The 101,816-nt window shown below is 42.9% G+C and overlaps 3 protein-coding genes across 7 annotated transcripts in view; 1 reads left to right on the top strand and 2 right to left on the bottom strand.

Moving 5' to 3' along the window:
- LOC308255934 (uncharacterized protein C18orf63) overlaps positions 1-17,363 on the bottom strand; it is a gene marked incomplete at its 3' end in the record, with an annotated part of 17,484 nt that extends 121 nt beyond the window's left edge. The window contains exons 1-11 of the mRNA XM_080683790.1: positions 17,203-17,363; positions 15,427-15,505; positions 13,330-13,386; positions 8,932-9,043; positions 8,280-8,321; positions 6,759-6,835; positions 4,179-4,288; positions 3,023-3,119; positions 2,798-2,910; positions 1,475-1,646; positions 159-1,157 (exon numbers count right to left, since the gene is read on the bottom strand). Of these exons, the coding sequence (XP_080539916.1) occupies positions 159-1,157; positions 1,475-1,646; positions 2,798-2,910; positions 3,023-3,119; positions 4,179-4,288; positions 6,759-6,835; positions 8,280-8,321; positions 8,932-9,043; positions 13,330-13,386; positions 15,427-15,505; positions 17,203-17,336 (1,992 nt within the window). The 5' untranslated portion in view covers positions 17,337-17,363. The remainder of the gene's footprint in view (positions 1-158; positions 1,158-1,474; positions 1,647-2,797; positions 2,911-3,022; positions 3,120-4,178; positions 4,289-6,758; positions 6,836-8,279; positions 8,322-8,931; positions 9,044-13,329; positions 13,387-15,426; positions 15,506-17,202) is intronic.
- An 11,454-nt stretch (positions 17,364-28,817) lies between these two features.
- CYB5A (cytochrome b5 type A) lies at positions 28,818-95,911 on the top strand. Of its 5 annotated transcripts, none has more exons than XR_013961544.1 (7): positions 28,941-29,185; positions 47,940-48,068; positions 50,070-50,099; positions 54,191-54,225; positions 56,125-56,305; positions 66,624-66,690; positions 93,957-95,911. XR_013961544.1 is itself a non-coding variant. In XM_080686593.1 (5 exons), exons 1-5 carry the CDS (start codon positions 29,057-29,059, stop codon positions 56,204-56,206), a joined length of 405 nt encoding a protein of 134 aa, XP_080542719.1. In that variant the 5' UTR covers positions 28,818-29,056; the 3' UTR covers positions 56,207-58,308. The 5 variants fall into 5 exon arrangements, 1 of the variants encoding a protein (XP_080542719.1); XR_013961546.1 differs by lacking the exon at positions 93,957-95,911 and adding an exon at positions 69,948-72,938; XR_013961547.1 differs by lacking the exon at positions 93,957-95,911 and adding an exon at positions 67,875-68,777.
- TIMM21 (translocase of inner mitochondrial membrane 21) lies at positions 91,611-95,650 on the bottom strand (the record flags this gene model as incomplete). Its single annotated transcript, XM_080686592.1, has 6 exons — positions 91,611-92,036; positions 92,131-92,236; positions 92,324-92,397; positions 93,907-94,004; positions 94,100-94,162; positions 95,356-95,650. 6 exons carry the CDS (start codon positions 95,648-95,650, stop codon positions 91,941-91,943), a joined length of 732 nt encoding a protein of 243 aa, XP_080542718.1. The 3' UTR covers positions 91,611-91,940.
- Positions 95,912-101,816: the final 5,905 nt, after the last annotated feature.

Consider the following 101,816-nt stretch of genomic DNA (forward strand, 5'->3'; position numbering starts at 1 on the left):
CATTTTTAATGACTCAACTGTATATACTTGTAGTTATGTTAGGGCACATTTTCCCAATGTGTTTCTAGATGACCGTGGGAAAATCCCTTAAATCTTTATTTAGGGGTTTTAAAGATCTATCATATGATAAATATCCCCAGATTAAAATGTTTTCTTACCTGGTTCATAGAAGAACTGGATTGTCCGTAGTGGACATTACTGGAATGAGGCTGCTTTGCAGGTTTTGAAGATTCCTGACATAGTTTTCTGTTAGGCCTGTGGGCTGTCCTGCCTGTTATCAGTCTGTGGTCACTGATATCAACTTCTTTAGTTTTATTGACTGACTGTTGAAGTAGTTGGGAACCTTCCATTTCTGTGTCTGACTCAAAAATGTGTGGTCTTTTCACTTTTAGTGACTCATGTCCCTTTTCTAAAAGTTGTGCTATATGTTTGCTTGTTAAAATTTCTTTTCCATTCACTTGGCAGTCAATGGCACTTTTTAGCACACCTAAACTCTTATTTGACATCTGCAATCCTGAACTGTTAGGTAATCGCTTATTTCCATCTATACTCACAGCTGACGATTTTCCGTTAGAAGGGAGATATTTTGTCATACTTTCTTTTACTTGCAGAGGTCTAGAAGTCTTCTGGTTTAAATGTCTAACTTCCATCTGAATGTTACAATTAGATCTTTTTTCTATAGCTGGATCTAAATTCAGTTTGTCATCCCGGATCACATTGGTTTTAAGTGAAAACAACTTGGATTCTGTAACAAGTGGTTTTCTTTTCAGGTTGCCAGGCTCTAAGACATTTTTATTCATCTGTAATGATCGAGTTTTGAAAATTGGTATGAATTTAGGGGCCATGTTACTTTGGGAGCTAAAATTAGTGTCTTGAACTTGAGTATTTCCTCTGGTGGGCTTTGGTACTTCCAAATGTACTTGTGGTGCCTTGTCAGAGAGGGACTTCTTTCTGCTCTGAGCAGATTCTGGCTGGAGGTTCAGAGCTGAGAACATGCAGGTATTCTGCTGGCTGACCCAAGGCTCCACCTTGTGGTCTATGGCCACTGATCGCGATAAAGGATGTTGAGCCAGAGAAGGTCCTGTGGAAGGGGCCTGAGTCAGAGAGGTCCTGAACATTTGTTTAGAGGTCAGATTGGGTGGCTTGACTTTGTTTTCCTGAAAGGATACAGATTAAGAATTTAAAAAAATATAATAATGTCCTTAATGGAAAAGAAATGATATAAAATACCATCAAAATAAGGACATAAAGTAACATACAATATATAAAATAATAGCACATTAAATATAATAATAGCAAATGGCAGTGAGAAATGGTTAAGTATAATCACAGTAAATAGTATTAGAGAAACAGTGACCTGAGAGAAAAATAATTATATCACAACAGATTAGGTGGTTCACTGAGGAGGCAAGAGATGGAGTAAGACAGGTGCACAGTATGTCTCAGAGAACTTGAGAGGACATGAATGTCTTACCTGTATACTCGGTTTAGTTAGTTCTTGTGTGGAGTAGCATGGCTTCGTTGTCATCTTTATGGGAAACCCACATATATGGGGCAGTTTAGATTTTAAATCTGAAAGAAAACTTTTCAACACATCTTCCAAATCTACCCTTGGAAAGAACTGTATGGGCTGACTTCTGATGCAACTGAGAGGGTATGTGAACAATGTTAAAGAACAATGGAACATTTTTATGGAATAAAAAAAGGATTAAATAGTTACTGTTAAAAAGACACACACAACTAAATCCTAGCTATTTTATATGATGCTTATTTATTCCAAGATAAATAATTCCAACTTTATAATCCAAAGCTAAAAAGCATGTTTTCTCACAGGGATAGTAATTACTTCTATTTTAATATCCACAATCAAAACAGCTCATTGGATCCTTATGACACGGCTTTCCTTACAGGCTGGCAAACTAAGACATTCTAGAAATGACTCATAAGGAAGACACTATGACCTTTGTTGATTTAAAATAAGTATTTATAGTAAACAATAAGCAGGTTGCAGCTCCAAAAAGCAGTAAAGACTCAGTACAAAGAAACAAAACAGATTTCATTTAAGCTCCTAAAGCAGTTCTTTGAAAAAAGCAGTTAATTTTCTGATAAAAGATATTCTGAAGATTCAGAATAATGACTTGGCATCTAATGAAAGGGAATAATGGATATCTATGATCTTTAATTTTATATTAAGATTTTGGTTAGGAAACAAAATGCAGAAAGAACATTATGGCTCTTCTCTCTTCATTTTGAAACTCCAGCTCATCAGAATACAAAGGCCCAGGAGATCCGTATTAAAACTGAAGAGTTTCACCACAGCACTTGCACTCTTTTGTGTATAGATTTTAAAAAAGAATGTTAAGATATTTTGTTAAATCAATGGGGTGCATTAAGTGCAAGTCATATCCTCTAAATTTTGCCTGTAAAGCAATCTTCCAAAAATAAAATTCTTTGTTAAACTAAATCTAATTCCACCCTTTCAGTTATATCCAAAATGCCACTGGAGGGAGCCCTTGACTAAGGAGACTCATGACTTTTTTTCTTTGACTAGAAATCATATAAACATTATTTTTCTATCTACTGTAAAGTTTCTTTCCTGTCTAATTGTTGCAGAAGAGTTTAAGGGGAGAAATACCATTATTACACTAATTCTCAAGTAAAAATGGGAAGAAAAACAAAATACTCATGCAGATAAAAAGTAGAGAGGAAAGTAGTTACATTTAGACAGAGAAGTTTGAAAATGATGATGACATCAGGGCAGGAGAGAGACTGGGTCATAAGGTGGGGCAGAGAGCACCCATTAAGGGTGGTGTGTAAAGGATATGTAAAGATCCTTTCTCTTATCATTTTGAAGTAGATGTTGCAGTATATTTTAATATTTCCACCATCTTCTGGAAGTTTGTAGCCATACTAAAAATTAAGAACAAAGCTGAAATTCTCTTGAGAGACAGCTAAACTTAGGTTAAATTGTAAGAAGTAAAATCAAGTAACTTCCTACATAATATATATTTCTATTCCTTACCAGGTCGTCCCATTGCATCTGGAAATCTTTATATGAGTGAAAAGGACAGTCAGGAGGTATGGTATGAAGAATACTTAATATCTGACCCATTTTCATACTATGAAAAATAAGAATTTGGTAAAATATCATGAGCCAGTGCTTAGATATGTTAACTATGGGATTTAGAAAGCATTAAAAAACATTTAACATCTATCTACACATAAGCAATAAACTAATCATTTGTTCCTAGTTCCAAGCATTGTATTAAATCTTAACTAGAATTGTTAATAATTGAATTGATGCAAACAATGTGCAAGTTATAAAGATAAAATAATGACTAATGTTGCCAAACATAGATATTCCTGGTAACTGTTATACTTTAGGGAAAAGTTTAAGAGTTGAATGAATCAGAGTCAAATCTATGTTTCCCATCTAAGCTGTATCCTTTCCTGAATGATTAAATTATTATGCATATGCTTACTAAAGTTTTTTTTTTGTAAAGCAAGTTAAAATTTCATCCCAAGAGTCCTATTTATGTTAACAACAAGCCATATTTTACTGAATATAGTATAAACTTAAAATTTAGCTCATATCAAATGATAATGAATCATTAATTATGAGTTTATAAAGTTTTAAGATTATAATAGTTGTGCCCTAACCGGTTTGGCTCAGTGGATAGAGCGTCGGCCTGTGGACTGAAGGGTCCCAGGTTCGATTCCGGTCAAGGTCATATACCTTGGTTGCGGGCACATCCCCATTAGGGGGTGTGCAGGAGGCAGCTGATCGATGTTTCTCTCTCATGGATGTTTCTAACTCTCTCTCCCTCTCCCTTCCTCTCTGTAAAAAATCAATAAAAAATAAAAAAATAAAAAAAAAGATTATAATAGTTGTAATCTCATGAGACCTAGAAATTTACTTAAAAATAGATCTAATAAATATGTCTAATAAATATATATTATACATTTAATGTATAATAAATTTATTTTCATAATCTGATAGAGGAAGTTGACAGTTTCTGTAAATCTGACAATATTGCTGCAATATGTTTTTAAAGTTATAATTCAGTTTCAAAAGTTCACAAAATGGTTTATACTTTTGCACATCTCAATGTTGAAGCAAAATTAGAAAAAAATGTTATATTTGAACGTCCCCTAGTTACTAGAAACTGAAATCTCACCTTGGCAAAACGTAGCACCAGTTGCTTAAAATTGAATGACCCTCTATGACAGCATTCTTGTGAGTATCAAAGTCCTTTATAATACTTTGAGAAATATCAAATTCTTTTAGCTTTCAATAGAAATAAGAATTTAATCTGTCAGTCCTCAAAAGAATTTGACAAACAGAAGACACATACTGTGTTTGTTAGACACACACACACACACAGTTATAAAGTAATTTTAAAGGCTCCAGTTACATTGGACCAACCACATTCCATGATGTAAGTGATGTTTCAGCTCACCCTGACTCTTCTCTATACAGTATAGCAAGAGCTTTACTACTTTCCTTTTTAACTCCCAAATGAAAACTCCTATTCTGTACTATTTCATAGACACGTATGAATTGTTATAGTAGTCAGGTTGTGAAAATGTCCTATCAAAGTGTAAGAAAGGTGAGATTTAGAGGAGCTGATAACAAATTATAATTTAGGAACTTAATTTAAATGAACTGAACAAGTATGTACTGAGTGTATAGTGTTGAGTAGAAAAGAGAAGAGCATCTTCTGATTGCTCCCATGTTGAAAAAAGCTCTGCTACCCTGATGTCGCTGTGCTCCTCATTCATTCCTCTCTAGAGCAGATGAGGTGACTTAAAATTAGGACAACTCCTTCCTCTTCCTCTTGGGAGCTGGCCTGCTGGCAAAAAGTGGTGGTGTGCATTCTCTCTGTCATTCTGGGACTGGTGCCTGATCTCCCAAGGCAGCCTGTGGATTTCCATCACTGTCATTCATGGGTGAGTCAATCTACCTAATCCTAGGTTCAAATAGGCCACATTCCCCAATAATAGTGTGACCATATGTCTGTTAAAATAAATAAAATGGAGACCAAACCTGAAAATTCTTTACTCAGACAAAACCAATTAAGGCACATAAGCAAAACCTAATCTAGTTTATCCTGCAATGCAAGCAAAATTTAACTTAGATTATTTTTGTAAATGCCTCAAGAATCCGTAAGTGAAACTAAACTGTTTTCCAAAATGGTGTAACAAATTTTCTATGTAAACTGTCCTGGAACAACACACCTCTGAGCTTCATTCCACTGTTGGCTTTAAGACTCCTGGTTCACAAACTGTTCTTTTATGTACCATAAACTTTTAACCACCCATTTTTAATTAATCTGATTTTATTTTTAACGTATTGTAGTTCATACATGTTGGACTAGTATCCGATTAGGCAAGTGTCCCTTTCACTCTCAAAAGTGTCCATTTTGGATAAGTTACATTCTCATCCTATTAATAAAGGTAGTATATTGATCTCTATGTCTTACTCTTCTTTGTCAATCTCTAATTGGTTCAAATCTCAGGTATTTAAAACAGAAGTATCATCTGTAAGAAATCAAAGGGCAGGTAAGGTACAATAATTAGTCCTCAAGAAGCTTATAGGGGATATACAAATGAGGAGTATAACTCTAGAAATACAAGTAAGTATGTGAGCTGGTGTAGAATGGCGTGAAGGTTTAAAAGAGGGTGGAGATCACACTGGGTTTGGAGCCTTGTGAAGGTTCCTCATCAGTACAAGATACTGTATTAACACCATGTAGCCCATTCCAGTTATTTATTTATATGCAGGTCAGCTTCCATACTGGCTCACATAATTCTTGAGGATCAGAAAGTAGATCCTATTCCTCTTTGATTTGTTCTTCGTAATAAAAAAGTTAAACAGAAAAGTGAATGGAGAAGTATTTGAGCAGGCTCTTAAAGGATTAGCAACATGTGTAGCCAACTGGGGTGCTCCAAGCAAAGGCAGAGACATCTATCCCATGCCTGGGGTTTCTCAGCCTGGACACTCTTGACACTTTAGGCTGGATAACTCTTTGTTGTGGCAGCTGTGGTGTTGTGTCCTGTGTGCTGTGCACTGTAGGATATTTAGCAGTATCTCTGGCTTCTATCCACTAAATGTCAGTAGCAACACACCCTTTCCCCTTTGTGATAACCAAAATTGTCTCAAGACATTACAAAATGTTTTATGAGGAACAAAAGCACTTATTTTCCCCTTCACCTGTCTCTGTTGAGAACCACTGGCACAGGAGAAGGCAAATCACACTTATTGAGTTAGCATTAGTAAGGTTCTATACTGGGTGCTATGAAAATAGCAAAATAAAAGACACATCCTTCGACTAAGAAGGCAAAAAGTGTTACGTGTAAAAAGTAGGCACACACACACAAGCTACCAGAATGCCAATGGGGGAATATTACATTTACTATGGGCTGAAACAGTGCTTTTAATATTTGAAGGTGTAAGAAGAGGCAAGAACTGGGCACTGAGGCAGGACAGGGTTGTGGGTAGTCTTGAATGCCATTAAAAAGATTTTTGAGCAAGGGAATAATATAATTGGACCTGTGTTGAACTGACAATATTTTCTTTGGGTAACCAGATTTAGAACAATATCAATATACCAAGAATTTAATATGAATTTTGAAAATAAAAAATCTTATCACTCTTCTTATTAAAAATTAAAACCTACTGGCATGCTAGTAATAATAATAAGTATATTAATTATATAGTAAATAAAGTTAATTATGGAAATAAAATTTTGTGGTACCTCAGGTTGTGGCAGTCTGATTGTATAAGCTTCTATACTTAGACAAACTTGAGTTTCTGTTACATTGATGTCTAATGCTGAAAATAAAATATTTAATTATAAAATTTCTGGAATTATTACTCCATCCTATCAAATTAAGTATTTTAGTAACAAAAGAAATTAACTTAATTTATTCAAGTTAGAAACTCAAAATGGCTTTCTTTCTTGCACATGGTAAAAGTCAATCAACATATCTGACAGTTGCAGATGGGACATCTACAAAAAGACAAAGGCTGAATGAAGCAACGTGGATATGTGGGTGTGTATGTGTTGTGAGATGTCATAGGGCAAGGTTGCAATAAGAAAAATGAGGTATCTCACAGTTGAGAGGGAAACTCAACAAGTACCGTTTACAAGTCTGACATCTATTATATGTAAAAATAGAGACTGTCTTCTTAAATCAGGTGGTACCATGCCATGATTCTGACTTCAGTAGTCATTCACTAACGAATGCCCTCAAATATTCTGGCAGATATACTCTGATCTTATAGAGCCCCAAGGCTTTTACCTTGCTTTTTCATAATTAAAAGTACTTAACAAGTCAGATACTAATTATCTTGGGAAGGGGTAATACCTGGAAGAAAGCAGGAGGAAGCTTGTGAGGTATTGGTAAATTTTCTGTTTCTTGATTTGATAACTGGTTATAAGAGTAAGTGTAGTTTGTGAAAATCCAATGAGCTATACCCTTCCAATTTGTCACTTTTGTTGTAGAATATTACATTCAGTAAACTAAGAAAAATTCTAACACAGAAGTAAAGAATTTTGCTCTCCTAAACTGTTATCTTTAATCTCTGATAGCTGTAGTCTCCTGATAGTGTTTAGGGATTAAACTAAATTTAGGAACGAACCCATTTGTCCATAGCTAGAGTATAATGATTACTACTGTTCAACTTAAACATGAAACTAGTGCATGGAGGGCAGATGAGATCAAAGAGCTGTGGATTGATTAGTAATGCCTACCTGGGCTTAGGATTTACACCTATCTGCTATATCTAGACTATTGCTTAGGAATTTGTCTAACTGCAAATAGCCACACATATCACTGCAAGAATTAAACTATATCATAAACTGTTATTTTAGATCATCTGTGTCTTTTCAGACTTTAAGGAGAAAAAGAATCATGTTTTCATAAGAAATAAAGCTTTTACTTGCAACAATACTGAAGAATTTCTTATGATATAATTCTGGAAACTACACATTATAAATTCCTGTAAGAATTAAACTCCTTTACAGTCATAATTTTCTTTAAGCAAAGAAGTAAAAAACATAGATTTTATTCCAATAAAGATAAGTGAATTTTTCTCAATAAGGTAGGCTATATATTTTGAACTAGAGTTATTTTCCCAGGTGAAATTGTGATTATAACAGCTGATTAAACTCCAATGTAACCTAATCACCAAGAATACAACTCAATAATTTGTAACAGCTTAACGGTTGACTAGATTAATGTTTTTATCTATTGACTTAGGCATTTTTACTTACCAACAGCATTTTGCTTTCCCATCTGAGAAAGAAATTCTCTTCCTTAAAAAATTGATAGAATATGCCATGTTATTATAATCTATAAATCATACTTGATAAATGCAACCTTTTCATGTGATATTATCAAAGCTACATAAAATGCTTTAAAATGCAGTTTTATACAAAAGAGTATCTGATGTCAGCTCAGAGAAAAAATATAACCACTCAAAAAGTATCTCTTCAATTAAAAAGACAGTAATACCCAATTATACCCTCAAATATTTATTTCCTAGTATAAAATGCTTAGAAAAGGTCAGACCTCAACACAAAACTCAGAATAGCCCTTTGGTGCCAGCAATATTGATAAATTCTGTTCATTTTATAGTAAGGCTTCTCACTTATATTTATTTCTAAACATCAAGTGTTATATAATAAACACGTTTTCTTTTCCTTTGTTAAAAAACATATTTTGTTTAAAGAAACATCAGCAGGCTTTGGATATAATCCCAAAGTAAGGAGATGACATTTATGTTCTTGTGGACTTGCTTGAGAATGCTTGGTTGGGGCTATGCTTTAAAAACTATTTCCTAAATATATATTGAAATTAAAAACAGATGCACATAGTAGAAGTAATGAAGTCAGAAAGCTACAGTGCTGAAAAACATAGTGTTACCTTGCACCAAGAGATGGCCAGTTTTGTTCCAGGCTGGAGCAAGTCTGGCCGTGAGTGAATATGAAAGGCAGTTTTGAAGAATTACAGGAATTACTCTTCGTGGTGCCTCCACCTAAAAAGATCAAAAGATAAAATATAAGCAAATTACACCAATCAGTATGTCCCTATAAGCTACCAGAACAAGTCTGTCTTTAAATCACCACCTAACAAACTGGGCTATTCTGGGTGATAGTTCTAGTCACCATAATCCCATCTAGTTCTAAAGTTAAGTAAGTGTTAAACCATTTCCACTCCAAAACTATGATTACTGCCATCTACACTAACAAAAGAGAAAGATGCAAATTGACTGTACCTTCACAATGCCCACCAACCAATCAGGAGTGAGTATGCAAATTAACCCAACAAAGATGCCCCAGCTGCTCAGGGCCTCCAGGCAGCGAGGGAAGGTGGGGCCAGAGTGGAAAGGCGGTGCCGGCAGCCAGGGAAAGGAAGGCCCATTCTTGCACAAATCTTTGTGCATCGGGCTTTGGGCTTCTAGTGCTATAATAAGAGTCCAATTTCTCCTGCTTATCCTGGCCCAAGAAACCTAAACTTTTAGGCATCTGTGTTACAACCTTACACTTTACTTAGTATTCTGCTATACACGGAAGAAACCAGACCAGAACTATATTGTAACATTTTTCATAATTGTTCACTCTAGTTCAACACCAGAAAAAAATGAAATGCTTACATGGGTACCAGCAAAGAATCTTTCCTTGCAGAGAATTTTTAAAAATTAGAACTTCTGATCAAGGGGAATAATAGGATGCAGATTTATCCTCCCATTTGAGACAAAGTACAAAATGGGGCAAGTTCTATGAAACAATGGTTTACAGGACATGGTTTACAAGCAACAAACAAAAGCAGTCCCTCCGAGACAGGAACCTATGATCATCCCAACATATTGACCGAAGAGGGTTTTCAGGCTTTATGCATGGAGGGCAGTCCTGGAGGAGCCAGGGGACTCTCTGGGTTGCAGAGCCAGAGTTGAGAGTCCAGGGTGAAAAGGGAAGGCAAGCTTTGGGGGCAAGATTGGCGATGAGAGGGCTGTACAGAGAACAGACTCTGAGACCAGGGCTGGGGACAGAATCAAGGCTGTTTGCTCTACAAACATCTGTGCAAATACAGTTCAGAAGAAAATGCTGCCACTGCCTCTACTACCAAGACATGCAAAAAAGCATTAGCACCAAGGAGAACTGTCTCCCAATATTATCCACCCTCGTTTTCATACCATTTTGGCTTCAGGTAAATTCTCTCAGGATGTACATAATTAATCTGTTGTTGAGGAACAAGACCAAATCTGTTCAATTGTCTCACAGATCATTTAATTAAGGCTACTATCAACTATTTAATTAAGGACTCCAACCTGCAGCGCTGACTTCACACATGCCCCGAGGGCCCAGGACCCAAGCAGCTGAACAAATCCCGTAACTATCAGGATCTACCTTAGAAAACCAAATGGCTTTCTCCTTGATTCTGTGTTGACTTCCCCTTGGTCCAAGGTATTAACCCAGATACAGCAGGATATACCAGCTCACATTCAGCCGTGGTATGCAAGGAGGAAGTCTGGGCCAATTCTATCATTCATAAACATCTTGACTGGTGACCTGGATGCCTCCCAGGGCACAGATGGTATTATTGATCACTTCAGCTATAGTTGGGGGCAAGTTCAATACCACATTTTCTCAGTAACTGATACAGTAGGTAGACAGAAAATAAGTGAGAATATAGTACCTTAACACCATCAACTAACATGACCCAATTATTATGTCTTAATAAATTCTAAAAAATTCAAGTGATACAAAATGAGTTCTCCAGTCATAACTAAATTAGAAAGCAGTATCTGAAAGATCCCTGGAAAATCCCCAAATATGTGGAAACTACATAACAAACTTCTAATCTATCCATAGATCAAAGAAGAAATCAAAGGGGAATTAGAAAGTATTTTGAACTGAGGAAAATAAAAACAAAACATGCTTACAAGGACATTTATAGCAAATAAATGTGTCTATATTGGAAAAGAAAAAGTTCTCAAATCAGTGAATTCAGCTTCCACCACAAGAAACTAGAAAAAGAGCAAACTAAACCTAAAATAAGCATAAGAAAATAATAAAGACCATAATGAAAATCAATGAAAAGCAAAAGAGTAAAACAACAGAGAAAAATCAATAAAACCAAAAGATGTTCTTTGAGATCAAAAAGATTGTTAAGCCTTTAGCAAGACTGGTCAGGGAGAAAAAAATTAAAACACACACATTATCATATATAGAATGAGAGAGGCGACATCACTACAGACTCTAGCAAAGGAAAATAAGGAAATATTATATGTAAGTTTATGCCAATAAATGTGACAACTTAAAGGAAATGGACATATTCCTTGAAACAGACAACCTAAATACTCTATTATCTATTAAAGAAATTGAAATTATAGTTTAAAACCTTCCATTAAGGAAAACTCTAGGCCCAGATAACTGTATTGGTGAATTTTACCAAACATTTATAGAAGGAATAACAAAAATTCTACACAAACTCCAAAAACTTAAAAAGGAGGAAATTTCTTCCTACTGTAAGATTTCTGAGAGCAGGGAGTTTATGTGGTTCACAGCTTTAATTCCAGAAACAGGTAGAGTGCTCAGGATATGCTAGATGTTCAATAAATATATGCTGACTATAATGACTATTATGCATAAAGTATTCATAAAAAGAAAAGTTGAGCAAAATCACAAAGGCCCAAGAGGTAGGGAAGTCAGGCTGGAAGAAAGCTCATGAATATTGAGGCATCTGAGATCTGGCAGTCTGGTGAAGGGGCCTAAGTAAGTTTACTTAGTAACAATGAGGAATTGGGATTCATGAAAAAAGGATAAGAGTACAAACAAAAAGATTTTAAATATTTTGACATTGGACAACTTGCAGTGATAAATTCAAAGGTGTAAATTAGAAAACTAGAAGAAAATTCATAACAAAGTGTGTTTTTATTAGTATATAAGGACTATGGGAGATTGTGTATTAATTTTTCCTTTTTAAAAAAATATATTTTTATTGATTTCTGAGAGGAAGGGCGAGGGAGAGAGAGATAGAAACATCAATGATGAAAAAGAATCATTGATTGGCTGCCTCCTGCACACCCCAAAATGGGGATTGAGCCTGCAACCTGGGCATATGCCCTGACTGGGAATCGAACTGGTGACCTCTTGGTTCCTGGGTCAATGCTCAACTGCTGAGCCACACCTGGCTGGGCTTTCCTCTTTTTCTGATAATCTTAAGATATATATAAAATGATGATAGTTGGTATAAATATACTTTTACTAAATCAATACTGAAATGCTATATATTCTTTTGCTAAAAAATAACTGTTTTGATTCTTATAATTCATTTCTAAAATCGTGTTGTATCTATTCTTTTGTAACACATTTGTCAAAAAACAATACAATGTTTACCTTTAAGTCAATTTATTAATAAAAGTATTAAATTTCCCAAGAGTGGGACAGTAAGACATCAAAGGAGTCCCCACAAAACCATTAAGACATTTTCCACAATAAAAGACAGTTTTGTAGGGATCCCTGGAAGACCTAGTTTCTAGTTCTAGGTATATGATATACCGTAAATATGGTTCTCATAGTTCAGATTTGTCTTTGCCAAAAGATTAAAGAATACAGCTTTCCCATAGATTGTGACTGACAGCTGAAACCAGCTTTTGGGTTCTTCAGAGATTTCTACGGAGTTGCAAAGCACCTTCTGGTATTGTTGAGACATTATAATCCTCCTAGAACTGAAGGAAAGTATCTAATCTTGGAGTTGACAAGAAAACTCATTATCCCAAACCCCAGTTCATCAGCCTGCTGGAATAATCCAGAACACAGTGTGCCTCAGAGAAACATGCAGAGACATGAAGTGAGCTCTAGCCAAGTCTCCATGGTCTGAGTTACTGAGACACCAGAGGTGCTCAACCCAGGTATTTATATTTTCCTTGCTAAGATCCAGAAATTCATTACCATGTAGAATACAACTTACATTGTTTTGTGCCTCTGCTTATAATATTTTTGATTCTCTGGGTTTCATTTTCTTCATCTTTAAAATGGGAATATTCAGTTCTTGGAAGTTATATATGATAAATAAGATTATGCCATGTAAAATGCCTGCAAGAAAGTACTCAACAACAACAAAAAAAGCCTCTTCCCTTCTGGCTCTACTAAATGTGCACAAATTAATTGCTTGAGAAAAAATTGTTCAGCTCTTTCACATGCATAGCAACAAATTATGAGAAAGATGCTCCAATTTTTGTTGGCTGATAAAAGAAGTTGAATACAAAATCAATATAAACAGTATCTGAAATTATTATCTTAAAAAAAAAAAACGTACCTTAGCTCCATATTTTTCAATATAGGCATTAAGTTTTCCAGCTTTATAAAATGGTATCTATAACAAAAATCCACATTTATAAAGATGACTTAACATATATTAAATAAAGCAATACATAAAAGACTTTAAACGTTACACAGCAGAGAGCACAGAATCAGGCCATCATCCTGATAGCTTCTATGCCTTGGAGAAGCAAGTGATGACTAATCTCTCCCTGAAATAGAATCTGTGTATACATTCTCAAAATAAGGAAAGCCTTTCTGGGGGTGACATGAACCCAGAAACCATATGAAGAAAGACACCAATGAATATTTAACATCTTTCATAATATACAGTAAGTTATTATACCTTAAGAAGGAAAATGGACATAGTGGAAGATCAGAGAAATTTCAAAAGGCCAAAGTGCTTCAACTCACCAATGAAAGAAATACAAATAAAAAGAAGATATTATTTATAAGCTAAAAGATTGGCAGGTGTATAAAGGTTGCAAATATCCAGTATTTGTGAGGATGTGGAACTATAGGTTTTTTTCATACATCATTTGTTAAAAATGTAATCTAGAAGAACTTTTCAGATAGCAATTTTGCAGTATCTAGATTATAGTTAAAACTAGAGGCCCAGTGCACGAATTCATGCACGGGTTGGGTCCCTTGGCCTGGCTGGTGATCGGGGCCATCTCGCCCAGTCCTGATTGGGGTGATGGGGACCGGCCAGCCAGGGAGGGACTGTGGAAGGGCTCCAGGGTGTGTCTGGCCCTCTCTCTCAGTCCCAATCAGCCAGACCCCAGCAGCAAGCTAACCTACAGTCGGAGCATCTGCCCCCTGGTAGTCAGTGTGCATCATAGCGACTGGTCGAGTGGTCGACCAAATGGTCAACCCATCAGTTGGACACTTAGCCTATTACACTTTTATTATGTATGATGTGCTGCAATCCCACTTCTAAGAATTTAATCCATAGAAACTACCAGACAAAAATTATATAATTTCAGTGATGCTTTCTGAAGCACTGTAATAGCACAAAACTAGAAACTCAGATATGCATAAATTATTGTATAGCCATACAATGAAATATTTCACAGCCTTAAAATCGAGAAAGATACATGTGTTGACAGAACAGTATCCAGGAGAGGCTGTTAAAAGGAAAATGAAAGGCAAGCTTTAAAATAGTATGCATAATAATTCCTTTTTAAATAATATTGTAATTTTTTGTAGCATGTAATATATTTGTAATAAAGCAAAACATTTTTAGATGGCTATTCTAAGATTAGATATTTGAATTTATTAGAATGCTAAAGAACAATCTCTTCCTTATTCCATAAAATTTCCAGGTAGAAAAAAACACACAATTAAGAGGTATGAGTGTCTACTTGTTCACCAACAGCTTGTCTTTCTTGAAAACGATATTAAGGATGAGAGGGGAAAAAATGAACATATAACAATATAACCTAGAAGGAAAATTAAAGAGCTGAAAAATTTGTATGGTTTATCAGCACTGTTAATAAATATTGATTTCAATAAATTCTGGGAACTTAAAATATCAGAATAAGGGGATTTCCAGAAAGATATTTGATAAAAATCTTAGGATGGTATGATTTTTATAAAGATTTCTGGCCTTTCATTATAATTCCTAGTTATATACAGCACAGGGAAATGTTTCTTGTTCTAATTTTACTAAGTGTAAGTTTTTTTTGGTAATTTTCCAAATTAAAAAAAATGTTGATCTAAATTCTTTAAAAACAATTGGAGATTTGATGGAATGAGAAACTTCTTCCTTTATGTTAAGTGTAATTCTAAAGAATAAAATATGAGAAAAGGATTACATCTTTAAAAATTCTGCAGTAACATATTAATCATCATAGTCTTCATCTTAACATTTATGACACAAAAAACTAAATATGAAATTAGAACCACAAAAAATAGATTTTGAATGTCAGATATATCAACGTTAAAGTCTGCTAATGGTTCAAACTTCAAAACAGTATAATTAGTCTTCATAAACCATCTTCAATTTGAGCTATAATTAGTACCTGAATTACTGTTTATCAATATTGCCCCAAATAATTAGTAAGAATACTTTATAAAATGTTAAAATACTAACCGCCATCACCACCCAAATTTGGCTAAATATTCCAGGCACAGGTGATACAAGAGTATCTTGGTGCAAAAACAGCAACTGCCTGTGGAGATAAAATTATTCATTTTAAAGTGGACTTGCCCACTGACTGTTTTTTCCTTTAATAGAACATTTTAAAATCACTTAGCCCCAATTTAGAAGTTTAAGTCTCTTCCAGGCAAAGATTATGTTATAGATTTCTGTATCTCTCCCCACACTTAGCATTACCTTGAATACTGTAGGCACTCAGCCAAGACTTGAATTAAGGGAATTATAAATTACAGATATTGATATTAATTTGTAAACTTGTCCCTGCATCTGAGTTTCTTAACCTCTTTCATCTGTGAATATGAATTCCTCTTTTAAAACCCCGTTTCTATCCTAAGTGTAGACTTAAAGAAGTCTTAACACTGAAGAATCAGCTCTTTTAACTTCTATTTCTTTCATTTTCCTTTGTTTTTTAAGTGGTGGTTGGGGGAACAGAGGCAACAGTCTAAAGACTCAACTATCAGTGAATTTATCAACTACTTCCATGTTAGAACTAGATTATTTTCCTGCAAAAATGAAAATTTTGTCCAAGTCAGAATGACATTAGTGGTTTTAGTTTAGCATTTAACAGCCAAATAAACTTAAAACAAAAATTGCTACAATTGAAATTATCAATACTTTTGTTTTCAAAGGTCAAGGAAAAGGTGGGAAAACACAAAAAGAAGGAGTTGAATTTTCCAAATCACTAATCATCAAGGAAACAAATTTAAGAAACCATGAGTGAGTGTGTATTGGGGAGGGGTTATCTCAAAAAGTAAGATGAGCCAAACCCAGTCTCATCTTTAATGTCAGAACCTGGGTACAGCAGGTACTTGTTTTTACAAGGCCTGCCTTTGTCTGAACCTCTCAGTTACTGGGAGGATGAGTAAAAACATCCCATTCTATGGGCATGGCCTCATTCCATTTGAGAGCAAACGTGAGAAAATCTCACATACAGTTTTCTACCTATTTGTTCCCCAAATGGGTCACAGATAACTGCTCATCAGGTATCAAACTACACGTTAGCAGAAAGGGGACAGGCTCCTAGATGCACTTGGGTGGGAATATATACAATAGGGAGAAGGAAAGTTTTGTTAATAGGAGAAAAATGGAGGACACCCCAAGTGTCTTTCTTATTTCTGACCCCTAGCAATCTTAGAAGTGTTTGTTTTTCCCCAAGAAATTCAGTTACAGAGAGAATCTTGTCATGTATTCTGAGTCTTTCTTTGAGTGCCTCAAACAATTGAAAGGACTAGCACATGGTGGGTCCTCAGTAATCAGGGAGTTAGACTTTAGGCTTCAACTTAGCTACTTTCCAAAGACTATATTGGGTTAGATATTTCAAAATAGTTGTTGGAGAAATATTCTTCAGAAATACTCTTATATTGACCTGAATATTAAGAAATTATATTAATCTAAAATGTTTACAGTATCTCTTAAAGTGCCTCATAAACAGAAGGTACTCAGTATTTATTAATTACTACCTCTACGGAACCTGATTTATTTCACCAATGTCTATAAACAGTGAAATATTCTATCTCAAGTATCAACAGTGAGATATTCTATTTCAAGTATTTTAAATATAATCCTATATAACTGGCCCAAACAAAATTGAATTTATTTTAAAATTATATAAACAAACTAAGTATTTTGCTTTAAAAAAGATACTTCTAAAACAGCTTTCACAGGTCTCAAAAAGTTTAGAAAGCATTAGTTATATATGTGTATTCTTACCTGCACATCTTAATTTGTGTACTTCTAATCTCGGTATCTGCCACCCCATTATGCAATATTATCTTGACGGCACAGAGTTTCTGTAAATCTGGAAGTGTGATGAAGAACAGTGACTGCTGCCTAGAATCATTCATATTTTCCTGTTGGCTAAATGCCTCAGCAATCAGGCCTTTAAAATCAAACAGACAAACAAACAGCAATAAAAAGGTAGTAAACTATACCAATGCAACAGAATTATTTGATAGTGTTGAAATCTATATAATCTATATAATAAAAGCATAATATGCTAATTAGACCAGATGGCTGAATAGCAGAATGACCGTCTGGACAAAGCTGGGGCTGCAAGGGCCTAGCCCCTTGCACGAATTTCATGCATTGGGCCTCTAGTAAGATAATAAAAACAAATAAAAAACTTTAGCAGTTAAATGTCACTGACATTTTACATTTAAGGTTCTCTAATGATAATCTAGAATTGTTTGGTATATGTTTGTTGTTTTTAAATACACACACACACACATATATATATACATACATATATATATATGTGTGTGTGTGTGTGTGTATATATATATATATATATATATATATATATATATATATATATATTTCAGAGAGGAAGGGAGAGAGAAACATGAAACACTTCTAAGACTGCTAGAGGTCAGAAATAAGAAAGACACTTGGGCTGTCCTCCATTTTTCTCTTGTTCACAAAACTTTTCTTCTCCCCATTGTTTATGAGAGAATGATGAAAGAGAATCATTGATTGGCTGCCTCCTACACTCCCCCTACTGGGGATTGAGCCCAAAACCCAGGCATGTGCCCTGATTGGGAATAGAACCCTAATCTCCTGTTTCATAGGTTGCTCAACCACTGAGTCATATCCACTGGGCTGGTACATGTTTTAAGACATAATTCATCAAACATACAATTCACTCACTTAAAAGTGTACAATTCAATGTTTTTTACTCTATTCACTGAGTTATGCAACTATCACAATTTAGAACACTTTTGTCACCCCAAAAAGATAATTCAGAATTTCAAACCTATAATTTTATACCACAAATAGAATAACTTAAGTACAAATAATAATAAAAAAATACTGTTTATTATATGCCTATTCTGTTCTAGGTACTGGATACATTCTCACCATATTGCCTTCATTTTATAAATTCTCAAGTTCCTGGCTATTCTTAACTTTCATTTTGATCTTTCCTATGAAAATAATAATTTTTAAAAAAATCAAAATATATAGCAAAGTTTCCTGCTGTTTTAGATTATCTCTGTAAAGTACTTCAAAGTTAAGGAATATATTTTCATAATTTTATATGAAAGAAAATGTTTACTGAATGTCTAAATTATCTAGTTTCCTTTTCCATTAATTATCTGGCTGTAAAATGTCTATTTCGGACACCTTTTACAGTTCATAATTCACAGAGTATACCTCTGAAGTCTATCTTATGTATTAAAGAAAAACTGGAATTTAAGTTCAACTTCTCTAATGTGCACGAATACATCGGGGGGGCGGGGCGGAACTGAGATTGTAGTACATCAAACTTTTTTGACATCAACATATTTTCTCTCTTCAATAAGAAAAGTTAACACATACAGCCTGGGAATCTGGAAGTGCGACTAGCCTTAAGTCCAGTCTCCGAAACCAAATGCCTGTATGGTGGCATTTGAGCAAGACTTCGGGTTGCTTCTCTTCACTCAAGAGCCACTGTATTTATAGTTTCATCATTAGAAATCACTTGGTTCTTTAAAAAGTGAAAGTACTCTTAGATCCCTTAACAAATTCACACAAGGTGTTCATGACCTAATGATTTCTGATATTGAAAATAAAAAATTATGTCCTTCTCTCTGCTTTTCCACTCTCTTCTATGTAAATGCGTACTGTTGTGAAAAATTAATATAACATGAAGTACAAATGACTGTTAGCAAACACAACCTACTTCACAATTTTGCCTGAATGTTTTAGTAAAGGCATCAATAATGAATGAAGTGCAGCATAGACCACAGAACTGATTATGACTTGGGTCCAGAGGTACAATTCTGTGTATTTTAAAGAAAATGGGTCACATCATTGTGGGTGAAAATCTGCGATGTCACTTTCCTTTCTAAAACACATTTCCCACTGAAATTACTTTCTATTCATTTCCCCATAAATACCTTGTGCCAGAGTTAGCAGGGAATTCCTTTGAGGGAACCTCCCCTTGTCAATCCTCAAAGACTGATCAGAAAACTGCATGTAAACAACTCTCATCTGTTCAGAAATAGGCCAGAACTTATTTACTTTTATCATTTAGAATTACCCTAACATTTTCCTAGATTGTATAAGCACATGGTGAGGCTCAAAACCTGGGCCGTAGCCTGATAAACACGTGGATGAAGCGTTAACACCTGGCTCCGGGAACAGCTGCCCAGCAAGTTCTACACCTGAGGACTTAGAACCCAGACAGAACCTAACTTTTTGCAGCCACTGAACGTAAGTCTAAGCAACTTCCGGCCCACCTGGTGTCTGGAGCCTCCTTTACTTCCGCCTCCGCGGGGCCTGCTGGGAAAACAGGGACAGGAAATCCCACAGGCTAGTTTCTTTCCGCTCTGCGCCTCACGTTCTCACCTACAGAAAAGGGGTTGGGCGGGAACATCTCCAAGGTCTCTTTCAGCTTAAGAAGACTGTTTACAGGGTGACTCTGTGAATTACTGATAAATACGACGCCCTGAAGGTTGGAACCTGAGGACCTTCGGGAAGGAATGTTTCTCCCGCCCCTCATGTACACCTGGCGTTTCCACACCGTTTCCACACCACACACGGGTGGGCGTCCTGTCCCATGGCCAAGCCCCTTCCCTACTGGACTGCTCCCTAACAGCAGTCAACCGAGCCCGCAAAATGCTTCCGAAAACTAAAAGCAATGCCTTCCAAGCTGACGCCTCCTGAGGCGTGGGCCTCGGCGGGGAAGAAGCCGCGGGGTGTGCGGCAGGACCTACAATGGCCTCCCTTGCTCCTTCTCCATCTCCCTCGGCAAATGTTTCCCGTCTGTCCTCACCTCTGTGGGGCCACCGCGTGCAGTTCGCCTGCTGCCTCACAGAGCTCGCTGCCTCACAGAGCTCTCCACCTCACTCGCAGCATGCCCTGAGCGCCACCACTCCAGGCCGCCTGCAATCCCAGCATGCCCTGCGCGCCACCACTCCAGACCGCCCTCAATCCCAGCATACCCATCGCTCCGGGCAAGCCCCGCACACCACGTGCTCGTGGCATGTTCTATAATTCACCACACCCTGAACGCTTCCACAATCACCCCGCGCCCTTGCTTTCCTCGCCAACACCGCCAGGCTGCCCCTGTGGTTCCCTGAGAGAAGAGCTGGGGTTGGCGCCAGTGGGTCTGTCCAGGAGGCCCTTGCTGTCCTCGAGGGAGAGGAAAGCTGCATCCTTGCATTAGGGCCGCTGGGGAACCGCAGGCACGAAGTCCCGCGCTGACTATGCTGGAGGGCAGTCCGGCCTTAGATACACAAGTCCACACTTAGCGTCCCCCTGAAAGACGTGCGGCGGCTGAATTGTCCATGACTAGGACATGCTGCGGCGCAGTGTGAAGGGGAAACCTGGGGCAAGTGCGGTACAAATATTTACTAAGTGCCTCCTGTGTTCCGGGAGCTCTTCTAGGAGTTAGTGATGGGGCATTAAGCCAACAACATCCCCTGCCCTCATGGGGCTAACATTGTATTTGGGGGTCGGGGGACAAATAAGATAAATAAGCAAAATATTAATATGGTAGGTGCTGATGGGATAGGGAGCCAGGCCATCACTTCTTCTGTAATGGCAGAGGCCGTTACAGAAGTCAAGAGGCCTCATGGACAAGGTGGCATGTAAACGTGAAAGGGGGGTGGAGGAAGACCATGCAGGTATCAGGGGAGAACATTGCAAGAGAGGCATAGCAAGGACAAAGACCCGAGGGAGTTGGCTGCAGTGGAAAGAGAAGCAGTGACTTGAGGCCAGAGAAGTTAAAACAGACAAACAGTATCAGGCCTGGTAAGACAGGTTACATTGTAAGAGATGCACCCAGGCTGCTGTGCTGAGCATAGACTGAAGGGTACAGAAGGACAGGAAGGAGAGCAGTTAGGAGGTAGTAGCATTTATCCAGGAGGGAGATGATGCGGTTTGGATCAGGATATTGGCATAGAGGCGGTGAGATGGCATGGGATAAAAAGGTACTTTGAAGTTGCATCTAGGCCTTGGGTATGGATTGATGTGGGTTCTGAGAGAGAGGAGTCAAGCATGACTCCAAGGTATTTGTACTGAGGACCTGAAAGAATGGGGTTGCCATTAAGAGGAAGATTGTGGGGGGAACAAGTTTGGGATGGAGATCAGGAGGAGTTTCGGTTTTGGACATGTGGACATTGAGAAGTGAAGGGGATTCGTTCTGGGGAAAGATCTGTATGTGATAGATGGTATTTAAAACGATGAGTCCAGATCAGATCTCCAAGAGAGTGAGTGTGGATGGAAAAGAAGTCCAAACACTGAAACCTGGTAGACTCCAATGTAAATTCTGGGAGATGAGGAAAACACATGGGTGGAATGTCAGGAAGATTTTCCTAAGTAAGAGAAGATTTGGTACTTTTCAACTTTACATTTTACCAGGTTCTAGCAGTTATGTTGTGAAAGAATGAGATTTTTGTACTGTGTTTAATGTTTGATTTATAGTAGAAGAGTAATTATTTTATTGCAAAAATAAATGTTGGCAAAGAGGAGTATTTTCAGATATCCTCCAAACTCAGTAAGAAAGTGCTCACTCCTTACATATTGTTTGGTTACATATAATCACGGCTGTGAGATCATTGTAAGTGATTATCACAAGGTTGGTGAGCAAAATCAGCCTCCTATGATAAAATCAGCCTCCTATAGTTTACAATAGTAAGTGAACAAAATACAGTCTTCTCAAACGAACATTCCAACAAATTTGATGTCCTAAAGTTAACATTTATAGCCTGAATGTTTTATATTAATAGCCATTGGAATTATTGAAACAAACTTTTGAAGATTATAGAAAAGCTCTTTATCCTACTTGGTACATTCACATAGGGAAAAAACTGTATGAAGACAAACTAAAAAATAAATATAAAATTCAGGTTAAATTTGATGATAACTGTAGATATTCAGTAGCCTTTCTTATCTATTTAAATAAGGGAAAAGCCAACTGTTCTTCATTCTGAAAAGCCCGGGTCACTGCCTCATGTTCTGAATATCTCTGCAGAATTAAAGATAGTTGCAGTTTTTAATTATGCTCACATCACCAAACACCCAAGTACTAAGTAGTCCATTTCTATTTTCATAAAAGGTGAAAAATATCGGCCTTATTTCAACCTTTATTTGAATAAAAAAACTATGAAACAGAAATTTGCATACCAACTGTATATTTAGTTGTACTAATTATTTTATAGACAGGAATATTGCTTTGATAATATTTGTAAGATCTATGTCTCAGATGTATAAATTGAAATATATATTTATGAATGAAATTATATAACTGGAAATTGCTTTAGAATGATTCCATGGGAGATGAGGGTGGTGATAAAGAAGAAACAAAATTGGCTGTTTTAATAATTGTTGAAAATGAGTGAAGGTTTATATTATTTGTGCTTTTATGCATTATACATAACATCCTCTCTACTTTTGTATATGTTTGAACTTTTATATAATAAAAAGTTTTTTGAAAAAAACTTGCTTTTCAAAAGTAAAACAAAGAAAGTGAAGATACAAGGTACAAATTGGGAGAAGATATTTTCACATATCTACCCCACAAATGTTTAGTTTCCAGATTACATAAAGAACTCTTACAAGTCAATTAGAGTGAAACAGTCACAGAAAAAAGCACAAAAGTCATGCCTGCCTGGGAACCAAAAGGTGGCCAATTAGATTCCTGGTCAGGGCACATACCTGAGTTGCATGCTTGAACCCCAGTAGGCCATGCAGGAGGCAGCCGATTGATGATGTTTTGCTCTCACCGATGTTTTTATCTCTCTCCCCTTCTCCCTTCCTCTCTCTCTAAAAATCAAGAAAAACATATATATATATATATATATATATATATATATATTTTTTTTTAATATATTTTATTGATTTTCTACAGAGAGGAAGGGAGAGGGATAGGAAGTTAGAAACATCGATGAGAGAGAAACATCGATCAGCTGCCTCCTGCACACCTCCCACTGGAGATGTGCCCGCAACCAAGGTACATGCCCTTGACCGGAATCGAACCCGGGACCCTTCAGTCCACAGGCCAACGCTCTATCCGCTGAGCCAAACCGGTTTCGGCAAAACATGTATATATTTTTAAAAAACACAAAAGTCATGAAGAGGCATCAATTTACCAGGTAAATGAGTTACTTATGTTTCCCTTCATCTCATTCACAGGCGTTCAGGATGATAAAGAATCCTCTTCAGGATTCCACCCACTGGTTTGTTGTTACATTATGTTGTCATATTTAAACTGTTGGAAAATGCAAAGATTAGGCTATATTTCGTAGTTGGGCAAGTACCCTATGAAAATGAAGGTCTTTCCCAAGAAAGGCTACTTGGGGAAGGGTCAGATCCTTAGACAGGAAACGAACTGTGATGACAAGACCTAGGTGGGGCTGCCGCAGGACTCAGCATGCACCTTAGCCTGGATGTTGAACAGTTGTATGTCTAAGATCATATTTATGGATAGAGTGTTACAGCTGTCCTCAAACATACAGAGAGAGGCTGGGACTCAGAAGGACAGGTTCCTAAAAAGGGTCCTCACAATCATGTAAGGAGATTAGAGAATCAGATGGACTTACAGAATTGGTGCCACTGTTAAAATTAGTAAAGGTGAATAAACTGTCAGGCTCTAGAATAATAGTACTTGGTTCATTTGAATGTTCTGCTTTAAGAAAACAAAGAAAGAGCTCTTTATCCACACGTATGCCAGAGGCGCTGAGGAGAGCAGGTGGTGGTGGGTGGCAGGGTGTGATACCAGTACTCAGTGAAATCAGGGAAAGAAGGATGTAGCAAATGAAGTTGCAGCATGGAGATAACTCCATCTCTGTGTCCCAGATCTCATTTCATTTTCAAGTTTCATTCTGTGACCTTTGACTAACCTCATTGTCCTTAGTAAGCATATCAAAGCCTTCTAATTGATAATTATTTGTGCCTTAAAATGTAGCCATAACTATTTTTCTTAGGCTGGAAGGCCATGACAACTAGATAAATATCAAAGTGGGAATGGCATAGATTATAAACCATCATCTATCATAAGACCACCAGGAGGTATGGCCCTTGGCACTGCTGCATTCTTTGTCCCTTTGTCTTGTCAATCATTTAAATAGGTAGACTATTAAAAAAGCACAGTAACAGGAGTGTGTAGCAGGCCCACTGGGTTGTCTGGCTGCTTGGACCCTACACGTCTATAAGTACATTACCTATAATAAATTTTGTTGTATTTTATGGCATTGCCTGCTTCGGTTTTTGGTCTGAAGATACCTTCTTGTTCAAGTGGCCATTACACCTCTGCCCCACGAAGAACCTGTTGGAAGTTACTGTAAGCAGGTAGGCAGGTAAGCATGAAAAGCAGGTCTGGGGCAGTGGAAGTGGGGATAAACAGGAGAGCACTGATTAGAGAGGTGTTTAGGAGGAAAAACCTATGGGACTTGGTGATCGATGGTTCCCAAGTTTCTGACTTGGGTGACACCATCAACTGTATTTCATAGAACTGTCTGGAACCCTGAATGCTTTACAAAGTTAAATGGGATATCTGGAATTTTTCTTATCTACACCATTTCACTCTTGTTCTCTTTACTTGTGCTGGAGACAAGAGATTTAAAAAAATAAATTTAGTATTGCAACAATGTCCTACAATCAAACATTTACTCTCCTAATTACCTGCTCCTACTTAAAGATGGACATAGAAGGAAAATGTGCCTAAGGAAGTATTTACAATAAGATGTCCTGCATATAATTAACTTACCATCTGATGTTAACTGAGGGAAATCGCCTTACTTCAGCAATGAATTTAAGACATTTGTATCAGCTTTGTGATCAGATAATATCCATTGCTCTCTGCTCCTCATTTCTGCCTCTGATTGATCAGAGATTCTCAACTGACATTCTGGTGTGTTATAAATATATATGAGTAAAAGCAACTTCAAGTCATACATGATTAGTTTTAAAATGAATAAAATTTTAATAATTGAGAAAATTTTGGAAATTATTACTAATAGAAGGGGAATTGTTTAGAAATCAACCAAGCTATATATACTAGAGATATATAGGGTGTCACAAAAAATGTATACACACTTTAACAGCTGATAGCTCAATTTAAAAAATGAAATGTATATTAGTAAACATTGCTTTTATAATTCAAAGTGTGTGCATACATTTTTGGGACACCCTATGATATTTGGGGGAGGATAGAATAACCTATGGTATCATGAGTTTTAAAATACATGGATATAATGCAAATTATCCATGTAGACATTTGGATTAGAGTCCATCTTTGTAGAAGTACCCATTTGTTGAGAGAAGCAGCTTTATATGGTTGTAACTATACAATGCAAATATAAGTATTTATCTAAGTGGGCAGAAAAAAGCTGCTCATGTAAGTCTTGTGCACAAGTTGCAGAAGGAATTGGAAAATAAATTTAAAAATCTAATAATGTTTGCTTATTTTCGCCTTACAATGAAAGAGAAGGCTGAGTGCTTTCTACAGTATATTTTTACCTGAAGAATTTTAGGAGTAGAACTGGTTTTCTAAATGTTTATAAAAATTCATTTGCTGGAGAGGAAGTCAGGAGTTTATAAGTATTTGTGTTCCTTTACCAGGTTTGTTTGTTTCTAAATTTGCCTAGGTTTACTTCACCTTGGAGCACCTTCCAGGTAGGATGTTTCCTCATGCTTGCATTTTAGAATAAGGAAATTTTGTTGAATAATAATAATAACACTAGTTAATTCTGTTTATTGCTTTCTGTGCCAGCCCCTATGCTATGCATGTTATAAGCAGTGGTTTAGAACAGTTAACCATCTGGCTCATGGTTATGCATCTGATAAATCACACCTAATAGGATCCAGGTCGCTGGCACCAATGTTTTGTTTTTCATCACTTCTAGAGTTATTTGAAAGTGGGACTGAAATCCGAAACAGCCTTGACATTGGATTTAGAGGTAGCCATCTACTCAAGAGATGCATTGCTCTGTCTTGGGGAGATTTAGAAGTCCTGACAACTGTTAGGGAAATAGTATAATTTTTGTTTACTATTTTTAAAACATATAGGACATTTTAACATTAAATGCAAACATTAGAAAAAAAGACTCAAATCAATAAACTTCCACCTCAGGAAACTAGAAAAAAAGCAAATAAATAAACCCAAGGCAAGCAGAAAGATATAATAAAGACAGAAATCAATGACACTGAAAAAAGAGAAAAACAATAGAAAAAAATCAAAGAGCAGAAAAGCTGGCTCTTTGGAAAGATCAGTAAAATTGACAAACCTCTAGCAAGGATGACAACAAAGAATGGAATAAGTCACAAATTACTAATATCAGGATATCACACAGACCCTACAGACATCGAAGGATAGTAAGGGACTACCATGAATAACTATATACACATAGATTTAACAATTTAGATGAAATGGACCAGTTCCTCAAAAAGCACAAACTACCTCAACTCACCCAGAATGAAACAGAAAATTTGAATAGCTGTATAACTGTTACTGAACATTAAACTCATAGTTTAAGACCTCCTAAAAAAGAAATCTGCTGGCCCATATGGTTTCACTGGATACTTTTATCAAACTTTTAAAGAATAGCAACAATTGTACATAATCTCTTCCAGAAAAATAGAAAAGGGAATACTTCTCAACTCATTCTATGAAGCAGTATTACTCTGATATCCAAACCAGACAAATGTAATGCATAAACAGAAATCTGCACACTATCTCATAAATATAGATGCAAACACTCAACATATAACTCATCCTATAAAAGGCTAATATGCAAATCAACCAAAAGGTTGGAACGACCAGTCACTATGACGTGTACTGACCACCAAGGGGCAGAACTCAATGCAGGAGCTGCCCCCTGGTGGTCAGTGCACTCCCACAGGGGGAACACCACTCACCCAGAAGCTGGGCTCATGGCTGGGAATCGCAGTGGTGGTGGCGGGAGCCTCTCCCACCTCTATGGCAGTGCTAAGGATGTCCAACTGCCAGCTTAGGCCAAGCTGTCAGCTGGACATCCCCCAAGCACTCCTGGACTGTGCGAGGGCCCAGGCCAGGCTGAGGAACCCCTCCCTTCCCCCCGAGTGCATGAATTTTGTGCACCTGGGCCTCTAGTTAACAAATAAAATTATTATATACCATAAACAAGTGGGGTTTATTTCTGAGATACAGGGTGGGTTCAATATTTGAAAAGCAATGTATCCTATTTTATAAAAAGGCTAAAAAACGCTTGAGATGCTTGGAAAAATGTTTTCTTCTTGATGGCCATGCATTCCTATAGAGGAAGTAAGGGGCGGGGAAAAGTGGGGACTGACATTCATCCAGGACCTAAAAATGGAAAAACTGTGCTCAGCCCCAGGGAGGATGAACTACACGTGCACCCTGTTGTTTAAGTTCTTTTGGAATTAACTACTATTTCTGAAAAGGGCCTTAATATCAGATGACTTTTTAATATGATCGAATTTTTCTGCTTTGTTTTTCTCAATCATTTGTGAATCTTCATATGTACCTCCCAAAAGGCTGCTGGGAGGTATTCTTCCAGACTTTATTCCAAGTGCTATCCATCATTTAGGACTCACCTTAGCAATATACTATTGAGACAAGACAAAGATGCCAACACCAGAACTCACCTAGCCAGTGGTCAACAACGGAAAAGTACTTAGAGAATACAAAAATAATCAGAAAGTTATATATATATATATAATCGATTTCAGAGAGAGTAAAGGAGAGAGAAACATTGATCGGCTGCCTTCTGCACGCCCCCTACTGGGGATCCAGCCAAACCTGGGCATGTGACCTGACCGGGATTGGAACCGTGAGCTCCTGTTCATAGGTCTACGCTCAACCACTGAGCCATCTGGGCGGGGCCAGAATGTCTTTGCTTTTTATGAACAGCTCCCCTGGGTTTGTTTTTCCAGTGAGAACTGGGCAATTTGAGGGTGGGGTGAGGGAAGGGGTTGGTCAAGCGAAATTAGAGTTAGTTTGTTCTGGGCAGTACCCTTGCTTCATCCAGACTGTGACCGCACTGTGCGTTTTAACGTCCACTAGGCTCGTTTATCTCTCACGTAATGCTACCAAATTACCCGAGACTCCCAGTGGAGAGACTGTTAGAAATTAACGTGCTGGTCTGGCTGAACTGACTTGATTGGGAAATAGCGGCGATTTTGACGTGCGGTCGCTGCCCCGCACCGAATGGACTCTGCGCTGGCCCCTATGGACCACCCCGCCGGGTCCGTCCTTCCCACGCACTGTATCTTCCCGTCACACGGGTCACCCCCCCTGGCCCCTGAGCTTCCCTCTCCTCCTTTTGCGCAGGCGCAAGGAAAGCTCCACCGCCCAACCCTTCGCGCAATAGGGCATCTTCAGCCAATCAACACCCGCTTTGGGCGGGGCGCGCTGGGGCTGGTGGAGGGTGCCAGTCGAGGGTGGGCCCCTTGAGAGACACGGATTCTGGCCAATCATCGGAGGCCGTCAGCCAGCCGCCCTCTCTGAGGTGCCGCTTGCCCGCCCCAGGCGCCCTCCGGGACAAGGGGGGCGGGAATGTCCCGGCACTGGCTTGTAGAGAAGCGCTTTGCTCCGCCCGGCGTGGCTCTTGTCTGCAGGCTCTGAAGCTCGCCGTGTTCCGAAATGGCCGAGCCGTCGGACAAGGCCGTCAAGTACTACACCCTGGAGGAGATCCAGAAGCACAACCACAGCAAGAGCACCTGGCTGATCCTGCACCACAAGGTGTATGATGTGACCAAATTTTTGGAGGAGGTGAGTTGGTGAAACGCGCGGCGGACCGGGGTTTGGAGGTTCCCTACTGGGACCTGTGGTTCGCAGCGCGGCAGGGTTGCGGTACGAGGCTGTGCGTGTGCTCCTGAGCCTGCCCACCCAGTTCTGCACACCTGGGAGAGGTCTCCGCTCCTGCACGTCTCTGTGTACACACCTGTCTCTGCACACACAGGGTCAGCCACCGCTTCTGCGCCCTCTGAGTTTGCGTGCCGGTGTATGCACTCCTGGGAGCGCCCACTTGGGTGCGACCGCAGGCGCATAGGCCCGCGCTGTGGCTGGGGGAGCCGTGGCGGGGCAGGCGTTGCCTTGGGAGCCCATGCGCGGGCGTGTAGGACCGCGGCACCACCCAGCACTTAGTGGGAAACAAAGTCGCGGCTGGATCGGCTTCCTGGCAGAGGGCGCAGCTACGCGGGAGGATGTTGAAAGATCCCTATTTTTCCTGAGTTTGCATAAACGGGATCTTCGTATGGAACGGGGTCGTCCACTTCTGGTATTTCCCGAGTGGATTCCTAAAAGGAGCAGGTTGGATGCTCCCGCCCGTGAGCTGTGGGGTTCCCTCCAGAGGGGACTCTGAGGTCCGGGGTGGGTGGGCCGCACCCACACCCACCCGGTGATTGTGAACTCGCCTGATGAGGACTTTGCTACGAGGTACAGAGCTGGACTCCTGGGACTGCGTGTAGGTGTGTGGCTGGCTTTGAAGAAGTAAGGAAGAGGGACAGAGCAGTAAAAACGCTCCCAGTGGGACATGATCCTAAAGCAACTTTGGATATTGTAAAACAATTTCGCTTAACGTAAAGGAAAACATTCTTTTATTAAGATTCTTTGTGTTAGGTTATCATTTTTGCAATAAATTCTTAGGGGCTTTTCTTTGCTACCTTTGGAGGTGTTTTATCACTGTGGGGGAGTCTGAGTCATAAATCTTAACAGTTAATTTCCTTCATCCCCCACACAATAAAAAATAATGTTTAGTGATGGGAATTCTTTACATAGTTTGAGGGGATAACTGAGATGGAGGTCTGGGCTTAGCTGGATTACAGTTTACATCAAGGGACTTGTTTTGCAAAGAATTTTAAAAAACTGTTTTAAAAAAGATTGGAGTTGATGTTTATCAGTAAGATATTTTTACCACGAACTTGTCGATTGGTGGAGTGCCAGAAGATAAAATAGTGTCCCATTTTAGTTAGGAGTGGTTTCTAGTTGGAGTCACATCTGATTTTTCCTGCCCCTTATGCTGAACTACAGAGTTTATTTGCCATTGGAGTTTCTTGAACTAGAGTTTCTTGAGCTTAGCATCAGGCGTAATTGATACTAAATGTCTACTTGGAACTGTTTCTCCTCTCCCTATGGCAGTGGTCGGCAAACAAGCCACATGCGGCTCTTTGGCCCCTTGAGTTTTTAGCAAAGTCCAGCTTAGGAGTACCCTAATTAAGTTAATAACAATGTACCTACCTATATAGTTTAAGTTTAAAAAATTTGGCTCTCAAAAGAAATTTCAATCGTTGTACTGTTGATATTTGGCTCTGTTGACTAATGAGTTTGCCGACCACTGCTCTAAACCATTTGTTACATTTCATTGTTTTGGGGCAGGAAGGGGGAATTATACAATGTTTTTTTGAGTAAAACTGGAATGGCTTCCAAATAAAATTTGGGGAAATTAGTTTTTGTCACTAATATTTGGTAATGAATACTTATAGTGAGATAACAAGAAACTGCTGTTTATAGGGATTTAAATAAATCCCAGTTTACAGCAGTCCCTATACACTGTACTTTTCTCGATTGGTACTGGTACTGTGCTCCCTATAGTAGCGTCCCTGAGACTTGAGTTTGTGTCCCACTGTTCTCTTCCGGACCTTCTGATCAGTCTATGTGGTATTTGCTGAGTGAGCTCTTTTAGCCTTCATGTCTGTCAGGACACCGGAGCCCCAGAGGAAGCAGGAATACGGAAAACCTGTTGTGGACAGGAACGATGACATAGCTGTGTTCAGCCATCGGGAGTATCCTTGGGAACCTCACATGTGGGCTCTAGTAAATAGGGCCTCAAGTCAGTGGACTGGAGTGGAAAGGGCCTGATCGGCTCACAGTGGGGCTGGATTTAGGTAGAAGAGGGAGGTAGCTGATACTTCGGAAGTAGACCTAAGGAGCGCAGCATGCAGAGGGGAGGACACCCGCTGGCCTGTTCTAGCACCAGCTTTCCCAGGACATCCAATTCCACATTTTGGGGAATGTCTTCCATTTGCCATCTTTACTCTGTTGTCACTCCCTGTGACATCTCTGCTTAAGGCAGGGTCCTAGTCTTTGGCTTCCCACCCCAGCAGAACCATCCTAGGATCCCTGTCCCTGGCTTCCTGCATCTTAAACACACACCTTCTCCTTCACAGGACTGCAGGATGCTCTGACAGGGGTTCTTCCTTCTTCCTCAGTCCTCCTGTTCCATTACTTTATGAGGCCATTGCTGAGTGTCTCATCCCTACTTTTGAAACAAAGAAGCCCAGAAGATGTCTTCTCCCATCCCCCTTCCCCTTTCTTCTATTATTTAAAAGCTCCAAAAATTCATGAAGACTTTGCATCCTAATGAAAGAATATTCTGTCCTAAATAGGGAAGGTTTGTTGAGGGAGGGTGGGAAAGGCTTTCTACCTCTAAAATGAACTTTTAACTGTGGGCAAGATCCTTATCCTATGAATTCACCCATCCATTGGACAGCATGGTTTCCATGGCATCATTCAGAATACCATAGATTATATGCATATCTATGTTTATGTTGAGAAAATGCATAGTTGATGGGTGGAAGAGGGTCCTGGTCTGCTGCCTATACTCTCTGTGCCTCAGATGCCTTATTTAAAGTAAAATGGGAAGATGATAATAGTGCCAACTTCATGGGGTGATTATAAGAATTAAAAAAAAATAATGCTGGTAAACGCATAACACCGTCACAGGCACAAGATCCGTGCAGTAATGCCGACTGCTACATCAGCCGGGTCACGGTGGGGTGCTGGCTTTCTTTCTGTAGCATCCGATGTAGCTGAGTGCTAATATGAGATTTTAAGTAAAGGTGTATATCTGGCAGGTGCTATTGAAACAGGAGAGTGTTATTAAAAAATTATATTCTGCCAGTTAAGAACATAGGTGAAGTTTCTTAGTTGCACAACAGGCTCTGTCTCCTGAAACAATGGCCTTAGAAGCTGTTTTTATGTTCGAAAGGACGGTAGACACCTGAGAGGGCTCAATGTTAGTGGCCAGCTAAGTAACAGCAGGTGTTGAATTACTATCTGATACCAACCTGCAAGATTATAAACTTAGTTGCCTAAGTATTTTGAACTAGTTTTTTTTTAAATCTTCCAATCCTGAATTCTAGTTTTTTAATTTATACTGATGAAGTTGGGTCAGTTCATATGATTATATTATTAGTAATAGAACATTGAAGGGATGTTATTGAAATGAAAATGTAGGCACTTGCAGCCAGGAAAAAAGGATGGTTTTCTTTTTCTGTGATTTGGGCGGCAGCATTGACTCAGCTTTTGAAAGAGCTGTGAAGGGAGAGAAGGCTTCGCATAATCGATGACAGCCAGTAGATGTTTAATTTGTGAAATAGGCATCTTCCTGAAAAATGTTATGAGCACAATGCTGTTGTGTCCAGTTGCCCCTCCTTTACATGATGCAGATAGAAATTGGTTTCTCTAGGCCATTTCTGGGGACCCTGGGGTTATGATGCTTTCCATCTGTGTCTTGGCTGATCCTTAGTATCATCTACCTCATAAGGCTGCTGGCTCCAGACTCTCTTTTGCTTTCATCATCTTAGGCAGTGACTTTATAGCAGCTTTTGTGGTAAGGACTTACTTTTTGTTACTGTCCATTGAACATGGCTGCCTACTTTGCAGAGACCAGTGGTTCTGAGCCTGGGGGACCTCAGTGCTCCTGGGATCCGAGAAGAGACTGTGGGTGCCCAAAACTCAGTGTCCTTAATTTTGAAAAACCATATATCTTTACCCTTGATAGGGCTGTGGTATATAGGGCTAAAATCCAAAATGCCTTTGCTTTTCTCAAGGAAATTTGATAATATTTTAAATCTCATACTACTACAAAGCTGCGGTTGCAAATTATTTAACCTATGTAGTTTGGTAAATAAAACTAGAAATTATGAAATCCATAGGAGGAGAATATGAAGAGACTCCGGTGTTTAAGTGGCTCAGGCATCACGGGTGAACAGTGGCAGTCTCACAGGCCATTGGGGAATGTAAGCCTGTGAGCAGGGCTACTTTTGTAGGTTCTACATAATTTTTTTTTTCTTTTGGTAATTTTTTGCTACTTTTGAGAAGAGGTTTTTAATTTGTTTTTTTTTTTTTTGGTTGCCTTTTATTGTTTCAAAGCAAACACTTGAGATTGCCAACTTTTGTTTTTATATATCTTTAAGGTAGATGGAAATTCTAAATTGAAGGGAGCACAGACTGTGCAGGCCATGGTGGGTAACTCAAGGAGTAAATAATGCTCATTTCTCCTTAATGCAGCTATCTGTTATTCTAAAAGTGCTCCAAACCACAGAACATAACCAATAAGTACCTTTTACATTTTTTAAAATTTAATTTTTTGGGGTGACATCAGTTAATAAAATTTATAGGTTTCAGGTATGCAATTTTATAATATATCATCTGTATATTGTAGTATCTTCACCACCCCAAGTCAAGTCTCCTTCCATCACCATTTATCCCCCCTAGACCTTCTGCTACCTCCCTCCACCTCCCCTTTCCCTATGATAAAATCACCATACTATTGTCTGTGTCTGTGAGTTGTTTTTTGATGTTTGTTTGTTTGTTTTTGCTTAATCCTTTCCCCTTTTCCACTTAAGCCCCCAACCCCTTCCCCTCTGACAGCTATCTGTCTGTTCTCTGTACCTAATGGAGTGAACAGCCTCTGTTGTGGGACAGTGTTAGATGGGGGAGCAAAAAGCTGGATCTAAATCTTAGATCTATTGTTGAGGTGATTGGAGCAAGTCAGATAAATTCTCTAAATTATTTTCTTCCTTCTTAATCAGGGAGCATTCTGCCACCTGAATCTACCTCAGACTTGTGAACACTGGCAGGAATAATATATGTGAAAACAATTGGGAAAGTTTGGAAATCTTTTAAGTTAAAGTTTACTTATAAGTTAAGTGTTTATAATTATGTCCCCAAGGTGCCCACGTCGGTCACACCAGTGACCACAAGGCCCTCAAGGTAGCTTGGTCTGTCCTCCCAGGTTCAGTTCTCTGTAATACCTGAGGGGCTTGGTTGATTTCCCACTTCCTCTCCTGAATTATTTGGGTGTGTATTTTTGTGAGAAGGGGAAATGCATGGAAACATTTTTTTCAGCCCCTTTAACATGTAAATTCTCTTAAAAGTGCAACTACAGCGAGTAATGCCTTGTTTATGCTAACACTAGAGGCCCGGTGCACGAAATTCGTGCAATGGGGGGGAGGAGGGAGTCCCTCAGCTTGGCCTGCGCCCTCTCACAGTCTGGCAGTCAGACATCTTTAGCGCTGCCATGGAGGCGGGAGCGGCTCCCACCACCAGCGCTGTGCTTGCCAGCTGTGAGCCCGGCTCAGGGCTTCTGGCTGAGTGGTGCTCCATCTATGGGAGCATACTGACCACCAGGGGGTAGCTCCTGTGTTGAGCACCTGCCCCCTGGTGGTCAGTGCGCATCATAGCAACCGGTCATTCGCCGTTTGGTCGATTTGCATATTAGCCTTTTATTGTATAGGATAAGCTACAGTTGTCAGCAGCAGTCTGTGTCCAAGTGCTCAGAACCGTGGCCAGAGGTAGCAGACTCAAGGGGGGATTTAACAGCAGCGGCTCAGAGGTGTTCTCCACATCTTAGTGTGTGCTTTACCCCGCTATTACCTCTGAACTTGTTTTCTTGGAAACATCCCGTTAAGTGTATTTATTAACTGGCTCTCTGTGTCTTTTATCAAGTTCCACCTGGGACAAGAAAGTAAGTTGAAGACGTGGGTGGGAGAAGTCAGTTCAAGGCCAGGCCAGTAGAATTTGGCCTGTGCAGCCTTGTGGTAGTGACCTTTGGTTAGTGAGAGCTGACGTCTCACGGATGATGGCAAAAAGTCATGTTCTTCAATCCCCAGAATTGTGTCCTGTTCTGCCCACGAGGACGGCATGTCCAGAACAATGACACTGAACCAGCATTGATGGTGGGGAGGGAGGCGGGCGGCGTTTACCTCCCCTAGGGCCCGGCAGTGGTTTTCTGTGTCTGGCTCGCAGGGCGGGCAGCCTCTGTGTCTTCTGCAGTGACGGCCTGGATGTGCCTGTCTCTACCTGCGTCTTTTCATGCCTGCTGTTTTCTCAGTGGCAAACCTGAACAAAAACGGGCCAGGACACAAAATATATTCAGCCTGCTCCTCCACCTCCCACCTTCTGCAGAAAGTATTAAATCACTGTCATTCACACTCCCGCCCTAGTAGAAATCCCCGGTGGGCCAATATTACTTGTGATAGCAATGACACTCACTGAGCATTGATGGCCATTCTGTGTGTGCTAGATGGTGTGCCAAAACACATAAAACCCCCTTTGCGTTTGTACTGTTAATTCTGAAAACAAGCCTCTTGGGGGTAGTGGTGGTGCTGGTGCCTTTTTTAGGTAAGAAAAATGTGGCTTAGGAGCCTCTGTTAATTGCTCAAATGACACAGCGGGTGAGGATTGAAAGCCAGGTTTTCAATCCAGGATGTGGGACTCCCCAGTCCGAGTTCCTCTGCTGACTCTGTGACACAGGCGTGAGACCACAGGCATTTTTTAGGGTCACTAGCAAAACTGTAAAAGAAAAAGCCACCCTACCTGTACATAGATGCCATCATTTGCTTTGAGATTTTTCTCCCTGTATCCCGAGTTCTCTGTAGGAACCAGGCGGAAAGCAAAGGGAAGTTGTGAATGGAAAGATTTGAACATAAAGAGAACCCTTGGAAGGTAAAGAGGGGCCAATAGTGCCTTTCTTCCCATCTGCTGTCATTTCCCGTGTTTCCTTCTAAAAGGTGAAGGAAATAGCTGCGGCAGCTCTTCACAGGAGGGTCTAGATTACAGGGGTGGGCAAACTTTTTGACTCGAGGGCCACAATGGGTTCTTAAACTGGACCGGAGGGCCGGAACAAAAGCATGGATGGAGTGTTTGTGTGAACTAATATAAATTCAAAGTAAAGGAGCGGAGGGGAGAGCAAGAGAACTGGATAGAACAGCCGGATCTGGCCCGCGGGCCGTAGTTTGCCCACGGCTGCTCTAGAAGGAAAGAAAGACCTGGAGGTCTTTAAGGCCTCTGTTCCTAACACAGGGCATCTGGGTGGTGCTAACAGTCAGTGTTGTGCTGTTTAAAAAAGAGCTTGTTTGCATGTATGCTGGGCGTGTGTGAGGAGGGCCCATGCTTTCAGGAGGCCTGATACATCACTGGCCGGCACAGGCCGCTCTGAGTGGAAGTCTGATGAGGCTCCTGCTCTGATGAAGTCCGTCCGTCCGTGGGCTCAGCTAGTGCTGGCCCACCCCTGCCCACCCCGTCTCTGGTTGTGGGTCCTTGTCCTCTGTGGGTAATGCTCTCTCTCTCTCTCTCCTTGTCTGCCAGTGCCCCCATTCCACTTCAGTATCGCCTCCAGGCCCCGCAGAAGTCTGTCCTCTGAGCTTCCTCACGCTGCCCTCTGTCTTCGAGTCCCTGCCATACATGTCAAGGACTTCTCTCCCATTTCAGAGCATGTGTCCTGACAGCGTTCAGAATCCCACTGCTTCCGTCGCGCTAATGGTTGCTCAAGTTTTCATGTTGAGTGACATGTTATTATGACATTAAAGAATGTAATTTCTGGAAGAAAATCAAAACAGCTTTATCTTGTGGAAACAGCTTATCATTTCTCTGTTTAACTCCTTCCCTCTGCCTGGTGTATATTCCCTTGGTCACCCCCTCCTTCAGGCCACAGCTCAGTGTCACTTCCCAGAAAGGGGAATTTTCTGTCACATCATCGTCCTATTTCATTTCTTTGCTAGCACTTCAGGCGATGTTTGCATGTTTCTTGTTTGCTAGCTGCCATTCTCCACCAGACAGCAGCCGTGAACTTCCTCTTCACTGCCCTGTGTCCTGGCACATAGTAGCTGCTCAGTAAACGTCCCTTCAGCTGGGAGGGGACAGTCCGGTGGAAGAACACAAAGTAACCTGTCCTTGCCATCTTATTTCTCTTTTCCTCCCTGTTTCCCACACAGCTGGCACATACTTGTGTTATTATGATGTGACCTTTTCTAAAAATAACCAAGAATTTTGCTTCTCTTTTTCAAGGAGAGAGAATTGTAATAGCATTCTGCAGAACTGCCAGCTCTCCAGCTCACAGCTGCATTATCTCTCTGTCCTCATCCTAATGGCCTCTAAAGATGACCCCCTGTAGAAAATGTCATTGTCCTTATGATACCTATTTCTGTTGACTCTCGTCATTTGGTTCTGTGCCTCAGTAGAATCAGGCCAGTTGATTTAATCCATAGAAAGCACTTGAAGATGAAGGTGGGTGGGGGTGGGACGAAGGGGTTGGTGCTGGATGTAGCCTTCAGCATTTCGGGTCAGGAACTGTACCAGGTCTGTATAGGTTCTTTGTGGCAATATCAGGTGGGGTTGGGGAAGAAAGGGAACTCGATATTATTAAAATGGCTATTATATGCCAGGCATTCTACTAATTATATCATCTACCCTTCTGTGCAGTTTAGGAGGAGGGAGATATTTGATGTTGGGGAAATGGACACTCAGAAGGATCAGTACCTTCCTGGGTCTCTCTTTGAAGACATGGCAGAGCTGCACCTTGAGTTCCTGGTCCGGTCCCTCCCAGCCTGCGCTTTTCCATAGCATGGGGCCGCCTGGACACAGAAACAGTGCCTACTGGAGAACAAGCCATCACTCCTTCTAGAGCATGACATGGGAACCGGGGAGTGTAGGGAGGTGGGAGCCCATGAGGGGTCAGGAAGGTGTCACAAAGGGGAAAGTGCTTGCCGTGAGGTTGGGCCAATATGTGACTAACGAGGGGTTTCATGTAGCTTTAGATAAGTAATATGGGGAAGTGTGATTTATAAAGTAGTTGGGAAGTGATAATGTGCTTAATTCTCCTTTCTAATTGCCTCCCCCTAATCCAATAAGAACAAGTGAAAAAAAAAACACACAAACTAACAAATAGTTGTCGACTGAAAAATAATACCCACTAGGTGTTTTGTCATCAAAAAGGGTTTATGTGGGAAAAAAAAAGGGTTGCAACCCAGAGCACACAGACATGGCAGCCGAGTGCACATTCTGGCCTGTGTGCCAGGCGGGAGAAGGAGGTTAAGGGAGGGGAAGTTAGGACCACAGAGCTTTACTATAAACATTGTTCTGCCTGTAGGGTTCCTGTGATTAGTGGAGTATGAGAACTTCTTAAGCCCAGCTCCTCCCACAGACCCTCCACACTCATTGTGTTTGCTTCAAGTTCCAGGTGGTCTTCATCATGCATTTTTATCCCTGTGAAGTGGGTTACACACAGCACCTGCAGTTCTCCAGGGTGCCACTGTGTTACTGCCTCTGGGTCTTTGCAATGTCCTTTCCTTTGTTAAAAACGTCCTCACCCGCTCACCTAGTGAAAAACTCCTGAACCTTTCCCACCTGAGCCTCTCCCTGACACACTCTCAGCCTCCTGCTCCAGGGCGAGTGGATCCCTTCACCTGCTGTGCTGGCTCCTGTACCTGGGGCTGCTGTGTGTAGCTGCTACTTGTCTGCCTGCCTGTGTCTCCCCTGGACTGTAACCTCTAAGGCCAGGCCGTGGCTTCCCCATCGAGGTAACAACACAGCTGGCCAGGGGACTTTGCAGATGTTTCCAGCTGGGTGAACGCACAGATGGGCCTTGTTGTAAGTTTCATCCCATAATCTGCAAAGTAAGACAGGGAGCTGATGCTCCCCAGCCTGGTCCTGAGCTTTGACGATTCAGCTCGAGGTTGCATGCACAGCCCCACGCAGTGCCATGCAGAGGTGCCCCTCTACGGAGTCCATGTGGGGGCCGTGAGCAAAAGTCTGGAGAACCCAGCCAGCTTCGAGGCCCTTCATTCTTTGCCTCCTTGGAAAAACAGCATCTGGAAATGATAGAAAACATTCGGTTAGGGCAGGCTACTTATTTTGTTCCTAATCTTTTTAAATCGTTCACTTTCCACACTCCCTTGAGTTGTTCTCATCTTTGGCTTCATTATTGCAGATAATCTCTGCGCACACATTATTCTGTCTAGTCATTGTTTACCACACCTGTTTTGGCAGGGCTAAGTGTTTTGTTTGGATTGAAAGGTACTCCAGAGTTGGTGGACTTTGGGCTATATAACAGTATAGCTAAGTGGAAAGGTTTTTATTGTCGTTTGTTTTTGCTTAGTTTAAGCAAGCTCTGGGGGTGGGGGTATGGATTTAGAGTACATGGTGACACTGAGTGGACTTCTGCACACCCTTCTGCATTTTTCGGAGACAACCTGGTAGCCACCTGCATTACGGGGGAGGGAGGGAGGGAGGGAGAGAGAGAGAGAGAGAGAGAGAGAGCGAGAGAGAGGGGAGGGAGAGTGTGTCCTTTGAATCTTAGTGATTAAGGCTCAGGAAGGCAGCACAAAGTTTCTTGGGGTCTAGAAGAAGTGAGACAGATTTCCCTCTAAATTTCCAAAAGGGAAATGTATGAAGAAACTTTATTTCTAAGGCATCCTATCTAAAGTCACTTTGTTCAGAAGCATAAAAATGGTCATTTAATATGCATGTTCCAAAAAGAAGGGGAGGCTGAATGAGGCCAGAAACTGGGTTGTGGGCCTGTTTCCTTCATGAACTATCAGCTTGACGTTGGGCTTATTTTCTCTGGGTCCCGCTTTCTCCATCTGTGAGTTTAAGAATGTTGAGTCTCTGAGGTTCTTTAAACTCTGAACCTCTGGGGGGGATTTTAACCTTCGGCCTGCCTCAGGCCTGCCCTTTTGAGCGAGATCTCCAACTGAGTGTCATGCTTTTGTTGCTGTCCCACAGAGGAGGTGGAGGCGGTTGAACTTTCCAGAAGGCTGCAGCCTGTGCCAGGGAGAGGGGGTGGGGATGGAGAGGCCCTGTGCTGCCCCCACTGGTCAGATGTCTGTCTGCACTTGGAGTCTGTCTGTTCCAACAGTGATCCTGTGATGTTTGTTTGAGTCACACTGTTGTTCAGGAACTCCCTATTGTCCGCCCTTTCCCATGGGCTCTCACAGCCCTCCCTCATTTGGTTCATTCTGACCATCCAGCTGTGTTAGTCAGGGTCCTCCAGAGAAACAGAAGACAGGACACACACACGATCCACAGAGTGTAAGCGATTTATTATGAGGAAGGTCAAGAAGTCCCAGGTTGTGCTATCTGCAAGCTGGAGACCCGGAAGAGCTGGTGGGCCACTCCGTTCAAGTCTGCAGGCTGAGAGCCAGGGGAGCCAATGGGGCAAATCCCAGTTCAGGGGCAGAAGAAGGTGAGATGACATGTCCCAGCCCTATCAACAAGGCAGGAAAAGAGGGACAGATTCTCCCTTCCTCCACCTTGCCTTTTGTTCTATTCAAGCTCTCCTGGATTTGAGGAAGCCCACCTAAAGGGGAGGTCACCTCGTTTACTAAGTCCTCCGATGCAAATGCTAATCTCATCCAGAAAAAACCTCCCAGACACACCCGGAAATAACTTAGTCTGAGCATCCCCTGGACAGTCAAGCTGGCTCACAAAAAGAGCCCTGGCACAGCCTCACATATTTTGCTTTATTCAGATGTACCTCTTCACTCACCCAGCTCACGAGCACATTTCAGCCCTTCAGCCTCATCCCTGCTCAGGTTCCTCTTTTCCTCTTGAGATTTCTCATCTGTATCTACTCTGTTCATCCAAATTCTAACCTAAAGGGGCTCAGACTATTTTTAAAGATATCTATGAAGGTAACCCAATTATTAAATATTGGGTATGTTAAGATGGTCCCTTAATATTTCTCCAGTTGTTTAACGTATGTGAAGAACATTGTCCTAATTTGGTTTTTTAAGTTTCTCAACACTTGGGAATATGTTTATTTGCATCTTTTATGTGCTTTCAGGACTTTAGTGTCTGGCACATGGTATTTGACAAATGGTGGATGTAGTAATTAGAATTAAGCTCAGAAGAACCACAAACAACAGTGCTTAAACAAGATAGAAGTTTGTTCACCTGTCGTGAAGAACAAGCTTTCAGGTGTGGTGTGCTGGCTGTGCTCCATCAAGCCCTCAGGGCCACACTTCTAGCCCACTTCCTGACCATTTCTAGGGTCTGGCTCTCATCCCAAGTTCAGAGGCAACCTCCGAATTCCAGACAGCAGAATGAAGAGAGGGGTGAAGAGAAATAGTAAAGGGGGCACACCACTCTAGAAGGGAAGGCTTCTGACACTTATACCTATGTTCCATTAGCTGGGATTTAATCACATGGCATACCCAGCTGCAAGGGAGTCTGGGGGAAAAAATCTCTATTCTAGTAAGAAGCTATTTCCCAGCTAGAAGTTTAACTGTTTGGGGAGGGAGAAGCTGACGGAGCGAAGAGCAGCTTTGCCCCCGCTGATGAGGTTTTGCACCTGGGTACCCCCTGGACTATGTAGATGTTGAAGCTCTTTGTGAGAAATTCAGGAGGACTTCTATTTGCCTGCAGAAATTCACCACTGTAGATTTTTGAGTAGGCACATGAAGTGGTCAGAATGGTATTTGAGAACGAACATTCTAGCAGATGTAGAAGGTAGTTAAAAACCATGAGGGTTGGAGAGAGGAAGACCTGTCCCATCCATGGCTGGAGCTGTGAACTTGATGGGTAGTGTGCCCCCCACCCTCCGGCTCTATTTACAAGCATACAAGGCTTTCTTGCCATGTAAAAAGATCTTCCAACCCTTGGCTTTGAAATTTTATCACTTGTTTTTTTCAAAGCCACTAAAATTAGGGATTCTAGGAGTTAAGATCAAAGACTAAGTAAAAATAGTATTTTGTATCAAACCTAAGATTATCTCACTTATGAAACTGTTGGGGCAGAAAAATAATTTCCTTCCACCTCAAGGTCCTTCGGACTGCTCTAATAATCAAATTCACATGAGACATTAGCAGAAAGAAGGCAAATTCAAGTTTAATAACATGTATACCTTCTGTGTATATGATAAGAGACCCAGGAGCAGTAACTCGCCAAAATGATGGAAGCCAGCACCTTAAATACCGCTTTCACCTGAAGATAGAGAAGGTGTTGGAGGTGGTCAGTTATGGGAGGTGACAAGGAAGAGCACAGTAGACAAGAGTAAGATTATTATGTAGATGTAAGATCTGCCTTCCCCACTGATGATGAACAGCAGGCCTGGTACTGTGAGGGAGACACCCTTACAGATGGAGGCTTCCCTTAAAAATGTAAAAATCGTTTCACAGCTATAACGTCTACTTGCTTTTCAGAGCTTCTCCCACATCTGCTGTTGCTTACAATTAACCAGTGTAAAATGATTAATATCCCGAAGCGGCATATTTTGGGGTAGTAAACTTTGCTCACCTCTTTTGTATTAAAGGGGAACATAACTAGCAAAGGTGATGCCAAAATTATAATTTAAACTCATCTTTATATTTTGAGTAGAGAATCTAAGGAACTGTAAAATGGCTGTAGAAATAAACAGTGGGAATGAAGAATGGACCAGGAGAGTGTTTTCACTCAGTAATTAGTTTCTGAATTACTGTAGTTGCAGACTGCGTATTTGAGTGTGGAATGACTGATTTTATTCACATTTTCTGTCTCCTTAAGATTATTGCCTATATATCAAGAATTTGTTGAAATCATCTGCATCAGGAGTAGTATCTAAGTTTCTTTTATCTTGCCAGTTTTTAGAGATCATTTTTAGTGTACACCATTAAATATGAAATAGAATTTTCCTGCAATTTAATAAATCTTGGATATGGTGGAATCTCTAGTAATGCAGTTATTACTTTATTATTTCTTTTTGGCCTCATTCGAAACAGGATTTGAGGCACCACTCACAGTGTGTTGACTCTATAAATCTTGGTCTCTTCATACAGAAGTAATGTATCCCAAGACCATGATCCATCAATTGTGCTTTCTCTGTATCTGAACCTGATCTGTTTGTGCTGGTTTGCTCTGGTGAAATTTCTGCTGCTATTTTAGTCTGATAGTCTTTTTTTTTTTTTTTTTTCCCCTGTGCATGAGAAATTGGACTCTTATTTTCATTTGAAAAATGCTGCATATTGCATGTGTTATCTCTCTTGCTACTAGTTATACCAAAGTAGGTTAGAAGATGGAGAGCTGGCCACAGCCCTTTGGGGTCTGGCCTTCCTCACTTGAACAGTTCAGATGTGACCTCAATAGGACATGAGAGTATTGTCCATTGGGTTTGGGTCATGTTTTTTGTAATGACTTAGGGTATAAACCAGGGGTGGGCAAACTTTTTGACTCGAGGGCCACAATGGGTTCTTAAACTGGACTGGAGGGCCGGAACAAAAGCATGGATGGAGTGTTTGTGTGAACTAACATAAATTCAAAGTAAACATCATTACATAAAAGGGTACGGTCTTTTTTTTTTTATTTCAATAGTTTTATTCATTTCAAACATTTTAACAAGAAGAATGTAAACACTAATTATTATAATTTGAAACTTCAAAAAATGGAGGAATCATAGCACAATAACATACCTTATATTGAAGATGGCAAAGGCAAAATAAAATTGCCTAACAAAGGAAAGGTACAAAAGCCTTTCAAATTAAACTTAAATATAATAAAATAATTTAAAACTAAAACAAATAGAAAAGAACAAAATGTGTAAACAGCAAATTAAACATTTTCTGTAGTGCAACTTCCAAATTATGCCCGGGATGTAGATGTAGATGGCAATGTAGACTGGGTTGAAATGTTTTTGGTCTTTAAAACATCAACTTCAGTGGGAACAGTGTTGTTGGTCTCCTTTTTAGCTAATGCTCTGATACTGTGCTCTCCAGGGGCGTGTCTCCCTACATCACCACGATAACGTGTCTACGCATTCCCAGGGTGATGTCGGGGGACGCGTCCGCGGGCATTACAAGGAGCCTCTGGAAGATTGAGAGGTTGTTCCTTCTACTGAATGGGCGGATTTATATCACTCAGAAGAAGGAGCTGCAGCCGTGTTTCCCGACGTTGCCATGTTAACACTGCTGCTGGTGAAGGAGCAGAGGGGAGAGCAAGAGAACCCTCTGCTCTTTCGGCTCCGTGGGCCGGATAGAACAGCCGAACGGGCCGGATCCGGCCCGCGGGCCGTAGTTTGCCCACAGCTGGTATAAACCATTGAGTTTCGTAGTGTTAAACGTAGGGCACCGTCTTCTCAGTGAGATTCTTGGAACTTTGGTTATGAATAAAACTTATCATATGGTCTCTGAGGTGAGGCTGTGAGTGTGGGGCCAACCCTGATAACCTTGTTCTCTCTCCCGCAGGAAGCAGGAGAACACCACCTGCACTCAGTATTTATCCTATTAAATTCTTACCACTGCAGTATATTTTGAAAGAGGAAGGGTAGATGGGATCATGGCTCTGCCAGCTTCACAGGTGAAGAGGGACATGTTGGTCATTGGCTCTAAATATGTGGACTTTTCACAGCAGGTAACTCAACAGTGTTTACCTGGAAATACTGTGGCACTGATAATTAAACATGAAAGGAGAAGCTAAGCTTGTTCTGTTTATTAGCATTGTCCAAAGGACTATCAGTATTGCTTCATCATTATAGGTATTTGGTGCCCATTGAAAAAAATTTACCAAGTTTATAATATGTTCTTCCTTTTTGGGCTCTTAGTTTTGTGTGTGTTTTTGTTTTTAGCAAACAGAGGATATACCTTTTAGATCACACAGGCTCAGCGAGTGCCATTAATTGGAATGACCGACCAATCAAGAGGGAATGGGCGACCTGCCCTCCCATCTGTCAGGCATTGGGCATATTGAGACACACAGTGAAGTCCTCAGGCCTTCCTTTGTTGCCTGTCCTTCCACTGGAAGGACCTATCCTTTTCTTGGCTTTATTGATACTCATTTACCACTTTTTGTTTTCTGCCTTATTTGCATTTCTCTCATTTTTGTATGTATCTGGCAGACACATAACTTTAATAAATTCTCAAATTCACAAGCACAGTTACAACTGTATTTCTCACATTATATAAAGTGTAACTGAAAAAGACTTTAAGAGACCACTTCAGACCTTTAGTGATTGTAAAAGGAGGACTAAAGCCATAAAATTATTCATTTATGTTAAATTAATATAAATAAATGAACTGAAACCAACTGCATCACACAAGGCTTTATTGCATTGTCATTATACAGACAAGAACTTCTTATTCTTACCCTTTAACACCCCATGGTTGGCACAATCGTAATACTGGTGAGACTTAATCCTGAGACCTGCCACACAGAAGAGTCGTCTGGTCCTTGGCCAGCTTCAGCTTTGATGTTGGCCAGTCCTTCTTGGATAAGTCAGTTGACAGAAACTTGACAAGGGGTGCTGTGGTGCGCCCTGTCTGTCCCTCACCATCCACCTCCTCATCTCCCACTGCCTTCAGCCTGCCCTAGGCTCTCATCACCCTCTGCCACCCTCGTCTAGATAAGCTCACTGCCATCTGCCAAATCCTCTCCTGCTCTGACAACTGCTGTCCATGCTGAAGACAGGGTTTTAGTTTTTAAATGACACCTGATTTTGTCACCTTCCCTTCTTAGAGCCTCTCAATGACTTCTCATTGCCCGAAGGGTAAAGATGAGAATCTCTGAAGAGGCCTGAACTTTGTGTGCCCGCCCTGCCCTCTCCACCTGCCCTTCCTCCCTGGTCCTGGACCCACCTGTTCCCTTCTCTCTGGGAAGTTCAGACACATGGTCGTGCCCCTCACTCAGCCTCTTGGTGGCTGTACACCAAGCATGTCAAACTTGTGGCCTGTGGGCTGCAAGCCTCATTTATTTGGCCCATGTTAGCCTTTGAGTTTGACATGCTTCTCAGAGTGCTGGTTTTCACTTGAGTTATAATCATGGAGAGTTTCTGATGCGTCCCTAAGCGATTGTCAGGAGCCCGGACATGGGCTCATGGTGGAGCCTGGCATATTTATTCTGTGGCACATTGGCAACATGTGGTGTGTGTTGAGTACATAATAAAGCAAATGGCACATAATAATGCAAATGGCACATTATTTTCCTAAGTTCACATAGGGAGAGTAACCACTATGCATACTCACTCTGTACCATGTATCATCATCCGCTTTTTGTCTAACAAAGCTGTGTGCATAAGGTTGCGATCACAATTTTCTTTTTTAAGCTATTCACACGTATGCATATGTATACCCAGATTTCTCTGGATGGCAAGATTACGGGTGATTTAGGTGATTTTTATTTTCTATTTGTGCTTTCCGATTTTTCTATAATGTAGATGGATAACTTTTATAAATAGTAGAGGAAAAAAATAAGTAAATTTGTTTAGCACTAGATATGTTTACACAAAAGGAGGAGAAACAGGTTTCAAAACAGAATAATTGTCCACATTTCTAAAGTGTTATGTGCCTTTATGTCTTCCATTATTGGGAGGAATTAAAATGAGACTACAGTCAGTTGTGCAAAGGAGAATTGTTTTCTTTGGCTATTGGATACTTACAGGTGCTTAGCTCAAGGGCAGGTGAATTTGATCTGAGGTAATAATGAAGCTCAATTTAAGAAGGTTTTTAACCCTGAAAAAGTATTTAGGATGATATAACCAAGTACCTTCTTTTTTTTTTTTTAAATATATTTTATTGATTTTTTTACAGAGAGGAAGGAAGAGGGATAGATAGTCAGAAACATCGATGAGAGAGAAACATCGATCAGCTTCCTCCTGCACACCTCCCACTGGGGATGTGCCCGCAACCAAGTTACACGCCCCTGACCGGAATCGAACCTGGGACCCTTCAGTCCGCAGGCCGACGCTCTATCCACTGAGCCAAACCGGTCTTGGCCAAGTACCTTCTTATTATTTGGCCGTGAACTCCTTCCCTTGCCTTCACCCATATCCATGACTGGGCCCATGTGTCAATCTCCCCTTCCTGCATCATGACCATCCTTGGGTTTTACCAATTAAAGCAGCTAAGAGCACTGAAATGCTTTGATTACACAAATGGCTCTTTCCACCCCTTCCCTGTGTAGAATTGAACTCCTTCCTATTTGCTTCTGCTCCCTATCAATGATATGTCCCTATGGCAACATCTTGAGCAAGTCACTATAATACCTGCTTGCTTCACTTTTCCTTTTGACCAAAAGCTAAGTTCTGCAAGAGGCAGGGGACTCATGCTGTCCCCTCTCTCTACTTGGCAGGTACACAGTGTACTTTTCAAAGATGAATTACATCTAAGGTAATGGTGTAGGTTCACACTTAGACCTACGAGGTCAAAGGGACAGGACTCAAGAAAAATAGATTAGATAAAGACTGAGAAGAGCAATTTTGAGAGCTTTATGGAAAAGTAAAGAGGACATTTGCCAAAGGATTGAAAATATCTGCCTAATGCTGTTGGCCCGGAGAAATGAATACCATTGGAGAAGGGTTCTACCATACTTTCAAGAAGGCATTTGAATACAAAGGAGTATATTGTTTTCATCCACATTATGGATGAGTTATACTCACGTGTTGTCATCTGTGACTTCTGGAATAACCTATTTATTTAACCAAATAAACTGGCCACTTCCTTGATCTCATTTGCTTGGAAAAATATTTACTTATTCTTATGTCTCTCTACCTTTTGAACAGCATCCTGGTGGGGAAGAAGTCTTACGGGAACAAGCCGGAGGGGATGCTACTGAGAACTTTGAGGATGTTGGGCACTCAACGGATGCTAGAGAATTGTCCAAAACATACATCATCGGGGAGCTGCATCCAGTACGTGCTTTTTGGGGGCCTTTACTTCTTTCTCTTTAAGGCTATGTAGACTTGCAGATTTAAAAAGGAGTAAAGTAGAAAAATTCCTCCCGATTTTACAACACCATTTTTGTCAGAAACAAATTGCCTAGAAGTTTGTTTGCATTTCCCTGGTTGCGTTTTTCATTGGCATTTAGAGTCAGAATCCTCTAGCCCAGGGGTGGGCAAACTTTTTGACTCGAGGGCCACAATGGGTTCTTAAACTGGACTGGAGGGCCGGAACAAAAGCAAGGATGGAGTGTTTGTGTGAACTAATATAAATTCAAAGTAAAGGAGCGGAGGGGAGAGCAAGAGAACCGGATAGAACAGCCGGATCCGGCCCGCGGGCCGTAGTTTGCCCAAGGCTGCTCTAACCCCAAGGCCATGCTCTGGGGTCAGTGTGTCTCAGACCCTGAAGGGTCACAGAGGAGCAAATTTTAGAAAGTGGAGGGTATAAACGCAGTATAATTTTATTTTTTATAGTTTGTTTTTTTTACCAAAATAGTTTTTAAGAGTCCCCCTTCTAGTTTCATTAGTTTGAGACTATTGTATTCTTAAAAAATGATTTTAATTAAGAAAAATCAGCTCTATTAAATGAGAGAATCTGCCCTCTATAAAACTTCACCCCAGATCTTTGGGACCATCCCCGCTGGTGCTGGTCCATGGACCGGCCTTGGGGAAACACTGGCCTGATTCAGCTTTTATATCAAGCCAGGGCTGTGATATGAATGCAGGACCTTCCGTGGCATTTGTAAATGGCCATGTAAAACTTCCCTAGTCTGTCCACTGAAGTTATCAGGAAAATCGCTGCAAACTTGGACAGAAGCAGCAGACCTGCCCAGCGTCCTGAGCAGTGAGTGCTCCTGCCGTGTGGTGCGTGAGCGAAGGAGAGGAGAGAGGAGGCTCTTTAGGGAAGCCTGCAGATGGGCCCGTTGTAGAGCACTTCCACATTTCCATTGAGTTGGCAGGTGGGGTCTGTGGTGGTAGGAGATGGTACTTGGAGAAAATAGGCTTCATTTGTCTGGAGATTTTATTCACCCACATACTTTCATCTTCATACTTTACCAAAGGGGGGCAGTTTTATGGTAATCAGTGGGGCCTGCCCTTAAAAACGTTCCATCCTGTTCTTACTCTCCCTTCCAAAGCTTGTGAGGGTAGAGTGCTGGCTTTTTAGGCTGTGACAGCAGCATTTTTGTCTCATCTGCCTATGGGATTCACCTGTGGTCCGTTTTAGCTGACTCAGCCAGAGGTTTAATCGTAATTATGACACTACGATTGGGAGATTACAGGATTTTACTAAGGATATCACACAAATTGTACACACACACACATATATATACAATGCATATACACATGCACACATACACATATATACACACAATGCATATGCACAAAAACACATGGATGTACACACAATGCATATATACATACACACATACATATATACATAATGCATATACACATACATATATACATAATGCATATACGCATACATAGATATATATACAATGCATATACACATACACACATAGATATACACACAATGCATATACATATACACACATATATATACAATGCATATACACATACACATGTACACACACATACATGCACATACACACATCTCAAAGGCAGTTTGAGAGGATGGAAGGGAGAAATCTGATTACTCAGCTGCTCTCTGAAGTAAAGATCAGAATCAGAGTCTAATAAGTGCACACACACCAACATATAAGTATGACTATCATGAATGCTGTTAGAAACTTGGAACTCTAGATCAAAATACCTTTCAGCACTTAATCTGCTAACAATTTTGCAGTCAAGTCAGCGGGATCAAACTTTGTGTTTAGCAGCCTAGATAGATGAACCTGAAAGGGTAATTACGGAACAGTAACATTTTTGAGAAATCGCAGTAAAATGAGCACTTTGGAAATGGCACATTTGTAGACGTTTCCATTCTGTAATGTGTCTTGTTTTTTATTGCAGGATGACAGACCAAAGATAACCAAGCCCACGGTAAGTGTAACCATCTTGATGTCTCGGTGGCCATAGTTATTGCCACTGTATTTCATCCCTGAGAACTGGAGGGCAAAGGTCTCTTATTGACCTGACTGAGGCCAGCACAGGTGTGTTTCTAGGTTAAATGAATATATAATCTGTTGGGTTGGCTCAACAGACTTTTGTATTTGTATAGACCAGTCATTATGTTTCATTAGGAGAGGCGTGTATTCTCATCATAAACTCTCAATACCTAAGACAATTTTCCCATCATGATTATCAGTGGATAACTTTTGAAGAGCTAGCTCCTTTTTTTAACTCGCACTGTGCCTCTGGAGTGAAAGATTTGACTCAGCTCTATTTTCAGAGAACTTAAAATCTGATTGAGCTGAGGTCTTAATGCTTAAACCTTTGAGGACACTTCCCATGTCTTCATCTCCACATCTCTGGGGCATAGTAGATGTTCAGTAAATGCTGGATAAATTTAATATTATTTAAATTAAATGATAACTTTTTGGTGCATTTTTTCCTTAGGAAAGGAAAATAATTCTAGTGATACTAATTTTGTGCCAGGTTCTCTAGGCCTTCTCTCTGAGGTGGTCATCTCGCTCATACTTGAAGATAAATCCAGAGTAAGAATTGTGACAACCGCCAAAGTCCCTGAAAGTGCAAGTGTGAAAAATTGTCCTGTGCCTATAACTAAAGGACTGTGGGGGAAGTTTGCTTGAAACAAATGACAGAAAGTATACTTTTTCTGTTTTAGTTTATGTTCTTGGTTTTATTAGAGAGAGCAGAACAGCAAGACTACAAAGGGCTCGTGTTAGGATTTGGTGAACTCATTTACCAGCTGCTACTGACAAGACATTGTCTAAATTTAATCTACAAGAAAATCAAGCAGTTAATCCAGCAGAGCATAAAGGGCCACGTTTACTTTGGCACCCCAGATAGTACAGTGAAAGTCTGCGTGATGCCGTTTCATGTATATTCTCTCCTTTCCCTATTCAAGGAAGGCTTAAGTTCAATGTTTTTATCTTTGGGAAGATAAAAAATGGACTTCAGACTTTGAATTGTTTCTGTAACAATTGCTTAGAATCCTTGCTGTTGGTTCATATGGCTTTAGCACCTTTTTTGAGGCTGCTTTTTGGACTGCCGAAATTCTGCGGTGCATGAAGTTTTTGCTTTTTCTCCAAAACTTGTCAGGGAAAAAGTATAATTTCTCCTGTTAGGTGCTCTGTATTGAGTAATCTTGGTGCGAATCATTTGGCTATAATCAAACAAGGATTTGCTAAGGCTCAGTACGTGAGCTTAGATCTAATGCAGGTCCAACCATGTCCTGGACCAGGATGCCTACCAGCAGAAAGCACCAATTAGGGCTAAGGTCTCCCAGCGTCACTGCCTTATTTTTGAAAGACAGACTCTTTTCTCCTCTGTCTGGTTTTAGAACAGATGTGGCCTTGCTTACATTAGAGCAGAACTAGAGGACTGTGGGACAAGAACTGGCTCTTTTTCTTAGAGGCCGAAAGCAAATACAGTGAGAGGAAGGACAGGACCACTGTTCTAGACTTGCCTTTCATGTGGTCTGGTTTTCCAGAAGAAGAGAGTGTCCTTAGATGGTTCTTTTGTTGTGAGTGTCTGTATAACCATCCGTCTACCTCCAGACTGATAAATGTATGCTGTGGTCTGAATTTTTGAAATGTTGCCTATTTAACGTATCTAGTTGAATTGCAAAATAAGATGAACCAAAGATTATTAGCTTGATTCTGCCCAAAGGAAAGCATAATGTTAAGTTGCCAAAAATAAGGTCTTTGCAGACATAGAAATGATGCATTTTAAATGAACAAATCTGCTTATCCAATTTGCTTACATGGAGGATATTAATAGTTGGAGTGCCTTTTCTTGGTTGTGGTTTTCAAAGCATTGCTGTATGTATGACTTTATTTGTTTCTCAGGCATCCCTGAGAAAGGGAAGATTCAGGATCCAGGGAAGGTGAAAGCTATGACACTCAGACCTTGTCCCAAGTTTGACCTTGTTCAAGGTCACACTGCAGCACCAGGGCCAGCACCCATTTTAGGTTTGACAGTTGCATACTCTTAAGCTTATGTAGGCTCTCAACTTTGCATGAAAAGCATTAGTCTGACAATAGTATTTTTAGGAAAGAGTTCCAATTAAGGAATGGGCTAAGTTAGAATCTATAAATTAGATGACTTTGATTTGCAAAAGCTTGATGGCCTTTGCATGTCTTTCTGTAGAGCTTATTATGTACTGCGTTTAGAAGCTGCTGGGAGGTAGCTTGTTAACCTGCTTGACATTGAACCCCTCAAGGTCACAGAGTGAATGGGTGGCAGAGCCTGTAACAAAAACCATGGTCTTTTCTCCCTGTTTGTGGTTGACATATTGGTTAGTTGCATACCAAAGCCCAACTTAGCCCCTTCAGAGGACTGGGCAGGAAAGACCATTTCCTTTTTCATCAATTGGCTAATTGGTAATTCAAACCTGCTTTATTCTCAAGCATCCTGGGGTAAGAGCCTAACAGTTAACAAGCAATCAAAATCGCATATGATCTCTTGAAGGTCAGCTCTGTACAATTTCACTGTTGCTGCTGGTGGTGAGGACGTTCCAGTGGCGTTTGAGCATCAGCACTCAGGCCGCGTGGGTGGAGGGAGGCCAGACCAGCTGTGTCCACAGAGTTGCCAGCATGTTCGGTCAAGTGCATGTGCATGTGCTCCGTGTAACAAAGTAATGGATGTGTGTTTGCCTGCTGTTTACTATTTCAGGCCTAACTTTCTGAATAATATTTTGACTTCAATGAACTATTGTGTTTCAGAGTTGATTATGTCTTCTAATAGCCAACTAATATTTTTGCATATTCCACTTCTAAGAATCTTTGTTAACTTTATTTATGATATATAAAATTTGAAAAATCACCTTGCAGTAGTTGTGAATACTCGTCGTAGTCTCTAGGATTGAACATTGCTCAAAAAGTTAAGAAATGTAAAGTTTTCTTTTTTAATGATTTATTCCTCCCCCCACCCCCTCCATGTCAGGAATCTTAACGGCCATATTCCCAGGTTGGTGGGTCTCTGAACTGCTTTGCTTGCTCATCCCTAACAGGTGTCCGCCCTTCGGCGGCAGCTTCAACGCGCCTGCTGTGTGGAGCTTCGCCTCAATGCAGACCTGCACACCGCTGCTTGTGTTGCTAACGGTTTTTTGTTCTGCGCTTTGAGACCCTGCAGAGATGAAATGCTGCTGCCGCCTTATTTATGGCTCCCTTCCTCTGCGGTTCTAATGCTTTTGCTGGTGTGGATTTCAAAAGAATGCTTCTTAACACGTTTGCAAGCCTGGAAAAGTTCCTGAGTCACGAGGCCTTAGTCATTCGGCTGTTTGGGGAAGTGTGCATTTTCCAGAGCCATCTCAGTTCACTTTCCCTGTCTAACAAGAACTCTCGGAAGCTGCTGGGAGGTAGACAGGCTGGAACTGTGACAGACCTCAGCACACAGGGCGTCCGGTTCTGGAGGTTCCTGGGTGACAGTGTGAGGTCAGTCCCCAAGGCCTCCAGGATCTTTCTAGAACTGTCTTGTCAGAGCAAAAGAAAGATTGCCCAGTGTGTTACAATTTAAATGGTGATTCTTAATTTTTTCTTTTTGGTTGACACGTCCTTTTAATATAATTTGGGGACACTTTTACTTCATATAAGATTTGAATGAAATGTTTTTATTGAACGTTTCATTCATGATTTTGAAGAATTAAACTTTTTTCCTAAAGGTAATGATGGGGTTGTGTGTGTGTGCGATTATATCTGTTATCCTTTTCTACGTTAAACTATTCAGATATCTGTTGTGTACAGGATCTTTTTGTAGCCTATTAGTTTTTAACATTTTCTTTCAAATTCTCTAGGTTATGTTCATAAGTAATTTAAATGTAGATCATTCTGGAAATTCTTCAAAAAAATTGTGAAATTAGGCATTTTAGTGAAAAGAAGTGTATGATGTAATTTTCCCTTTCAATATCTTTTTGAAGAATGCAGTAGTTGAATGTGATCTTATTATAAAACAGGTTTTTCAGTCCATTGTTCCCCTTAACTTATTTTACTTTTTCTCTTGCGTTTCAGGAAACTCTCATTACTACGGTTGACTCAAATTCTAGGTATGTGGTGGTTTCCTTTTAAAATTACTGTGATTAGAAGGCTCCTAGAATCAGAGTTGGACTAGAGGCCCGTCCCTGACTTCAGGGCCTCTCTGATGCTCGGGCTCTCATGGAGCCCCCCTCAGTGGACATCCAGGGGTCACCTCCACTCAGCACCCAGACTGCTCAGGGCATTCCCTCCTAAACTGCACACAGCTTAGACCTCGAATCTCACCCTCCAGCTGCACCTACCCGAGGGGACAGACAGAGCAAACCAGTCTCCTTTCCCCACAGGGCAGTCCAAGGGCCGCACAACCTTTGAATCTCCAGGCATACATTGTATCTCCTTCCTCATTTGATGTGTGGGTCAGTTCCTTAAACGGCAGTTATTCCATCTGTCTAAGCATGGCTCATTTTTCCGTGGCCCTGAAATGGAACCCTGTCATCCAGGTGTGGCCCGAATCACTTGTTCCGTGGACTAGATTTCTTCATTTTAGTCCAAGATCATGGGAACATTTTTGGCAGGTCTGTCATATTGACCTGTATAATTTCCACCATATAAATATATATTTTGGCCAAAACCGGTTTGGCTCAGTGGATAGAGCGTCAGCCTGCGGACTGAAGGGTCCCAGGTTCGATTCCGGTCAAGGGCATGTAACTTGGTTGCGGGCACATCCCCAGTAGGAGGTGTGCAAGAGGCAGCTGATCGATGTTTCTCTCTCATCGATGTTTCTGACTATCTATCACTCTTCCTTTCTCTCTGTAAAAAATCAATAAAAAATAAATAAATAAATAAATATATATTTTGGACCCAAGCTCAAAACCACAGATTTATGCCAAATTTATTTCACCCTGTGAAAGTTAATTGCCTGGGCTGTTGGTGTTCGGGTCCCTTCCTTGCCTCCGGGCAGTGCCCCACCTTACTCTTCACTGCCACATTGTTCCTTCCAAAAGGGAAACTGAAACCCCACCGAGATGAAAATCACACTTGTGATCCTTCTGCAATTGAAATCTTTATACTGACTTGGTCTTTGAATGGATTGATGTGTGCAGAGGATTGAAGGATGGAAAATGTATGGCAAAAAGTGGACATATACATAGGTGTTGTCTGGCTTTATTCAGATTCTAAAACCTATGTATTAATTTCTGTTTCCTAAGAAATGATAGGTTCACATCTAAATTAAAGACCTCCCTAGCGCTGCCCCTGATTTGATCTGTAATCTGTTATTTATAGTAGGTCCAAAATTCTCTGCCTCAGGACTGATCACTAGGTCAGTTAGTCATTTTTGTGAACTTACAACTGTGGTTTCTTAACACGCTAAGTCTACTACATGCGTGTAAAGATTAGATTTTTCCAAACAGAAAACAAGCGGTAGAGCTGTGGTACTGATCAATCTTAATCACCCTATGGTTCAAAGCCCTTACCTTTCCTTCCAGCTCAGCGTGCCAGATTTGCCCTTGGCCATAGCGCTTGCCCAAGGCTCTCCCAAAAGGGGAACCTTTTCCTTCTGGTTCTCAATCTAGAGTGCTGTTTTAAGTTCTTAATGAATGTCTGAAACTAGAATAAAACCTGTAAGGACTATTCCCTTTGTGAGCTTGTGACATGTAACCCCCAGAGTCCTTTAGGTAAGTCACCAGTCCTAGATCATAACATCTTTTGGGGGAGTAATTCATAGCTGTTTGTATACATTTATAGAAGGAGATATAAGTGGAACTGGGGGGTGGGGGAGGAGGTCATTAGTTTTCTTATAAAGCTAGAATTATAGTGGAATTGGCCAGAATGCCAGCTCACATCACTTTTAGCAGCTCAGAGTGGTCTTTCATGGAGAGGTTAGAGATGATTTCCATGGTAACTGGAAGGTGCAGAGACTGTGTCACCTGCATCAAACACCATGTAGCATCATTGCTGTTCCTTTCCAGCTGGTGGACCAACTGGGTGATACCAGCCATCTCCGCACTGGTCGTGGCCCTGATGTACCACCTCTACATGGCGGAAGACTAAACACCTCTGCAGAAGCCGATGGCAGAAAAGGCTGCCTTGGATCAGGAAGAAAGAAGCCAGTGTTAGCTGCTTCGACGAACAGAAACCTTCACCTGAAAAGTAATTTTAATACACCTGTTTCCCTCTCCTCCTACGTTAGAAACAAGCCAAGCCAAAAGAACTTCTGTTCTGTCTACCCTTGAACTTTCGCATTGTGCCTTCTTCCTCATCAACTTCTTTTCAACGTCCCACAACTATGTGATTTACTCAATGTAGGCATGATCTTTCAAAAATGTACCTGGCTTTTCAAATATACCACCCTGTGTGCCTGTCGATGTGGGATGTAATTGTCTCTAATATTTCAAATCTCTGATTGTCTAGTGGAGTCATTTAATGTATTAATTAAATGAAGGTCATATGACGTGAAGGTTTGTATGATGTGAGGAAGGGAATATCTAGTTGAAAACTTGGTATTGCATGTTTCCCATTTAATTTCTTTCTCAAGGAAATTAAGAAAGGCCCTGGAAATGATAGCCTAAGGATTTCTAAAAATTGTTCTACCTGAAATAGATGATCCAAAGAGAAAGTGGAGACTTCTTCTCTTTTTTGATTAAAATATACCAGCAACAAAAAACAAACTTGAGGGCCCACGAGAGGACACTACAGCTGTCCCTTCTCTCAGCTCCAAAATATCAGTACAAAGTTTTCGGTTATATAGGTTCTCAAGGCAAAAACTGTTTATGTATTCTTGTAAGGAAATGCTGATTTTCTAATCCATAAAAACACACATTTGAATGAGATTGTGGGACGTTTAGAATCTGATATTTGAAGGAATTGAGCCGTTGGAGATGAGCCTTGAGGGATCTAGCAGGGCTCCGAGGACTGAGTGGCTCATCTTTGATTATTTTCTCCGCCCCATGCCTTTTGTCTTTCAAAGTGGACGCTGAGGGATAAATCTGTAGACACTCAGTACTCTAGTTAGATGTGACTGTGCAAGTTTCCATGGGCATGCTAAATGACTAAAGAGGTGGGGGTTCTTCAGAAACCACTGACACATTGAAAGGAATTTTTTTTTTTTTTTACTGTAGAGCATAAATTTTTATAATCATTGACATGTATCACTCTTTGCCTCTTCTGTCACTGAAAGTTAAAGTTGGAGCAAATCTAGGGGGTGGGGAAGGATGCTGTATCATGTGGGAATCCATTATTCAGATTTCAATAAACGCATGCCTGGAACAAAATCACGCCTCCTGTGATGGCCTTGTGGTGCTGATGTTCCCTCTGAGTTCTAGGACATCACCGACATCAGAGTCTGTGGACTCTGGTCCACATGTGCTGCCTTGGCTTAATCATGGGTAGCTAAGGAGTGAAGTAGAATGACTGTTAGGACCTGCATTCCTCTTTTTGACACTCATATAGCAAGGATTCCCATGTCCAATTCCTCAGTTTTTCCTCTAGGAGCGGAGAGAGGTTGGTTAACTGCTCAAGATGTGTTTTTCAGCATCGATATTGTGCGTGTGTCTGCAAAAGGAGTAGTAAAACCAAAGGGATTAAAACAAGAAATGAGTTCTCGCCACTAGGGCTTTCTGTAACCTCAGAATACACTCCTAAGGAACTGTTGCTAACAGAGACCACACAGCATCGCCATTGGGGAGAGGAAAACTGGTGGGGACTTAAAAACCTTTTCTTGAGTATGTTCAAGTTTTAAAGTTATGCCAGGTGAGGTATTTCTTCTTTCATTTATATATATATCTAAAAAAAGTTTAGTTATGGCTTTCCTTTAATTCTCTAAAGCCGTGGTCAGCAAACTGCAGCTCGCAAGCCACACGTGGCTCTTTGGCCCCTTGAGTGTGGCTCTTCCACAAAATACCACGGCCTGGGTGAGTATATTTTGAAGAAGTCGCGTTAGAAGAAGTTTAAGTTTAAAAAATTTGGCTCTCAAAAGAAATTTCAATCGTACTGTTGCTATTTGGCTCTGTTGACTAATGAGTTTGCCGACCACTGCTCTAAAGGATATACTCAAGAACTTCATTAGTACTAGAGGTCATAATGGTAATTTTATTGTTCATCTTGTATTATTACTGTGTTAATGAAAATTTAGATGAATACAATTTCACATACTGTAATTACGATTTATAAGGTTACTTGAGGCCCAGTGCATGAAATTCGTGCATGGGGGTGTGTGTCCCTCAGCCCAGCCTGCACCCTCTCCAATCTGGGACCCCTCAAGGGATGTCCAACTGCCCAGGCAGTCGGACATCCCTCTCACAATCCAGGACTGCTGGCTCCCAACTGCTCGCCTGCCTGCCTTCCTGATTGCCCCTAACCCAGGGGTCCTCCAACTTTTTAAACAGGGGGCCAGTTTACTGTCCCTCAGACTGTTCGAGGGCCGGACTATAGTTTAAAGAAAAAATTATGAACAAATTCCTATGCGCACTGTGGGCCCGGGATGAGTCGGCTGCTAAGCAGGACTGGCAGCGGCACCCTGCGGGCTGAATAAATGTCCTCGGCGGGCCGCATGTGGCCCGCGGGCCGTAGTTGGAGGACGCCTGTCCTAACCGCTTCTGCCTGCCAGCCTGATCACCCCCTAAACACTCCCCTGCCAGCCTGATTGATGCCTAACTGCTCCCCTGCCAGCCTGTTTGCCCCTAACTGCCGTCCCCTGCAGGCCTGGTCACCCCTAACTGCCCTCCCCTGCAGGCCTGGTCACCCCTAACTGCCCTCCCCTGCTGGCCTGGTCACCCACAACTGCTCTCCCCCGCAGGCCTGGGTCTCTCCCAACTGCCTTTCCCTGCAGGCCTGGTTGCCCCCAACTTCCCTCCTCTGCCGGCTTGGTCACCCCTAACGGCCCTCCCCTGCAGGCCTGGTCCCTCCCAACTGCCCTCCCCTGCTGGCCATCTTGTGGTGGCCATCTTGTGTCCACATGGGGGCAGGATCTTTGACCACATGGGGGCAGCCATCTTGTGTGTTGGAGTGATGGTCAATCTGCATATTACTCTTTTATTAGATAGGATAGAGGCCTGGTGCATGGGTGCGGGCCAGCTGGTTTGCCCTGAAGGGTGTCCTGGATCAGGGTGGGGTTCCCTTGGGGCATGGGGTGGCCTGGGCGAGGGGCCTGTGGTGGTTTGCAGGCCGGCCATGCCCGCTGGCGACCCAAGTGGAGACCCTGGTATCTGGGGTTTATTTATCTTCTACAATTGAAACTTTGTAGCCTGGAGCGAAAGCCAAGCCTTCTGCTTGCTCCATGGCAGCAGCCATTTCTATTGGGATTTATGTATCTTCTATAATTGAAACTTTGTAGCCTTAAGCGAGGCCTGGGCCGGCCAGGGCTGCAGAAGCTTGGCTTCCTCCATCGCTGGGGGCAACCCTAGTCTCCTGCTCTTTCCAGCTCCATGGCCTCCACCATTTCTGTTTGGGTTTATGTATCTTCTATCATTGAAACTTTGTAGCCTTGAGTGGAGGCCTAGGCCGGCAAGGGCAGGCGGAAAGCTTGGTTCCTCCATTGCTGGGAAAACCCAAACCTCCCTCCTGCTCTCTGTGGCCGTAGCCATCTTGGTTGGGTTTATTTGCATATTCGCTCCTGATTGGCTGATGGGCGTGGCTGATGGGCGTGGCTGGTGGGTGTAGCAGAGTGATGGTTAATTTACATATCGCTCTTTTATTAGATAGGATGTGTTTACATGTAGTATTACTGTCATTTTTCTTTTGAGCACTTCCTGGATGCCAGACACTGCTCTGAATAATTGACATGAATCACATCCTTCTGCCTTTGTAATTACTGCCAAATCTTGTTTTGCAATAGCACAGCTAGGATTGCAACCTAAGTCTGTGTGGCTCCAAATACATTTCCTTTGACTACAAGACTCGCTGCAGGTTTACATGCATATTGAAAAACTTCTACCAGGGTGGGCTCCGTGCTATGCACTGTGAAGGATGCACAGGAATTGGATGCTAGGAACTTCTATCACATCATGGAGGTAAACGCCCACACAAACCACTGTGAGAGGAGGTGTACCAAGAGACTATAGAGCAAGCTCTAGGATGCTGCAATCCCAGAGGTATTCCATTGTGTAAATGTATCACAGATTTTTTATTCACTCATACTGAATGGGCACTTGGGTTGTTTCCAGATCTTGGCTACTGTAACTAATGCTACAGTGAACATAGGGGCGTACATATTGTTTTGAATTAGTGTTTCGGGTTTCTTAGAATATAGAAGTGGAATCGCTGGGTCATAAGGCAGTTCCATTTTTAATTTTTTGAGGATTAAACTGCATACTGCTTTCCACAGTGGCTGCATTCTGCATTCCCACCAACAGTGCACAAGAGTTCCCTTTTCTCCACACCCTCACCAGCACTTGCTATTTGTTAACTTATTGATGATAGCCATTCTGACAGGTGTGAATGGCTATTACCTCATCGTTTTAATTTGCATCTCTGATGATTATTATCAAGCAAAGTTTGGTTGGAAATTTTCGGTCTATGAAGCCTTTCATTGAGACACTTCTCTAATCAAGATGCTATAAATTCAGGTAGGGCTCTATGCTTGCCTCTTCAGATGTGTATCTCTGGTGAGGGCAGTTGGGCCTGTTGTGAGTTCAGATATAACATGTAATTGGTAGTTGAGGTAATAAATTAAATTTAATGGTATCTCCTCACTATCTTGAAAAATGCCTCCCTTTGGAGAAATGGTCTGGGAAGACTACTGTCGGACAGGTCATAGTATGAATTTCTTTCTCTTTGAGTGTGTATGATATGGGTCCACATGAAATCCAAATAAAAGGTTTTAATCTTACTGGTAGGTATATATTTCTGTTATGGAGAAGTATGATAGGGTGACAAAGACTTTCAGCCGTAACTGTATCTTTTTTTGGGATAACATTCTGGAGAAATGAAGTGGAAACATGAGATCAAGGAGAAAGAGGGACTTTGTGAAATTTCTCTCGGTGAAGGACGAGTGGCAAAGCCTATTTTACAGAAGGGGAATGATGATGGCAAATTGCTCTGAGATTTAAATTGTACTGAGCACATTTAAGTGATGCTTCAGCTTTCTATTAAAATGGCAATATTTAAAATATACCAACATTATGCCCTTTGCAGATATTTAAATTCATTATGAAGAATTATAAAGGACAAGTGAACATTTTGTTTTAATTCTCTTACGGTGTGATCTACGCAGGTGTGTGAAGACTGTGGTCTGCTATGTGCTGTTCCACTGTTCAGCCACAATAGGAATTCAAAACATGATTTTAAAATAGGGATGGTAGCGGAGAAACCAAGATGGCGCAAAGGTAAACACCTGAACTTGCCGCCTCACACAACAACTTCAAAACTACAACTAAAAGACAAAACAGACATCATCCAGAACCACAGGAAGACTGGCTGAGTGGAAATTCTACAACTAGAAGGAAAGAGAAAAGCACACTGAGACTCAGAGGAGGTGCGGAAGGCAGAGGTATGGAGGCACGCGTGCGGAGAGGGCTGGCAACTAAGTACGAGGCTGGCTTTTTCAGGCTGAAGGGAGACACAAGCTCCCGACTGCTCTGAACTCCAGTTCCGGGCGAGACTCTGGGGACCCAGACTCATACGGGGAGAAACTGGACTGTCTGGCAGTGGGCGGAACTCGAGGGCGGCTTTCTCTCAGAGGTGCTTGCAGCGATTACCGCGGGACACTGAGACCCTGGGGCCTCTTAGGGCAGGGCTGATGGGAAGCCATTGCTGTTTGCTCTGCCCTTAGACTCTGCCCCATCCAAGCTGTGCGCAGAGGCTTTTGCATACGAATGGCCTGGTCCTTTGAAAGCTAAACTTACCTATCAAACTGCAGCTGAGTCAGAGAGACCCAGAACACCCAAAAGAAGGCCCAAGGCCCCACAGCAGCTTGCATTGCTTCACAGCTGGGCCTCATCTGGGCACCTCCAAAACCCAAACAAAGAAGAGGAACCTGCAGATCTCTCTGTAGCTCATGCTGGGTGGTTTCAGGCAGAGGCTAAATTAGCACCTCCTTGGAGAGCCAGTGTACCCAGGGGTCAGAATAGGACTATCCAGATTACAACTCCTCAGATCCATAAGGGACTCACTCAGGGGGCAGACTCAGTGAGCACCAAAGCCCCACTGAAGCAAGTCTTGCCTCATAAGGGTGTCTCCAGCACAGAAGTTTTCCCATCATAGACACAGCTGATCTTCGCAGCCAACTGGCCTGGAGGTAAATTCCTCCCAGTGATACCAACAACAATCAAGGCTTAACTACAACAAGACTGTGCACACAGCCCACAAAGGGGTGCACCAAGAGTGTCCACCTCAGGTAACTGGGGAGGCTGAGCCACTGGGCCCTATAGGACACCTAGCACACAAAGCCATTCTATGAACTCAGGGAAGCAGCCAAAATGTGGAGACAAAGAAACAGGTCACAAATGAAAGAAATGGAGGAAAGCAAAATACTGGATATCGAGTTCAAAACCATGGTTATAGGTTTTTCAAGAATTTTCTAGAAAAGGCTGATAAATTTAGTGAGACCCAAGAGCAACCATGGGCAAACTACGGCCCGTGGGCCGGATCTTGCCTGTTCGGCTGTTCTGTCCGGCCCGCGGAGCCGAAAGAGCGGAGGGTTCTCTTGCTCTCCCCTCTGCTCCTTTACTTTGAATTTATATTAGTTCACACAAACACTCCATCCATGCTTTTGTTCCGGCCCTCCGGTCCAGTTTAAGAACCCATTGTGGCCCTCGAGTCAAAAAGTTTGCCCACCCCTGCCCTAGAGGATATGGAAAAGGACCAACTAGAAATTGAGCATGCACTGACTGAAATAAAAAATAATATACAGAGATCCAACAGCAGACTAGAGGATCGCAAGAATCAAATCAAAGATTTGAAATACAAAGAAGCAAAAACACCCAACCGGAAAAGCAAAAAGAAAAAAGAATCCAAAAATATGAAGATAGTGTAAGGAGCCTCTGGGACAACTTCAAGCGTACCAACATCAGAATTATTGGGGTGCCAGAAGAAGAGAGAGAGCAAGATACTGAAAACATATTTGAAGAAATAATTATAGAAAACTTCCCCCACCTTGTGAAAGAAATAGACTTACAAGCCCAGGAAGCACAGAGAACCCCAAACAAAAGGAATCCAAAGAGGACCACACCAAGACACATCATAATTAAAATGCCAAAAGCAAAAGACAGAGAATATTAAAAGCAGCAAGAGAAAAACAGTTAGTTACCTACAAGGGAGCACCCATACGACTGTCAGCTGATTTCTCAACAGAAACTATGCAGGCCAGACGGGAGTGGCAATAAATATTCAAAGTGATGAACAGCAAGAACCTACAACCAAGATTACTCTACCCAGCAAAGCTATCATTCAGAATTGAAGGTCAGATAAAGAGCTTCACAGATAAGAAAATGCTAAAGGAGTTCATCACCACCAAACCAGTATTATATGAAATGCTGAAAGGTATTATTTAAGAAGAGGAAGAAGAAGAAAAAGGTAAAGATAAAAATTATGAACAACAAATACATATCTATCAAAAAGTGAATCTAAAAATCAAATGAATAAAAAATCTGATGAACAGAATAATCTGGTGAATATAATAGACTCAGGGGCATAGAAAGGGAGTGGACTGACAATCCTCTGGGGGAAAGGGGTGTGGGGGGTGCGGGAAGAGCCTGGACAAAAATCATGCACCTATGGATGTGGGGGGGACGTAAGGGCGTGGGGGGGCATAAGGGAGTGGGGTGGGGTGGGAACCGGGTGGAGGGGAGCTATGGGGGAAAAAAGAGGAACAACTGTAATAATCTGAACAATAAAGATTTAAAATAAAATTAAAAAAAATAGGGATGGTATATGTTGAGCGATGTTCATGCTGCATGCTTAATTTTATTTATTTTTTTAAATTTATCCTCACCTGAGGATATTTTTTCCATTGATTTTTAGAGAGAGGGGAAGGGAAGGAGGGAGGGGGAGAGAGAGAGAAATATCTGTTTGGGAGAGATATATCGATTGGTTGCCTCCCGCTTGTACCCCTACCAGGGCTGGGGATCGAACCTGCAACCCAGGTACGTGCCCTTGACTGGGAATCGAACCCTCAACCCTTTGGTGCTAGTGCTGATGCTCTAACAACTGAGCATACTGGCCAGGACTGCTTAATTTTAACATCAGGCTGCCCGATTTTTCTTATTTCTTTCAAAATATTCAATATTGGATTGTGTCAGTTAACAGGTGTCAGCACAGCCTGGCTCACAGGAAGCATTTGAGGATTTGAGTTGAAAACTACATTGTGAGTTGTATTGAATTTTCCATAGCCTACAAGTCTTTGGTTGGTTTTTAAAACCCTTCCTGCCCCTCAGCTGGGGACTGCTTCATTGGAAACACTACATCTAACAATATTGTTTTTAGGTGAAAGTAAGGCGGACATCTCTGAGGGTGCTACAATGGAAACCACCCACTCTTTAAGGAAGGCATCTGCCCTACTAAATCCAGGTCAGGATCCAGGAGAGAGGAAGGCTTGGCCTAAGACCTCAGGTGGAAACTAGTTGCCTGATTTGGAATATGTTCCTTATCCCACCCCCCCCCCACCCCCCGAATCTTACTTTCCAAGTTCATCATTTGTGAGCAGTGCTGCTCTTGCCCTCAATAGGAGGGGCCTCACCCATGTCAGAGGGTCCTACTCGGACCCCTGGCCGTGCCCCTCCCCATAAGGCCAGGGTGCTGGGGCCCGTGCTGTGCTGCACCTTCCAAGCTACACTTGTTGCCCTGACCCCAGGGTACCTGCACCATGGGCCCAGCCTGCCCATGGGCCTGTGTGAGTCTCTTCTCCCAGTCTCTCCTCCCAAGGACCGACCAGGATTATGCCCACATCTTGGCCTGAAGGGTGGCCAAGGGGTTATGGTTTCCAGGGAGCTCGGACAACTCAGGTGAACAGTCTGGGAGCCCACAGGTGGTGGTATCCTGCATGCGCTGGGGCTCCTTTGCAATGTGGGGTGTACCTGGCATCTGAAGGGAAGGTTGGATGAGCTGGTTCTCCAGGCACCACTTCACCACAGAACTGAGAGGAATCTGAAGATCCTAAATCCAAGCCCAGCCTTTAAGGCATTTGTCAAGATAGGAGAAGATACATTTTCCTGGGCAGACTTGTTAGCAGACTTATAGCACTAAATACTCAGACCTGCTGTGTACGCTCCTCCATCCGTCACTGTCCAGCAGATGTGAGGGGCCAGAGGCTCTCAGGGTTACCGTGGGGACCGAAGTGACTGGCAGGCCCGCCCCCTCTGCCTGGCCACATGCATGAATGTTTGTACTCTCCCAACTGGGTTTCTTAGACAGGAGGCTGCTCTAAAGCGGGATGAGGTCTGTGGTGTCTCAAATGTGAACAAAACGAATTGTAATTGTGATATTTACAGTTTATAGCCATGTCATGTCTGGGTATAGGAATCTGAGGCTGGGCCACCCAGTCTTCAAACTCCCATGTCTGCTCTTCTCTGACCACGTGTGTCTTCTCTCTGTCACCTTATCCGGAGGTGCCACTGGGTTTGGCTCCCTATCAGGGTGGGGAGCTCTGGTCCTTGGGATAGGAGAGTCGCCCTTGAGAAATGAGGTGGACTCCTGGCTATCAGCATCAGCTTTCCTGTGGGTGAAGAGGGATGGATGGTCCCTGCCCTTGGCATGGTCTCTGCCCTTGGCATGGGGGGCCATGTGAATGAAGACAAATGGCATCCACGGGGCTGCACTTCCGTATCTGCCCAGTCAGCTGTTCAGAGGCAGGGGCAGACTGTGGGAGGAGCAGCAGGACAGGAAGATGTTTTATGTCAATCTCAGAAACTATAGAAAAGGGCACAGGTTTTCCCATGGCAATGGGGGCGGTGGTGAGAGGGTGCTATCAGGAGATATACTTGGTGGTCAACCAACAAATATTTTGAGCGTCTGAGAGAGATCACGAAATCCTTATGTCGATTCTGAAACATAAATCACAGTCTTACTTGTTTTGGGTTGTCCAATGTGAAAAAAAAAAAACTGTCAAAAGGGAAAGCAAGTCCCAAGTCACGGGCAGGAAACTCTCTCAGGGGAAGTGTCCTAGAAAATGGAGAAATACAGCGCTGCCCTGCTTCCCTCCGCTCTTGTCTCAGGCCTGGGTGTCTTCCTGGTCACCTCTTCTTACTGAGGCTGATGACAAAGAACCCCTGAGTCAGGAAAGTCAGTGTGAACCAAAGGACTCCTGAGACAAAAGGCAGTTATGTTAAGGAGGGTGGGTGGGCAGACCTTCCTGATGCCACAGGTGGTCTGGTCCCCGGCAGCTGCTGGTATTTGGTATCCCGAGAACCAGGCTGAAGCTGTCACAGAGGTTGGCCTAGAAACAATTATACATCCAGGGTGGGGCTGTGGGGCTCTCTGGTATCCCTGTTCCCTTTAAAGAAGCAACTGAAACCAATTTGCTGTGTCTATGCCTTAGGTGCCCCAGAAAACCAAGGCAGAACGTACAAAGGCAGACATTTCACCTCCAGTCCAAGTCATTTTTGGTAAGAAAGTTTGCTGGTGTGTTTTAATATTCTTGGATCCATGAGGGAACTCTGGAAATAACATTGCTTAAAGCCTGGTCCAATTCCTGGGACATAGCAGGTGTTGGTTGACTGAATAACTGAATAAACGAATCAATGACCAAAGTCCCTTAGCTGCTTTCCCACCTCCCATCTCTGTGGCTTACTCCCATCATCATCAGGTTATTTTTACTAAAACACCACTTTGACATCACTCTTGCCACCAAGTGCACGGCAGTGCCCCAGGCGCTCAGCAGACTGCTGCTCAGCCTTTAAGGACAGTGAGTTTGAACAGCTGCAGGCAGGAGGCTGACTCTGACTTCCTTACATCAGAGCCCAGTGCCTTTAGACTCCAGTGCTTTCTCAGCCTGGCGGGAGGCTGACAAAGATGTTATCTGACAGAGCTCTGATAGTCTCTGTGTGACAGATGCTGTTGGCTGGTGAAGCCCTGTGGAGACTCTGTGAGTGCCTCCATCTGGGAGCCCGTCCAGAAGAGCGAGGGCCAGGGAGGGCACAGGGTTATCAGTAGCAAACAGATGGAGGGCAGGGCGGGCTGCGTGCCCAAAGGTCAGGGAAGTTCTGTGAGTTTGATTAATTTCTGCTAAATTATTCTTTATCTCTGCCAAGCCGCAGTATCTTGTGACTTCAGCAAATATGCCTCAGACCTGGGTCTGGAAACTCTTATAAGCTGCTAATTTTACGTGGCAGTAAGCCCCGTACCTAAAAGCCTTCCTTTTAGCTAAAACCCGTTGATTTGGGGGGCTCCAAGTGACACTTTGCTTTTGGGAAAATAGTGTTTATTTCAGCATTCCGGTCTCACTACAGAGGCCTAGCAATCACTAGAGACAGTGTCTCTCTCTTATTATGAGCACCCTCACTGATTTACCTGAGGGATGTGCAGAATTTCCAGAAGATACAATTTAGAGCAACTCAGTGTTTCTGGTTGAAGTTTCCATGTTACAGAAAGCAATGCTTGTAGGGAAATCATGGAGCAGATTTATTTTTTACAATCATTGCTATGGAGCCGTATGCCCTTTCTTGGCTGGTTCCCTGGATTTTTCAAGTTTATCTGGATCCCAAAATTTTGTTTCTCTCCCTGTGAAGGTCTCTTCGCCGAGGTAAATTCTAATCAAGCGTCTCTTCACCTGTGTGGCCTCGGTTTACAGGGCTCTTCTTCCAGACCACAGAGGAGTCCTTCTTCACCAGCATGCCCTGCTGAGTTGTGCAGGTGGAAGATGGGAGTGTGATGCATGACCTCTTTGTAAAAGCTCATTCCAAATGCTCACAGAACTTCCCTCCTTTCCTTTATGATTTCAGGCAGCTGTCTCCCTATTTCAGATGTTGGATGATCAAAGTCCGGGAAAGTGAAATGTCATCATTTTATTTTCACTTATTTTAAGTCATTCAAGTGTTCATTCATTTGTCAAGAGCTTTTCTCTGAGTGCAGGCCCACTGATTGCATCACTAAGGCGCCATTTTAAATTTCCTTTACTTCAAAGTAGAATGAGAACTGAAAGAAGCTTCTGGCATCCCTAGAGTTTCAGAATTTTCTACCTGGTCTGTTCACACCCACCTAACAGCCCCTTTAGTAGAGCTTTCAAAAGCATCCAACTTAGCCTTTGCCATCTGTATAGGAACATCTTTTGCACAAACATTTTTTTCAAGTTGTGTCATACTATCTAATAAAAGAGTAATATGCAAATTAACCATCACTCTACTATACCCACAAGCCACGCCCACAAGCCAATCAGGAGCGAATATGCAAATAAGCCAAACCAAGATGGCTACAGCCACAGAGAGGAGGAAGGAGGCTTGGGTTTCCCCGGCAATGGAGGAAGCCAAGCTTTCCGCCTGCCCTTGCCAGCCTAGGCCTCCACTCAAGGCTACAAAGTTTCAGTGATAGAAGATACATAAATCCAAACAGAAATGGCGGAGGCCACGGAGCTGGAAAGAGCAGGAGGCTAGGGTTGCCCCTGGTGATGTAGGAAGCCAAGCTTTCCACACACCCTGGCCGGCCCAGGCCTCTGCTTAAGGCTACAAAGTTTCAATTATAGAAGATACATAAATCCAAAAAAAATGGCTGCTGCCACAGAACAAACAGAAGACTTGGCTCCACTCTAGGCTACAAAGTTTCAATTGTAGAAAATAAATAAACCCCAGATACCAGGGCCTCTGCTTGGGTCGCCAGGGGGCGTGGCCAGCCTGCAACCACCACAGGCCCCTCGTCCAGGCCGCCCCACACCCCAAGGGAACCCCCACCCTGATCCGGGACACCCTTCAGGGCAAACCAGCTGGCCCGCACCCATGCACCAGGCCTCTATCCTATCTAATAAAAGAGTAATATGCAGATTGACCGTCACTCCAACACACAAGATGGCTGCCCCCATGTGGTCAAAGATCCTGCCCCCATGTGGACACAAGATGGCCACCACAAGATGGCCAGCAAGGGAGGGCAGTTGGTAGGGACCAGGCCTGCAAGGGAGGGCAGTTGGGGGCGATCAAGCCTGCAGGGGAGGGCCGTTAGGGGTGACCAAGCCGGCAGAGGAGGGAAGTTGGGGGCTACCAGGCCTGCAGGGAAAGGCAGTTGGGAGGGACCCAGGCCTGCGGGGGAGAGCAGTTGGGGGAAACCAGGCCTGCAGGGGAGGGCAGTTAGGGGCAAACAGGCTGGCAGGGGAGCAGTTAGGCATCAATCAGGCTGTCAGGGGAGTGCTTAGGGGGTGATCAGGCTGGCAGGCAGAAGCGGTTAGGGGCAATCAGGAAGGCAGGCAGGTGAGCAGTTGGGAGCCAGCAGTCCTGGATTGTCCCAGTGGGATCGGGCCTAAACGGGCAGTCGGACATTGCTCAAGGGGTTCCAGATTGGAGAGGGTGCAGGCTGGGCTGAGGGACACCCCTCCTCCCCCGTGCACGAATTTCATGCACCGGGCCTCTAGTACTTAATAAAATAGTGTAATTGTGATTATAGATGTGGGTAAAATAAGCAGCCTGGGAACCAGTACAAGTGGTAAGCATACCCTCACCACGTTGGAGTTGGGCTGTGGGCACTCAAGGAGGCAGAGTCTTGGTGGTCGTGGGCCTCGGGTCTTGTGTGTGTCAGAGGACAGGGAGACAGGCGAGTCACTGGTGACAGGATTAGGCAGAGTTGGGTTGACAGGATGCCTAGTATAGATTGTTCTGCTGAAGCTAAACTATTGTTTCACTCTTGCCCATCTCAAGCTCAACTTGTGCACTTCCGTTTGCAGTTTGTGTGGGCGTCTTCTTATAAACAAGTGTCATTGTATGAGAGAGTCATCTGCCCCTCAGTGAGAGAAACCCAAAGGGAAGACCTTTCTGGTCACTTCTGGCCCAGGTGAAGTGGGGCCCAGATCAGCCAGTGGAGGTGAGTTACCGTTCAGGAACCCCTCTTCCTGTGGGGACATCCATAGGCTCTGGGGAGAGTAAGGATGGAAACCTGTCTGTGGGGAGTGGCTGCCCCTGACGTGGATGGTCTCTCATCCTAACATCAGCATGAGGGGAATGTGTGCCTTCACACACGTGTTGAGAATGGATGAAGAGGATGCAAGCTACACACAGGTGTTTGAATTTTTCCCCTTTAAGTGACTATTTGGGAATAGCCAGAAGGGGTTTGGGTGTGGACAGGTAAGCCAGCAATACCTGTGTTGCAGGCTGAAAGAAGGCTTTCCAGGTTGGGCTATGAATGGTTTATACTGTTGGTTTTTCCTGCTCATCTTGCTCCATAAGCTGCAGAGTAAACGTGAAGCCATAGCTACTTAGAATAACCCATCACCTTTCACCACCTGCCAGTCATGTGCTTCTTTGGGGGAAAAGGAATCGTAAGTCAGTTTGCATATATGCCATTCCTATGCCAAAGATGCCTGTTTCCTCGTTTATTCCAACTGCTCTCCTTTCCTGGCAGAGCTGCTGCAGTGCAGGGGCAGGCGGGACCAGTGTGCTGGGAGTGAGCAGGGCCTCGTGCCTCTTCACCCCTCTGCTACCCTGGCCTTGCTGGGATGAGAGCTCGTCCCCAGCAGGAACAACTGCTTCATAAGCCAAAGAAAGCAAAACCTGGGCTTTGTGTAGTCCCATGAAGGTCAGCAGAGGCCTCTCGTGCTTCTTGGTTTCCCCATCATCAAACAGTAATTTGGCCTGGCTGTCATGGCTCAGTGGTTGAGCATTGACCTATGAACCAGAAGGTTACAGTTCAATTCCCAGTCAGGGTACATGTCCGGGTTGCAGGCTCGATCCCCAGTAGGGGGTGTGCAGGAGGCAGCTGATCAATGATTCTGTCCTCTCACTCTCCCTCTGAAATCAATAAAAATATATTTTTAAAAAACAAACAAAAAATAAACAAAACCCCAGTAACTTGGACATGACATTATGGTGAAACCCGATGCTGACCAAAGTTCAGAGCCAAACCTTTCAAATCAAAGTGCCTGCTCTCAGGGCAGGGAGATGTAATGATGCTCTGTTTATTAGTAAAACGTGGTCACCTTTCTGCCGCTCCTACTGACCGATTTGCCTGTTTTTAAACTCTGTCCCTAGGAAAAGTCATAAGCTCCTTATGAGCCCAAACCTACACAGGACAGCTTAATTTTTTGTACATACCCAGTTAGGTAATCACTCTTATTGCCAGGGCCAGAGTTCAAGTAGCTCTAAAGTCCATGTGCATTCATTCTAAGGGCTGCACAATGGAGAATTACTTATGGTTTTAATATAGTGAGAGTCAGGTGTGGAGAAACTCCTGGCGTTTGCTTTTCTGATGTGGGGCTTTGCTGCCTCACGGCTGTGCAGGGTTTGATATTCAGATGAGAAAGTTATGCTCATTGTCACGGCTTCCCCTTAGAGACTAAAGGCATGAGCCAACACCTGGCCTCACTCTTACTTTGTCTTTGAAAAGAAAGATAAGATATTGAATGCCAAGTATGCCTGCTTTTAAGGTTAGTCTTAAGGATAGTGAAACCATTAAATAATAAGCAAGATTGATTCTGCTCACGACACCACCCAAATATTATGATTTCCTATGACATAAACTTCTCACCTGTTGCTATCAGGAGGTCTTTTTTGAAGAAATATGCTAGAAAGTCCTTTTGGTAAACCTCTAAAATCATGGCAACCTGGAACCTAATATTTTAACAACAACGAATCTCCAGTACAGTGAAATACATGATGCTAAAATAACTAATAGATAATGAAACCTGTGCTACAAACCCAACGAGTTCACTTGGCTAGAGATTTTAGGGGCTGATGTGAGGCTGACCTGTGTTATAGTCAACTTCCTTGGAAAAGTCCACGAACACAGGGTGAGTGAGAGAGAAGCATCGACATGGTCTGTATTGATGCAGACATCAGGCAGTTTGCTGGCACTTATTCCTGTCCCACTGGTTATAACAAGTCAGAGTTGGGGTGGTATTTTCTACAGGACAGCTGCTAAGGGGCGCTTCTCCATCACTTCTGTTCGGAACACACGGAATGGCATATTGGGCATGCCAGGGATATTTCTAGAGAAACCAGGTGAGCCAAGAGCAGGACAGGTAGGAAGGTGAAGTGAGTGAAATGAACCTGGGCTGTGCTGGGGAACACAGCCATGCGGCCAAGCGTGCCCTATGCATGTTTGCAAGTGGAACCTAGAACCAAAACCCACATCTCCACCTCGTTGAGTCTTTGAATCACAGGTGGTTTGGGCCCCAGATGGTTTCACCAGGTTCTGTTGCTCTTTCCAAATTAAAAATCTCTCACCTGCTTGGCACTTCCCATGCAGGTGACTTAGCACTTAGCTGGGAGCAGAGCTTTGCCCAAAGGTGCTGTCAAGCCAGGCCTGCCCCAGGCACCTTGTCTGTGGCTGGTATTCAGCTCCACCACTGAGGTCACTAGCAGTCAACTGAACTCAGATTTTCAGTCTTGAATGGGAAGAGGGGCATTTGAAATGGGTGATGCAGTGTTGTATATTTTTGCCTAAAGCTCTGTATTGAGTTTGTGACTGAAATAATTAGAAGTGACAGCTCCTGACAGCTAGTGCTCACTTACCCATGAACATCCCTTCTCAAGCCAGCAATGGAGTGGGCCTTCTGTTAGCTTTAAAAGAGAACCTCACCCTGGCTGCGGGGCTCAATTGTTTGGAGTGTTGTCCCATATACCAAAAGGTCGAGGGTTTGATTCCCAGTAGGTGTGCATCTGGGAGACAGCCGATCAATATTTCTCTCTCACATTAATGTTTCTCTCTCCCTTCCTCTCTCTAAAAAAATAAAAATAAAAAAATCATATCCTCAGGTAAAGATTAAAAAAAAGAATCTCATCAAAACTTCCTTTCTCTGCAAAATGTTGACTATGTGATTCTCGGGCACAGAATTGAGTCAGGATGTCACAGAGAAAAGGTAGGAGCAAGTGTGGTGGCTCAGGAGTGCAGGAGGACTGCGCCAGCTCCAGGGAAGAGGGTCTTCCTATCTGTTTCTGGTAGCCCCACTTCTCAGTAGGTGTTTTGCTTCTTCCTCTCCTCTTTGCATTGTCTGGTGCAGATGCTGGCAGAAGCTAGTTTCTTGGGCTTGGCTACCTACTGACTAAAGCCTTCTGCAGCTGCTATTCCCCTTTAGGAGGGCTCGAGGGTACCTGAGTTCCCAAGCCTCACTGGGGCAGGAGATACTGTCTGTACCCCACCTGTGTCCTTGCAGCCTACTATTGATCTAATTTGGGTCAGTTCTGGTGGGACCTCTTGGATTGCTGCATCTCTGCCTGATAGCATTCTCTTGACTCTGCCTGGGATTGTGGCTGACCCTCCAATGGGTAGGGAGGTCATATACTAGTAAATAAATCACTCTTAATAAAATATTAAGTTAAAAACAAGATATTGAAGGGCATTTTAACATACTTAAGACAATTTCCGAGTTAAAAGCAAGAAATACATCAGCACTCCAATAGCATAGATATAAGGTTATATAATAATAGCAAACCATCCGTAAATATTCTTCCAACAGATATTTTAAGCATCATACTTGTCAGCTCTTAGTTTATTAGAAATCTATACTAAGGACTATAGATCTAATTTTGTTACTGATTCACATATACTGCCTGCTTGATGGAATAGATTAGCAAAACATGTCACTGTCATGTCATCTTACAACTAGAGAACTGTCACTCTCTAGAATGTGCAATGATTACTCATTACATTTTATCATTTATGCTTCCTTTTACTGAGAAAATATTCATCAAGTATGACCACGCGTTGGAGACAGTTTTTACTAGGAACACAGACCTGCATGCACCCAGTGCAGGCCGGAGGCACATACATAAAGGAAGGGGACCGGGTGGGCTGTGTGCTGGGACAGGGGTGGGCCCAGCACATTCCAGGAGAGCCCAGAGTGAGAGGCAGACCAGAGATAAACTAAATATACTTGACATGTAGAGTCTGAGATATAACATGCTTTCCCCACCCAAAAAGAGCTGGGGTTGTCCAAAGCCTGGTCTCCCATCACCCAAAATTTTCATTCGGAGTCCGGCATGTTGCAATTTCAATGGACATTTCAAGCCATCTTGCAACACAGGCTGGATGGCTCTGCGGGACTGACTGCCCTCAGGGGACACTCTGGAAGGCCTGTGCTATTGCCTCATTGTCATCTCCCACACGTCAGTCCCTCGGTGAGAGCACGCCTATAGCCTTTGGCATGCATCGTGGGATAAAACAGAAAGGGCATTGGATTAGGAGCTGAGAAAAGTGGGCTTTTAAATTGGGTTTGGCCATAACTGACTGACGTTGGGCAATAAGTGGTACAACTTCTTTGGGTCCAAGTTTCTTCAATCATGGATTAATGGAACAGTGATGAGCATATTTTGTTGCATAAGAGGCAGTTTAAGGAAAACATGGTCGCCATAGATTCTGACCATGTTACCCAATACTGGGTAAGGGGATGGGGGCACCGAGGAAAGAGGAAGCTCAGTGTGTGCCAGGTGGGGCCAGGTTGATGAAGCTGCAGGCTCCGGGATGCTGGTCTATGCTGGGCGCAGTGTTCCCAGAATTATAGTAAGTCGTGCGAAGTAACCCAGAGTTGTGTACTTCAGGGTGGCAGCTATACACAAACCTCTTCTACAGGTAAAGGGTCCAGAGTGGGTGGCCCTGCTGCCTGTAAGGCCAGCCGTCTTGGGTTGAACAATAGCTGCGTGTCTTGCTGAAGGTGCGAAAGTTCTAGGGGTAAGGTCGCTGGAACACGTGTGCACCTAATGAACGTCCTCCTGCCCTGAATGCTCAGTTCTGGAATAATAAAATAATGGAATATTTTAAAAGTGATTTTCAAATTAGTAATAAGTAAAATCTTAAAGTATGAGTATTTGTGAGGGAGTTTTTTTCACTTTAAAAATTTTTTAAATTTGATTTTAATTTTTTAAAACATTTCTTTTTTATTGATTTGAGAGAGCGTGAGGAAGGAAGAGGGGGAGAGAGAGAGAGAGAGAAAAAAAAAAAACATTGATGAGAGAGAAATATTAATCAGCTGCCTCCTGCATGCTTCCTACTGGGAATGGAGCCCGAAACCTGGGCATGTGCCCTGACCAGGAACTGAAACAGCCACCTCTCTGTGCATGGGATGACACTACCAACTGAGCCACACTGGCCAGGGCAAAAAAGGTTTTTAATTGTGGTAAAATACACAACAAAATTTGCCGTCTTAACCATTTTTAAGTGTATAGTTCAGTGTATTATTGTGCAAGCAATCTTCAGAATTTTTTTCACTTGCCAAACTATATCCATTAAACAACTCTTTTTCCCTTTTCCCCAGTGCCTGGCTGCCACCATTCTACTCTGTTTCTGTAAAGTATGGCTGTATTGAGCTGAGTGGCATTCCATTATGTAATTTGCTTTTAACATGCAAGCACGTAGCCAAAAGACTCAAATAGCTCCCAAGGCTGTAAAAAGTGAGTTTTGTCATCCTTAGCCTCCAGTCCTTCTGTTAAGTTCTGGTATTTTTCCAAAGTTATTCTGTGCATTTGTAAATGTATTTTGCCCTAAATGTATATTGCCCTAATGTATATTGTATATTGTATATTGCCCTAAACACACACACACACATATATCACATTTAAAAAATAATAAATTTATTGGGGTGACATTGTTAATAAGATTATGTGAGTTTCAAGTATACTATTCTGTTATACATCTTCTGTATATTGCATTGCACACACCACTTTTTAAAATAAGTTTTTAAAAATAATAATTTATTTATTTTTAGAAAGAGAGGGAGAAGAGAGAAACATCAATGTGAGAGCACAAACTTACAGGCCATCTTACATCAAGATGTGTAAAATATTTTGTTAATCCTCACCTGAGGATATTTTCCCATTGATTTTTAGAGAGTGGAAAGGAGGGGGTGAGATACAGAGAGAGAAAGATTGATGTGAGAGAGACACATCGATTGGTTGCCTCCCGAATGCACCCTGACAAGGAGCCTGCAACCAGATTTGTGCCCTTGACCAGAATTGACCCCAGGACCCTTCAGTCTGAGCACTGATCCACCAATCTTGACTAGGACAAAATTGCTTTTTAATAGGCAAGTATTCACCTAGTATTTTTATGCTTTGAAATTTTCTTTGGCTCTCAGATTTTTCACCCACCTGAGGATGAAATACTATTTTGCACATAGGAGGTGAGTTAGGCAGCCCACTTTGCTTTGGTCTGGGTGGTGGCCTTGCCGTTGTCTCAGCACCACTGACTGACTAGTGACCTTTCCTTTCTGTTAGGAATCCCACCTCTATTATATCCTGAATTCTTGTATGTACAGGGGTCTGGTTCTTGATGTTTAGATTCTGTTACTTTGGTCTGTCTCTTCATGTACCAGTACCAAACTATTTTAAATACTCTAGTTTCATAACATGTTTTAATATCTGGGAAGGCTAGTTCCTGCTTCATTTGGGTTCTTTTTTCAGATTTTTTTCTGGTTATTCTTGGATGTTTATTTTTCCAAATGAACTTTAGAGTAGTTTGTATCGTCTTTTTTTTTTATTTTTTTATTTTTACATTATTTTCTTTTTTAAAATAGTTAAACAAATGATCGCCTTTATTCTGATTTTCAGATTCCAGAGAATTTTGGTAAATTGTAGTTTAGTTTATCTACATTAGCAAGTTTTAGCCATCTATCTACCGAGGAATTTAGGTCTTTCCTCTCTCTTTCTTTTCCTTCCTTCCTTCCTTCCTTCCTTCCTTCCTTCCTTCCTTCCTTCCTTCCTTCTATCCTGTACTGAGTCTCTCCCCACCACCCCTCTAGTTCTGATGCTTTGGAGGAGTTCCTTGGTAGCACAGACCCAGGGTTAAGAGGAAGCTGCCTTTGCCTTCCTTTCTGCAATGCCTGAGACTGAAGGAGGGGAATGTGCTTTATCCTACTGGGAATCCATCCTGCTGGACCGGAGCAGAGGCACAGAGATAAGGCTTTTTAAGCAGTAACTAGAACATGAGATAGTTATAAAACTTTAAATATGGGTAGGTTCTGAATGATATTGAGCAATTACTGTTAATTTTCTTAGTTGTAATAGTGACATTGCTATGTAAAGGTTAAAGATGCACATTTATAGGTGAAATTATATGACCTCTGAGATTTTCTTTCGGATAATCACTCAAAATTTTGATAATTGTTGAATTGGTAAATAAACATGGGAACTTATTATACTACTAGAGGCCCAGTGCACGAAATTCGTGCACGGGGGTAGTGTCCCTCAGCCCAGCCTGCACCCTCTCCAATCTGGGACCCCTTGAGGGATGTCCAACCACCCATTTAGGCCTGATCCTGGTGGAACCTCCCTCTCACAATTCAGGACTGCTGGCTCTCAACTGCTTGCCTGCCTCTGCCTGATTGCCCCTAAGTGCTTCTGCCTGCCAGCCTGATCACCCCCTAAACACTCCCCTGCCAGACTGATCGATGCCTAACTGCTCCCCTGCCAGCCTGATCACCCCCTAACCACTCCCCTGCCAGCCTGATTGATGCCTAACTGGTCCCCGGCCGGCCCGATTGCCTCTAACTGCCCTCCCCTGCCAGTCTGGTCCCCCCCTAACTGTCCTCTCCTGCATGCCTGGCCCCGCCCCAACTGCCCTCCTCTGCTTGCCTGGTCTCCCCCAACTGCCCTCCTCTGCTGGCCTGGTCACCCCTAACTGCCCTCCCTGCTGGCCTGATCACCCCCAACTGCCCTTCCCTGCAGGCCTGGTCCCCCCCAACTGCCCTCTTCTGCAGGCCTGGTCCCCCCAACTGCCTTCCCCTGCAGGCCTGGTCCCCCCGAACTGTCCTCCCCTGCAGGCCTGGTCCCCCCCAACTGCCCTCCCCTGCTGGCCTGGTCTCCCCCAACTGCCCTCCTCTGCTGACCTGGTCAACCCCTAACTGTCCTCCCCTGCAGACCTGGGTCCCCCCCAACTGTCCTCCACTGCAGGCCTGGTCCTCCCACCCCCAACTGCCACCCCTTGCAGGCCTGGTCTCACCCAACTGCCCTCCTCTGCTTGCCTGGTCACCCCTAATTGCCCACAACTGCCGTCCTGTGCAGGCCATCTTGTGGCAGCCATCTTGTGTCCACATGGGGGCAGCCATCTTTGACCACATGGGGTGGCCATCTTGTGTCTTGGAGTGATGGTCAATTTGCATATTACTCTTTTATTAGATAGGATTTTCTATGTTTTTGAATATATTTTAAAATTCCATAATAAAAATGGAAAAAAAGAAAGAAAGACCTGGTTGATCAGTTTCCTTTACAAAATGAGAGATGGTAACTCCTAAAATCTGGAATTGTAATACTCTATCTGCCTTTGAATGCAATATTTGTGATTTCATTCTCTGGAAATTATAGAGTGTGTGTTGATGGCAGCAGTTAATGAGCAGACTTTGCCTTGGACCTCGTGCAGCCTTGGAAATCCCCAGGCCACTGCTCGGCCTCAGGTTGCAGCTAGGGTTGAATCTGACATCTTTTGAGATCCTTAATTTGTCTTGAAAATGACATGTAAGGGTTGCAAAAGAGGTTTTACATGTGCTTACCTTTGTACAGTTCTGAATCCACTTGTGAGCTGTGAGTTGTCTTGGGGACTGGGGTACACATGAGGGGGAGGAGCTAGGCTGCTGATCCATCCCACTCTACCCAGAGCCAGTCCATGGTCCCCAACATTGAGGTCCACTGTGCCCAGAACATCACATGAGGATTGATGAACATCTTTTTGTTTGTTTAAAGTATTACATATGTCTCCTTTTCCCCAATTGACCACACCCCCACCACCATTCCCTCCCCCGAGCACAAGCCCCCACCGCCCCAGTGTCCGTGTCCATTGGTTATGCTAATATACATGCATACAAGTCCTTTGGTTGATCTCTTACCCTCCTCTCCTCACCCCGCCGCCCCCAACCCCACCTTCTCTCTGAGGTTGGACTGTCTGTTCAGTGTTTCTTAGTCTGTGGATCTATTTTTGTTGATGAACATCTTATCTGACATAAATATTTGCTTGTTTGATTGTGCCTACATCACATTTTCTTTCCTCCTGCTGTTTATTCACACTTGAAGTTCTATTTACAAGTCACAGAGTTCATTCAAAAGCATCGCTCTGAGTCCTAAGGACACTCACCCAGAACTCAGCTTTGGGAGCACAACCTGCCTCACTCCTATGGGTTCTGCGTATCCCCAGCCTGCGGTGCAGGGAGCGGACCCTTGGCAGTTTTGCTATCGAATCTAGTCCTCACTTGTCCCTGTTGGGCTCTGTGTCACTTGAGGGTTACCTTCATAGGCTCCCTACTGAGTGTGCTTCCCAGGCTTCCCAGGTGGCTGCCTCTGGCCCAGCTCAGCTAGCAGGAGGCACTGGACAGAAGAGCAGGGGACAGGCAGGCATGCTGCCCGGATTCAGCACCAGGGGCACGACTGTGGCTCTAACTCTGCTGGCCAGGCCTGCAGTGAGTGCAGGTAGGCTGACGCCACTCTCCTCCCCTCTGTCCCTCCATCCTCTCCCCTGCCCCTCTGTCCTTCCCTCTGTCAGCTTGCGTGCTGTGGTTGGCCTCCCTGGCCCTTGTGTCACTTCTGAGTGCCATCACCTGCTTGGCAAAACTTCCTGCATTGAGTTCACTCTCTCTGAAATACCAGCATGGTTTCTGTTCTCTGATCCAGCCCTGGCTGATGCAGTGGGTCTTACACCTTCATTTTATCATTGAGGAAATGGAGACAGAGACCATGTCGCAAATTCAAGGTGTGAGGGCCAAACCCAGGTCTTCAGACCCCAATGCCAGAGATACACAGAGACCAGCTCACCTCAAGTCCAATACAATTGAAAGCTGAACATTGACCATTCAACACTCACATTTTCCCATAATATCAGGAGTCCAAGTATATTGGTTTAGAGGAGTAGCATGATTTTTAAAAATCAAATTGGGAAAAATGTAGAAAGCAGATTGTTTTAGACAGATTTTTTATTCCCACCCTCCTTATCAGTTAAGGGCAACTTTGAATGCATATTTTTGAAAAGGTCTTAAGGAACAATGAAGTGACTCTAGGCTGTGAGATACATTCACTTCCTGATGTGGAAATGTAGCTTCTGAATATTTCATCTCCTCACATTCTCCATTCCTGGGGCAAGGCCACTTTTGCCCCCACCCACATGCCATAGCAGCCACTTATCCAGGCTGTCCTACCACCTGGTGGCCAGTGCGAGAAACAGCCCCAGGCGGCAGCCTCCCCTGGAAGCCCAGTTCATTGGACCGCACACCATTTTTCTGTTGCTGGAATACAAACACTCCTTCTTCCATCCCTTCTTTCCCTATCCTGGCAGGAAAACCCTTCCCTTGCCCTAGAATTTCATCCCTTGTTTCTTTGAGGTCAAAAGTATCATGGTTGTAAGCTATTCTCAGAGTTTTGGTGGTAAGTTGATGTTTAGGCACATACTCTGTGCTGGAATTTTAACATTTTTAGACTGATGAGACCTAAATAATGAGCCATAATTTTTTAAAAATATATTTTTATTGATTTCAGAGAGGAAGGAAGAGGGAGAGAGAGATAGAAACATCAATGATGAGAGAGAGTCATTGATTGGCTGCCTCCTGCATGACTCCACTGGGGATCGAGCCCACAACCCGGGCATGTGCCCTTGACCGGAATCGAACCTGGGACTCTTCAGTCCGCAGACAGATGCTCTATCCACTAAGCCAAACCAGGTAGGACATGAGCCATAATTTAAGGCACAGTCCTTGAAGGTATAGCTGTTTTATCTGCGATTGTATATGTCCTATTTTGTTTTTTAACATTTTTATTGAGATATATTTCACACACCAATACATGCTCTATTTTGAGAGTGGAAAATATTCTAAATCCGGAATTCTGGCCTAGATTGAAATACTAAGACCATGGACATGCAAATCTAAAAATAGAATTTTCTTTGTACATCATCTCCCACAGTTAGCACTGTGTCTGGTTATTTCAATATATACTGGTACTTGCATTTTCCAAAGTAATCTGTGTTACACAGTAGGCACAAGCTCTAATGAAACATTTTGTAATACTTCTCTTACTTTGACTTATTATCTCTCCAAGGAAGATCTTTAATTCTGAGTGCATGCAGCATAATAAAAGGCTTTCACCTCACTGATCAGTGTTTATGAGGAACTAGTTAAAAAAAATTAAATGTGGGTATTTATTTTCTTAAGCTGCCTTTGCTCCCAGCACTGAGTTGAACTGAACAGGATAAACAGGAACAGTTTCTCTGTCCACTGTTTACCTCACAAAACACTGACGGACCTTGCATTTCCTGGGATTTTTAATTTCTGTTAGCATGACATGGTTTTATGTATCATGGGCTTAGGAATAATATTCCCATGTTATTATACTTTTACTGGTATAGTTTTCCTGGTTGAATGCCATTTCTCCTTCCATACTGATTATATATATATATATATATATATATATATATATATATATATATATATATTTGGTTAACAACACTCAGGATCCTAAAACATTTGCTCTTTAGAAGAGAAAAATGAAATGTCGCACAACCTGACCTGTGCTGCTTCAGTTCTGGCATCAATGTGAGCACAAAAAGCTACTGTGCTGCCTCTCACCCACCCCCCATCACGGCTGCCTTTATGCTGCTGATTTTTCTAGAAGGGATTCCTGGGTGTTCAGTCATAGCTCATGAAAGACAAAATTCCTTCCAATCTCACAGATCTGAGATAAAGTGAGCTACTCACACCCAGGCTAGTATGGGAGCTTTTAATTTCCAGGAAGTTCCAAAGTGCTCTTTAAACCCGAAGATCATGACCAATTACTTCTCAGTAAGTTTTGACTGAAAAATAACATGTCAATGAGCTCAAAGTCTGCCCCTTTGAACCTCACGTAGAGTTTCTTATACTCGAGTGACATTATTCACATTAGGAAATTTGAAAAATTTTTTTTTAAAAATGTAAAAACTTCTCTCCTTTCTTTAACTTAATTTCCAAAGATTTAATTGTTTTCCTCCTGCTATTATTACTATAAGTTTCTATTCAGAATAAATGAGGCATGATATTTTTGGTTAATGATCAACTTATTTAATGAGATAACTGAAACTGTCCCAAACAGTCAGTTACATTTCAAATATTATTATAATTTATAATAATTACTAGAAGCCCAGTGCACGAAATCCATGCACTCGGGAAGGGAGTGTCCCTCAGCCCAGCCTGCACCCTCTCCAATCTGGGACCCCTCAGGGGATATCCGACTGCGGGTTAGGCCCAATGTGGGACCCCACATTGGGCCTAACCCAGCAGTCGGACATCCCTCTCAATATCCGGGACTGCTGGCTTCCAACTACTTACCTGCCTGCCTGCCTGATCACCCCCTAACTACTCCCCTGCCAGCCCGATAGCCCCTAACTGCCCGCCCCTGCAGGCCCGGTTGCCCCCAACTGCCCTCCCCTGCAAGCCTGGTCGCCCCTAACTGCCCTCCCCTGCAGGACTGGTCATCTCCAACTGCCCCTCCCTGCCAGCGTGGTCACGACTAACTGCCCTCCCCTGCCGGCCTGGTCATCCCTAACTGCCCTCCCCTGCTGGCCTGATCACCCACAACTACCCTTCCATACCGGCCACCTGTGGTGGCCATCATTGACCATGTGGGGGCCGCCATCTTATGCGATGGTGTGAGGGTCAATTTGCTTATTACTGCTTTTATTATATAGGATTATTACAAATTTAATATTGTGGAAAACAGAAGGTAAACAATATTTGCCATAATTGGATCTCCAAAATGAAAAATCAGAATAATACATGTTTAACATCAAAAAGTTAATAGAACATACCCAAGCCTGGATGGTTTACAGAGTGATGGGAACCTGGCTATATGTCTCTTTAATTCAGGGGGAAAGGTGGGTGTTAATGATCTCAATTATTCTGATGAAGACTCTATGGACTTGAGAGGCTAACTCACCCAGTGACTTAGCCAATGAGTTTAGAAGGCCCCCTAAGAGGGACAAGTCTTTCTGATCACGGGGTCCTCAGTACTTAATACCTGAAATATGCCTTCAATACCTGTTGAGAACCATGTTTCTCAATAGCAGTCTCAGCATTGAGACTCTGGAATAAAAACATATAGGAAACTGAGTTACATGTGTTCTAACCTCAGTAAATTGTCATAAAAAATATAAGCACCCCTAAATCGCTTGCTTATCATTTGGATATTGAATAAAAAATGATTCTCAAGCAGGATTCGATTTGGGTCACTGCTTACCAGGCAAGACTCAAAGCCGTTCAGACAGAATTTGTGATAAAGAGTCCCTGACAATTTTATCCTTACCTGGGGTCCAAATTTTCAGTACTTAAGACCTGTGACTTCACTAATAGGCCTCTGGGGAGGTGAGCAGGCCTTGCTGAGTGTCTCCCGCCACCTGCACCCCTGGGATGCATGTCTAGTCTATGGGTTGCTTGGTGACAGCCAGTGCCCTTCCTCTCCAACCCCACCCCACCTGCCACTTCTTTGGGGGATGGGTCTTTGTGGCGTGGGTGGAATTGTTGGACTCTCTCCAAGAACACAGTTGTGGTGTGTGGAGGGTGGTTATCTCCCAGGACTTCCTGGAGGAGGAGCCAGGCCCCGAGGCCAGAGCGGCCAGCTGTCTCCAGGCAGTGAAGGGAGCCAGCTGCTGAGAGCAAAGAGTTCAGAGAGGAGATTCCTGCTGGTGTCAAGGCCCAGCCCCAGATGTCCTTGCAGCCCAGCTGCAGCTGTGACTTTCCTAGTATCTGGCCCTTTAAGTCTATTTTTGATTCCAGTGGCTGTTAAAAATCTTTTATGCCTAAACTTGCTTGAGCTGGTTTCTGATACTTGAAGCTACAAAAACCTGACTTACACAAATTAATTTGTCAGACACAATGTCAGTTTATTCCCAAATAGCATACAGACATGCATATCTGCTGTGGTTGACCTGAGAAACTGAACTCAGAGGAGAAGGTGAGCAGGTGTCAGGGAGAAGGGACCTGGGTGATCTGAGGGGTGTGTCTTCTAATAACTATGGTACTCACACTGCCATGGAAGCCAGAGATGGAAGGGAACTTGGAGATTCCCTGGCCTGTGTCTCGTCTTATAGACCTGTCATGGAAGCCTAGGAGGGGACTGGCCACTGGCCACACAGGTCCTCTGCCATCACTGATGAGGACAATCAGCTCAGCAGCTCCTTTCTGCTCATCATCAAATTTCCCACACCAAGCTGGCTGGGATTTGGGTCAATGGAAACCTCCAGTCACTAGCTCAGACCAAGAATCTGTCCTATGGGACAAGATGTCGGGAGAGGCAGGCTGATGCTGTGTGTCATTTGGCTGCTTGTTTTAAGTCAGATTCATCAATGCCCAGGAGCTCTCACCTTTGAGTTCTCAGGTAACAAGCCCTTCCTGGATTTATTGGCATTCCCAGTCCCTGGGGAAGAGGAAAGAAAAGGGACCATATCTAACACTTAATCAGCCTTCACTTACCTAATCTCATTTAATCCTCATAAGCAGCCAGTGAACAAGATCTATTACTGTATGAGTTTCTTGGGTTGCAGAACAAAATACCCCAGACTGGGCAGCTTAAAGGGATAGAGCTTTATTTGCTCACAGTTCTGGAGGCCAGAAGTCCAAGAGCAAGGTGTCAGCAGAACCACCTTCAGGGGGAGGGTTTCCAAGCTTTGTCTCCATCTCTCCTGTTGTCTCTGTGTCTTTTCTCCTCTTATAAGGAGAAGGTCATTGGATTTAAGGCCCACCTGAATCCAGTAAGACCTACCTTAATTCACATAGCAAAGGCTCTTATTTCTAAACTAGAGGCCCGGTGCATAAAAATTCATGCACTGGAGACGGGGGGTGGGGGGCGTCCCTCAGCCTGACCTGCCCCCTCTCACAGTCCAGGAGCCCTCAGGGGTGGGAGGTGACCCGGCAATCAGGGGAAGGCGACACCCCATCACACCTCTGCTGCTGCTACTGCCAGCTGCACAAGCTTCAGCCGGCCCTGGTTACCTGGGCAGCGGGGACTGAGGGGACTGGGGGACTCCGGAGGCAGGCATGCAGAGTGGCCAGACCCGCCTGGGGGCAGGCCTGGCCGTGCTGCGCACCTGCCACCCCAGTGGGGCTGAGGGGACTGGGTGCCGCCATCTTGTGGCTGTGGGTGCCGCCATCTTTGAGGGTGTGGCAGTCAATTAGCATGTTCCCTCCTTCTTGGCTGTGGGTGCTGCCATCTTTGCAATGGCATGAGGGTCAATTAGCATATTCCCTCTTTATTAGATAGGATAAGGCCACATCTAACCCCCACCAATTACCATCATTTTACAGGTGAGTGAGCTGAAGTTGAGAGCAGTGAAGTCACTTCTCAGGTTTTAGTTTGTAAGAAGTGCAAGCCAGGAATCAAAGCTGCTTCTGTCCAGGTAGAGCCAGTGCCCCTCCTGCTGGCCAGGCAGCACCCCTGCAATCCCCTCTGCACCTGCAGCATGTGCCTAAGTGTTCCTATAACCCACCCAGGTAGATTCACAGCAATTTGCTCTAAAAAAGGTGCTGATACCAAGTGTCAATGCGGGTCAGTGGAAGCAGCCTCGCCAGGGTGCTGGTATACTGGGGTGCCGGCTGCCCTGGAGAGACCAAGGTCAAGATGCTGCAGCCTCTTCTAGGGACTTTACCAAAATGGAGAAGAAATAGATATGAAATTCAAAATTAAAGGAAAAAATATCCCAGGAACAAAGATCCCATCTTTAGAGGAATAAGGATACTAGTTTTAACCTGGGAACATAAAATAAAAAAATTGCCATTTAATCTATTGGGCTGCTAGTTCCATGACCAAGTGATTGTCAGGTGGCCCTTTATTGAGGTGCCTGTCAATTTTCAGATTGTCACGTCTCAGCCATCATGAACTTGTCAACTGTGGGCCAGCAAAACTGAGCTTTCTTGAGGACAATTTCTCTGCTCGACAGACAGGTTAATGATGTAAATACAGTTTCAAAGGTGTCTCTAAACACCGAAGTGACAAATGGAACATATTTAATGCCCAGAGTGTGCCAGAAGCATAATTTAGCATTGGTATGCCATTTATTGATCATTCGTATGAATTCATCAGCTCACATCCCTAAGACTTTACTGGGAAGCATGGTCTAATTTTAGTTATTACATGTAACTGATTGTAATCTCATTTGACTTGTACTTGACCTCTATTATTTTCAGACTTTTGACTAGTTCCTATTAGCTTGTTTCCCAGCCCCTCACATTCAGTATCTTTCAAACTAAGCTGTTCTTTGGCAACTTGTCCCTTGTCCTTCAAGTTCAAAACCTCGCCGACATTTTCAAATCGACTTTTACCTCCACCCTCCAGGTCATTCAGAAACCAAGTCCTATTGATTTTACTTTCCAGCTTATCTAGTTTTGGTGGCAGATCTCTGCTCTGTGGCTCTAGCTCAGCCCCTGCTGACCCAGCATCTCACCTGTACCTTTGCCACTGTGTCCCACCCAGTCTCCTGCCTGACCTCACCTGAAGGACAGCACCCTTTCTCCCCTTTGCACAGCCCAGTGCCAACTATAGGAAGTGTCAAAGGGGACCAAAATGAAAATATGTGTATCTCTCCTTTGAGGAGCTCACAGTTTCAGCTCATCCATTACAGTGTGGCCAGAGAAACCTCCCTACATCATCTTCCTGTCCTCATACCCCTCTAATGTAGGTCCTCCAGCTCCCATCACAGCACCTGTAATTGTGTCTGCAGGTCCTGGTGGGAAACTGTGGTCTCAGAAAGTCTGGGATATGTCATGGGAGCCCACTGTTGACTTCCTTTCTGGCTCTTTCTCTCCTGGCAGAGTCTGTTGGCCAAATGTCACCTGTGTCTCCAGCACAGAAGCCACTTCCTGCCAGGCAGTCACTCCGCTGTGGCTGGGTCAGCTTTCCCAGATGAGCCACCTGGGCCATCTGGGCCACCTCCTGTTCTCTGTGGTCTCTGTGTACCACAGCTGTGTTGGTTCAATTGCGTTCAATGTGGGGCGGAAGGTATCCCTGTGTCTGTGCCACTTCTGTTATCTGAGCACTAAAGCTGCTCTGCTCAAATGTCTGGGGGACCCAGGACCCCAGGACCCCAGGACCCCAGGGTTTAGGCGTCAGCACTTAGGGCCTGAAGGTCACCCTGGCTGTCATCCAGGCAGCCTCCCTTCTGGGGTGCCCACATTCACTGTTTCTTCTTTCCATCTGGTCATCCCCTTTGGCTCTGAGTTCCATCAACAGCTCTATTCTGACCAGGGTCCCTTCCTGCCTGGAAGCTTAGCAGCCTCTACCCTTCAAGAGTCTGAACACTCTGGATGGGTGTATCTGCCCCCGCACCCTATTTCCCGGCATTCTTGAGCATGCTACCTGCTGTCACCCTCCTGGGCCTGGCTGGCCCTTCTCTCCCTCTGCCAGTGATTCCCCAATGGCCCAGGTCAGGAGATGGAGTGGCTGGGTAGCCCCATTGAGCCTGATGCCTCAGTCTGTGGCTGCTGAGAACAAGAAGTAGATGGCTGTCTGGCACCTGTTTTCCAAGTTGGACTCTATATCCAGTTGACTTGTACCCCCTGTTTTTAGCCCTGGGAGCTAGTGGGGAGGGGCTGAACCAAGGCCTCCAGGAGTCCCTCGACTGCTCTCTGATATGAGCTGCCCAAGCCTGAGCTGGAAGGAAGTGGGACAAAGGGTGGTGTTCAGACCTTTGCACTGGCAGGAATTTCAGGGCTCACGCTCTGCCTTTGTTGGTTGGAGGACTGACTCCTTCAGCTCCTGTGTGTAAAATAGAAGAGAGGACATATCCCACTTCACCCAGTGGGACAGTGGCAGCCACGCCTGCCCACACTACACTGGCTGCTCATCGTGACGGGGAGAGCAGGGATAGTCCCCGACCAGGTTTCTAGAGAAAATGGCTTTTGTTTTTACCTTTTTTAAAATTGAAAATACCTTTTAAAAGCTTATAAAAAGTTAAGTTTCTTATTTAAAACATCGTGATGGTGCTTAATACGTCACTTTATGTTTACTGATGACATCTCACCAGCCCTACCTTTTCCTGTGCAGAGGTCTACTCTGACCCTCACCCTCCAATCCTATATAATAAAAAGGCAATATGCAAATAGACCGAATGGCAGAACAACTGAACAACCAATTAAAGCATAATATGCTAATGATATGCTAAGGCTGCTCAACCGCTTGCTATGATGTGCAGAACATGGCAGGCCTCAGCAGCAGGCAGCAGAGTGCAGAACATGGTGGGCATGGGCTGCTGTGGGATTGTGGAGCAGGTTGGGGAGGGGTGCCAGACCAAGGCAGGGTGCCAGTGGCTGTCATCAGGGCAAGCCTCTGGTGGTTACTGAAAATTCTTTGCTCCCGTATGCCACGGTCCCGCCTGGTGCTCACACCTGCTGCTGGCACCAGCCCCGATTGCCCCTCAGGGCTTCTCCACCTCCCCCTGCTCCTGAGGGGCGATCGGGGAAGTAGCCCCCACTTGTACCTGCTGCTGGCGCCACCCCAATCGCTCCATGCTGTCAATGGGTGCAAGCAGGGCCGGTGTCATCAGCAAGAGGGAGTGGCGGCCGCAGGAGCAGGGCTGCCGGCAGACAGAGAACCAGGGGCCAGTGGGAGGGGGCATGGAGGATGGGCCGGGCAGCTAGGGACCCTACTCATACATGAATTTTGTGCACTGGGCCTCTAGTATTGTATAATTATTTATCCCACTAATTAGTCTATAAGGATGGAGTCTTTCTCCATTTTGTGGCCTCACTGGCTAGCACAGACTGTTACAGAACTGTAGCCTGCAATATATAAATATTTGTTGAACACAGGGAGGCTATGTAAATAACTTAGTTTTAATTGCACTTACCAGGGATCTTGTAATTTAAAGGATAACATATAATATGGATACTAAAGAAACATATATTTAATAAAAGCTATCCTAAAGAAACAGTTGTCTTAAAAGAATTCCTCTATAGAGCAATTAATTACCAATTTAGGAAATTCCATGAATCTGACATTCATTACAGTGGGTATCAGTGGCCCCCTAGTGGTCCCGAGGGATTAAAGCATTAGTTTTAGGTTAGAAACACCGAAATTCTCTCAAGATAGCTGCTCTGCCTGAGAGCCTGAGAACCAACCTCCGCTGAGCAGAGTGAAGGGTTTGGAGAGGGACAGAAAAATGGCAAAAGACACTTGTTTCAGGCAGCTAAAACCAAGACCCCCAAACCTTCGGTGCTGCGAAAACAGAATCCAGAGCTCGCTCTTCTGACTTATTACTCTGCATGTTTCAGAGAATTATAAACAGTTTTGGGGGCCATTTCTGAACTATGGACTCATTTTATTGCTTTAAGCAGCTTGTGAGTCTGGATCTGGGAGTGTGGTTTGCACCCCCAGATTCAAGTAAAGACAACATGCTCTTCTCTCTCAGCACCCTGGGGGAGGGTGCCCCAAACAGTAATTGAGATAAATAGAATAATTAAGAAATATTTTTAAAAATAAAAATTAATACTATGATAAACAAAGTACTAACATTTTAGGTAAAGATAGGATCAGTAGTACTGATTTTTCTTTTCACCTCAGTCTCCAGTGCGGCTTGGCAGGCAGTTTTCTCTTCCCCCCAAATGAGTTTTGTTAGGAAAGCAGTGTGTTAGAGCCCACCCAGTCTAGGTAGCTGAAATCCCTGGGTTTAAAGCCAGATACCGTGACTCTACCAGGTGCCAACACTTGGCAAAGTTCATCATTTGCCTCATGTGACTCCTTATAGTGGAGACTTATCCCTGGCTGGGTCTGACCCAGGAAGGCAGAGATTCAAAGTGTGAGAGGGACTTGCCCACCCATTGTTGTTGGCTTTGAAGGTGGAGGAAGGGACCAAGAACCCAGGAATGGCAGTGGCCCCTAGAAGCTGAGAATGACCCCACATAGGGCCCTTGGTCCTACAACTGCAAAGAACTGAATTTACCTAAAACCCAAATGACCAAGAAAACAGATCCTCCCCGAGAGCCTGAAGAAAGGATCAGAGCCCTGCTAACTGATTTTAGCCAGGTGAGACCCATGTTGGACCAATTACTCACAGAATTGAGCAATAATACATTTGGGTTGTTTTAAGCCATCAAGTGTGTGGCCATTTGTTATGGCAGCCATAGAAAATGAAGTTTCCAGATGGCAGAAGCAGGGGAGGTGCTTGGAACCATACCTGTGGCTTGCCAACATCTACAGGTGCTGGTAGTAAATACAAGATGAAAATAAATTGGTGAGAGCATATGCATGGGCACCAATATCGTTTGCCACAAAATGGAAACACAAATACACACACAAATGCACACACGTGCACATGTAAAATGAGAGGAGCCTGACCACAGCAGATACATTATTCATTTTGGAGACCAACTAAGTATGATTTCAAAATTCATCAGTGGATCACTATGAATGAATTTACTGTCCAAACCCCAGGACATGTCATGAGGGCTGTCTCAGGAGCAGATGGAAAATGGGTTGTTTTATGGAAGTCCTACTTTTTTGCTGACTGGACCAACTCTCAAATAGTCACCCATGAAGAACATATGTAGTGATGCTAAATAATGTCATGTTGATTTTATTCTGTCTTAAGCAGGGGAGTTGGATCTATTGTCTTGCCAATGATTTCTTTATTAAGGAGAGAGAGAGCATGTGTCAGACTTAATTCCGACAAAAGGGATCACTGATTGGAGATGACGAAGTAACAAAAGCCTTAGAGAAAAATGACGGAACCACTTTCTATCCTAATAAGAGTAATATGCAAATTGACCATCACTCCAACACACAAGATGGCTGCCCCCATGTGGTCAAAGATGGCAGCCACAAGATGGCCAGCAGGGGAGGGCAGTTGGGAGGTACCAGGCCTGCAAGGGAGGGCAGTTGGGGGAGACCCAGGCCTGCAGGGGAGAGCAGTTGCAGGGGACCAGGTCTGCAGGGGAGGGCAGTTAGGGGAAAACAGGCTGGCAGGGGAGCACTTAGGCATCAATCAGGCTGTCAGGGGAGTGGTTAGGGAGTGATCAGGCTGGCAGGCAGAAGCACTTAGGGGCAATCAGGAAGGCAGGCAGGCGAGCAGTTGGGATCCAGCAGTCCTAGATTGTGAGAGGGATGTCAGACTGCCCGTTTAGGCCCGATCCTACTTTCCTTGGTTCAGGCATTTGCACCTACCACCTTTCAGTCATCCTCACAAGCCACCCAGTGAGGCTGAAAGAGGCTAAGGTACCTGCACAGGCCCACACAGCTGGTGAGAACCTTGGCAAGTCCACTTGACTTTAGAGCAGTCACTTTCCCACTGTTTGCAATGGCCCCGATTCACGGAGGGAACATAGGAGATATACTAGATCACCACAACTCATACAATGTGCACAACCTTCCTATGACCACTTTGAAGAGAATGTACTTATCATTTGGTTCCTACAGTTTTCAAGTATTTTCAGATGTTTATCTCATCAGAAACCAAAGTATATGGAAGGTAGCTGGTTATGACATGTTAATTTTTATTCCACAGATTTTATATAGCTATATTACATAAAAAAGCCCAAAATAATGAACTCTATTTTCTTATTTACATGATGCCCAGGATCACCTAAAATATGCACTATTTCAAGGTTTTTTTTACTCTACAGGAAAATCTGATTCAGTCAGTCTAAATGCAACAACTACCCAGTTCCATTCACTTTGATGAACTGTACTCTTCCCCGACCTATTCAAAACTGACTCTGGGAGAGCCATGCAGATCAGAGCTGAAAGTCTGCACCATGCAACACCCATGAGGAAATGGCCTGGGTGCTGAGCCTTTCAATATCTCAGGATCGGTTATCTTCAATGACAATAGTTCTTCTAGGATAAGCTTCAAAGTCTATAAATATATATCGGAATTCATATTCACCACTTTCTGGGTTCTGGAAAAAAAAAAAAAAGATTTTGAGGTGGCATTTTTCCTTCCAGTGCATTCCACAACTGTGCACTTAGACCATGTCTCCTCCCCCTCCTCACCTCCTTCACTTCTGCATGCACTGTCCCCTGCTTCCCAGGCTCAGAACCCTGGATGTAGAACTTCACACGCACGTGTTTCAGCCCATCCTTTACATATTCAATAAAACTGTCAAGAAAAGGAAAGAACAAAGGCCTAAATCCCTTTCATTTAAAAACAATCCCGAGCCTTCCAAATGCAAGCCAGGTGCAGTACCTGACGTGCTGCCTTCGACCACGTCTTGTCATCTCCCCATATCCTTTAACAGGCTCACCAAAGACACTTATTACCTGAAGAATAAAGACAACATTTTATTTAGTGTTTTGTGTTGTTTTTTTAAAGTTTCTTAGGAAAATATTTTGACAAACCAAGTGATTTATTTTAGGAAAAAAAATCAGTAAGCCTAGGACCCTTTCAAAATGACAACTCCAATAATGAAAAAAGAAAAATTATCATGCAAAAATCACCCCATAACTAACTTAAATATTTCCTGTGCAGAGACTGATCCAGGTAACTTTATGGTGCTGCTTGCAGTTTTAGAACTGCACTGGTGAAGTGAAGCTATTCCCACTCTTCACCAAAAGAAGCACCACCAGTGCTCATATATTTAAATGCCTGAACATTTGTAGTGAAATTTATCTAATGGGGTCTAATACTAAAAGCTATGAGACAAAATGTTTTTTTAAGTCATTAAGCCCAGTGGGAAAAAACCTCACGTATTTAAATATTTAATGAACATTAAACATTTAATAACGACCTATTTAAAACAAACCAGATCTATAGGTGTGAATCAATTACTAATGGCAATGAAATGGAAATATAATTTTTATTGAATTTAAAATGCAAACACTTTGGAACCTTAAAAAAATGGTATCAAACTAAAACAAATGTTACCTCAAGTCTATAAAATTTGTCTTATTTTGTGTTGGGCATCTTCAGCATCATATTTTTCTTGCAAAAGTAAAAAGAAATAAAGTGTAAGATGAGAAATAAATTTAAGAACTGTGGAGCTGAGACGAATGGCACAACTGTTCAAACAACGTAATACTAGTAAACACATCAGTACCAAACATGAGAGTTTTCTAGTCTTCAACCAGGCACAGTGCCTGGCAAAGAACAGGACCTTTATAAATGCTGACAACATTTTATAAATGTTGAAATTTAATTATTTGTAGAGCTCTTGTAGGCAGCAAATTAAGTTATGACTTCATACTATCCTGCTCTGTTTATTCTCTGTATTTTGTTTTGTTCAAAAGGCTGAAGATCTAGGAAAGGCTGAGTTTGTGAATGACATCTCTTTAGAGATGCATCTTAACATTTAATTATACTACTATTTATGTCCATCTCTCTGTCGGTTTCCCCTTCTGCAAATGGGATAATAGCAGAACTCGACACAATGGCTTATGTGCGATTTAATGACAATGCACTGAAATGCTAAGCACAGTCCTTAGCTCATACTATGCTCTCAGTAAGAATTACTACTGTGATCATGGATTCACATAATAACAGTCTTATAAAAAGGAATGATGTGAGAGACACTTAAGAACTGTGTAGCTGTTTTAGACTCTGGTATATTCTCAGCATTTATTATCTATAACTAGTGAAATGACTTTGTCTTATATAATTAAGATGAAAACACTGTCCATGGATGTTTCGGTGCATGTATAGAATAAAGAGCTAAAAAGCATAAACAACTCAAACATATTATATAAATTTCACTAGTCTTAGAACCAGTATGTGAGTTCTGCCTACTCTCTTCCTATTATCAGAGTTTGTATAACTCTACCTTGAGGACTCACCTCGGGATGTGATCTGCACTTTTCTAAGGCTTTCCCATATATCTTATTAGGACTGGATGAAGAAAAAAGTTCTTTGAAAATCACATAAAACAGGCCACCTGAAAGTCACAGAAAAAGAAGATCAAGCAAAGCCAGGGCGATACAATTAGTAAGTGAAACAGATATTCGGGGTTTTATACTTGCTGTGTTCAACCTGTAATGCTGATTCCAATAATCACCACTATTAAATAGGTAAAATCTCTTCCAGCTTCTTTAACTGTAAAGAGAAAAAAGCACTGAGTCACACGTGTGCCAGACACAAGCAGGAACCTTCAGTATTTCTAGGTGAGGTGTTGACTTAGGACCTAATGAATGGTTCTGTGTTCTGAAGCAGCTGTTCTTAAATGTCCCTGTGAATCAGAACCAATAAAAAAACATGTAAACCAAATCACATCTGAGAGGGGGATGGTAGAGATGGTGCTATTCTTAGAGACTGAAATGTACAAGGGTGGTGGTCCCCATCATATTTCCATGTCATTCACCAGTCTTGCTCTTACAGAATCCACAGAGAGGATGACCGTGGTCCAGAGAACGCATTATTTTCCACCTCTATTGACAAGGAGCAACAAACAGTAACAGTGGATATGTATAGTCTTGCCCAGGATTTGTTACGTTTCCCACCATGTGATAATATAGTTTACGTAACCTGGACATTCTGGGCCTGGGATGTTTAATACAGCAGCATCATGCCACACAGGGCTATTTAATTTAAAAATTAACCTAACTTTAACTTAAAATTAAATAAAAATTGAGTTCTTCACACTAGCAACATTTCAAGTGCTCAACAGCCACAGGTGGCTAGTGGCCACCATACTGGGACAGCCCACATATAGAACATTTCCATCACATTGAATAAGTTTTAATTGAATAACCATGCTCCAGACTGAGCATAGACAAAATGGAAGCTCATGAAATCCTTGTGAATGGTTGTCCTAAAGAGCATTGGCCTGGCTATTAGAAAACCGAGATTAGGAAAATCTGCAGTTAATATTCAGTTGTGTGAAACTGGGGAAGTGTGCCTCCTACATTACAATACTAATGTTAGAAAGATTGAATGTCAGAGTCAAATGGATGAAATAACATCTAGACAATCTACTTGTCTACTTTAAAGTATTAAACAATGGTTAAGTTTTAAATAGCTCTCTCCACACCAGAACTAAAAGTCGAGAAAAGTTTTGTAGACATAATTCAACAAAGTTATATCAAAATCAACTTTCAAATTTGAGTTCAAATCTATGGAGAATATTATATAGGCTTATATTCTCTGATGCTAAACCATGTTTAGCGGTTCTACCTTTTAATTTGTGTGAGTTGTCTTTCCAGCTTTTGCATTGAACTTCTACAAAAGGGTATGGGCAACTGTTGTCATGTTTGTTGAAAGTCTGGTCCTCACTGGAGATTTCCCTTTACCTTTCTGTGCTGTTGAGATGGCGCTTTCCCCTCTCTGACTGTGAACAGATACTTGCTTGCTGCTGTCCTCCTTTGCCCTCTGGGGGCCCTGTCCCTGTGTCCAGATGGTCCTCGGCGTGACTCCAAGGATACATCCAGGTCGCACCGTTTTCTGCTCGTGCAGCCCCCATCTCAAACTGGGCTCAGTCTTCAAGCAAGCTTTGTTAAGTACAAAGTGTGGCAAATACAAGCGCTTCCCCGAGGACCTGTGCAGCTTCTCCGTATACTGTACAGCTCGTAGAAAAGAACAAATCATGTTCACAGAAACCCGCTCCGTTTAGGGAAGATGACAATTTCCACTAGCAAAGCTTCACTGGCCCCTCCACGCCCAGCCCGATGCGTGTTGAAGTGCACACATTCACGCCCGTAAGGCAGCGCTGCGTGCACGACAAAAACGTTAGCTCCAGCAGCGTTAAGACGAAAGGTCTCCCGAAAGAAGTTGCTGTCCACCTTTCCTTCTCTTTGGTCCTCTTTTTACTTGAATAAATGTGCTTGGCTTACCTTCCAGGCTGACATTCACACTCTCTGCCCGCCATGCCTTTGCAAAGTATCCTGGGAAACCACTAGGAATCATGGGAATAGTAGTTTGAAAACTTCACTCCTCACCGAGTTGCTGCAGCGAGGAAGACACAAGGACTACATCTCCCACAGTGCAAGGTGGCCAGAAGCAGGCGGTACTCTCGCCGTCTCCCAGACGACCTTGCGCGGATGGCCTACGCCTGCGCTACACTTAACTGGTTTTGGCAGGATTCGCGCCGCAGTTGGAGCAAAGTAGTTCTAGAACGCACAAAAGTCAAATTAGCATTTGCAAACTGTGTTTCTCGATTCTCTATAGAGAACTGCGTAAACTGAAAAATCCTCGGGTCTGATTGTGGCTTTCCCCTCCCTTATGGGCAAATTATGTAGCCTCTGAATTTCAATTCTCCCCCACTACCTCCCCTCCGCCCGCCCCAAATGAGACAGAAGTAGCGCGAACTACCCTAGAGCCGAAAAGTGGGGAGGAACGAGGCCGCCACAGTTGCAACACGGATGTTAAAAACTCCGAGCGCTAAGAAGTTTCTAGAATCCTCTGGGAGCGGGTGGAAAGACACTTCTGCGCGCGCGCCTCGGGGAGCGTGCCCGAGTCGGGTGGGTGTGGCTGAGCGTGAGCGGCGCTGTACCTTCGCGACTTCGCGCCGCCCACGCTTTACCCCCAGGTCGCCATGGCGACCGGACGCGCCCGGCTCCTGCACCAGCACTGGCTGGGAGTCCAGGCGCTGCGCCTGCCTCTTGGAGGCCTTGGTGCCATCCCAGGGAGCGGCGGGTTCAGGTGATGGTCCCCTCCCTTCCTGCCGCCCCTTCCCATTTCTGTTCTTTGGACCCTCTCTGGCGGCTCCTGTGAAGGAAAGGTCTGGAAGAACGGCGGGAGGAAGTGTCTTCAACTTGGAAGCGTGGGGTCACTCAAGTTATGGTATAAGTAGAGGAGCCCCAGGAAACCTTTCTTCCCTTTCCGTTAAGTCAGTTAGTGGGTACTGCGAGCGTAGTAAGCCCCTCAACCCCTGAGCAGCGCCTCGCGGCGCGCACGAGCTACACCTGCCCAGACAGGTGCACGTCACAGGTGCCCACCTGCAGGTCCTGAAAGGGCACCGCTCCGCAACGCGCCCCCAAAGTTCTTCCTTATTCGGAGGCCAGGAGTCACCTTTCGTCTTATGACTTTATAACTTAGAGAGGTAGAAACGTTATGATTTTCTGTACTGACCACGATTCCTGGATACTCGAGGACACAGGACCCCTAAGCAGATCCCCCGGCAGGCAGGTTGGTCTCGGAGTGCGCCCTCCAGTGCAACACTTTCTTGCACTTCCAACACTCTCTGCTCGCCCGACTCTAGGCCAAGTCTGAGTCTCTAAGCAGGGATGTCTTCTAGAGGTCACCCCGCTGGGTTCAGCTCCTAACGGTATCCGGCTGGTTTTCCTGCTGGGGCTTGTGGTGGTCTCCTTCTGGCGCCTAAAGGCTCGTCCCTTCCATTTCTCTGGGGGAACCCTGGAACTGAAGGGGGGGGTGTCCTATTCCACACTGAGAAAAGGCAACTTTGAGGAGTGAGATGGGGAAGGGGCAGGGAAGGCTGCAGCTGCTTTACCGATCTTAACGTCCAGGGGTAATGGCTCTTTTCCCAATGCGAAGGAGCAAGCCAGTATGTCAGAAGTATCAACGTGCTATCATGGTACTTTATTAACGCCCTTTCATTTCATCCCGAGCGTTCCTAGCTCTGTACCCATCATCCCAGTTAGTTTACCAGGTGTAGGGATAATGCTAAGGACAGTTTGCATTCTTGAGAATTATCTTTTTGCTTTAAAGTCTTCATGATTTACAGATATAAAACGTTGTGCATGTTATGCCTTCTAATACACCAGATGTCTACCCTTAAGCATTAAAAAAGGGTTGTTTCTTACCGGTTCCACTACTTGTCAGTTTTGTTTTCCCGATTCTCCAGGACATGTCCCCCTAGGGTTCCAGCACCTCACTTTCTCTGGTTTCTGAAGCAGTGTTAGGGCAATAGTTGGTTCTTGAGTGAATACCTGTAATGGTAGATACACCACAACCCTTGAGACAAATGTCATGGTGACAGTGCTTGCAAAAATTCTTGGAAGTAGCAGAGAAAGGCTGGGATTTAAATAGGGAGCCTGAACTTTAAATCATTTTGCCACTATTTCTAAAATTAGTCTCCCCCCCCACGATGTTTTATTTATTTAAAATAGTTGTTTTAATTGATGAGTTTCTTGACCAATTTAACTTATAGGACCTTGAATTTCCCTAGTTTGATTTAATGAAATTATAATTTCTAGAGATTGTAAATAATCTGAAATTCACTTCAGGGAAAAAAGAGAAGATAGTATTTATATATAGTGCTCTGGGCCTCTAGCTTGTATCTCAAGTCACTGTGGTTGCCTAGTTAATGCCTTAGTTTTCTAATTTGTGAAATGAGGGACTTATGAGATCTGTTTTAATTTTGGGAAAACATCAAGAAATAGGCTGTACTTTCAAGTGGGTAGGTGCCAGTGGGTAGGGGAACACATGGAGTGTCTTCCCTACATGTAAAATGCGGCAGCTTTGGGGGGAAGTGTTAAATAATTTAACTGGTAAATAGTATAATCCATTTTTATAACAAGACACACACAGATATGTGATCTACTTGAATACAACATTTGCATTAATTTTTAAGATCAAATAAGAGACTTCAAAGAAGTTTTGAGCTGTCTGCAAGCTATGCCCCTAGATCTTGGGGACCGGGTACCCAGGATGCTGTGAAAGGTTTTGAGAACCACTGCCCCAGCCTGAAGGGTTGTGCTATGAGACTGATTCCATAACTTCTTTTGTGTGTGTGTGTCTCAATTTTGAAATCAAAACAACAAAAAACCCCACAATTTATTACACACTCAATATATTAAGAAATGTTAGAAAGTACATTGAGTTCTGTCCTTTCAATCCTCCAACCCCCATTTAAAAGCAACCATCACCAAAAAGCTTTGTAACCTTGTAATCCTGTGAATCAGATATATTACAGGCTAACACCTGTTGTCTTTCCTTCCAGACCTCTTTTCTTTGTGTGTTCACCTTTTCTCTTAAGAGAGAAATAAAAAAATAAGATTATATATAATTTATACTTGTAACATGCATTTTCAGTTGATATGTTCTTAATTAAGCACACAGTTATTGAATGCCTTCTGCATGCTGGTCATGTTGTGGGTGCTGAAGAATCAGCAGTGAATAAAACTCACACAGAACACCTTGCCAATATGGAGCTCACCTTCCAGGGATAGTAAACAAGGAGATAAATAAAATGTATAGTGTTGGATGGTGATATGTGCTAAGGAGAAGAGTAGGGAAGGGGCATAAAGTGTTTGTGTGTTTGTGTGTGGTGTGTGTGAGTGTGAGTGTATGTGTATATGTAAGTACATATAAGTGTGTGTGTGTATGTGTGGTATGTGTGTGAGTGTGTATCAGTATGAGTGTGTGTAGTGTGCATGGGTAGGGATGGGTTGGAGTTTAGAGCTTGGCTGAAGTTTTCAGTGAGACACCTGAAGGAGGTGAGGGAGCGACAGGACACTTGGAAGGACATCATGAACTTGTTTCTGTCTCACAGGCTTTCACCTGTGTTGGAAACGTGCCCTTTCGCTGACTGAACATTGTTCCTTGTACGGAGGCCATGCAGTTTAACCAACCCCTGTATTTTCCCCCAGCAGACAACTTTGAGATGGACGTTCCTGAGTGAAGTCATAGGGCACATTGTTTCGCCTTGGGCTATATTTCTAGAAATGAAATTCCTGTCTTAAAAAATGTGTGTGCCATTAATGGTCTTAACAGACACTTCCAGATTTGGCTCTCCTCACTGTGTGCATCAATTTCTTCTCCAGGCCCTGAGTGAGCATGCCTACTTATCTGCCAGAGCCAGTCCTCATCATTTATTTGGTCTTTGCTAATTTGCTAGGTTGAAATGGATCAATACAGCATATTAATTTACTTTTCTCCAGTTCCCTTGGAAAGGCCTAGGGGAATAGTTTTTATTTCTTTTGGCATCTTTTGAATGAAGAAGTCCGTAATGACAAGAAGCTGTTATCAATTTATTAATGCTTTTTAATACATTTATTTTTTTATTAACCACAGAAATATTCATTAAGTAAAAAAATTGTTTAAAAAAATCTAATGAGAGACATTCCTCAGTCTTCGTATAGCGTGTGTGTATAGACTTTATTGCACACCTTTGCACTGCAGGATCCATGGTCATTGGCAGGGAACTCCTGGGAGATGGTGTTATTTGATGGAGGAGCAATAGAGGTTCTTCTCACTTGAAACTTCGGTGTCAGAAACTTTTGTCGACTGAAAGTATTTTATCTTTGAATATGTGATACAGGTCAGCATAGAACTTTGAAGAATAGTAAATCACTTACGAAATGCTTTCAATCATTTAAAAATGTGCCATAATGTTGCACTTATATGTGGAATCTAAGAAAACAAATGAACAAAACAAAAAAAGACTCATGGAAAGAGAAACCAAACTGGTGGTTACCAGAAGGGAGGGGTGAGGGGATGAGTGAAGAAGGGAAAGGGTAATATTGTGATCAGTTTGCATAGTGACAGGTGATTACTAGAGTTAGTGGATGATCACACTGTAAGGCATAGAAATGTCAAATCACACCTGAAACTAATATTATATACTAACTGTACTTAAAAAATCTAAAAAAGTGTATAGTTTAAAAAATTGTATATTGTGTTGAATAATGTGCCCCACCCCCCAAATTTTGCCCACCCAGAGCCTCAAATGTGACTTTATTTGATATGAGGGTCTTTGCAGATGTAATTAGTTAAGATGAGGTGATGCTGGATTACAATAGGTCCTAAATCAAATATGTGTAATGTCCTTGTAAGAAGGTACATGAGAAAACACACATACACACACACACACACGCACACGGAAGATAGCCATGTACAGGTGGAGCAGAATTGGAATAATGTTGCCACAGGCCAAGGGAACCACCAGAAGCTGGAAGAGGCCAGGAAGGGTTCTTCCCTAGGACCTTTGGAGGGAGCATGCCCTCCGAACACCTTGACTTTGGACTTTTGGTCTCTAGGACTGTGAGACAATATATTTCTGTTGTTTTAAGCCACCTAGTTTGAGGTCCTTTGTTAAGGCAGCCTTAGGAAACTAATCCTATCTAATAAAGAGGGAGTATATAAATTGACTGTCACACCATTACAAAGATGGTGGCGCCCAGTCCTCTAGGCCCCACCGGAGTACCCCAGTCCTTTCAGCATCGCTGGGGGGAGGGGGTGGCAGGCGGGCAGTGTGGCTGGACCTGCCTTCAGCGCCCCAGCTGCCCAGGGCCGGCCCGAGGTGCAGGCAAGCCTTGGATGGCGGCTGCCCAGCCTCCCAGGGCTGCCCAAGGCTGCCCAAGGCTCAGGTAACTAGGGCTGGCCGAGGCTTGCACTGCTGGCAGTGGCAGCAGCAGAGGTGTGATGAGGGTGTCACCTTCCCCTGATCACCAGGTTGCCTCCCGCCCCTGAGGGCTCCCAGACTGTGAGAGGGGGCAGGCCGGGCTGAGGGATCCACCCTCCAGTGCATGAATTTTCATGCACCAGGCCTCTAATACAGTTAAAAATTGTATTTTACTTCTGACTACTGGGTTAGAGCCAGGGCAGTGGAGTTGAAACTTTTCTGCTGTGGAAATCTTTGCTTAAACAAAATTTTCAGCAGAAGTACAAAAATATATGGCACAGGTGGAATTCTCTGATTAAAGGAGGAGCGGCATTGCTAAACTTTCCAGATTAGGATCTCCCTGCCTTCTGTCCCTCTGCTTCCTGTTCTGCAGAGCACAGATGAAGAACCACTGCATCAGCCTAATTGCTTCCTGTTTCCCCTGGCACACTGGTTAGAGTCATAGGACAA

The sequence above is a fragment of the Plecotus auritus genome (assembly GCF_963455305.1).
Source record: "Plecotus auritus genome assembly, chromosome: 8".
Taxonomy (NCBI): Eukaryota; Metazoa; Chordata; class Mammalia; order Chiroptera; family Vespertilionidae; genus Plecotus; species Plecotus auritus.

Excerpts from the sequence above, each read along its gene's own strand:
- CYB5A (XM_080686593.1), top strand. The coding sequence starts at position 29,057 with ATGGCCGAGCCGTCGGACAAGGCCGTCAAGTACTACACCCTGGAGGAG. Across the intron at positions 50,100-54,190 it reads CAAAGATAACCAAGCCCACG|GAAACTCTCATTACTACGGT; the intron begins GTAAGTGTAACC and ends CTTGCGTTTCAG. Across the intron at positions 54,226-56,124 it reads ACGGTTGACTCAAATTCTAG|CTGGTGGACCAACTGGGTGA; the intron begins GTATGTGGTGGT and ends GTTCCTTTCCAG.